Genomic DNA, 144,179 nt, shown 5'->3' with positions numbered 1-144,179 from the left:
CTTTTATTTATATCTTGCTATCTGTTAAACATCCCCTAAAAGAAATCAACCCACCTAATGTTAATTAAGAGTTTCTCTTTCTACTGGACAAGTTCAATTCCTGTGCCTGTATACGGTCCCTTAGAAATATTTCTCTTCTCCTAAATGATGAAGAAAGGAAGAAGTCAACATGCTTATATAATATTTCATGTACCGTATAATTTACTTACCATGTGTATTATTTATTGCCTCTCAACTTTCTCCCACCACCAAATGCACACATACTGAAATATAAGCTCCGTGAGGACAGTTTTTTTGTTTCTTGGCTCTCCGAGGTATTCTAGTGCCTAGAATAGCATCTGGCATGTAGTTAGCACTCAGTAAATATTTAATATATGATTCAGCCTATGATTCTTCTTTCCAGAATCTGGAGGAATCTTCTTCTGCAGATGTATAGTTTCTTCTTTGCTCTGTTGGCGCCATTAGTTCCCTACACTCATATCTTTTTTTTTTTTCTACTCTACCCTTATTTTCTTTGTACACATGGTTGATTGGGCTCTTTGGGGATCCGTGCCTTTTTTTTTAATTGGTAGAATCCCCATTTAGATGATTCTGAAACATATGTTCTTAAATGTTCTGAGACATATGTTCTTAAGTGTCTTGCCCAGCACAGTGAATTTTCAAACTGTTATATATAAAAAGAAAGTCTTGTTTTGTTTTCAAGAAATGAAATTGTGCAATTATCCTGGCATTGGCTTATTTTGAATGTTAGGAAATGATGGTAGGGAAAACACGTGGTACAGTCACTGAGAGGCAAATCATTAGCTCTGTTTTTTAGTGAAAGATCTATAGCTCTGAGTAACTGGCTTTTAGTATGGATACTTAGAAGAGTCCCATATATTAATGCTTTTCTCATAAATGATCTGCAGTAATTGTCTTTTTAGCTTCATAATCTTCATACACCATTTGTATCAGATTGTTTATAAATCATCTGTCTTGTAACTGTTTGATATCTATATGTGCTTACTTTTTTCATAAGATAAGAAATATCTTTTTCACATTAATAGATACCTAAGTGAAGTGAAAGTTGCTCAGTTGTGTCCAACTCTTTGCGACCCCTGGACTATACAGTCCATGGAATTCTCCAGGCCAGATCCCTTCTCCAGGGGATCTTCCTAACCCAGGGATCAAACCCAGGTCTCCTACATTGCAGGAGGATTCTTTACCAGCTGAGCCACCAGGGAAACCCAATAGATACCTAAACAAATACCAAAAAGGACTATGAACTTATTTTTCTAGCCTTATTTCTTTCTCACATATCCATCTGTGCAGCTGTCCGTGTCTTTGTTAACCCTAGGACATTGATTAAGAAAATATCATTGCCTGGTTAATCTTCCACCTGAAATAGCAAGCTTTAGTCTGAATTAACCACTTTCCTGAGATGCACAGTGGATGGCTAACAGGATGTTATTTAATTTCACTTCCCTCCCATTTAGTTATATAGGCTATAGTTATTATTTAATGCACAGTAACAAAGCACTGGAGGGTTTGTTTTTAGGAATTAAAAGAATTTAGAATTATTCATATTAATTCAGAGAATTGGACTTCCCAGGTGACTCAGTGGTAGAGAATCCACCTGCCAGTGCAGGAGATGTGGGTTTGATCTCTGGCTCAGGAAGATCCCCTGGAGAAGGAAATGGCAACCTACTCTAATAGTCCCACCTGGGAAATCCCATAGACAGAGAGCCTGGAGAGTTACAGTTCATGGGGTAGCAAAGGAGCCAGACATCACTTAGTGACTAACCCTCAACAACAACAGTTCAGAGAATTATTATCAGTCCTTTAATGCTAAATTTTAATATCATTTTCTAGAATCTCAAATTAGTTGTACTTATGTGACCTTTTCTTTCTTTCTGTGAACTTCTGTAATACATTGTTTTTATTGCTGAGGCCTTTACAGTTTATCCTTAAACATATTATTTTTTGTACTTAATCGTCTTCATACTGTATATCGGAAAATTTGTAAATTTCTTCAGCATATTAAAGAAGTATTCTTCCCATCTTTGTGTTCCATAAAAGTCTTATTAATGCTTACATTATCCATAGTAAGTACTTTTTGTAATATTTGCTGAGTTGAAAATATTTGCTACCTGTAAGCCTAAAGGCATCTTTCTTTATGAGTTAAGTAAGGTATCAGTATCTTAATTAATGAAGAATACCTCAGTAACACCAAACAGAAAATTACCCAGATCTGATAAAGATTCCCCAAAACTTGTTGATATCTTTGCTTATACCTCAGCCTGAAAATCCAAGCTTATTCAGGATCTGAGAATGAAACTTTCAATGATACTTTTTTTTTTAAATTGGTGTATAATTGCTTTACAATGTTGTGTTAGTTTCTGCTGTTCAGCAGCACAAATCAGCCATAAGAATACATGTATCCCCTCCCTCTTGAACCTCCCTGCCCCACTCCTCTAGGTCGTCACAGAGCGCAGAGCTGAGCTCGCTGTGCTGTGCAGCAGCCTGCCCCTAGCTATCTGTGTTGCGCGGTAGTGTGTACATGTCAGTGCTGCTCTCCCAGTTCATCCCGCCCGCTCCTGCTCCTTGGTGTGCCCACAAGTCTCTTCTCTACATCTGTGTCTCTATTCCCGCCCTGCAGATAGGTTCATCAGTACCAGTTTTCTAGATACCATAGATGTGCATTAATATACTGTATTTGTTGGCTGAGTAGTAATCCATTGTATATATGTACCATATCCTGTTTATCCATTCATCTGTTGATGGACATTTAGGTTGATTCCATGTCCTGGCAATTGTAAATAGTGCTGCAGTGAGCATTGGGGTACATGTGTCTCTCTGAATTACGGTTTTCTCAGTTTATATGCCCTGTAGTGGGATTACTGGGTCATTTGCTAGTTTTATTTTTAGGTTTTTGAGAAACCTCTATACTGTTCTCCATAGTGATTGTATTAATTTACATTTCCACCAGTAGTGCAAGAGGGTTCCCTTTTCTCTACATCCTCTCCAGCATTTACTGTTTGTAGATTTTTTTGATGGTGGCCATTCTGACAAGTGTGGAGCGATACCTCATTGTAGTTCGATTTGCATTTCTGTAATAATGAGCAGTGTTGAGCATCTTTTCAGGTATTTATTGGTCATCTGTATGTCTTCTTTGGAGAAATGTTTGTTTAGGTCTCCCACCCATTTTTTTATTGGGTTGTTTGTATTTTTGACATTGAGCTGCATGATCCTGTATATTTTGGAGATTAATCCTTTGTCAGTTGCTTCCTTTGCAAATATCTTCTCCTTTTCTGAGAGTTGTCTTTTCGTCTTGTTTATGGTTTCCTTTGCTGTGCAAGAGCTTTTTAAGTTTAATTAGGTCCCATTTGTTTAATTTTGTTTTCATTACCCTAGGAGGTCAAGAAGGATCTTGCTGCCATTTATGTCAGAGTGTTCTGCCTGTTTTCCTCTAAGAGTTTTAGTATCTGGCCTTACATTTAGCTCTTTAATCCACTTTCAGTTTATTTTTTGTATGGTGTTAGGAAGTGTTCTAATTTCCTCCTTTTACCTGTAGCTGTCCAGTCTTCCCAGCACCGTTTATTGAAGAAGCTCTGTTGTCCATTGTATATTCTTTCTTCTTTAAGGACAAGGTGACCTAGGTGTGTGAGGTTTGTCTCTGGTCTTTCTTTCTTCTTCCATTGATCTGTATTTCTGTTTTTGTCGCAGTACCATACCATCTTGATTACTGTATCTTTGCAGTGTAGTCTGAAGTCAGAGAGCTTAATTTGTCTAGCTCTTATTCTTCCTCAAGATTGCTTTGACTATTCAAGTTATTTTGTAAAAACTTTCCATAAAGGATATGGAAGATCCTCGGGATTAGATTTAGCCAGGACACCTGTCATCAAACTGATCAGCTTTAATTTCAGTGATGGAGGCCATACGGGAACCCATGACTTCAGTTGTATACACCATTCTAAAACACAGAACATGTGGAAGCCTTGGGTTTCATGACTCATATTTTTCCCTCAGACATGGTCATGTATCCTGGCAAGATGAGAACTGTGCTTAAGGAAAAACATCTTTAAAATACAAAGTAGGTAGCATTTGTCAAATGGTGTTTGGTTTTGTTTTTTAAGAGCTTTTTAAATTGCAGTTAGCAGCAGCAGCAGCATGGTTACCTTTATAGACTATTATCAGAATTGTGAGTTTATATTGGTTTTCTTGATGATAAGAGAAGTATTTATTTTAACTGGCATTTTCTTTACAGAAAATCTTCGTTATCGTAACATTCAGCAAACACATAGTGGAGCAGATGGTGGCTTTCATTGGGTGAGTAATTCTTTAAGGACTAATAACATCATCATGGTTTGAATGAGAGGAGAGGTATAAAAAAGAATTATTGGTATAGAATGTTTGTGATAGCTCTATTTTTTGAGTAGGAAAAATCTTTTGCCCCATTATTAGTTAAATTGAAGATAAACCTTTTACAGTAGGGAGTGATGAAGCTCAGATTATCCTGTTTAATTCTGAGCCAAACATGTATCAAGTCATATAATTCTTGATTTAAAAGAAGCTTTGCATTTGAGACTTGCCTCTCTAAAGAAATATGAAATTCTCTTCAGTACAAGACATGTGTATATTGTTAAGAGTTTAACTGTGCTTTGGTACAGTGCTATGACTTTCAGCCAAAATTGGATGCCAGATACACAGTTGTATTTCATTTGTTATAATCCTACATAAAATATTAATATTTCATTAAGTAAGGCTTGGTACGATATCAAAATATGTGTTATGAATCTATTACTTCATTAGAGAAAAATTAGGCCGTTTTAAAAGGCTATCCGAAGCTTTTATTTATATGTCTAAATGAGTAACAACAGTTTTAACATATCCTTTAAATGACAGTGTCACAAATTTTTGGACTTTACTTTGATAAAACAGTATGGAAAGGACTATTTGGTTAATCAAATTAATGTTAACTTGAATGTGAATCCTGCCGGATAGTAAATGAGTCCTTTTTTTTTCAATATATGATTTTTTTTTTAATTCAGTGTTTGTGAGTGAGAGGTTTTCTTTTCATTTAATAGCATAAATGTCCTATGGTGGGTTAGTGGGTAAGTGTTAAATTGTGTTTAAAAAGTGTAAATTGTAGTGCTCTTTATGTAGTTTAATACAAATCTTTATCCTAAAACCTTTTATTAAAAAAAACCTTTATGAAAAATTTTGCTATTGAAAAATTGCCACTTGAGTGAGTTCATGAATATTAGTTTTATTATTCTTTGGACCATTCCTTATATAATATTTACTCTTTTCTGTGTATAGTATGTTCTATGATAAAATAGTTTTTAAAATTTTCTACTTAGGTATTAATATAGCAATTGAGGAAAAACATATTCTTGAGAATATGGAGTCAACCATTGATTTTATTACTTCCTACACTTCTGATTAGAAATATAGATTATGTTTTATAAATTAAATTTTAATTACTCCAGTTTTTTGTTGCCTGAATTCTTACTTATAAAGTGGTTTTTAAGTTACAATATGTTAAATTCAAAAAGAAAGAAGGAATATTCTTGTCCCTTTTTTGAAATATGAAGATGACAATTCATCCTTTCCTAGAGATTATTGTGCCACCTTGAGAGAATTCTGAAGAACATACAGGACTACCACACAAACCCACACGCTGTAGGAATGACTGTGCACGCCGCACAGGACGTTCATTCTTTCTCCTCTTTTCATACTGAACATTTATAGAAGGAAGTTTTCCAGCTATTTCTACATCCTCACCGCTAGTACCTTCTGTTTCCCCAGAAACTAGTACCTTCTGTTTCTAAGAAGTTACATTGTTAGCTACCTATCTCAAACACACACAGCCAGTTTCATTTCCTTCTAGTCTATCTGCCATACTGCAGTTGGTAACCTTTTAAAAATCATATCTGACCTTGTCACCACCACTGTCTTCACTCCCTGGTTCTCCCTTTTCTTGAAAGTCTTCATTTGTTTTCCCCTTCATTTAAAAAAAAATTTTTTTTTAATTGAAGTTTAGTTGATTGACATTGTATTTTCCATTATGGTTTAATCACAGGATATTCATATAGTTCCTCTGTGCTAGGCAGTAGGATCTTGTTGTTTTTCCCCTTTATCCTTAAGGTAAAGCTAAAACTCCTTACCATGCTCTCTGTAGCCCTGAATGATCTATCCCCTGTAGTTTTCTCTGCTTGAGTCTCCCACAACTGGTCTTTGCTCGTGTTTTTCCCTTTGCCCTGTTCAGGGTTTCTCAACCTCGACATTCTTGACATGTTAGGCCAGATAATTTTTTGCTATTGGGGACTGTCCTGTGCATTGTAAGGTATTTAGCTGCATCCTTGTCCTCTGCTCACTAGATGCCACTAGTATCTCCCAGTTGTGACAATCAAAAATGTCCCCAGACATTGTCACATGTTCCCTGACAAGTAGTAAACTGCCTCTGTCACCACCAATCCCACTGAGAACTACTCGCCTGGATAATATCCTTTAGATTTCAGCTGTTATCTTCACAAAAGCATCTTCCTTGACTGGGTCGCAATTGCCCTTTTTCCTAGGGGCCTCTTAGCAGGATGCAGTGCGTGCGCTGACAGTTGCACTTTTACATTCATGTTTGAAGGGTGTATGATTACCGTCCTTTTGCAACTAACCTGTAAGCTTCTTAATGGCAGAGGCCATGCTTATTTTTGTCTGCTGTTGTGTCCACAGCACCTGGCATCTTGATTGACACATAGCAGGTTCTTAATAAATATCTGGTGAATAAACGAACACATGGTGTCCAAATAAAGATATGGCCGATAGGAATTAGCACATGATTTGTATAGCGCAGATTCTTCTGTTTCCCCAGCCGCTGGAGTTTCTAAGAAGTTACATTACTTATCTATAATAAATAGCAATATGAGATTTCCCTGGGGACCCAGTGGTTAAGACTGCACTTCCAATGCAGAGGGCACAGATTTGATCCCTGGTCAGGGAACTAAGATCCCATTAAGTGTGGTCAGAAAATAAAATTACAGTAAATAGCCATAAATGTATTTTTAAACTAGACCAACATACTAAAGTAACAATTTCTTATTCCTTGTATTTTTCAAAATCAGTAGTCACTTCCCTTGACTGTCTCCTCTAGCACAGCCCCTAAAAAATAATAATTCCAGTGATTCCTCTTAAAGATGATTTTGCATAAAGTTATTCTGAGATATTCAAGGCCTACTGGAATGGGTGGTTGGTTGGTTTGGTTTTGCATGTATCATATTTTAAAAGCTATTTACAGGACACATGTTGGAATGTCCTGATATCATCATTTCTCCCCTAGCACTGTCTACAGGGATTATCCATCAAGTTGTTTTCCAGATAAAATATTAAGCAGTATAAACAATTAGACCTAGCAGTATAATAATTCTATATTACAAGATGCTAATGGGTATCTTTTCCATGGGCATGGTCTTGATCCGTGTCTCCTGTACAGTGTCACGAACCTCCGTCCATAGTTCATGAGGCACACTGTCTATCAGATCTAGTCCCTTAAATCTATTTCTCACTTCTACTGTATAATCATAAGGGATTTGATTTAGGTCATACCTGAGTGGTCTGATGGTTTTCCCTACTTTCTTCAATTTAAGTCTAAATTTGGCAACAAGGAGCTCATGATCTGAGCCACAGTCAGCTCCCGGTCTTGTTTTTGCTGACTGTTTAGAGCATCTCCATCTTTGGCTGCAAAGAATATAATCAGTCTGATTTCGGTGTTGACCATCTGGTGATGTCCATGTGTAGAGTCTTCTCTTGTGTTGTTGGAAGACGGTGTTTGCTATGACCTGTGCGTTCTCTTGGCAAAACTCGATTAACCTTTGCCCTGCTTCAAATTCTGAAAAAGATGGGAATACCAGACCACCTGACCTGCCTCTTGAGAAACCTATATGCAGGTCAGGAAGCAACAGTTAGAACTGGACATGGAACAACAGACTGGTTCCAAATAGGAAAAGGAGTACGTCAAGGCTGTATATTGTCACCCTGCTTATTTAACTTATATGCAGAGTACATCATGAGAAACGCTGGACTGGAAGAAACACAAGCCGGAATCAAGATTGCTGGGAGAAATATCAATAACCTCAGATATGCAGATGACACCACCCTTAAGGCAGAAAGTGAAGAGGAACTAAAAAGCTTCTTGATGAAAGTGAAAGAGGAGAGTGAAAAAGTTGGCTTAAAGCTCAACATTCAGGAAACGAAGATCATGGCATTTGGTCCCATCACTTCATGGGAAACAGATGGGGAAACAGTGTCAGATTTAATTTTGGGGGGCTCCAAAATCACTGCAGATGGTGTTTGCAGCCATGAAATTAAAAGACGCTTACTCCTTGGAAGGAAAGTTATGACCAACCTAGATAGCATATTGAAAAGCTGAGATACTACTTTGCCAACAAAGGTCCGTCTAGTCAAGGCTATCGTTTTTCCAGTGGTCATGTATGGATGTGAGAGTTGGACTGTGAAGAAAGCTGAGCGCTGAAGAATTGATGCTTTTGAACTGTGGTGTTGGAGAAGACTCTTGAGAGTCCCTTGGACTGTAAGGAAATCCAACGAGACTATCCTAAAGGAGACCAGTCCTGGGTGTTCACTGGAAGGACTGATGATGAGGCTAACTCTCCAATACTTTGGCCACCTCATGCGAAGAGTTGACTCACTGGAAAAGACCCTGCTGCTGGGAGGGATTAGGGGCAGGAGGAGAAGGAGACAGCAGAGGATGAGATGGCTGGATGGCATCACCGACTCGAATGACATGAGTTTGGGTGATCTCTGGGAGTTGGTGATGAACAGGGAGGCCTGGCGTGCTGTGATTCATGGGGTCGCAAAGAGTCGGACACGACTGAGCGTCTGAACTGAACTGAACTGAATGGATATCTTTATCATCTTTGAAATAACTTTTATCTTTTAATCGGATTCTCCAGTTAAGCTTGACATGGTTTGTTTTCCTACATTTTGAAGTAGGAAATGCTATACAAGGGTTCAGGTGATAATTAATTAATAATATCCCCAAGCCTAGACTGGAAATTAAACCAGGAGAATGAATTTTTAGTAGACCTAAATCTCTTATTTTATATCATAATAAATAGCTTAGCAGTTTATTTCAGAAAAGGAAAGGAGACAATTAAAATAATTAATTTTAGAAAAAGAGAAAGGAGAACAGCTAAATTGATTCCATAGATTCATTGAACTGAACTGAAAATACGGCATGTAATATGCCATGGAAATATTCTCCTTTCTTAGCTCTCCCTCTTCACACTGTTAATACAATAAATGTATGTGTGTGTATATGTGTGTATGGCAGACCATCAAAGTAAACTAGTAAAGTTTGGAATATAGCACTTTGAAGGATATTTAAAACTTCAGTTCAGTTCAGTTGCTCAGTTGTGTACAACTCTTTGCAACCCCATAGACTGCAGCATGCCTGGCCTCCCTGTCCATCATCCACTCCTGGAGCTTGCTCAAACTCATGTCCCTTTTTCCATTTCTTTTTCTTGGGGATGGCCTTGATCACTGCTTCCTGTACAGTGTCACAAATGTCTGTCCATAGCTCTTCCAACACTATCAGATCTAATCCTTTGAATCTATTTGTCACTTCCACTGTGTAATTGTAAGGGATTTGATTTAAGTCATACCTGAATGGTCTAGTGATTTTCCCCACTTTCTTCAATTTAAGTCTGAATTTGGCAATAAGGAGTTCATGATCTGAGCCACAGTCAGCTCCGGTCTTGTTTTTGCTGACTGTATAGAGCTTCTCCTTCTTTGGCTGCAAAGAATGTAATCGATCTGATTTCGGTGTTGACCATCTGGTGATGATGTCCATGTGTAGAGTACTCTCTTGTATTGTTGGAAGAGGGTGTTTGCTATGACCAGTGTGTTCACTTGGCAAAACTCTATTAGCCTTTGCCCTGCTTCATTCTGTACTCCAAAGCCAAATTTGCCTGTTACTCCAGTTATTTCTTGACTTCCTACTTTTGCAATCCAGTCCCCTATAATGAAAAGGACATCTTTTTGGGCTGTTAGTTCTAGAAGGTCTTATAGGTCTTCAAAGAACCATTCAATTTCAGGTTCTTCAGCATTACTGGCCAGGGCATAGACTTAGATTACTGTGATATTGAGTGGTTTGCCTTGGAAACGAAAAGAGATCATTCTGTCGTTTTTGAGATTGCATCCAAGTACTGCATTTCAGACTCTTTTTGTTGACTACGAGGGCTACTCCATTTATTCTAAGGGATTCTTGCCCACAGTAGTAGATATAATGGCCATCTGTGTTAAATTCACCCATTCCAGTCCATTTTAGTTCTCTGATTTGTAAAATGTAGACATTCACTCTTACCATCACCTGTTTGACCACTTCCAATTTGCCTTGATTCAGGGACCTATGCAATATTGCTCTTTACAGCATTGGACTTTACTTCCATCACCAGTCACATCCACAACTGGGTGCTGTTTTTGCTTTGGCTCCGTCTCTTCATTCTTTCTGGAGTTATTTCTCCACTGATCTCCAGTAGCATATTAGGCACCTACCGACCTGGGGAGTTCATCTTTCAGTGTCCTATCTTTTTCTCTTTTCATACTTTTAATGGAGTTCTCAAGGCAAGAATACTGAAGTGGTTTGCCATTCCCTTCTCCAGTGGACCCCGTTTGAACCATATTTAAAACTATGTACCTACAACTAAGGGAGTGATGAACTGTCATGGTGGAGTAAAAATCAAAAGAAACAATCAAGACAAAGTCAGCAACAGTTCAGATTTAAAACTATGAGATACTAAGCCAAGGAAAAGGTCAGTTTTCATTCCAATCCCTAAGAAAGGCAATACCAAAGAATGCTCAAACTACCACACAATTGCACTCATCTCGCACGCTAGTAAAGTAATGCTCAAAATTCTCCAAGCCAGGCTTCAGCAATACGTGAGCCATGAACTCCCTGATGTTCAAGCTGGTTTTAGAAAAGGCAGAGGAACCAGAGATCAAATTGCCAACATCCACTGGATCATGGAAAAAGCAACAGAGTTCCAGAAAAACATCTATTTCTGCTTTATTGCCTATGCCAAAGCCTTTGACCTTGCGGATCACAAGAAACTGTGGAAAATTCTGAGAGAGATGGAAATACCAGACCACCTGACCTGCCTCTTGAGAAATCTGTATGCAGGTCAGGAAGCAACAGGTAGAACTGGACATGGAACAACAGACTGGTTCCAAATAGGCAAAGGAGTACGTCAAGGCTGTATATTGTCACCCTGCTTATTTAACTTATATGCAGAGTACATCATGAGAAACGCTGGACTGGAAGAAACACAAGCCGGAATCAAGATTGCTGGGAGAAATATCAATAATCTCAGATATGCAGATGACACTACCCTTAAGGCAGAAAGTGAAGAGGAACTAAAAAGTCTCTTGATGAAAGTGAAAGTGGAGAGTGAAAACGTTGGCTTAAAGCTCAACATTCAGAAAACTAAGATCATGGCATCCGGTCCTATCACTTCATGGGAAACAGATGGGGAAACAGTGGAAACAGTGTCAGACTTTATTTTTTTTTGACTCCAAAATCACTGCAGATGGTGACTGGAGCCATGAAATGAAAAGACGCTTACTCCTTGGAAGGAAAGTTATGACCAACCTAGATAGCATATTCAAAAGCAGACATTACTTTGCCGACTAAGGTCCGTCTAGTCAAGGCTATGGTTTTTCCTGTGGTCATGTATGGATGTGAGAGTTGGACTGTGAAGAAGGCTGAGCACCGAAGAATTGATGCTTTTGAACTGTGGTGTTGGAGAAGACTCTTGAGAGTCCCTTGGACTGCAAGGAGATCCAACCAGTCCACTCTGAAGGAGATCAGCCCTGGGATTTCTTTGGAAGGAATGATGCTAAAGCTGAAGCTCCAGTAGTTTGGCCACCTCATGCGAAGAGTTGACTCACTGGAAAAGACTCTGATGCTGGGAGGGATTGGGGGCAGGAGGAGAAGGGGACGACCGAGGATGAGATGGCTGGATGGCATCACGGACTCGATGGACGTGAGTCTGAGTGAACTCCGGGAGTTGGTGATGGACAGGGAGGCCTGGCGTGCTGTGATTCATGGGGTCGCAAAGAGTCGGACGCGACTGAACTGAACTGAAAGCCAAGGAAGCATGAAAAATGAATCCTGAGAGTAAGGACAGCTATGGAATATAATGTAAAAAGAGCAGATAGGCTTTGGACAAAACAAATCCAAGTTTGAATATAAACCCTGACACAGGCTGCTTATTTAATTCCTCTCTTTATCCACTTGTAATTGCTGTTCTTGCAAACAGTGTTTCTTTTGACTAGCATTTCTTTCCCAATTTAAGGAGACCACTGGTAATCTTTTTAACTTGCAGTCAAAATGTGAAATGTCCTATCTCAAAATACCCTACATGTAGTTGAAATGCACTCATGTCAGTGACTTAAAATTCTAAGGCATGTGGATTTTTAAAATGCCTTTCCTCTCCATTTTTATGTTGCCTCTTTTCACCTCTTGTTTTCCTAAGTTTCTGCTGACTGAACAGAATGGTCGAGCATTAGGTGACTGTTTTGTGTGCTGTCAGGGAAGATTGAGGAAGGCCTACTTCTCCTAAAGAAACTATCCATTTCTTTACTCTCTGATGAGTAAAATGCCTTTTACCAGGACAAAGGTTTTTATCAAAGAGTTTACAAGTAATTCTTGAGAGTACTATTTATTAAACACCATGAACACTTCACACACAATTGTGGTTACTGTTTAGTTCTAATTGCAGTCCTGTATGATCAGTATTTTCCTTTCTTTTATTGATAAGGATGTGGACTCAGAGTGGCTGTAAATAACTCATATAATTTTTTATTTTAGTCTTTTTAACTTAATAACATGTGTATCAGACTATCTGTAATCTTTTGAGACTTTTGCTCATTGTTATGGTGCTAATATTTTTGTGTGCTGCTGAAATCATTCGTTTTGGGTTCCTCCTCACTAAGGGGGTCACCCACACCCTCGCTCTCAGGTTGTGCGTCTCTGCCTTGCTTCTAACGAAGCAGTTTCTCCACGTGCTCTCCCACTTGTCATGCTGTGTCTGGTAATAAACTTTGTACCTGGAAAAAAAAAAAGAAATTGTTCATTTTGACCATTGTATATTATCCCATTAGGTAATTATTCATCTACTCTCCCACTGATAAACATTTGAAATGTTTCATGGTTTTTTTGGTTTTTTTTTTTTTTGCAAAGAGATTGGACATAAGCAAGATAACTCTTAGTTTTGATAAGTTAGTTTTGCCTGGGGTCAAATTTTGTCTAGGCAGGTGTACCTGTGGCCTGCCATGTCAGGCTACTTACCTCCCCAGGTGGCAAGGAAATAATCATTTAGAATTGACTGTTACATCTCTGGTGGTGAGATTTCTTATCAGTTTTATACAGCTTTGAATGCTGTACTGATGGCTGAAAGAAATATCCCTTCCGCAAATAGCTTCTAGTTGTAGTGTGACTATGAAATGGCCCAGCTACATAATAAGTATGCCTTTGACCTGTGGTATTTTTAGTATATCATGTCATGGTATAACAGTCCTAAGGTCCCAGAGAGAATATAAGCCCTACCTCCAAACTTTATTGTAATTTTAAGGGTAAATAATTCCCCTCCCTTGACCAGAAATAATAATTTGTAGATTTATTTCTTGCACAGTTCTGAAAAGTAACCATTAGTATTAGGGAAAGATATCCCTGTTATCTACTCCTAAATCAAAGGGTTTATCTAGTTATATATGAAAATCTGAACAGATAAAATGTCAGTAACATATTCTGAAAGGTTAGAAAAAGGTAATAGCCTTGAAAAGCCCTTTTGGTTTATGGTATTTTTGTCAAGAGGACAAAGAAAAGGATCTGAGATGGATTTTTTTTCACTCTCTTGTATCCTAAGTTGAAGTAAGTCAGAGGACAGAACCAAAGAACCAGGGAACTTTGGAGCTTCAAAGGCCTTACATTGGTTAGTCTTTTTTTTTTTTTTTTCAATTTTTTTTGAAAGATTTTAAACTTAATTTTTATTTAATTTTAGATTTTCTCCAATGAAAGACTTGGACCGATTTCTTAAAGAGCATGACCAAAGTCTAACTTTAAAATCATGATTAAGATGACATGTTCCGGTATTCTCACGAAATAGAGGATGAGAATTCCCAGAAAATAACATCAAGGGTATGACTCGTAACAAACCATAAGCAGATCATTGGCTCATTGTTCGGTTGCCAGGGTCTTATTGGAAGACAAAGTCCCCAGTTTCACCACACAAGAAAGTTTCCATAATTCAGTCATTGAACTCGGGGGATGGGGTTGACTGGAGCAGGGACTTTTTACCAGATACAGAATGTTCCATGCTCTGCTGTCTCCTATTTCTGAGTTAACTTGACGTTTGACCTCAGAGTCGGACTTGCCTGTGGCAAGAAAGATCATTTTAACCAGAGTAATTAAGTGCTTGAATCTTAATGTTGTTTTTTGTTGCTCACTCTGACAGGTGGTCAGAATGAGCTGGGTTGGGCCTGGACTTTTTCTTCTACAGAAAAAAAATCTGTCCTTTCATTTTAAAATATAGTGGTTTGCATACTCAGTCATCTGACTTTTTTTGATCATTGTTAGATAATCAGAAAAAGTTATGGAAGTGTGGAACACAAATAATTGTGTTAACTGGAAGAGGATACAGAGATTTTTAAGACCCCAGCTGCTGAGACTCAGTTGTACATACTGACTTTAATATATATAATCTTCTATACTTCAGGTAGAAAACTCCTTCCTCTTCATGTCCTCTTCCTGTAGTTTATCTTCTCTTTTGACTCTTAAGTCTTTTGTATTTTTGTTATAGATATAGGGAGGCAGGATAGTGAAAGGTTAAAGCAAGATCTCTGGAGTTAGATTGTAAAGTGAGAAATGGACATTGTATTAGGAAGTTAATATTAACCATAATTAGAGCATTTCAGTAGAATGAGGAATACTGAAACCCAGTTATATCAGACTACATTGTGGGTAAAGAAAAAGTCAGGCCAAGGTCACACCTGACACATTTTTAAGTGTTCTATAAATATTTGTTGACTAATTGAACTCATTTATTCATTATTAGGGGAGACCTCTGTATATTTTAGGTTGAGGGAAATACTCTAGTAAAAAGCTAGAGATGGAAAATACAAATGAGAAAAAAAAGGAAGGACATGGGTTGGATATTAGCATTTAGTAAGAACTCTGCCAGATGCTTTACATATTTTTATGAAACTGCATAATAAAATCTATAGGGTATTACCACTGGCTTCATGGGAAACTGAAATGTATTCAAATTCATGTAAATAGTAAGAAATGTAAGGAGATTGGATCAAAAGCCTGAGTGGATTGATTTATTCTCCTTAACCACTTCTTCCTTCAAGGCTGGAATGAAGATTTCCAAATCTTTTGAGGTAGAGAAGAGGGACATTAAGATAGCTCTGTAGAAGACAGTGAAGAAATCTGCTTGAAATTTGAGATTTGGACGAGAGAGCTGGTTTCCAAAGGCTGCCTCATGTGACAAGAAGCCAGCATGAGTTCTTTCTAGCTGGTCTCCTTGTTCACACTTGTATCAGCCTGGCACTGCTGAAACTTGGTGCTACCAGTGTTATTTTGAGAAACCTACTGGGGTTTGTACTGTAGGTTTAAATGCATTTTTTCCCCCTTATTCCTCTAATCACCCTTCTGGATGAAGTTCATTGAGTTCAGAGATCCTGGCTTTTCTTTTTGAGGTTATCTACTGCATTTAGTGATTTTCTGCCTAATGGTTGGAGTAACTAGATTTTTCTTGATGAGATTAAATTCCTGTCAATATTGTCACTTTTTTTTTTTAATCCATTTACCATCATGATATAAAGGCCAGTGAGGTTCCATGCTATTTCACCTTAAGTTTAAAATTCCACTAACTATTCTTTATTCTTGACCTTTGGGTCTGTGGGTCCCTGTTGCTGATTTCTTTTCTTTCTTAGAACTCAGTGGGTCATTCAGCCAACCACAGATGAATTTGTCACCATATAAAGCTACCATCAGTCTGTCATTTTCTGTAACTGAAATCAGTTGATTTTTAACAGGGTTTTGTTTGGCAGCCAATCAATTTACTTTGTTCTCATAGACCACTTCTTTAGCTCTGGCCTCATTCATTAACATAAATGCCTGTTTGGCTTCTGTTTCTCACGTCTACATTCTGAAATAAGGTTTGTTTTCAAAAGCTTCCCTTTAATGATAGCGTATTTCAAAGAGTAGCTGCTAATTGTAAGGAGGTATTACTTTCATTCTGATTCTCATAGAAAACAATTCCAAATGTTCAAAAGCAAGTGCAATTGCCAATTACTTTTTTTGAAAGACGCTGGTGATAGAAATATGGTGTGAGGCAGTAGAAAGCATACACCTGATGTTTCTCAATAAAGCAGGTCTTCCTTCTGCACAGCAGCTAAGAAACTGACGGTGTCGAGTGTTTATAATTCTACTCAGCACACAATAGGCTAACTGGAGTACAAAAGAGGTTTTAATAATTTGAAAGGGGCACAGCTGTGAATGAAACTCAAGATGTTTTAATCCCAAATCCTGAGGTTGAATCACAACGAATTTTAGATGGTGCCAGAGACTATCAACTCAAATTTATGTATATGAGAAAGCCCTAGATTTTAACACTTTCATTTCAGTCACCTAGTATTACTGGGTCTCAGTTTTACTAGGTGAAATATAAGGTGATTTGCAGCTGACACCAGTTCGTTTACTTGTCATATTCCTGAGTTAATTAGAGATCAGTTTGTTTCTCTTTTTCTTTCTCCAATCTCTGAGGACTAGAAGGCTATAAATATTAATCAATGTTAGCATGATGGCCTTTGGCTTCTTCAGAAAGATTGATGAACTACCTCCCCTCTTGTCTTGCCTGCTTCATCTCCTGAGTAGTCTACCTTCGGAGGAAAGAAAGGTTTTGTTTTTTTGGGTTTTTGGGGGTGTTTTTTGTTTGTTTGTTGTTGTTGTTGTTGTTGTTTTTTTTCATTTGTAGGGCAATCTATCATTGTTGAATCAGGCTAGGAGCTTGGGATCCATTCTGAGTCACTATGAATAGAGTTCTAGTACTGGTCGGGCCCCAGGGAAACTGGTGGTTAAATACTGTGAGAATCTTTATCAGACAGGAAATGACAACTCATTAAAATACTAACCGTTAAGCCTGTTTAGATCCTGGCCTCACTGCCCAGCGCGGGCGGGGTGAGGGGGGGATGGTTATGGAGGAGTGGTGTTCAATTCTACTGCATTTGACTAAAATGTGCACATTTCTGAAAACAAAAGAATTACTTATAAGACTGTTATCAAGAAAGGGACTTGGTAGTCCACCTTGTCGCTGAACTTCTGCTTTACTGTCATTGCCTCTTTTGTTCAGAAGACAGATGAGCATGTAATGGAGGTGGGGTATGGATGGGCTTTTATTTCATCCCTGAAAATATATCCTACTAGTACCTTAATTGGGCTTTCCTGGTGGCTCAGACAGTAAAGAATCTGCCTGCAAAGCAGGAGACCTGGGTTTGATACCTGGGTTGGGAAGATGCCCTGGAGAATGGCATGGCAACCCACTCCAGTATATTTACCTGGAGAATCCCATGGACAGAGGAGCCTGGTGGGCTATAGTCAGGGGGTTGCAAAGAGCTGGACACCACTGAGCAACTTAAGCACAGCACAGTACGTTAATTATAAAATTTAATCTCTTTAGCAGAAGAGTCTGTAGCTTCAGTCTAGAAGAGTCTTTTTAGGACTCCTCAGCTCCCAGGCCAAATCTCAACTGATAGAGGAATTCTCTGGAGTCAGAGGATAAATTTGATTTATTGATTTACATACAGTGATCCTCACTCAATCAATAAAATTCTGAAAACTCTAATATTCATTTAAAACATAAATATAAGTTTAACTGTGGGCACAAATCTCAGTTTATTGAGGTCTGGCTGTCTAGGTTCTTAAAGGTCCTTTTTACAGTGGTCTATAAGAACCACTCTAAAGCATGGAAGGGCAAGAGAGAAGAGACCCTTAGTCTGGATCTTTGTAGAAATAGCTTTCTTTTTTTCTCTAATATGTTACCTAACAATTTTACATTGAGTTGTTCTGCTAACTAAACCTTAGGATATTTTGACCTTTGGGGACCAGGTATAGTTTTTTATATATGTGTGTATATGTATTTGTGTTTGTGTGTGTATATATATATATATATATATATATTTGTGTGTGTGTGTGTGTGTATAGTATTTGTACCCCTTGCAGTTCAGTTCCCTGGTCTATTCCAGTGGTCTCCACCATTGGTGGGACTAAAATAGAACTTCTATTTATATTTATTTTCATCTTTGTCATTTCCTTTGTGTATTTTTGTAATGTAAATAGCATTATTATGGTTCTACAAATAGATATAATTATGCCTGTACATCCACGGAGGATATAGCTTACCATCAGTCTGGTTGGCACTCCCTCAATCCATATGTCAGAAGATCACAAATTGGGTATTACAAGTACAGGGAAGGAGTGTTGTTGTTTAGTTGCTAAGTTGCGTTTGACTCTTTGCAACCCCGTGGACTGTAGCCCACCAGGCTCCTCTGTCTGGGATTTCCCAGGCAAGAATACTGGAGTCAGTTGCTATTATCCTCCTCCAGGGGATCTTCCTGACCTAGGGATTGAACCTGCATCTGCTGTATCGGCAGGCGGCTTCTTCACCAGTCAGCCACCAGGGAAGCCCAGGATAAGAGTAGGCGTTCTCAGTACAAAAGGGGCTTACAGGGGGCATGCTGCAGTTTACTGTTTTTTCTATGCCCCATTAATCAGAAATATTTGCTAAAGTTAACATGAAGGTCATCATAATGAGACATTTAAAACTGTTTAATGTTACATCTATATTTTATCCTTTTAAATTTGTATTTATACATTTTACTCTTTGCATGAATAATGTCCATATATCAAAAATGTTCACAGACCATTGGTCTAGGCTTCTCTGCCTTTAAAAGCTGCTTTTGGTGCCATCAAAAAACAGGCTACTTCAAAAGACTATTATGCTGTCTGAATTATAGCAGCAGTAGACTTGATTAAACTCTTCTTTTCCCTTTCTTTTAATACTACCCCTGAACTGTATTTTGTAAAAACATTTTCTCACATTCATAAGCTTTCAGTGGTTTAATCACACCCTGAGAATGTTATTTAGATTTTCTAATTAATCATCAGAGGAATGTTAAATAAATCAGCCTCAAAGTACTGCACAAATAGTGAAATAAAGGTTTAAAGAAATGTTTCTTAATTTTAAAAACTTTTTTTTTTTCTAGGAACAACATAGGTTTATTGCCCTTTAGGCTTACTTGAAATCCATGTCAGACGGTTTCTAGTATATTGGAAAGCCAATGATATGACATACACAATCACATCAATGCTAAGGTCTTCCAAAAAAGTGGTTAAGAAAGCAGAGCTTATATTAGAACTTTACTTTATTAATAACTGTTTAATTCCCTTAGGCATTTCAACTGCTTAACCTTCACATAGGCACTGTGTAAATAGAGCTAAACAAGACAAATCAATTTTTTTTTAAGTTTATGTTACTCTTGTGTTATTAAGCACTGTGCCCTAGTTTTATGATGGCACTTAATAATAATTATAGTAAAAAAAAAAAAGAAGAAGAAAAAACACATCTGGCTGGAAAAATCCAAAAAGAACTATGAACAGGAAGATTTCAGGTCTTTTAATAGTAAGTGCTAGTTTGATGACTATGTCCATGATGGAAAAGAGATTCAAAGTAAATCAAATGGTATGCTTTTTATATCTAGTGAACCAGTTTGTTTGAAAGTAACCCAATTTGAAGGGAGTTCCTTGAAAACCAAATAACAGTGACCTATGAATTTTTGGAATGGGTGTATATGCTCATGACTAACCAACAAATGAAAATGTAAGCATTATGAAGAACCGGAGTAATCACATCACCCACTCTATGCAACCTCTGCTGATTGTGATGCTTCTTCTGGAAGATTTTTCTGGCTTTTTGTGGGAACACAGTGCAGACCTTTATTTATAATGAGTTGATATGGGGAGAGTTTAAGGTACAGATTTCTTATCAGATAAGTGATTCCAAAAACAGTTACATATGCTTTAAAAACTAGAGAAAAATAATAGATTTTGTTTGTATATTGGTCAAGGCCCTTGACAGAATTTTGCAGAGAAGTTTGTCTTGTTTCTGTTTTAACATATACTTAGGTATATAAGCATGCAGAATATTGTTCCCATGAAACTCCTTTTGAGATCTGGATGGGTTTAGACTTCTGTGGATTTCTTTTCTCTTCTTTTGTTTGCATTTTCTGAGGATTTCTTTCTTTCTTTATTAAGTTCAAAAATATTTCCATTTAAATAATTTGTTGGAAATTTGTTTCTTCATGATTATATTATCTGAAAAGTGTTTTTGTATGTCAAGAAATAAATATCAATGTATTACTATCCACACAACTTTTTTTTTACCCACCATGCTGAAGGTCTACAGCAAGGAAAAGTGGATGAGATTAATTCTATTCTTGCTTTTGTTTTCCCTTCTTTTTTCTTTAAGGCTTTGTCACCTAGAGAAATAGCTGTTTACAAGGCTAGTTTAAGTATATTTAAGTACAACCACTGACTGGAAAATAGTATTGAATAACTCTAATACTTTGAGCTTAATCAGCACCTAATTGCAGCATCTTACCCCCCCACTGTGGGTTGAGATGAGAGTCCTTAGCCAGGTTCACAACGCACTCTGAATTTAAAGGCTTTCAGGAAAGGCGTTTAAGTTATTTCCTACGCTAACTGTAAAAAGACACTCAACTGTGTTGCAGGTTATTCCTCCCTCCTTTCTTCATGTGTGTACCTTAAATTAATCCTGGATGTCAGAATGGACTCTTTTTTTTTTTTCCTTTTTTTTTCTAGAATGGGCTCTTACTTCTGCTGCTTGAAAATAACTTGAGGGATGAGGTCATGGGCATGGCATTCTTGTTTTCCTTAAATGCATGTTAAGAGTAAAAGCTATAATTTCAGTTTTTATCTAGTCCATTACTTAAAGAGCTTTAGTGTTAATTTAGAAAACTCTAGTATAAGAGTGCTTTGTATAAGCTGAGGCATGTGTGCCCTAAGCCATTGTTTATAGACCTAAAAAAATTAAAATAAAACTAAGATTTTGAGGCATATATTTAAAAATTGGAGAACTTGACTAATAATTCATTATGTAACATTTATTACCTAGATTTCAAATATGTTAACTTTTTAGATTTATTTGGATCATGTGGCACTCATTCATAATAGTTCTGGTCAATATGTTGCGATAAAAGACTTTTCTATTTTCAAGTGTTTCTAGCATCTTACGAAGCACTGAATCTCCCATCCCACCACCCCAAACTCTAAAGCATGTAATAACATAGTGCCTTGAAAAATTAATGTCTTTATTAGCCCAGGATAATTCTTTGAAAGCTACACATCATGTAAACATATATTCTCTTATCAGGCAAAAGAGTAGCCCTTAATGGACTTACAGTGGCAAATCACTTATGCTTTTCAGTTATTTTGAAAGGAATTTAGAATGATTGTTGTTAGTGCCTTCCTCATTTCCCTCAACAACAGCAAAGTAGAACCCTTTCTAACATTGGGTGTTGAGTCTAAATTTTCTCTTTAATGACTTGACCCTCGAGCCCAAGAATGGTTTGAGGAAAACTGTAAGCCATAGTTTTGCTTAACTTTGGTCTGAAGTTAGAGGTCTGAAGAAACAGGACACATATAATGGAACCCAGCTCTTGGAGGACATCAAAAAGGGAATGTTCAAGTCGTTGCTTGTATATCCTAGCTGTTCAAGTAAGCCTACCATCATTTCAGTCTCGCTAAATAAGTTTTTTTCTTAACTAGCCCCCCTTGGGAGTTTAAAATGATGATATAAGGTATTGTTATTAAGGGTGAAAGAATAAATTTCTGGGAATTCCCTGTTGGTCAGTGGTTAGGACTTGGCACTTTCACTGCAGTGGAGCCAGGTTCAGCGCTTGATCAGGGAACTAAGATCCTGCAAGCTGTGCACCAGCCAAAAAAAAAACAAAATCAATTTCTGAAGAAAAGTTCTTAAAAATCTGCAATCTTCAAAGCCAGTCTTCTTACGCATTTATTTCATTGGATTTTTTTATATTTCTGTGGTTTATTTCAAGTGTAAGTGGATGAGCTATTTGCATTCTTTTATGCATTATATAAAGAACTACCCAGGGAAAATCTTTCTTTTAAAGAGAAAGTTTGTACTGTTGTTGCTCCGTTATAGAAAAGTCATTACCGAAAAACAGCAACAGAGTTCAGAGACAGCTCTTCTGGTTTACCGTTCACGTGAGGCCACACAGAAGGCTGTGAGAAGAAAGGAGACTTCTCCATCTTTGAGGTCTGTCTTATGGGCCTTCTAGAATCATCCATGCAAGTCACTGCCTCTACTGCATATATCTCTTCAGGCCTTTTTACATATCTTTCAGTATTCCTTAAAGGACTTTTTAAACAACTTCACTCCACACTGGTCTCTCTTTTCTCCCTTCCGTTTCTTTGGAATGTGTCTTCTGTACCAAAAAATTGAGAAATTTATTACTGATTTATAAATTCTCTTATTCACAAATGAATTCGTGTGTGTGTGTGTGCGCATGCACGCGCACATCCGTGTTTTGAATCCATATAATAATGATTTGAGTTCTTGGACATGGACCACTTCTTGCAGTTTTTTCTCTCCCCATAGCACCAATTACGGTTTGGATATAAAATAAGGACTCTATTAAGGGCTTGTTGGTTGATCATTAACAGACCCAAGAAAAGTGTCAGCCAGGAGTATGTATTTGTTACCCTGTGGTAAATATAGTAGCAAGAAATTTCTCTTCTGTACTCCTGCTTTTTGTTAGAGAAAGCAGCAACTGAAATTGTTCTAGAAAAAAAGTGGTGACATTAATACTTGCTTAGAGGAGAACTTTAGGCACTGTTGCAAATACATAAAATACCCTCTGCTGGCCCCAGGAAAATGACTGGGCTCATTTAGCTTTTAGCCCTGTTATGACAGATGAGAAAATAAAGGTTATAGAAAGTAGAGATGTTTGGTTTTCTAAGTCGCCCCAAGTTACCGTTTTTTTAAAAATGCCTGCAAGCATTTCTAAATCGGGAGCCTGGTAGCTACAGTTGCCAAACCGGTTTAACAGCACTGCCTGCGCACATTCTAGGTGAGAGGGAGCTCTGAGTCCATAAACTTATCAGAGATCACTATCCCAGTCATCTCAGAACAAGTTGTTTAGTAATGTTGTGTAGTTTCTATGCGAGCCATCCACCATCAACCACGACGTGATTCAGGGTTTAGTTCCTTCTTTGTTCCTTTGTTAATCACTGACTTCTGACTGGTAGGAGGTGCCTCCCAAATTTGCTAATGCATTCTTTTTGGATAAGGATGACGCACAGATTGTCCTAATAAGGACTTGGATTGAGAAAGGACCGCCTCCTCGGAGAAGATGGGACAAGTCAGTGAGAGGGCGGGCAGTTTCTTTTTCAACCAGGGATGACACAAGCATAAGTCATTTCCTTATTAATCGGTTCAAACCAGTTCTTACAGGAACTGGTGGTGATAAATGTGAGACTTCTCAGAAGTCATTCATTTGACTCTTTGTACCACACCAGTGTGCAGCATCGGCTGAGCTCGCCTCACTCTGAGAACTAACTCTTCAACTAGAAGGGACTCTCAGCTCCTATTTCCTTCTTAAACCTGTTGGTGGGAGAGAGTTGTCTCCCGTAAGGGGTTGTGAAAGGATGAATTTTTATCCATTGGGAAGAGTTCACAGGATTTTGCCAGCTCTGCTGATTGTTATTGGGTTTTTTCCTCTTTCTGTCTAGTCCCTGCTTTTTGAGTCAAGGCGGTAAGTGGATTTTCCTTTAACATTCTTTCTTGCTTTTCTTCCCAAATGTGTCTTTTTTCCTGGGGTTATTGTACCACGCCTGCAGTGCTGTCCCCGGCATAGGTCCATCTCTGCAGAAGCCATTCCAGGAATACCTCGAGGCCCAGCGGCAGAAGCTTCACCACAGAAGCGACGCGGGCGCACCGCAGGTGAGACCTCTCCCTGGGTTTCTTCCCTTTCCCACCCCCACGGCCTCAGGCTGCAGTTACATTCACGGCACTCCCTGGCATTTTTAGGCAAATAGAGTGAGGTTTGTCAGGCTTAATAGAAGTTTGAAGCTCTGTGTACTCTCTTCTGGCAAATGTCTTTGTCTAAAGCAGAAAAATGTAACTTCTGTTTTGTACTTCTCCCCAAAACGAGCACTGGGCTAATGGAAAATAATGGATATGTTATGTAGAATGAGTTATTACCTTGATCTTCAGTGATTTATTTATAAGTAGCAAGTATACTTTCCAAGTGGATTAGAAAGTTAAGATTTATGGCATAACAAAATACTGGATTTAATGAGTTCATTTGAATATCTATTTTTGCTCTCTTTTTCTTTTCATTGATGGGAAAATAATTTTTTTAAAAAATATAAACCAAAGCTTTTAACATAACTGAACTTAAAAACTTTAAACCTGCCTTTTATATAAACAGTTCTGTAGCAAAGAAAGGAAATGACTAGGAGAGGATGAGTAAGCAATAACCTGAAATGGGGAACTTGAAGGAAGCATAGGGTTATTTTTGTTGTTGTTGTTGTTGTTGTTTTAATGGCCTTACAGCGCTTTATGTGGCCCTTTGCTGCCCTCAGTTGACCAAACATAACTCCAAAAATAGATAACAGTTATGTTTTAAAAGCTGCTCCTAATATTGGAACAAGAATATATATAAAACTGTCTTGACATTATTCTACAGGTATCCCCACGGTGACTTCAGATAGTAGAATTTAATCAAAGACTTTATGTAATGAAAGACAAGAGATGACCTCACACCCCATTCTAAACTATATTCAACATTGACTTTAACAAAGTGAAACCTTTAATAACTGGGGGTAAGAAGGCCCGAATGTAGATTTCAGGGTAGCTGAAGAGAGAAGACTCTTCACTTTTAATTGTTTATTAGGTCATAAGCGCCAAGCTCTCATTACTCTCGGTGAACCACGGCAGATGGCTTCCCTGTTCACTACCAGACTAATGAAGCCTGTCTCGTGGGCTGTCCTGCCTTTCTTCCTGCAGGGAGAAAACTGGTTGTCCTGGACGTTTGAGAAGTTGGTTGCTGTGATGGTGTGTTACTTCATCCTGTCCATCATTAACTCCATGGCACAAAGTTATGCCAAACGAATCCAGCAGCGGTTGGACCCAAAGGAGAAAACCAAATAAGCAGGAAAAGTTTTTACCTGCAGAAATTAAAATGGAAGGGTTCTGCCTTAAAGTGGGAGGACTCCAGATCAGGAAGGAAAATTCCCTTTTCCAACCTGTATCAGTTTTAATTCCCCACCACCACCACCCCGCGCCCCTGCAAGCAGTTTAATCCACATCTTGCACTGACATACTTTTCCTTTGTTAAGGTAAGGTATCCACCCTCAGTTCAATCCAAGTTGTATTTTATTAGGATGGAATGTGATGTTCAGCAGCAAAGTTAACAGAAACTGGCCTTCTGTTTGTTACTTTCAAAGGCCCACGTGGTACAATTAAAGAATTCCGACCACCGCCCCCCCCCCAAAAAATTCCTAAGTATGTTAAATATTTCAAGCTTTTTAGGCTTGTCAAATATGACTTCTTTGTGTTTCTAAGTCATCAAAAGTGTATATAAGTTATACTAGATTGGATAACAGTCTTGCATGTCTATCATGGTAAAATTTAATATGCCATCCTGCCCAACCCTTCCTCTCCCACCTTCGAAAAAAGGCCATTTTATGATGCATTGCACACCCTCTTGGGAAACTGATCTTTCAATTTTGAGACAGTATAAGGAAAATCTTGTTGGTGTCTTACAAATGAGCTGACACCATTTTTTATTCTGTATATTTAGAATGAAGTCATGAAAAAACTTTATAAATACATCTTTGATCATTCCAAAGTTGTGTCCATTTTCTTGAGCGTTTTTTTTTTTTTTTTTAACTTTTAGCTTCTACCAACTAAATTCAGCCTTCCACATCCACCACAGCTGCAGTCTCTTAAGCCTTCATTTATTTGCATGAAAGGGCCACCACCAGGCGATTCTTGGTTGGGTTGGAATTGGGCAGCTGGCTACACACTGCTGAAAGAGCAGCTTAGGTACTGGTGTATGGAGGGGACTTGGTTTGTGAAAACAGGAGAGATGATAGTATATAAATCAAAGGACATGGAGAGAACCTGTTTTAAAAGAAAAGCAAGCTTTCTCATAGCTATCAATTTTTAGCTCAGCACATATTCTGATTTTAGCAGACAGAAAGTTACTTTTATATATAACCTAATTTTCTTTCCTTTCTTTTGTAAGTGTTTGTTATGTGATTTTTCCTTTTGGATGTTTCTGGTTGAACTTGGTCATTTTATTTTGCTCAGGGCGCGGCGGTGATAAATAGTCTCACTTTTCTCCTTTAGGAAAATTGGTACTGACATTATATTGAGTGTAGAATTGAGTTTACATCTCAACAGGCCAGAAATGCCTGGTTTGTTCGATCAAATCCTGCCTGAATGTCTGCTTGTTTTGCCTACCGTCGTGACATCTCCATGGCTGTACCACCTTGTCGGGTAGCTTATCAGACTGATGTTGACTGTTGAATCTCATGGCAACAGCAGTCGATGGGCTGTCTGACATTTTGGTATCTTTCATCTGACCATCCATATCAAATGTTCCCATTCAAACATTACCCAGCACCATGGTTTATGGTTAAAAGAATTGGTCCTTAGGTCTAGTGGCACTTTGAATCTTTTATGCCATAATACTGTATCAATATCAAGAGGATTTTATGCAAAATTGGGATAGTCTCTGTGCTCAAAACTAAATAAAGGAAAAGCAACCTGCCTTGTGAGTTTTGGAAAGGTTACTTCTTAACCATCTTTTACCCCCTACCTAGAAACTTTCTAGCAATAGTTACTTACTTGAAAAGCAGTACCCAGATGGTTTAAGTAAAGTCACATTAACCATTATGATTTTTTAGATTATTTAGGGTTTGTGTAAGTCTCTAAATCAGCTTCCAGTTGTCTTTCATCGCCTTCACCTGCATTTTATTTGGTGTTTGTCTGAAGAAAGGAAAGAGGAAAGCAAATCTGATTTGTACTGTTTGTACTAGATTTGGGGATTTCTTGATAAATTTATTTTGGGGTAACATATTAGAAAGCCTTGCTGTTTAGGCTGAAGGTCTAAGTGATTATAATACACTTGACTTATGACGGCGACTTGTTCACTCTTTCAAATGAATTTGCTCTGAAAACAAATGAAGAGCAGCTGTCCTCCTTCCCTCCACTGCGTGTTCAGGTGTGGCGTGCTCAGGTGACCCAGCTGAATTCCAGCTGGAGCCCTGTGCTACCCTTCGGCTCCTGCGGTTGGTTGATTCCTTTCTTTAATCCACCAAAGCAGACACAGACAGCAAGATCCCAAAGACACGCCTAGTTAATTCCAGCTGATTGGAGACCAGAAAATTGTAAATAGATGGTTTGATGTTCCTGCAAATAAAAAAAGGGGGGGGGGGCTGGGAATTCTTTTGATTCCATCTCTGTTTTGTTAAATCTCTTCTGTGCCTTAAATATCTGCAGCATCTTAACTGTCTCAACTCAGTGAATGTCAAGCAGTGACAACACAAGGCAACACATTACGTTGTACACACAAGTACTGAGGAGCACGTCCCTTCAGACAACACTGCATAGGAGCATGCAGTGTTTTCTGTATTCTCTGTATAACCCTAACCCAGAGTATAGAGCTTAGAGGAAAGAATTTTATTTTCATTTGGATAATGGCCTCTGTATCTATTCTCTAAAAATCCAGAGAAAGACAAGGCTGGAAGTAATGTTTCTGAAGTATACTAGTTTATTAGGCATATAGAGCAACGTGTGCTCCTTACAAACCAGCTCAGCCTGTGTTCCCCGTGTGCTCTGTGCTGTCTGTAGCTTTAGGAGGGCAACTTGAGGCTTATTACTCAAAGTGATCCAGTAAGTACAAATTATGCAAGAAGCTAAATAAAACAACTAACTGCCCTCTTATAAACTGGGGTGAACTCTGTTTTGACTGACCCACATGTGAAGAACTCATGAGACCCCAATCTTTTTAGCATCAAAAAGCCTTTCCATATGTTTTGAAACCTGTTTGCCTCCATGTGTCTGTTAACAGTGGTTTAGATTTTTGCCTCTAACATACTGTTACCTGGAGAAAGTTTTTAACTCAGCCTTGATTTCATCTATTAAAAATAGAGGTTATATATAGCCAGGTTGTCCTAAGGATTATATCAGATAAAATTTAAAGAAGCTGTTAATATTAGTATGTTAGCAATTTTTTAATTCATCAAAGACAGTATTTGCTGCACATGTGAGAATTTTACAACATTGCATTTGCTCACTTCAAAAATAGGATTTTAAATACTGTCTGCATATGTTCCCTTGTTTGGGAGTAAATATGCTCTGTCTAAAGAAAGAACTTATTAACTAAATCCAATATACCAATTAATAGAGAAAAGCAGAAATTAATGAACTAGTGACTTGATTAGTAATACCAAAACTTCTCAAATCTAGAAATAGGCCTCCAGACCTCTTGTCTTCTGAGATGGCCCACACTTTGGCTTGGAGTGTGTTTCTCCCATGGCGGCTCTCACCTTTTGAGACTGCATTGTTTATGATGTACATCTCTTAAATAAATCCGCTTCTTAACCTATCAAAAGGTGGGGGGGTCAGCTAGTCTAAGGTACAAAGCACAGATACACAAAATTTACTATGAATAACTGAAAATTCTTGTCTAACCTTGGAAAAAGTAGTGTCACTTAGTCGAGTCTGACTTTTTGTGAACCTGTGGACTGTAGCATGCCAGGCTCCTCTATCCATGGAATTACCCAAGCAGGAATACTGGAATGGGTGCCATTTCCTTCTCCGGGGGATCATCCTGACCCAGGGATTGAACCCAGGTCTGCATTGCTGGCACATTCTTTACCATCTAAGCCACCAGGGTCTAACCTTACCAGCTTTAAATGTTGACATTTTCTAATTTGTTATAGTTAATGCTAAAAAGTCTAGAAGGTAGATAAAAGGGAATGGTCAGCTTTTAATAACTTTATTGGTAACACTCCATCTATAATATCCAGTGAGATTTGCTAAGGGTCAAGAGGTTTTAAACAGTAAAAGGCAAATCTGATTTGGTAGCCCTCCAGGTCTTCCCCAATAGACTGAAAGTCCCATTCCTGTTAGAAGAACACACAAGGGGGCCTTCACTGGCAATCCAGCGGCTGAGACTCCATTCTCCCACTGCAGGTGTGGGTCCAGTCCCTGGTTGGGAACGAAGGTCCCACAGGACGCACGACACAACCCAAAAAGCAGAAAAAAGGAAAACACAGATTGGTTTATTCTATTGTTAAACAGTTATTAATGTGCCCCCAAAAGGTTAAGACAATCTAAGCAGGAGTTTTAGTGGCCATTTTTGAAAGCCAAGTAACATTCCGCCTCTAACTGGCACGATCAAAGCTTCTCTGATAGTCCCAAAACATAGTAAATGAAATGCTACACACAACTGCCACCTGTAAAGTGTTTAGTTCCTTTATTCTCAAAGACAACAAGAAAAGAAAGCACATGATGTTCTTTAAAATTCTAAAAGCAGTGGAGTCATTTGTGTCTCGTAGTCAGGGGCTGGGGTTCCTGGCCCCTCCCTCTCCAGCAAGGCCAAGAGGTAACTTGAGGTAATGTCTTTGCCTTGAGAATGAGGGCTTGAGTTGCAGCAAATAACCTACATCTATTTGCATACTGAACCAGAACTCACAAGAGGGGTTATAACAAAAACCTGTTCTGGACAGCTGCTTACTCATTGTCTCTAGAGCAGTGCGGCGCTGGGGCCAGCCGTTTACTCATTCTCTTTGACCTACTAGCCTTCCACGGTTTGCTGTGTGGGTGTTGATGCTACTAAAAAAAAAAAAAGTTGTTTTACATGGTCCCCGCTTTCCCCATACACCCTGGATTCATTTGAGATCTGAGATACTAGACTCTGTAGTTGGGATGCCGGCCCAAACTGTGGCCCAGAGACAGTGAGTCAGTTCTAAGTGGCTGGCTGAGTCTCGGAACAGAAATGAAACGCAACTTAGAGGCTTTGTCAGCCAAATCCACAAATGTGTGGCTTTTTGAAACATCAGACATCTGTTCTTTTTAATTTAAAATAAACCTTTTTAAAAAGCACAGAGTTACTTGGCGCCTTGTTCCTTTGTGTCAGCAGCAGTTGCTGCTGTAACTCAGTAAAGCCTCTAATCAGAGTTAGAAAATTTGGCATCTTTGAGGGCACACCTCAGAGACTAAGTGAAGCTGAATTGCTTGGGGAAGGGAAGAGATGATTTTACAGCACACGGTCTGTTTGGAAATCCCCTTCTGGGGTAATCAGCCCAGGTGTTCAACCCGTTTGTTAACCATTTCCAAATGACTCAAAGGACATAAAGGGAAGGCTTGGACGCACTCCAGCACTATTTCTACAGTGTTAGTATCTGTTTGCGTTGGAAACCGCATTCCTGAATTCTTGAGGGGAAGGCTCTGGCTTTTTCTGGGTATCCTTGGCTGAGAGGGACCCCCTGGGCCACCTATCTAAGCTAACAGTCCCAGCCTGCTGAGTTTCCAGGGAGGAGTGTGGACAGCTTGCTTTGATGGCCTTCCACCCAGAGCCCTTTGGGAAAAAGCCTTGTTTATTCAAGGAGGCCTCTGCCGGCCACTTTTCTCTCCCCCCACCCCACCTAATTCCAAATGTCATTTCCCTTTGTTGCCATTTATCCCCCTTTAGGGAACAGCATGAGCAGCTTTTTCCTCCAGGCCACTCACTTGTGACTGACCCTGCCCGACAGCATTGCTTAATTGTGTCCCCGTCTGTTTCTGACGGAGGGAAAAATTGTTTTTGTGGAGTGAGGCGGTTTGGGATTTGCAAAAAGGGATGGGTTCCGCCTTTCCCCAAAGGTGGGGAATGCCTGTTCAGATTACTCTTGTCTTCCTCTGGCTCCTCACCAGGCAGCAAAGAACAGCTCGGGTTTACTTCTCCCAGCAGGAAGTGCTGACGCCCGATGCTACATGTTACCAGAGAACCCTGTTGTCCTCGACCTCCTTTTACAACTTAAAAAGATGAAAGCCAAAAATAATGAGGGAAGGCTTTTTTCTGCCTTTCGTTTCTGATGGTGCTTCTTAGTGTCTTGAGAATCACTTTCACCTGAAAGACAGTCCTAAGCCTCTTACAGCTGCCAAACTTTCTCTACCGAACCTCACATGGTTTGGTTACACTCTTGAGACTCTTCAGATGCCTCTTCTCCATTTGGTCCTTTGCACCAACCTCCCTTCCACTCCCATGTCCCCTCCAGAGTGTGTTCCTTGTAAACAGCCCCACACCACCAGCAATCAAGATTGGCTCGCAGGGACCTCCTCTGATGTGCCCTGTACCAGGAAGCACAGTGGATTTATGATAACTTTGATAATGATTGCTTGCTTGCTTGCTTGCTTTGTACCAGGCAGGGTTTTCAGTGTTGTTTTACATTATTGTATTTAATCATTAAACCCTTCCAACAGCCCCATGAGGAAATGAAGGCAGAGAAGTTCAGTGATTTGCTGGAGGAAGCAAGGAACTAGAGCAAGAATTAAACCTAGGTGTTCTGGCTGGCTCTTAGCCACTCAGTTCTGTGGAAAAGTCCAGTGCAAAAGTCCAAGTGTCTGCTTGCTTGTTTCATCTTGTGATCACAAGGTAGGTGATGGGAAAAGTGAGATAGCAGAAAATCAAGACGATAGCCCCAAAGCGTTTGGTATTTAACCAGATGACCAGCCTTTGCTTTGCATATCCCTGTACCAACTCCACTCTTAGCCGTCCTGTGTGGGCAGATTTCCAGAATGATGTTTGCTATGATTATGATTACAAAGCAGTCTGTACAAAGGTACACACCTTTTTTCTTTTTCGAAGCACTGTCACATCTTGAGTTTTATTTGATCTTCATAACAACCCTATGAAGTAGGGCCAGTTGTAGTATTAACCACATTGAGGGGAAAAGATTTTTTTTTATCCACTTTTAAAATCTTTACTGGTTTAAGATACAGTAGAGAGGAGACAAAGTGTTGAAAAGGGATCTCCCTTCAAGAACTTACAGTCTTCTTGAGGGTTATGCAAATATGCAGGTAACTACAGATGTAGAGTAAGATGGAGGCCATAAGAGAAAAAAACTGGCAAGAGGAAGAGAATTGCTGACCAGGAAGGATCAGAAAAGGTTTCATGATGATGTGTGTGGCATTTGAATTTCCAAGTAGGGGTGGGGTGAGGGGAAAGCCCTGTGAGAGACACCAGGAAGCACCAGTGAGGGGATTGTGTTGAGGGTGAGTAGACCCAAGACCAAGAAGGCTCCAGCCTCCCTTATTCTCTGCCCAGCTTTGTTTGGTTTCCTTTAAAGAACGCACATAAAATATTCATCTATTGGCCCAAAAGTTCGTTTGGGTTTTCCCATGTTTTTTTAATGTATTGTTTGACCCATTGTTTTTAAAGGCTGTTATTTAATTTTGGCCGTGCCGGCTCTTGGTTGCTGGGTGTGGTCTTGGTCTAGGTGCGGTGGGCGGGGGCTGCTCGCCAGTTGCTGTGCTCGGCTTTGCACTGCGGTGGCTTCTTTTGTTGCAGAGCACGGGCTCAATCATCGCAGCTCATGCGCTTGGTTGCCCCGTGGCACCTGGAATCTTTCCTGGTCAGGGATTGAACCTGTGCCTCCTGCACTGGCAGGCAGGTCCCCGACCACCAGGGAAGTCTGGGTTTTCCCATAATACTGTACAAAAAACCCGAGGGAACTTTCTGGCCAACCCAATAGTTTGTCTGTTTCCTCATCTTCACTGTCTCCTCCAACTCGACCCTAAGCACCAGAAGGGCAGACACTGTTGTGTTCTCCTTTGTATGCTCAGAGCCAAGCAGAGGGTGGGATCATACTGAGTGTTTGCTGAATGGATATTGCAGTGGGTGAAGCATTAGCGGAGATCCAAAGCAGGCAGGAGATGCTACCTAAGTAGAATCCAGGTAAAGAGGAAGTAAAAGATGGAGTAAATGAAGGAGGAACCAGGGAACCCTGAGCAGACAGGAATAATCATTGATCACTGAGCCAGGAGTATAGTAGGAGGAGGAGGATCAAGTTGGAGGGAGTCACTGTTCTGTTTTGAACATATGAAGGGAAAAGACCAATAGAATAGTGGGACCTTGTATAGGAATATATACAGTTTTCCCAACTCCCCAATTCCTAGTGAATGTGCCATCCACAGACCACTCCCTGTCAGAGAATAAACTTGACTTTTTCTGAGAATTCTCTAGAATAGGGGTCCCCAACCTCTGGGATCTGATGCCTGATGATCTGAGGAGGACCTGATGTAATAATAATAAAGTGCAGAACCAATGTAAATGCACTGGAATCATCCCCAAACTATCCCCACCCCCAACCCTACCCCATCAATCCGCAGAAAAATTGTCTTCCATGAGAACCGGTCCCTGGGGCCAAAATGCTGGCGACCGCGGGTGTAGAGTGGCATGTCCTCTATACTTTGCTGCAGGTGATCGTCGAAGCCTCCCCATGGTATGTGGCACCGTTGTGAAAGAATGGCCCTGTGACTGGATGTTGGAGCCACAGGAAACTGCTTTAAAATTCCTTCCCACAGTTGTATCCTGCTGGCTTCCCCAGTGGCTCCTCCCTCCTAGATCGGGGAGGATGGTAATTCCTGGAGAGATCGTCTGTCTTTATAAGGAGAAAAGTTTGGCAATGTGATTTCCAGTATATTTCTACCAGAGTCCAAGATTCCAGCAGTGCTCGCCTAGACAGCAGTGGCAGCCACCTAGAACCCAGATGCCATTAGTATTCCCAAGCAAGCGGGAGGGCATCCTCCCAGCCACCTCTGCCAAGCCAAAAAGTCAGAATCATGGCCTTATTACACCTTCTAGAGCGTGTGGTAAAGGCAGCTTTCCATTTGGCTGCTTCAGTGCCGGGGTTGTTTACACGTTTCAGTAAATGAGTTATGCTTATTGAAGTTGGCTTGGGTAGGAGTTCAGAATCAATGACATATGACCACAGTCACACCAGCCACCGGGAGCACCAGAGTTCAGGAGAGATCTACTTGTGTCATAATCCTTGGGTAGAGAAGAGGGGCACAGGACTTGAGTATTCCCCCCTCAGGAGGGTGCACAGTTTTTGAAGCCTGGGAGAATTGGGGTGTGAACATTCCTGGCTTTTGGAGGGAATCAGATGAAATGAGATACCTATCTGGTAAAAGCATGGGTGTGCAAGTGCTTTGCACAATTTCAGAAGACAAAAAAAGGAAGCTGCAAAATAGGGCTTGTAGAAAAATGTAAGATCAAAGAAATTTGCAGATATTGTGCATTTTCTTCCTCAAACATTAAAGAGTCTGAGCATAAGAGACATCCCTGGGCTCTGCAAGGAGGAGATAAAAGATTCTTTCATACATAAATGATTTCTGACTTTATACAGCCTTTTTTCAGGCTGCTCCCAGACTTTATGTGATATATTTACTAGCCTCCCGTCCAGTGGGCAGTGTTCGTTAGAACATTGTGATACAGTAGGACCCCAAAGTCTTTCATTTCTCCCTTCCTCCCCTGCCCCTGACTCAACCTGGGGCGTCCTGTCATTCCTACACCCTATTTCTGTGATAGTTCAGAATGATGAGGCCCATTACTACTTCCACCCCTTGTTGCTGCCTTCGGATTAGTTTGACTTATTCCTCTCTTCTTCAAACTATCTCCAGGTTTTAACATCTTTTTAAAAATAATTTGAGTTATTTTATGTTTATGTTGGATTTTTATAACACAGGGCCATTCTTTCACAAAGTTATTTAAAAAAAAAAAAAAAAAACATGCAAGGGAGACTTCCCTGGTGGTCCAGTGATTAAGAATCCACTTGCCAACGCAGGAGACCCCGGTTTGATTCCTGGCTTGGGAAGATCCCCTGGAGAATGGATAGGCCACCCACCTCAGTATTCTTGGGCTTTTCCTGGTGGCTCAGATGGTAAATAATTCACCTGCAATGTGGGAGACCTAGGTTCAATCCCTGGGTTGGGAAGATCCCCCGGAGGAGGGCATGGCAACTCACTCCAGCATTCTTGCCTGTAGAATCCCATGGACAGATGAGCCTGTGTGAGCTACGGTCCACAGGGTTGCAAAGAGTTGGACATGACTGAAGTGAGCATGCATATACAGGAGTTCAGGGATGGAATTTAGATTTCAGACCAGGACTTGCAAGCCAAGGCAGTTTTTCACTCTCTTAATATGGTATTTGAATTTATATTGCCTGAAGTGGCTTCTACTGATATGACTTCAGAAACAAAATGTTCAATTCTATTTCCAGGTCCTTAGTTGCATCTAATAGCTGTGAGATCTGTTGTTAATATAGGACCTTTAACGGGTTTTATTGTATGTCTGTAGTTTTGCAGCTTTACATCTCTTCCAGAGTTTGTTAGACATTTGTATTAATCTGTTCAGTAAACAGAGAGTGTCTACATGAGCCAGGCATGGGCTGTGCAGCAAGAAATCCACCAGATGGTGAACTCCGTAAGGGCAGGAGGCAGGGTTACCTCATTTTAAAAATTTCCCCATCTTTGCAAAGTCTTTCCTTGCAGGTGTTCAATGGATGTTTGTTGAATTCAGCTCATATCCTGCCTCTTTCATACTGGTCACACGAGCCGAACTTAAGCAAAGGCTGCTTTTTTAGGAAAGGAAATCCCCACCTTTCTGCCTCCTGTCATGTTTGTCTTACTATCTTGTTCCCATGAACTCTCACCTAGTAAGGACAAGCTTTGTTCAACTCCAGTGACTACAATTCCCAGGATTTTGCTCCTGAAATGTCTAGAGTAGCCCTGTCCAAAAGAAATATGATGCAAGCCATGTATCTAATTTTTAAGATTTTAGTACCTGTACTTTAAAATATGAAAAGAATAAAATATAAAAAGAAACAAGTAGTATACCAATTTGGATAATTTATTTAACCTATTGTGTCCAAAATATTTCCATAGTTTAAAATATTAATCCTTTACATTTTATTATCTTCAAAATCCAGTATGTATTTTATACTTACTAACCACATGTGTCTAATGGCTACCTTATTGGACACCAAATGCTGGACATAAAGATTGTGCGAAAACCTTTGAGTTTTTGCGTACTTACCATGTAAATAATTAAACCCAAATAGGACAAGAAAAACCATGAACGAATCCATTGTTTTGGCTCCATTATTGGCAAAGGAAATAAATTCAAGTACGACAGAATTATTTGCTAAGTGACATGTAGTTTGGCTTGTTGTTTCTTTTTATACTGTTCTTTTTTTCTTTCGGCTGCACCACTGTGGTTTCCTGGTCCTTAATCCTCTGACCAGGGATTGAACCTGGGCCCTTTGCCTGTAAAGGTGCAGAGTCCTAACCGCTGGACCATCAGGGAATTCCCTATGCTATTTGTGTAAGTTATTCTTAGATTTTTTTTTTTTTTTATCATTAAGTAAAATCCATAACTCAAAAACCATTGAGTCTTTTTAATACTTATAAACTATTAGCAGTTCTTTGGGATCATCATCGTCAGTTCTCTGACCTTCCTTTTCATTTCTTTCTTGCATTGCTTGCTCCCTAGCGCCTAAATGATTAGGCTTTTCTATCTTTCCCCTCTTCTCCCTTGAAGCCCTATCTTCTCCAACACTGACCTGACACTGTGTTCTCTAGAAAGTTAAAATATTTACATTGTTTTTCTTAACATTCCTGCTAGTGGGAAATGGGATTTCATTTACTAATAAGGCTGACATTGCGTCATCTGACATTTCAGAGTGTAGGAATAAGAAATTATCTAGTTTAAAATATAAAGCCAGATTTTTTATGCTCACATTCCTAAAACCCATAGGAAACAATGTAATTGATATAGATGAGCAAATATCTCTTAAATAACTCTTATTATTTGCCAAAAATGACAAGTTGGTGGACAAAGCCATATTTGGGAGGTAGGTGGAAGTACAAGAAAGGGTTCGCTGCCAAACCCTGGGCTCATGGGGAGAGAATAGCAGGGTGGGAACATATGGAGCATGTTTTAAGACAAAATGTGGACAGGAATGCAAGTGTGATAAACATGGTGGTCAGGAGAAGAATCACTGGTATGTCCACTGCAGAGCAGAGTACAGCGCCAGTGAGGAGATGCTCCAGACGAACTAAAAGTCTAGACTAGAGGTCCCAGTTCATTGTTCTTTACCTTGTACCACATCTTCCCTGTTAAAAAAAAAAAAAAAAAATTGAATGCAGACATGGGAAAGATGTTTGTGTGCTGTGTTCTCAGTTGCTTAGTCATGTCCGACTCTTTGTGACCCCGTGGACTGGAGCCCACCAGGGATTCTCCAGGCAAAAATATTGGAGTGGGTTTCCATTTCCTCCTCCAGGGGATCTTCCCGACCCAGGGATCAAACCCATCTCTCCTGCATGTCCTGCCCTGGTGGATTCTTTACCCCTGAGACACCTGGGAAGCCCTGGGCAAAATAGTAAGCAATAATTAGGAAGCTAGAATTGTAGCTCCAGAAATGGAAAGAAACTTAACTACCTTGTAAGCTGCTTCATTTAGACTTCGTGGTGTTGGTCCACATACCCTTAACATTTGTTCAGTGCCTGGCACTGCATGGATACTGGTTGGATGAATGAATGGACTGAGAGTGAACGGTGGGCACACTTCTGAGTTCTGAGGGACAGGTTAAAGAAGAGAGAAAGGTGTTGCTGGTTGACTGAATAATATTGGTGAGGAGTTGTCGGGGAATCCTCAAAGCTGGAAGCAAGAGAGAATGAATGGGAAGAAACAGGTTCTACTGCTCAAAGAGTTCTTAAGAAAAGCACAAATGGAGAAGAGTGAAAAGGCTTGATTAAAATAAGTAGGCTTGGCTTTACACTGTACTCACTGCCTGCAGGGTTACATCTTGGCTCTGTGGGGTAAGCCTGAGTGACACAGTGTATCAGTTACTCAGTAATCTAGGAAATTACATGTTCAGGGACTTCCCTGGTGGTCCAGTGCCTGCAACTTGTCATCCCCAGTGCAAGGGGCCCAGGTTCTATTCCTGATCAGGGAACTAGATCCCACTTGCCGTGACTAAAATTCTGCAAGCCACAGCAAAGACTGAAGATCCCGAGCAGCAGAGCCAAGATCCAGTTCAGCCAGATGAATAAATAAATATTTCTTAAAAAACGAATTTCCGTATTTGAAGCTTTTGGATGTCTCTGCCCAGGAAGTTATGATTCTGTACTTGTCTTAGCTGGTTGGTCGTTTTGCTGTTGTTCAGTCGCGAAGCGGTGTCTTGACTCTTTTGCGAGGCCATGGACTGTGGCCCTCCAGGCTTCTGTGTCCATGGGATTTGCCAGGCAAGAATCCTGGAGTGGGTTGCCATGCGCTGCTCCAGGCCTTTCTAATACCAGCCCTTGTTTTGAAGCTCTGGCATCAACTCTTTGGTGTTCATTTTTAAGTTATCACAACTCTAATAGCAAAAACTTTACATTATTCAAACAAGATAAGAAAAAATTTTTTCATGTAAACATTTAAAACAATTTCACACATATTTAGGTACCACATCTACCAAATAATGCAGTTGTGCATTAAAGAATAATGTACATAAAAAAGGTTCTACTCACATAAATGAATCGGAGGAGGCAATGGCACCCCACTCCAGCACTCTTGCCTGGAAAATCCCATGGGCAGAGGAGCCTGGTAGGCTGCAGTCCATGGGGGCGCAAGGAGTCGGACATGACTGAGCGACTTCACTTTCACTTTTCACTTTCATGCATTGGAGAAGGAAATGGCAACCCACTCCAGTGTTCTTGCCTGGAGAATCCCAGGGATGGGGGAGCCTGGTGGGCTGCCGTCTATGGGGTCACACGGAATCGGACACGACTGAAGAGACTTAGCAGCAGCAGCAGCAGCAGCACGTGAATGAGTGAACCCAGGGCTCTAACTGGAGTTTACTTCGAATAGTCACCTGCCATTGATTCCATCAGTTGGCAAGTTAGAAATACTTTTGTTCCCACTGGTACTTTATGCATTCTTTTCTCAAATATAAAATGATTTCAACTTATGGCTTTCTTTAAGCTTAACTTGGCAAAGTTCCTCAGAACCAGCTTACCCCTAGTGAGGTAATTCAGTTACAGAGCTTCATTAAGGCTGGTTTGGTTTGGGAAACTGTTTCAGAGTTTGGGATCTCTGCAATGCTAAATTATTACTTTTAACTTTATCTTGTAAAAATTATGATCTAATTATTTTTAAGTACTCTCGGTTAACAAAATACAGCAGTGGGTGTGCCTTTTAGCAGAGGAAGAGACCACTTTTTACATTCCTTAGAAATAAGATATGGCTCAGTATTTTAAATCATAGCAACAGTTGATAAGAAAAACACAAAAAAGTAATCATTTCCATATGGAAAGAGAAGGAAGAAACCAGCGAATCTGTGAACTGTCATTTTTCCATATAAAAATAAGTCACCACTGGTAGACCTGGCAGAAAGGGCAAGTGTTCCTATTTGTTTCCCATTTTACATTTGTTACCACATTGCATGTGATGCGTGTTATTGAAATACACCATTCTGTTATTGAAATACACCATTCTCCTCAAACTCAGCTGCCAATTTCCAAATGTGTTTTGTCCTCAATGAGACCAACATCGATAGGTGTCAAGTTCATCTAGCACAGTATTTCCTTGAAGCTCAGACGGTTAAGAAGCTGCCTGCAATCAGGAAACCCGGGTTTGATCCCTGGGTTGGGAAGGTGCCCTGGAGAAGGAAATGGCAACCCACTCCAGTATTCTTGCTTGGAGAATCCCAGGGATAGAGGAGCCTGGAGGGCCACAGTCTGTGCGGTCTCAAAGAGCTGGACACAACTGAGCAATTAGCAATAGTAATATATTAGTATTTCCTTGGTGATAATTTTATCAACCTAGTGACAGTCTGGTGAAAGCTCTCACCCCTTTTACTGAAAAGAATACACCTTGAAGTATATTACCTTATAATTACCTTCTTCCACACCAGCTAAATACCTATCAGTAATTTAAAAACACTATTTGAGCAAAATAAATTTCTACTCTGAAATTCTAAGATGTAAAAGAAAGACAATTTTCTGATGCCCAATTTAAGAAAAGCAAACAAAGTAAACACTTGCTTATTTACTTTTTGCACTTAAGCATGATATACATTTATTAACAAAATCCTGACATTTATTTTTAAATAGCTGCTTACAGTGGAAAATCTTACCCTGTTATAGAACATATTCAAAGAGATGTTCACATCATAGCATTTGACAACAGCTCCCTCTTGTGGTCTAAAACATTCACTTCAAAGATGAATATATCTAAATATAGAACTGCAATTTCTTAACTTAAAATTGTGCTATGAAAGTTTAGCTCATATTTACTGAATGCTTTTTGGAATAAAGAGGGAAGTTTCCTTTTCTGATAGTTTCAAAGTTGTAACATCTCAGCCAAGTGTTCCCAAAGTTCTTTAAAGAAGCACCAATTTTTTTTTCTTACAAAGGAAAATACCAAGTAGTTGTTTTCATTGAAAACATGAAAGGTTTTCCTCCTTCTCTGAGGCTCTAGCATGAAAAGGAACCAGCATTCGACTCTGTAGCATCAGCAGACTGGAATTTAAAAACCTTTGAAAGCAGTACTGCAAAGTATTTTAGTCCAAAATTGACTTAAGGTAATTTTTCCTCTTGGTTCAAAATCAGAGGTTGCAGTAACTAGCGATAACCTGTTCTAACAACGTGAAACTGTCCAAAAAATCCTCTTCTTCAATTCCAAATTTTGTGTACTGATGAAGGTAGGCTCTGGTGAAAGAAACAGAAAATACGAAATAAAAATCTCAGGCAACTGAATAATTCAGAATCAAATAATAGCTCTTTTGTAGCTCATGAACATGTGAACATGGCAAACTCTTCAAAGTCTTATCTTTGCTTCTGTTTACTCCAAAAGTTAGCAGACTTTCAAAGTTTATTTCAAGCTCCGTCAATTCAAGACCGTGACAATAAAAGGCACATTGGAGGGGAAGTCCCTGGTGGTCCAGTGGTTAGGGGACCTTCCCAGGTGACTCAATGGTAAAGAGTCCGCCTGTCAATGCAGGAGACACAAGAGGCATGAGTTAGATCCCTGGGTTGGGAATATCCCCTGGAGGAGGATCCAGTATTCTTGTCAGCAAAGTCCCCTGGACAGAGGAGCCTGGTGGGCTACAGTCCCTGGGGTCGTGAAGAACTGGACAGGACTGAGCGTGGATGCACGCCTGCCGATGGTTAGGACTCGGAGCTTTCACTGCCAGGTTTCATCCCTAGCTGGGGAACTATTATTAAGAAACCTACAAGCTGCCAGGCGTGGCCAAAGGAAAAAAAAAAAAGCACACAGGGAAAAAAAAAAGTGTGTTCAGATTTGGCTGTCTACCCAGCACATATTCAACACCCTAGAGGAGATGACTGGGTTCAGTATAAACTCTTTAAGAAGTGCCTGGGAAGTCTTTTTTTTTTTTTTTGGAAGTCTTATCTAAGGTGTGACACTGTAAAAACACACAGGTCCGGTTCTAGGAATGAAATGAAGCCTCCCGAGTGTTTTTCAGACAACACTTAATTTGCACTTAGGCCAGGTGATCCTGTTAATAGCCCCAGCCCCTCAAAATGTTCTGTAGAAGGAGAAATCATATTAGAATATCAAGGGCAGACATGAATTCAATTAGTGAAAACAGCTGCTAGCATTTAATGGCAGTGGGACGGGAACTAGACCAGAACTATACAGAAAGTGCACAGTCCTGAGGAGGGGGGTTCAGGGAATGGCCATGTACAGGAGGGGAGACCCTTGGGAATCCTGGCTAATCAAAGTACAGGCTTATCCAGTCATCTGAGGAGTTCTGCTGTCACATTAAGTAACTGTGGCAGAGGACAGGGAGCCCGCTAATGCAATTCTTCACATCAGGCAGACATTTCATAGAATCAGGTGGAGCTGAACTTGCTCTATCCTTCTTACCGAGCAAATCAGGATCTCGTCCATTCTCAAGGATCTAATTTTGGAAAATTACTATGGAACAGTTCTTGAGCATTTACTAGCCAGGCACTGGACTAGGTGTTTTTCCACATTATTATCTCATTTTAACCTTCACCACATATATCCTCTCTTTTGGATCCATCATACAGGAAAGGAAGCCAGAAGTAACGTGGCTTCAAAATTTCATACCTACAAAGCGCTTACTCCATGGCAGTCTGAATGTGTTCTGCCCAAATTTACACGGTGAAATCCTAACTCGCAAGGAGGTAAGGCCTTTGGGACTGAGATTCGGTCACCACAGTGGAGCCCTCGTGAGTGCAGTGACAGGCCCACGAGAGCTCCTTTGCCTCTGCTGCCAGCTCAGGACACAGCAAAAAGACACCATCTATAAACCATGAAGTGAGTCTTCATTGGACATCGCATCTGCTGGGACCTTAATCTTGGAATTCCCAGCCTTCAGAAATAAACTTCTGTGGTTTATAAGCCACCGACTTTATGCTATTTTTGTTATAGCAGCCCAAACAGGCTAAGACACTCCAGAACCTGCCTAGCAGTTATCTGCCTAAGGTTAGGAAAGGTTTGTAGATTTCTTTTGTACTTACCTTGAAGCAAACATATTCCACGCTTTACCCACAATCATATCAAGTGGTTTTACTAAGCACTGGCTATTGCTGACCAAGGCTGCAGACTTCTCATATTTCCTAAAGGCTCGCTGGGTTTTCCACACATTGAAAGCGTGAACAGGCTCTAACCAGGAAGTATAGAGAGCTGGATCTTTAAATGCTCCTAGAGTAAAACAACAAGCCATTGTTTATATCACAAATCGTTAATTTTGGCAACAAATTAATAAACACTTTCTTTTCCATTTCACCAGAAGTCTTTTGTATTGCCTTTTAAAACTAGCTTTATATTGCTTTTGGATAAATGATCCATGTTCATCATTATTAAAAAAATTCACACCATTCAGAAAAGTATTAAGAAGAAAATTTAAGTCAACAGCTGAAATGTCACCACCCAGAAATAATGACTATGAACAGTCTGCTGACCCTCTCTTCTATTGGAATTTTACACACATGCTCTTATATGATTTGTATTTTCCATCCACCAATACGTTGTGAACCTCTTTTCCATGTCAATAAGTATCATTCATATTTTTAAAAGCTTCTGTGAACATATCATTTACTTAACACATTTCCTACTGCTGGGCATATTGTTGTTCGCACATTTCTGTCAGTGTGAAAGATACTGCAATGAATATCTTTGAAAGAACACCTCTATGTACCTGCATCATTTCCTGTGGGCAAATTTTTAGAAGTTAGATTACTTTACATGTCCTTTTATTAATTCTCTTATTTTAAAATCTAAAATGAAAAATAGGAAGAAAGTACCACATCTGATTGACTTGATATGATCTCTTAATTATTACTAGTTTTTTATTTAAGGGTGTTACAGGGGCTTTCCTCACAGCTCAGTGGTAAAGACTCTGCCTCCCAGTGGAGGAGACGTAGGAGACACCGGTTTGATCCCTGGGTTGGGAAGAGCCCCTGGAGAAGGGGATGGCAACCCACTCCAGCATTCTTGCCTGGGACATCCCAGGGGCAGAGGAGCCTGGTGGGCTACAGTCTATGGGATCTCAAAAAGTCAGACACAACTGGGGGACTAAACAACACAGGGACAAGACTGACTCTTTATGTCACAGCTGCCACCATGCCGCACCAAGCCACACTCAGTCGTGTCCGACTCAGTCGAAGGGGTATAAACACAAGTGTGGGGTGTGACCCATGCAGGACCAGGCCTGCCCTGCTTTGCTTATGCCTACGTGATCTGATGGCTGAAGCGCTAACAGATGTCTCTGACTAAGCCTGAAGCCACAGGTGAGGATGACGGAGCAACCAGATTCAGGAAGAAAGAATTAAAACTTGTCTCTTATTTACACCACTTCCATTTTGGTGTCTGGTCACATACCGGTACAGGGGTTGCATTTTGCTACTAAAACAGGTTTTATTTTCCCGTTCTTTAAAATCATGAATTTGGGGGTTGGCACTGACATGTAACTGCTGAGAACTACTGTAGCGCAGAGAACGCTCCTCAGTGCTCTGTCGTGACCTAAATGGGAAGGAAATCCAAAAAGGGGGTGTGCATGTATAGCTGATTCACTTTTCTGTACACCTGAAACTAACACAACATTGTAAAGAAACCAGACTCCAATAAAAGTTAATTTTAAAAAAATTCCAAGAGATACAGGAGAAAAAAAAAGAGAATAAATCTGGGGGGAAGTTCCTGGTGGTTCAGTGGTTAGGGCTGTGAGCTCTCACTGCTAAGGGTGTGGGTTCGATCCGTAGCCAGGGAACTCAAGATCCCACAAACCACATGATGAGGCCATCTGTACCATGAACATTGGCAAAACGTGTGTCTTCATTTTCACCTTAACTTTGCTCACCCACATCCGCACTGTGCGCATCTTTCCCCCGAAGGATGACCAAGTTAGCAATGGAAGTGTTAAAATGAGTCTCTCTGTTGACAGGAATTTTACCAAGAGGAGGAAGTCCTGATAAAGGTGGCCGAACCTGCCAATCAATACCTACCAAAAGAAAAAAAAAGAGATTTTACAAATGGCCTTGAACAAGAACAGAAAAATTTAAGATGATATATGTATTTTATAGAAATTCCCATTTGATAAGTACAAGTTGGGGGGGTGGCATTCTGCTAAAAATTTAAACATTCTTATCTGGTTGACCTAAGGTGATTCAAACTATTCAGTTCTGAGACAGGCATGAAATAATTCTTCACTGAATATTAAAGGATGGCAGTAGGTACAAAGGATGGAATTCTACACTGTAATAAAAAGAAACTGACTATGGATATGCAAAAAGACACGGACAGATCTCAGAGGCATGATGCTAAGTGAAGCAAGTTTGACTGAAAAGGTTACATACTGTGAGTCCATTTATAGGACTTTCCTGGGCTCCAAAATCACTGCAGATGATGACTGCAGCCATGAAATTAAAAGACTCTTGCCTCTTGGAAGAAAAGCTATGACCAACCTAGACAGCATATTAAAAAGCAGAGACATTACTTTGCCGACAAAGGCCCATATACTCTTAAGCTATGGTTTTTCCATTAGTCATGTATGGATGTGAGAGATGGACTATAAAGAAAGCTGAGCACCAAAGAATTGATGCTTTTGAACTGTGGTGTTGGAGAAGACTCTTGAGAGTCCCTTGGACTACAAGGAGATCCAACCAGTCCATCCTAAAGGAAATCAGTCCTGAATATTCATTGGAAGGACTGATGCTGAAGCTGAAACTCCAATACTTTGCCACCTGATGCAAAGAACTGACTCATTGGAAAAGACCCTGATGCTGGGAAAGATTGAAGGTAGGAAGAGAAGGGGACGATAGAGGATGAGATGGTTGGATGGCATACTGACTCGATGGACATGAGTTTGAGTAAGCTCCGGGAGTTGGTGATGGACAGGGAAGCCTGGCGTGCTGCAATTCATGGGGTCGCAAAGTCGGACACGACTGAGAGACTGAACTGAACTAATAGGACCGTCTAGAAAAGGCAAAATTATAGGAATAAAATTCAGATCAATAGTCACTAGGGGCTTGGGGTGGAGAAAAGAGACTGTCTACAAAGGGGTGTGAGGAGACTTTTTGGAGCATGGAAATACTGTCTCAATTGTGGTGGTGGTTACATGGTAGTAAGTGTGTCAAAACTCATGGAACTATCCACCTAGAAAGAGTGAACTTCATTCTACATGTCTGTGAATAAACAAGCAAAATAGATACAAAAATGTTAAGGGATGTAGAAACACCAAGCAAAAATAGGATTGAAAATTGACTAGTCAAAGGGAAATATTAAGAAAATACTCTTAAATTATACATAAGATAGGAGAAAATTTCAGTGTGCAATAACAGTTCGATTTTCAGCAAAAGAAATTTCAGAACAAATAGAATACTGGCATACTGAAATCATTGATAATAATAAGACAAACAGGCCAACTTAAAAATCTGGAAAGATGTTTGAACAAACATTTCACCAAAGAAGATAAACAAATAGCTAATAACCACATGAAAAGATGCTCAACATCACTGTCATTAGGAACATGCAAATTGAAACCACAAGGAGACACAACTTCACAGCATCTAGAATGGCTAAGTCATTGGCTCTTTACTGCACAACTAAGAATGGCTAAGTCACTGGCTCTTAAACTGGCTTTGCAACCATGTGAGGCACATCTCCCTTTGACTCCTGCTCAAGGAATGTTGCTAAACTTGTCTGTTTATCATGACGACTGCCTCTTTCCTATCCTAGCAGGAAACTAAAGGTTTGCTTTCTGGAGAGGACAGGATTGAGTGTCTCTAGTCTGAAGAACACTAGGCAGGGCTAAGGGCACGGTGCACACCAAAACTAGAGAGATCAGGTATAAAAAAAAAAAGAGAGATCAAGTGAAGCCCAGGATAACCATGGGCCCCCCTCTCTCAAGACCACTAGGGCTTCGTCTAAACCCTCTGGGCAGAATATCTAACACAGCAGACAGGCAAACAGAATATCCAGTATGACAGACATACACGGGTTAGAGAGGGCAAAAAACACTAGACTGAAGCAGGTCAGAAGGCTCTGGTGAAGGTTTCTCTAGGAAGATGAAACTGATGGAATACTTGAATACAGGCAGACCTTGGAGATTGTGCATGCTTGGTTCCAACCACCACAATAAACTCAATTATCCCAAATTAAAAGACACTTGCTCCTTGGAAGATAAACTATGGCAAACTAGACAGTGTATTAAAAAGCAGAGACATTACTTTGCCGACAAAGATCCATATAGTCTAAGCTATCGTTTGTCCAGCAGTCATGTATGAATGTGACATTTGGACCATAAAGAAGACTGAGGGCCAAAGAACTGATGCTTTTGAACTGTGATGTCGGAGAAGACTGTTGAGAGTCCCCTGGAGACTTCTCCCCTGCAAGAAGATCAAACCAGTCAACCCTAAAGGAAATCAGTCCTGAATATTCATTGGAAGGACTGATGCTGAAGCTGAAGTTCCAATACTTTGGCCACCTGCTGCGAAGAACTGACTCTCTGGAATAGACCCTGATGCTGGGAAAGACTGAAGGCAGGAGGCGAAGGGGATGATAGAGGATGAGATGGTTGGATGGTATCACCAACTCAATGGACATGAATTTGAGCAAGAGATGGTGAAGGACAGGAGAGCCTGGCGTGCTGCAGTCCATGGGGTCGAAAGTGTCAGACACGACTGAGAGACTGAACAATCCCAACAAAGCATGTCACACAAATATTTTTTCATTTCCCAGAGCATATAAAAGTTACGTTTACACTATACTGTAATCTATCAATTCTGCAATAGCACTGTGTCTAAAAAAAAGCATACCGACCTTAATTGAAAAATGCTTTATTAGTGCTAAAAAATGCTAACCGTCATCTGAACTTTCAAGATATAATCCTTTTTTTAACTTGAAAGTTGTTTTGCAATAGTAACGTCAAAGGGACTGTCCTGGTGGTCCCATGGTTGAGAGTCCACCTGCTGATCCCCGGCCCGGAAGGATCCCACATGCTGCAAGATAGCTAAGCCTGTGAGCTGCAACTCCTGAGCCCACACTGTAGAGCCCGTGCTCCGCAACAAGAGGAGACACCACAACGAGAAACCTGGGCACTGCAACTAGGGAGCAGCCTCTGGCGCCACAACTAGAGAAAGCCTGTGCGCAGCAGCACAGGTCCAACACAGCCAAAATAAAGAAATAGTTGTTAAAAAAAAACACATGACATTAAAAAATATAGTAACATCAAAGATTACAGATCACCGTAACAAACATAATAATAAGAAAAAGGGGTGAAATACTGTGAGAATGGCCAACACGTGCCATAGAGACGTGTAGTGAGCGAGCACCGCTGGAAGAATGGTGCCAACAGGTGTGCTAGATGAAGGGTGCCCACAAACCTTCAATCTGTCAAAGAACACGATATCTGCAAAGTGTAATAAAACAAGGTACGCCTGGTATCCGGGAAAAAAAAATTTAGACAAGTAGTGAGACAAAGCTGAATAATTGACAGGTACATAGAAAAACTAAGCAAACAAGAAAACAAGGCAATCATTAACTCCAAAGAAAACAAAAAAAAAATTATACAGGAAGGGAAAAGTAATCATAGGATGCTCTGCTGCTCAGCCGTGAATAGCATTTACTTGATCATGATAGTATAGACCTGAGTATCGCTTTAACCCAGTGATGACGCTTACTACCGTATCAGAAGGATGAGGAGACAGAGGGTATTTCAGGGCTTAGGGTCCAGAGTTAGAAAAAACCTAAAGCCTAACCCTCCATGGTGGGAAGTAAATAGGTAATAAATGAATGAAAAATCTATAAATGGCAATAGATACATAAAAACAATAACACACAACAAAAGAGTTTTGGGAGACAGTTACCTTGAACAAGGAGACAACAGAAGAAGGTTATGGACTAAGAATTTTTAACAACCAGCTTCACAGAATTCATTCACTATTGAGGTACATACAAAGTTATGGCGTATATGGTAGAAAACTATGCAGCTACTGAAAAGAACAAGGCAAGTTTAAATGAATGAATTGGAATAAAGGCTACAGAATACTACACTGAAAAAAGCAGAACAAAAAAATTACATAGTGAAGGCTATGGTTTTTCCAGTGGTCATGTATGGATGTGAGAGCTGGACTATAAATGAGATGGCTGGATGGCATCACCGACTCGATGCACATGAGTTTGGGTGAACTCCGGGAGTTGGTGATGGACAGGGAGGCCTGGCGTGCTGCGATTCATGGGGTTGCAAAGAGCTGGACACGACTGAGTGACTGAACTGAACTGAACTGAATATGATGTTAGTTTTATTTTTTTAAAGTGTGTTTATATATATACGCCCTTAGAACTCCAACTCTCATGTGAATACATTAATGCAAACTAGCAAAAAGGAAATAGATGGGGAAACAGTGGCCGACTTTACTTTCTGGGCTCCAAAATCACTGCAGATGGTGATTGCAGCCATGAAATTAAAAGACACTTACTCCTTGGAAGGAAAGTTATGAGCAACCTAGATAGCATATTCAAAAGCAGAGGCATTACTTTGCCGAATAAGGTCCGTCTAGTCAAGGCTATGGTTTTTCCAGTGGTCATGTATGGAGGTGAGAGTTGGACTGTGAAGAAAGCTGAGCACTGAAGAATTGATGCTTTTGAAGTGTGGTGTTGGAGAAGACTCTTGAGAGTCCCTTGGACTGCAAGGAGATCCAACCAGTCCATCCTAAAGGAGATCAGTCCTGGGTGTTCATTGGAAGGAATGATGCTAAAGCTGAAACTCCAGTACTTTGGCCACCTCATGAGAAGAGTTGACTCATTGGAAAAGACTCTGATGCTGGGAGGGATTGGAGGCAGGAGGAGAAGGGGACGACAGAGGATGAGATGGCTGGATGGCATCACGGACTCGATGGACGTGAGTCTGAGTGAACTCCGGGAGTTGGTGATGGACAGGGAGGCCTGGCGTGCTGCAATTCATGGGGTCACAAAGAGTCGGACACGACTGAGTGACTGAACGGAATAAAAGTTTTAAATACTGTAAGTAAAACTTAAAAGTAACTAAAATTGTGATTTAGCTTGGTTCAGAGGGCCAAGCCAAAAGCTGTGGAAAATTCTTCCCAGGGCCTTAACGGTTTAATCAAGAAACTGCCAGCATGTACCCTGCTGATCCTTATAGACCAATGACGCCTGTGTTCCTTCCAGGTCCCCCTTTTGGAAAAGCAGTGTCTACCAGTTATCCTCCACCTGTTCCAGCATGGTCTGTAGGGAGTGGGGCGTACTTAGAGAGCAATACTCAGGAAATGTCACCTGAGAGACATAAATCCACACCTGGACCTGCTTTTAGATGACAAGATTCTGAATTTCAGGCTGATGGGCTAAAGGAACGTGCTAGTAGGCTAACTTTGGAGGGCCTGGGACGGGTTTAAGTACATTCTGCAAGTGGGAGGACGTGACGCATGAGGTGGCAGAGGGCAGAGGGTGGCAGCCAGCTTCCAACATCAATTCCTGTGCTCCTCGCCCCTGGGGTTCAGGCTCTCGCGTGGTCTTCTCCCCATGGGAAAGGGTTGACCTTAGTAACCAAAAGGATGATGCAAAATGATGGCATGTGACTTCCAAAGCTAGGTCATAGGAGATACTAACTGCTGCCTTGCTCCTTCCTGGGCCACTCATCCTTCCTGTTCTGAGGACATGGAGAAAGATACATTGCTGAAGGCGATACTGATGGGGTCGATCTTCACACACAGCATTCCGATAACGCATAAGGAGCTTTAAAGCTATATTCTTCAACCTGGTTAGTAACATAAATACATTTATTCATACATTTACATTGGCCACCTGATGTGAAGAGCTGACTCGTTGGAAAAGACCCTGATGCTAGGAAAGATTGAAGGCAGCAGGAGAAGGGGACGACAGAGGATGAGATGGCCGGATGGCATCCCTGACTCAACGGACCTGAGTTTGAGCAAAGTCCAGAAGATGCTCAAACATCTGGCGTTCTGCAGTCCATGGGGTCGCAAACTGTCAGACAAAACTGAGTGGCTGAGCAACAAAAATTTATAGGAAAACATTTAAATGTTCAAAATTCATATCTATAACTGGAAAAATGTTGATACTCTAAATTCCCATATGGAAAAATGACTAAACAAACAGTGGTTTATTAACCTGAGAGGGCCCAGAGTCCCACGTCATAAGCTACCCTGAGGTACACTGTGTTCCTTGATAACACGTACTGCCAGAAAAACAGTTCCTGTGGCCAAAAAGTTTCCGAAGCATTACTTAAGATGTGAACTTTCCACTTATCTCCAAACCTCAGGCACTATGATCTAAAATCCATAAGGTGTTACAAGTAAATGTAAAAACAAAACAAAACAAACAAACAAACAAACAAGTAAATGTAGAGGAAATCCAGTCTCATAGTACTGAAACCTAACTGACTGTAATCTGTGATAAAATATCTGCTCCCAGAATTGTACACAGTAGTAACTTCCAGTAAAACATGAGACTGAACAAACCGGTTTACTCCTCAAATCTCACTAACACCACGAATTTTTTTTTAAAGGCACGAGAAAAATGGAAAGAAGATAGTGGTGACAGAATTTTTGAAACTGGAAAGCCAATGAACCAGTGGTTACTGACGCAGCAAAAACTGAGACTTCTGCCCACGGTGAAGGTCCTAGAAGCTGACTAAGTGCTTCTAGAAAAGGAAGAGATGGGAGGATTAGTTAAAAACCTGTATGAGAAGCAGTGAGAGCTCCAGACCCTTCCCCAGCCCCTGCAGTAGGAGGGCTGCCCCCCTCCATCTTGAAAGGGGGTTTCTACTCAGTAAAGGCTAAACCTCTGAAAAGAATAAACACCCCAGATAGAGATCTCTGCACTCATAAACTTTACTGTGTCATGAGATAAAAGAGCCACACTTAAGGAATTTCAGAATGCTAGACACAAAGAGAAAATCCTAAAAGATATAAGAGAGAATGAAACAGGATTAGAAATCAGACTGAAGTGGGACTGCTCAGCTGTAACACTGGAAGCTGGAATATTAGAGAGCAAGTTTTCAAGACACTGAGTAAAAATGATTCCTAGCCTCAAATCCTATACCTGGCTGAATCATCAATCAAAAAAAACCCCAGGATAATGACATCTGCAGCCTGAAAATGTCTACCTTCCCTGTATGCTTTCTTACAAAGCTCCTGGAGGGCAATGTCCACATGAGGGAACAGGCCTAGAAAGAGGAAGATTTGGAATCTAGGAACCGGGCTAGAATACAGAAGGAGGCAGAGAGGCCAGTGCTTCTGCTTCTCACGCCTGCAGAGTAACCACTGCAGCCTGAAGGGTGACGGCCTCTGGAAGGGACATCTTTAAGAAGGTAATGGAAGTAATAAGATTACCTGATGGGTTGGCTGAGAAGGGTTTCATTTTTATGGGAAAGTTTAGGGGTAAATTCGTAATAGGTACAAAGAGTATCAACCAAATAATTATTAACTCTAGGAGGAAAAAATAAATGGTACATGAAATAAAATGTAACCTGTGTATGTAGTACATGGCTCAACTCTGAATAAAATTTACATAGCAAAAATAATACAAACACTGAAAACTTATTTTAACTAGACTGGGAGGGAGAGGGAAGGTGTGTAGAGGGTATAAGAAGATTTAATTCTCAGTTTTATGCTAAGAAGGCAGAGGATATCTAAACCTAGAAAATAAAACAAATAACAGAATAAGGAAGATGTTTAGAAATGGAGGCCAATTCCAGAAAGAACATCTCAAATCACTGAAAGCAGTGCCCACTGGGCTGTGGAGAAGTGGAGAACTGACTGTTCCCTTCCCCATTATAAATTCATACTGGGCAATTACTTGACTTTTAAAAAAATTTAAGATGTACTTTACATACAATGTGATACACAGATTTAAATATATACTTAAATGAGTTCTGACAACTTGATTTTTTTAAAAAAACTACATTCTTATATTACTTTGATAAAAATAAAATAAAAATAATTGTCACACTCATCTGAATTTTTTTTTTAAGAAACGAAACTGTGAAGTGATTAAGAAATCTTCCCAGGATATTCTGGTGAGTTTTTGTAGGAGTCTCCCAGATCAGAAGAAGGCACTATTATTTCAACTGGCCCAAGCCAGTTTATATTGGGAACTTCAGTACCGGCATTTTCCCCAGCTTGTGGGCTGCATATTTTTAAAATACCCTTTACCTTCCTCCATTTTCGCATTAGAAATGAGCATCTGTCTCAAATGCTTGAGGAGGCCAGCCCAAGTAAACGTGCTGTATGCCAGTGAATTCTCAGACATTTGAGGAATGTTACGAACACCCAGCATCTTGAATTCTGGATGGGGAACTAAATTTTCCATTAAGTCTCCTGCAAAGAAAAAAAATCTGAACTCAATTCTTAAATTCCATGTTATTTCCGCTGGCTCATATATAACCATGATTGGACGGCTTGGGGGGTACCAAATGTGTTTTCTCCTCCAAGGCTAAAAGTGCTTAAATTTCAAAATGTAAATACAATTTCAGAGACAATATGTATGAATGCTTGATTAATGCTAATGCTTAATCAACTAATGCTTGGTTTTGGCACCTATTTTAGCATGAATGAAAAAAAAAAAAACACACTTTGCCAAAAGAAAACAATAATTATTTCTGAGTTAAGAACCTGGAAATGTGAATGAAATATTTAGCTAAACCTCAGGAAAACAAAGTAAGCATTAGAGATAATATACTTTTATTGTCATTCTGTGTTCACTAAATGCCCCCTTAGAAATTTTCTTAGATCTCTTATTTGGTTAAACGATAAGCAGAACCTCTTAACATTAAACTCTACTTGGAAAGAAGACAGAATTAGTAATTCTTGAACACAGGAATATGTCTATCTTTAGAACGTTATACTTGTAATGAAAGAGAAAGAAGGAGAAAGGCTACTTTGTTTTTCATTCAGAGCTTACTTATTTTAAAAATATTTTCATCTTTTTAATATATCTTGTATATATTTTATATATTTATAGAAAATACTCCTTTCCAGAGGAGAAAGAAAAATCTTTTACCATAACATGAAATTTAAATATCATGGGGACTTCCCTGGTGGTCCAGTGGCTAAGACACTGTACTCCCAATGCAGGGGGACTGGGTTTAATCCCTGGTCAGCAAACTTGATCCCACATGCTACAACTAGAGATCCCACGTGCCACAATGAAGATCGAAGATTCTGCATGCCACAACTAAGAGCCTGCACAGCCACATAAAGAAATAATACTAAAGAATAAATTTTATGATAACATTGAATGCAAATTCATGGCCTATATCCTAATGTTAAGAACAAATTCTGAGGCAAACATCTACAGACTGTTGCACAAATTGATCTTATGGCTAGTGGCGTTTCCTCTAAACGTAAGAAGCCTTTTCTGTAAAGCAGCTAGAGCTGAATTCTGTCACATAGCATGTGTAACAAAAAACAAGCAGCAAATAATCCCTGAACGCTAACGCACAGATTGTTAAAATCTGTGTTTCCCTCCAGCTTTCTTGTTCACCTGGTCTCATCTTAACCATTCTTGGCCTTGTCAAACTCTGAGTTTGTGTCCCCACAAATTCCCACATTGCAATCCTCACCTCCAAGGTGATGGCTTTAAGGAGGCGAGGGAGCCTTTGGGAGGTGAAGTCTCTTTATGAAAGAGACCCCAGAGAAGCCTCTTGCCCCTTCGTGGCATGTGAGGACACAGCGAGAAGATGGCCATTTGTGAAGACGGCTTCCACAGGCAGTCCAGCGGATTTTTCACAAGGTGGTTATGCCAACAACCTCCTTAAACTCCTTCAGAGGCTTTCCCCTGCTCTTAGATTAATGAGGCGGCCTTTACACGCTTCCAGGGCCCTACAAGGTCGGCCCCTGCTCACTGCTCTAGCCTCAGGTGTCAGTCATCCCCGGCACTGTTCTCTGTGCTCCAGTGACGCTGGATTTCTCTCTGTTCCTAAAGGGCCATGCTTCCTGCTGCCACAGGGCCTTTGCACATGAGATTCCTGTCTCCCTCCCTTTGCTTAGTTAACTCCAAGTCTTCATCCAGCTTTTTGCTCGTGTTAACTTCCTCAAGGGCTGACTTCTTTGCCTCATCAGCCTAAGCCTGGTTCCATCGTGACACATTCTCTTGGATCTGCACTCCTTTCCTTCAGAGCATTTAACTCAGTTTTTAATTACACCTTCTTCGCATAATTGTTTAGTGTGAACACAATGTCTATATTGGTTCCTCACTGAATCCCCAACATTTAGCATAGTGTCTGGCACATAGCAGGAAGTCAGTAAATACTGGTTGAATGAACAGATGTGCAATATGGTAAGTACTGTGGAATGCACAGAAAGTAACAAGGCACATGTCGCCAAGGAAGTTGCAAATTAGTGGGAACTACAAGACATGCACATGTCAGACTCCTCCAAGGAAACACATGACGTTAATTACAGTGGTGGCATCTGGGAGGGGTCAGAGGGTGACTTACTTTTGATTGCATTTTCTTCTGTACTCCTGGAATAAATATGTGCATTCATGTGTGTAACTCTTAAAGATAAGCAAACACACTTAAAGAAATAATAAAGGCAAGAAACATTAAGTAACATAAAAGAGATACAGAATGCCAAGGGAGTACAGAAGTAAAGAACTCGCCTGCCAGTGCAGGAGATGTAACAGACATGGGTTCGATCCCTGGGGCAGGAAGATCTCCTAGAGGGCTTGGAAACCCACTCTAGTATTCTTGTCTGGAGAATCCCATGGACAGAGGAGCCTTACAGTCCATAGGTTCGCAAAGAGTTGGACATGACTGAAGTGAGCATGCACACACAGGAGTTCAGAGCTGGAGGGTTACTTTGGGACTTCCCTGGGGGTCTAGTGGCTAAGACTCCAAGCTCCCAACGCAGGGAGCCTGGGTTCAGTCCCTGGCCGGGGAATTCGATCCCACAGGCTGCACTAAAGATCCTGCATGCCTCAACTAAGATCCGGGGCAGCCAGAGCAGCCAGGGCAGCCAAATAAACATTAGAAAAGGAAAAAAAAATTATCACTTGAATTGGATCCTAAAGGATGAGTAAGGTTTCAGTAGAGGTGAAGAAGGGAAGCAGGAAGTGATTTTTAAAAGAGATAACACTGAGCAAAAGGACCAAAGCAGGAAAGTTCCAGACTGAAGGAGGAAGTGGAGACAGGATGAAAAGCAAGTGGGGAATCTTTGCAGAGGAGGCAGAAGGCGACAAAAATGCAAAGTTAAGACACAGGGCAGAATGTGGAGGCCAGACTAAGGAATTAGGACAAATCTGGCAGGTGACGCGTGAACCACAGAATGGGGCCTGAGTAGAATACGAGGATTAGATCTGTGCCTTGGGGAGGCTCATTGAGGTCAGTGTGTCAGGAGGGCTGATGCCGGGGGGCGGGGGGAAGAGGCAGGCAGCAGGAAGGGAAGCAGGGTTAGGACCACCTTAAGCCAGGGATGTCCATGTAGCTGCGAGCTTCTGTTTTTACGAAAACAGAGACCGAGAGAAAGAGAGAGGCAGAGATTGAGAATAAAAAGAACTCTGTATTCAGGGGGAGCATGCAGTATCAGTTAAGAGATGCTGACCAACTGAACCAATGTCAGAGAGACAGGGAGGCAGGAAAGAATGCAGACAGCTGGGAGAGATGGCACCAACAGGTCTGAGCATACTGATGAGATAAGAGGACAGTGGGAGAAATTCAGGGACAGGAATGGAGGAAGTGGGGGAGGGGAGACAAGCGGGGCGGGGCGGGGGGAGGGGGAATGACGAATCCATTCAGAGCATGCTCAATTTGAAGAAGCGGATGCAACTAGGAAAAGTGGGATAGGCAACTATTCGGGAAAGAGGGTAGGACTGAGACGTATAGATTCCTGGGTCCTTTGCATCTGGACGGTCTGAATGGATAAAGCACCACTTAACAAATAAGCTGAAAAAGAGTGGTGGGTTTTATTGCACAATGATGAAAATGATGGTTATGCAACTTTGTGAATATGTTAGAAAACACTGATGTGCGTATTTTAAATGGGTGAGTTGTATGGTATGGGAATTATATCTCAAAATTATTTTTAAAAATAGGGAAGGAAAAAAAAGAAAAAGAAGAGAAAAGGTCCTGAAGAATGGAATCAGTGGAAGGTTCTGAAGTGAGGGAGATGTGAGTATATCTTCAGGTAGAGGGGAGAGCCAGAGAAGAACAGCTTTGAGGCTTTCACAACATCAGACTTCTCTACAAATAACCCATAGGGGCACAAATACCTAGTGGATTTCTCCTGTAGTGAAATGAGCCTTCTCCGGAGTAAGTAGGCTGGAACACACTTCCCAGCTGATGTGCAAGGACTTGATTTATATCACAGAAGGAGATCTGCTTGATATTCATCAGCTTTGCACAGATCTTATGAACAGCATCGTTCTCATGAACAAGGAGGGCGTCTGAAGATCGGTACAAGTGAGAAAGTGTCAAAATGGAGTTGTAGTTCTGAACAATAACCTGGAGAGGAAAAGGCCACAAATAAGAAAGGTAGGAGAAGGACCTCCCTGGTAGTCCACTGGCTAAGACTCACGTTCTCAATGCGGGGGCCAGGGTTCGTGCCCTGGTCAGGGAACTAGATCCCACATGCTGAAACTAAAGATCCCATGAGCCACAGTTAAGACCTGGAGCAGCCAAATTAATAAATAGTAGAAAAAAAAAAAAAAAGTAGGAGAGAATAGCAGTTAAGAGGGCATCTTACCTAGGTTCAAATCCTGGCTCTTCCACTTTCTAGCTATATGATCTTAGATAAGTTACATAATGTCTTGTGTCTCAGTTTCCTCATATGTAACATGGGGATAATAAGTATACCAGCCTCTTAAGACTTGTAAGAATTAATGACAGAATACCAGTAAAGCACTTCGAATAGTGTCCTGTGTATAGTAAGGGTTCAGTAAACGATGACTATACTATTACTTTCACAATTACTATCATACTTTTTACATCATTTCCTCCTGTGACTTATTTCATCTCCGTTTTATTATTTCTCCTGCTAGGCTGATCAACAGCAAATTGGCTTACATAGAAACGTCCTTTCAATGGAAAGAAATGAAAATTCTTTGAAGGCTGCCAATGGCAGGATGAGGTCAAGGTCCCTGCTTTATAGGCAGTAGCCAGAGGGACTGACCCAGGAATGGGTTTCTGAGAGAAGCTGCACAGTTTTCTTCTTTGGAATTTTTATAAATAAGGACACCTCATTTGCTTGGGAAAGTTTAAACAAAGTTAAATGAGTTGTTCATGAAAATACCATACTGTATACTCACTCCTGACACAATAACTTAACATTTCCAAAGAAAGGATGAGATAGATCTTTTACATACACTTGTTTTAATCGCAAAGACTACAAGACAGAAATTTTTAAATTGATATGTTCATACCTCACCAGTTCCATAAGGCCATATAATCTGATTCATTTTCAAAGCGCTTGAGTACTGATCTTGTAAGTTCTGAGTAACGAAGGCTCCTAGCCCGGATCCGGTGCCTCCAGCCATACTCATTATGATGAAAAAGCCACTCAAAGAATCGCATTTCTCCACTTCCTTCCGGATTAGGTTCATTATAGATTCTTCATGCCTCGGTCCATGAACAGAGTATCTGTGCAGTGCAAAACAAACACCCTTCAATTTAACCAGAGAGATGGATTGCAGAGAAAGGTACAGGAGAGAGAAGGCTTTCTAAACCTATGGAAGTGAACTACCTCTCATAAGACATACAGGTACCCTGAGTGACCAAATTTTATAAATTTTAAAGGGACTTGGTAGCCCAGTGGTTACGATTCTGTGCTCCCAAAGTAGGGGGCACAGGTTGGATCCCTGGTTGGAGAACTAAGATCTTGCATGCGACATAGAAGGGCCTAAAGATAACAGTAATAACAACATACAACAAAAACAAAATGAAAAAATAGAAGAAGAAAATAATAAGATACACAAGCCAAACAGTTTTTAAAAGTGAATAGGACTGCTAGGAGAGTCAATTTACTGGGAATAGAAAATTCTCTTTAATAGGCCACTCCTTTGGCTAGAATTACCAGGTGGTTCTAAAGATTTCAGTTCAGTTCAGTCACTCAGTCATGTCCAACTCTTTGCAAGCCCATGGAATGCAGCACACCAGGCTTCCCTGTCCATCACCAACTTCTGGAGCTTACTCAAACTCATGTCCATCGAGTTGGTGATGCCATCCAACCATCTCATTCTCTGTCGTCCCCTTCTCCTCCTGCCTTCAATCTTTCCCAGCATCAGGGTCTTTTCCAATGAGTCAGTTCTTCGCATCAGGTGGCCAAAGTATTGGAGTTTCAGCTTCAACATCAGTCCTTCCAATGAATATTCAGGACTGATCTCCTTTAGGATGGACTGTTTGGATCTCCTTGCAGTTCAAGGGACTCTCAGTCTTCTCCAACACCACAGATCAAAAGCATCAATTCTTCAGTGCTCAGCTTTCTTTATGGTCCAACTCTCACATCCATATATGACTACTGGAAAAACCATAGCTTTGACTAGATGGACCTTTGTTGACAAAGTAATGGCTATGCTTTTTAATATGCTATCTAGGTTGCATAGCTTTTCTTCCAAGGAGCAAGCGTCTTTTAATTTCAAGGCTGCAGTCACCATCTGCAGTGATTTTGGAGCTCAAGAAAATAAAGTCTCTCACTGTTTCCATTGTTTCCCCGTCTATTTGCCATGAAGTGATGGGACCAGATGCCATGATCTTAGTTTTCTGAAGGTTGAGTTTTAAGCCAACTTTTTCACTCTCCTCTTTCACTTTCATCAAGAGGCTCTTTAGTTCTTTGCTTTCTGCCATAAGGGTCATGTCATCTGCATATCTGAGGTTATTGATATTTCTCCTGGCAATCTTGATTCCAGCTTGTGCTTCATCTAGCCCAGCATTTCACATGATGTACTCTGCATATAAGTTAAATAAGCAGAGTGATAATATACAGCCTTGACATACTCTTTTGTTGATTTGGAACCAGTCTGTTGTTCCATGTCCAGTTATAACTGTTGTTTTTTGACCTGCATACAGATTTCTCAGGAGGCAGGTCAGGTGGTCTGGTATTCCCATCTATTTAAATATTTTCCAGTTTGTCAATAAAGCAGAAGTAGATGTTTTTCTGGAACTCTCTTGCTTTTTCGAGGATCCCATGGATGTTGGCAATTTGATCTCTGGTTCCTCTGCCTTTTCTAAATGCAGCTTGAACATCCAGAAGTTCACGGTTCAGGTACTACTGAAGCCTGGCTTGGAGAATTTTGAGCATTACTTTGCTAGCATGTGAGATGAGTGTGAATCTACAAGATTATGGTACAACATAGTCTTCAATATTCATAACAATACTCCTAAAGCAGGAATTCTAACTTTGCCACACATTAAAATCACCTCAGAAAGCTTTGAAAAATTCCAACATTCAAACTTCATCCCAAACCTATTAAATCAGAATTTCTGGATGTGAGCCCTAGGCACTGTATTTTCTAAAGAATTCAGGCAATACTACTGTGTAGTCATATTCCCTATTAACTGGAATACTTGCCAGATAAAGATACTGTATTGATAATAAGTTAGCTGGCAGAATAACAGTGAAGAAGTGGAAACTCTTCTGCAAAAGATCCTTGGTTTCAGCAGTATCTAGACCTGAAGCATACAGAAAGGTGAGACAGAATGAGTGACTTCTGGGTGAAGTCACACTCTAAATGTTAAAACAGAAATTCAAAGTTTGGTATGGGCTTCTCAGGTGGCTCAGTGGTGAAGAACCCACCTGCCAATGCAGGAGACATGGGTTTGATCCCTGGTTAGGAAGATATCCTGGAGAAGGAAACGGAAACCTACTCTGGTATTTCTGCCTGGGAAATCACATAGAGGAACCTGGTGGGCTACCATCCATGGGGTTGCAAAAGAGTCAGACACAGCTAAGTGGCTAAAGAACAACGTTTAGTATATCAACTGTGCAGTTATAACTACACTACTCATCAACTGTGCAGCAGTACCTAAACTGAAAAGCATGAGGAATTCTTCTTACCCATAGGCCCAGTTGTTTCCAGAACCTTGTTTTTGACAGAAGCATGAATGCCGGCCATATTTCCATCGGCCAGAATGGGCAGCCTTTGACAGTGTTTGATTGATAACTTTAGGTTCCATGTCAACAAGGACAGCACGAGCAAGTAGAACTAGAGAGGGGAAAAAAACATCAAAAGAAAAATAATGCATATAATCTTATTTGGGGTAACTCAGAGCATAAACTTCTCTAAATTAAAAAAAAAAAATTCAAAGATTGAGAATAGAAAGATGTCATTCTGCTTAGAAACTGAGGTGGGCAGCAGCAGGTAGATGCAGATGGTTTATATGTCCAGCATTCTGCTGGCAGGCTGAATAAATACGGGCTAAAATGATGACTGGGTCAGGCCTACAAACACCTGTTGAGTGCTTAGAATGTGCTATGTACTGTGCTACAAACACAGAGATGAAGACAGTATCAATCCAGCCCAAGGAGAACCAGGGAGGGCAGCAAAACACATCAACACTGAGTCATGAAGTGATGTGATGGGACCCAGAACAAATCCACAGTAACAGAGGTGCGTATTCAGAAGCACAAAATGCCAAGGGCACAAAAAGCATCTCAGGATTATTGAAGCAGAAGATGGAGACAGGGGGTGTAAGAAATGATGGACAGGATGGGAAGCGGGCGGGGCTCAGATATTAGAAGTCCTAATACACAATGCTAAAAACCTTGAAACTTGTTTTTCAGCCAATGAGAAACCACTGGAAACGTTCAAGGATGAAAGGAATAGTCACGTGTCTTTTTTTTTTTTTAATGTCAGATGTCTTTATTATTTTTTTAAACAGCTTTTTACTACATTTATTTCTTTACTTATTGTTAAGTACTTATTGTTAAGCAAGTAAGCAAGGGATTGCAGGGTCCCAACCAAGGACAGAACTGGCGCTCCCTGCAGTAGAAGTGTGAAGTTTTAACCACTGGGCCACCAAGGACGTTCCTAAGATGTCTTTGTGAATACAGCAGTGTGGAGGACAGATGTGATAGACACAGGAGACCAGGCAGGGAAACTCGGAAGCAGTGTCTTGAAACAATCCAGATGAGGAAGGACAAGAGCCAGAAATAAGGCAATGACAGCGAAGATGGAGAGGGGAGAGGCGTTTCAAGGGACACGTAGGAGAGAAACTAAGCGTATCTGAACGCAGGCAGTCGGAACAAAGTTTTAAGGGAAAAACAACGCATGCCCTCGGGTACGGAGATGTTGACTTTGAGGTACACAGGAGAGACACAGGTGATGTTCACTAACCAGTCTGCAGCTTGGAAGAGACGCTAGGCTACAGATTTGAGAGTAATCAGTATGAAAGATGGAGCAACATTTGAGAGTCACTGAATTCATCCAGAGAGAATTATACAAGTGAGGAAGATGCTGAGATGCAAGCATTAGAAAAGAAAAGTTCAGTGACTAAGAAGAAGGAGTCTCAAAGAGGGAGTTTTATAGTTAATGTTATCAAATCTGGTAGAAAAGTTAAGTGAATTAACAAAAAAAAAAACAGTTACTGGCTCTAGTAATTAGGAGATCACTGGGAATTTTTCATGGGACAGCTTCATTGGTATGGTAAAGCAGAAGCAGGATTATAACTGGTAAAGAGCGTTCTCCTTTGAGAATCTTAGATGAGAAGGAAGGAAAAAAGCTATAGTCAAGAGCTAAATTTTATTTGGTCGGTTGGTCTTAGATTGGCAAGATCTGAGCAAGCTCATGGCCTGAGAACATGATGTCACTGGAGAGGCAAAGCTTAACACGAAAACAAAGGGCTGAGAACAAAATCATTCTGCTGCAAGATGAAGGGGGTTCAGACACCATGTGCAGGGCCTGGTCTTGAAGAGATTGGTTATGTGGACCACACATACCTCCATTTTCCTCCTCACTGAAGAACCTTTCTTTGCAAGATGCTTGATATGCCTCATTCTCCCTTTTAGAGCAGAGTCCTCGGGGACAGTGTGAGTCATTAAATAAAGCATCAAACACTTCAAAACCAATCTGATTGCCACACTGACCAAGCTGCACTGTTACTATTGACATGCTGAGAAACAAACCAAAACAAACTCCTTCAAAAAAGTAAGCAACCTGTAATAGAAAAAATATGGTCTTAGAGAACCACTACATTACCAAACAAAGAACAAACAAAATATGTTAACACACATCAATAAAAATATATAATTTGTAAATACTATATATAGATAAAATATCTATGTTGTTTAAGGAGCCAAGCATTCAAGGAAGTTGTTCTTTTTCTGTATATGGTTTGGGGACTTGGGACTGCTGTACCCAAATCCATTCATATATAGCTCAATAGTTTCCAAAATCTCACGTGTAATCGTAACTTTCTAAGCATGCGTTTAAAACAAACAAAGTGAATTCTGGTTGAAGTAATTTGTCGTATCCACTTCACACCAAAGGAACATAGAAAATGCAAAAGTGAGCTCAACGGTAGCACATTTAATTAACGTTAATTTTTTCGCTTCTAAATAATGACTTTTTCTCTCCACCAATCAACTTTCTGTACTGGTAACTACATAACACAAGAAAGTCTTTGTATTTAGCTCAGATAAGACAGCAAGGAAGACGAGGCTTGGAGGGGGGAAAAAAAAAGAGAAATAGTAGAGCAAGTATCCACTACTTTTAACAATGAAAAGAGACAGTTTTTGGTAAAGACCTTACCACGGGGTCTATGCAGCATTGGAAGGAGCCGTGGCTTGTAAGCCAGACTCTATACTTAAAATCATTAAACAACTCTGCAAAATTGGTATCATTATTTTTATTTTACGGATAAGGAAACAGAGGCTCTGAAAAGTCAGTGACTTTCGCAAGGCCACTGAGCTGGTAAAGAGCAAAGCCAAGTTCTGCCTTTCTACACCTCCCCAGGAACTCCCCATTAACCCCACTCACTGGCAACCGCAGGACCATCCGTTTCTGCCGGGTTCAAACTTCACGGGAGCAACATTTTCCTAATGCGCAGGCTCACTTTCCATACCGAAAAAACTACAGAGAACGAATGCGCATGTTCCACATACAAGCAGATTTGTGGTGGTTTTTCTCCCTCCGCCCCCCCCTCCCCATTCAGAAAGGTTAATTACGCATGTTCACTTTATCAACTTCGGACACGGCACGCATGCTCACTGTCCTTCGGGCTTTAGCTGACTCTGCGCATGATCTAGCTTCCAAGCGAGGCTTCGGCAGCGCTTCTGCGCATGCTTCCGCCAGTACCTGGCCCAGGTGGCGGCATTGCGCATGTCCGTTGCCCATAGCTCGGCTTCACGGAGTCCTGTGCGCAGGCCTCGGTGCCGAACTTGAGGAGCCAGTCTGGGGCCTAGGCGCAGACGCACTGAGCCCCAGCGGCCGGTGATGGCGGCAGCGGCGGCGGTGGCTGCGGCGGGTCCGGGCCCATGAGGCGACGACGGAGGCGGGACGGTTTCTACCCAGCGCCGGACTTCCGAGACAGGGAAGCTGAGGACATGGCAGGGGTGTTTGACATAGACCTGGACCAGCCGGAGGACGCGGGCTCTGAGGATGAGCTGGAGGAGGGGGTGAGGCCCGGGGTCCCCGGGGGTGGGGTGGGGGGGCGCCCGAGGTGACAGGGCCGGGGCGGCGGCGCGGGCCCGGGAAAGCCCGGCGCGTCCGAGGGCGCGGAGACCCGGGGGTGGGGGGCGCGAGTCGTTCCTGGAGATCCAGGAGGAGCCGAGGCGCCGCGCGGCCCGGAGCGGGGCAGCGGGCGGGGAGGACCTGGCCCTCAGGTGTGAGGCCGCTGCTGCGCTTGCAGGTGCCGGCCGCGCCCCTCGCCCCGGATGAGCGCAGCCGGGAGCAGCCCGTGGAGGGGACGGGGACAGGCGCGCGCGGAGGACTTGCCCGGAGCCCCGGGACCTGAGTGTGCGGGGCGCGCGCGCTGCAAGCGTGTGCGTGTGCGGGGGGGGAGGGGGACTGCGTTTGCTGGGTGTCCCGTAAGTGCAGGTGAAGCGCGGAAGGGTGTCCCTTCGACTGTAAGATCTCAAGTGTTGCATCTTCAGACGTCCCACAACCACCTCTCTTCTCGGCCTGTCGCCTCTCTCCTAGGAAGCGCTCAGCTGTTAGAAGTGACAGCTGAAAACTTCTGTCGGGAGTAGCGCTGCCGCTGCAGTTACAGCCACCAGGAGTTTTATTTCGGGAGCAAGGGGGCTCTGCTGCATCTTCCAGGGTTTGTTTGTTTGCTTTTTTTTTTTTTTTTTAAATTTAAAAAACCCCTTCCGTGTGACTTAAAAATAATTTATAACGACACACGGCTTTTGTAACTTACTTTTCCCTTAGTTGTAGATGTCTATATTTTTTTCCGAAATACTTGATGTAATTTTGGGGTGGAAAAAAACCAACGTTGACAGCTGTGATTTGGCTTGCCAAAAATAAATTGCTTGAACTGAGACTTGTGAATGGTGGTGTGAGGGCTTTCCTTGCTGTAATTTAGGGTGCTAAATTTAGAATTGTTTTTCCTAAATGCATAGCTCGTTTTTACCTTTGCTGTCTTAGTTATTCTTTATTCAAGATAAATTTGTTGCAAAATCACAGGTTGTACCTGACGTTCACAAATAGTGTTGTCATGCTAAATCACTGTTTCTGGGGCAAATGACCATCAGTGATAACCTCATGATAATTTAGATTGTAAATTCCATTGTCTAGATGAGTTCATGGGTTTATGACTTAAGTCAGATGTTTGCTGAAACTACAGAAGGGGCCTCCCTTTTTTCCCCCTACCCTATCTCCTCCCTTGGGCAAGTAAGTTGTTTCCTGCTTGTTGACAGAAGATGCTATATACCATAAATACTTTAGGAAAATAGGTTTTATAGAACAGAAATGCTCTTCTTATCAGTTGAGTCTAAATCGAAATCAGGCAGTGTGGGCAGTGTGGAAGATGGGTATTGAGATATATACTTTTTTTTTTTTTTTGGTGGCTGCACAGCACAGCTAGTGGAATCTTAGTTCCCCAACCAGGGATTGAACCCAAGCCCTGGCAAATGAAAGTGCCAAATCCTAACCACTGGACTCCTAGGGAATTCCCCGATGTATATTTTTAGTATGCTTACATATGGAATTTCAGTTAGCCTCTCAATGGAACAAATATGGGATTACTTTCATTACATATAACATACTTTCATCAGTTATATTGGCTCCATATGGCAGTGGCTTGGGAGCGAAGCAGGGGAGGAAAAGATAAGGGTGCTTCATATCAATAAAATCTTCACCAGTTGAACTGATAAAATTTCCAGACCTTGGGTTTATTATGAGCTGAAATTAAAATACCGTCTTTAAGATTCTTGCTATGAACTAGGACCCCTCTTGAATGTTTGTTCTGCTGGGTACAGGCAAATAGGATTTTGAGCAGGTGTGGAAGAGGAGGTCAGAGAAATTGGTGGAAATAGGAAAGAGAAGGAAATATGACTACTACCCTAGGGAGAGGAGCTTTAATTACAAAGGTAATTAAAGAGGGTTTTGAGGAAGAGGCTTCAGCAAAATATATCTAACATAGCAGTGCTTTTGGAGTTGAAAATGTTTCTTTTGAGTGTGTTATTCTAAGAGATGCAAGGTGGACAAATAAAGAGTTGGAGTGGAATTGGGTTGGCCACCCAAGGAGATTCAGTGACATCCAGGTTTCTCTATAGGTTTTAAAATTCTGAAAAATGAGAGAAATTTAGATTCTTAGAAAATCTGACTGCTGTGAATTTCTAATAATATAATTAGAATCCTGTCTGTTTGTGAATTTATATCCTTTAGTGTGTCCATCCATCAGGTGCTCAGTCGTATCCAACTCTTTGTGACACCGTGGACTGTAGCGCACCAGGCTCCTCTGTCCACGGGATTCCCCGGCAAGAAATCCTGCCAATTTCCTCCTTAAGGGGATCTTCCCAACCCAGGGATCTAACCCGAGTCTTCTGCGTCTCCTGTATTGCAGGCGGATTCTTTACCCCTGAGCCACTGGGGAAGCCCCCATCCTTTAGTACACAAGCTTTTAAAACATTCGTGCATGTCAGAGTAGCCTCACATCCTCATTTTACAGAAAGGAAACTGAGGCATCAACCAGGGATATGATTGCCCAAGACCACGGAGATAACTAGTGGTGGTATCTTCTGACACAGTTCAGTAAGCTTCATTGCATAGCTTCTTCACTGCAGTCACTGGTCTTGTTTGTAATGTACCTGTTTGTGGTGTGTCAGACCGAATTCAGATCCTTCCAGCCATCCTCCCTGACTGCATGATCTCAAATAAATTGCTTAATCTCTCAGACTAAAGACTCAGAGAAAAGACTTTTTTCTTCTCCATAAAATGAAGATTATATGAGATAGAGTATATCAAGTACTCTCAAAATATCCTGGCACATTATATAGTTAGCTGGTTTATGGAAATAGAGCCTGTCAGTGTTAACTGATTGCCAAGGATATCATTCAAGTTTCCCCTCATCTGTACATAAAGACATAATAATAAATGCAGTTATATTAGGGGTACTGCCTTTTTAGAACAGTAGTTTGTTTCTTTCCTTCCTTGCTTTCTTTCTCTTTGTCGTTGGTCCTATTTAGAAGTACACCCCCCTCCTTTTTGATAATTTTTGGCCGTGCTGGGTCTTTGTTGCTGTGTGCGGCTCTCTAGCTGCAGAAAGCAGGGGCTGCCCTTTAGTTGCGGGGCAGCGGCTCCTTCTGCTGTGGAGCACGGGCTCTAGGCACAAGGCTTCGGTGGCTGTGGCGTGTGGGCTTAGCTGCCTCGTAGCATGTGGAATCTTCCCAGGCCAGGGGTTGAACTTGTGTCCCCTGCATTGGCAGCCCGATTCTTAACCACTGGACCACCAGGGAAGTCCTAGAGATACCTGCTTTTTAGGTATGTTACACTGAGTGAATCTGTATTAGTGAATATATGTATTTATAGTAAACAGATGCATTTACATGGCACAGTTAATTTTTCAGTGACTAAAAGATGAGAATTAGTGAGTTTTAAGTACTATATTAAAACCAGTGGTTGAAAGGGTTTTTGTTTTTCTGTTTCATTGGTGATAATATAATTTGGGAACAGAGTTGAAACTAAGGGAAAGTTTTCCTTTAGAAATTTTCATTAGATTATGAAAATGTTGGAAACCTCTGCTTTCTGTGAAGACACAGGTTAAAAGAGTAAAAGAAAATTGTTAATGCAACTTAAAAAAATCATGAAATTTTTACTCTGCTAGTTAAAAATTTGAAATAGAGACTTACTGCCGAATTTCAAATTAGGTTAGTAGATTTTTATTGAGCAAAAAGTTTTTAAAATTTTTAGTGTTTTGAAAAATGTGCTATATAGATAGTATGTATTCAGATGTTCATGATTATTAATATCTCAATACATGCATTTTATTAGATACTTACTGTAATGTGCTTTTAAATAGCCCAGTATTTGAGGCCAGATTTACTTCTTTCCCCCAGATTACTGAACCTTATTTTATAAGGAAATATCTGTGAACAGCCAGGCAAGTGGATAAATGATTTAATGAATATTTAGATTAAGGATATTTTTCACCCATTCTGTAACAATTTATTTAAAACTTTTTAAACAGTTTATTTAAATTTTTATAAAATTGGGACTTAAGGCATATTAACTTGAATTTATATATAATTTTAATTTAAAACTTTGCAAATAGTCATTCTGATGGGCTAGTTTGAAACAGTTACCTTCTATAGTACCTTATTGTTTAGTCACTAAGTCCTGCGTCCAGCTCTTTTGTGACCCCATGGACTGCAGCCTGCCTGGCTCCCGCGTCCATGGAATTCTCCAGATAAAACTGCGGGAGTGGGTTGCCGTTTTCTCCTCCAGGGGATCTTCCCAATCCAGGGATTGAACATGCATCTCCTGCGTTGGCAGGAGAATTCTTCACCCCTGAGCCACAATGGGGAGAATTCTACTTTGTCAATTAGTGGCACACACACAAAAAAACATCAGATGCATCATAAAGCTTAAGGCAGAAAAAAAATCTGAATAAAGTTTCCTGTGAAGGATAACCATCAGTATATCCTGTAGAATAGCTTGGTGTTTCTGGTGTTGGACTTCTAGATACCATTGAGTAGCAGAAAAAAAAATTGTGCCTCAAAATGCTTGTGCTCCAGAGGTAACGGTAGGAAGTTCTAAGCTCAGATGCAGGTGGCAAGACAGGCCTGGCTGACTCCGGAAGTGAAACATAGCCGCAGGGCATGTGGCTTCTTTCTAGGTGACTTCAAAGTCCTGGCTCAGTGTTAATCACTCTGTAGTCTTTAATTTAGAATTAAGTAAAGTGAATATTAAAGATAAAACAATTATATAATACCAATTTTATAGAAGTTGGCCTTTTGTCCTTAAAGTGAAGTCATTATAGGTGACTGTATGAAGCCCCAGAGACCCCCCAAAAAAATCCTTTAATGATAACCACCCCTGCCTGTCCCTCCCACACAAAAGAAGCTGTATCAAGTTGAAACTGCAAGTATTTTTTTCCCTTTATACTGCATCCCCCCCACCACCCATTTGCCTATGTCTAATCATGAGACATACATCCTTGGTGTTAGCCTTCATCCTGAGTTGTTCACACTGTGAGCAAGTTCTGACTAAAACACTTGTTTTGAGAGCGCATTTGACCACCCATTATGTAAAAATACTGTCCATTTCCTTTGTATATCATGACTATGTACTGGTATCTTTGAAGAAAGATGAGTTCACCTAAAACTTATTGAATTATTCCAAAATTCTTAATAAAAACTTTAAAACTTCTAATTTTTTGGTGCCTGTGATAGAAATTGAGAGTTCATAATCAGACTGTATTTAAGAATACTCCATTTAAAGCTATATTTTATAATACTAATAACTGAGTTTCTGCTGCCAGGTTATATTTTAGAGTTCAGTGACTTTTAGTATATTTTTAGAGTTATACAGCCATCACCGTAATTTAGTTTTAGCACATTTCTGTCGCCCTCAACAGAAACTCCGGGCCCATTCACAGTCACTCCTCACTGCCATCCCCAACCCTCAGCAGCCACTAGTCTGCTTCCCGTACCTGTAAATTTGCCTTTTCTGGAGCATGCATAAGTGGACTTATAATATGTGGCCTTTTGTATTTGGCTTCTTTCACGCAAGTTAATGAGTTAAGGATCATCTTTGTTGTAGTGTATTTCAGTATTTAATTCCTTTTTATAGCCAAATAGTATTCCATTGTTAGTGTCAACGATGTTCATTTGAGTCGTTTCCATTTGGGGGCTATTGTAAATAATACTGCTATGAACGTTTATGCCTGAGTCTTTGTGGAACATGTTATTTTCATTTCTCTTGGGTAGATACCAAGGAATAGATTTGCTGGATCATATGGTAAGTCTATGTTTAATTTTTGAAGAAACTGCCTAACTTTTCCAAAGTGGTTATACCATTTTACATTGCTGCCAGCAGTGTATGAGGGTTACAGTTTCTCTGCATCCTTGCCAAACTTGGTTTTCGTGTGTGTTTTTTTTTTTTTTTTTTTTGGTCTTTTTAATTGTAGCTATCCTAGTTGATGTAAAGTGATATCTCAATATAGTTTTGGCTTGTACTTCCCTAAGGGCTAATGATATTGAACGTACTTTCATGTGACTTTTGACCACTTACCTTCTTTGTGGAAATGCCTGTTCAGATCCTAACCTATTTTTTCTAAGTGGGTTACTTAATTTTTTTTATTATTGAGTTGTAGAAGTTCTTTATATGTTCTTATTTTATGGATTGTGAAGATTTACTCTCTCCTAGTTCTTCTAAGAATTTTATGGTTTATAGTTTTAGTTCTTACATTTAGGTCTGTGATCCATTTTTACGCATGGTGTGAAGGTAAGGATCCAAAGTAAATGTTCGCAATTGGATATGCAGTTGCCCAGAACTGTCATTTATTGAAACAAGTCTCTCTCCCATTGAAGTTTCTTAGCATCTTTGTCAAAAATCAGTTGACCATAAATGGAAGGGTTTATTCTGCGCTCTCATTTCTATTTCATTGATTTATATTTCTGTCCTTATGCCAGTACCACACTGCATTAATTGCTGTTGCTTCATAGTACATTTTGAAATCAGGACATGTAAGTCCCCCAACTTGGTTCTCCTTTTTCAAGACTGTTTTTCACCCTACCCCCACCTCCCGCCCTTGGTTTTCTGAGTGAATTTTAGGATAAGCTTGGCAGTTTCTGCAAGAAAGGAACTAGGTGTTTTTAAAAGATTGAGTTGAATCTGTAAACCAATTTGTGTAGTATTACCATCTTAACAATATTAAGTTGTCTGATCCATGAACACGGAATGTCTTTTGATTTATTTAGGTCTTTTAAAATTTCTTTCAGCAATGTTTTTGGAGTTATCAAATATTGAAACCTTGCACTTCTTTTGTTAAATTTATTTCTTAAGTATTTTATTCTATTGATGCCACTGTGAATGGAGTTATCCTAATTTCATTTTTGAATTGTTCATTTTGCTAGTGTACAAAGGGTTAAATTAAGTTTTGCACTCATTTATACTATGGTCAGAATAAATGTATGGCCACTATGACTCCACACAATTTGAGAGTGTTGCTTAACTGTTTTGCTTTGATCAGCCATATCATTCATGACAATATCTTAGAATGGTTGTGGTTACCTTAGGCTTGGTTAGGTTGCAGTTACATAAGGTTTCTAGCATTATGTTACTTATCAAAAGCATGTCAGAATAACTTTTTATCAGTCATTTGATTAACTGAGAATGCAGTACCTTTAGTTTAATAAAATATAGAATACCTATTTTGAATACATGTAATTTTTGAAGGAGAAGTCACCCGGTTTTGTTTGTAGATCACTGATGAGTAGCATCTGTCGCTTAGTTGTCACATAAAATTGCAAGTGAAATCCCCTTAACACTGTGGCCTTCGCTTTGTTCATCACCACATTTGCCTGTTAATAAAGCATAGAGAATTTGTAAGCTGATGTCTTTCACTCATTCTCCTTCAGTAATGGGGTGAAGCATTAAATTCTTAAAATTCTTGTTTATGGGATTATTTATTTTTAAAACTTTCACGTATTTTTCAGGGTCAGTTAAATGAAAGCATGGACCATGGGGGAGTTGGACCATATGAACTGTAAGTATATTTGAAAAGGTTTCACTGTGCTGTCTCTTTTTTAAATTTTATATCAGTTCCAGTTTACAGCCATCATGTGATTTTAATAACCTGTTCTTAAATATATAGTCATACAGAGACTTGGTTTACTGAGCTTGGCACCAATATGAAAACATATCCTTCATGTATGGATTTTGAGAAGAAGATTATTAAAATTCAGAGTATTCTGAATATTTGAGTGTGTAAAAGATTTTTATTAGTTTAATATGGAGAACTACCTTTTCCTACTGAACAATAAAAATTTTAGAAATGCTCCCCAAATCAAATGCTTCTTGTTTTGCTTGTAATGCATCATCTAAACAGAGATTTGTGCATTCTTGTGTCATTCTGGGAAAGCTTCACTAGTTGAATAGTTTTTTAATCTGCTCTGTATCCCACCTTCAAGTAAAAAGCCTTGGATTGTGGGGAAACTAAGATCACTCATAGAAAGCATTTAAAGGACAGATAAATTGCCACCCTTTTTGGAACCTTTAAATTAAGTATATATGGAAAGATGCATGGTTATAATTTATTAACAAGAATTTTTAGCTGAAAACTTGAACTGATTGGGTACTTTTAGAAAATGCTTAGATTTTCTGCTGACGTTGCCAAATACAGTTGGATAATATCTAATCTCAGACATTTTGAATAAACTAAATTTGAATAACTAGAAGACTTTTTTCCTTTGTCAGCTTAATAAACTTGTTCTAATTCATCTTAGTTTGGGAATACTTGATGCTTATGAAAATCAATAATCAGTAGCACATTCTGTAAACAAGCAGATCAGAAGACAGTTCTCAAGCCACCCTAATCTTGACTTACCATGTCATCGAATCATTAGTTAACTTAGAGCACAGATACTAAATTTGCTATCATGTACTTTTTTCCTTTTACTTAATTGGAGTATAATTCTCATTCTAACAATATGCTGAAGGTAATTTAACTTTTCGCAAATTTACTTTTGGTTTTGCTTTTCTCCCCAGTGGCATGGAGCATTGTGAGAAATTTGAAATCTCAGAAACTAGTGTGAACAGAGGGCCAGAAAAAATCAGACCAGAATGTTTTGAGCTACTTCGAGTACTTGGTAAAGGGGGCTATGGAAAGGTAGGAAGTATTTTGAAATGAGAGCTGTTTTTGTCTGTCTTGGGTAGATTAATGTTTACACCCTGTTCCCAGCTGTCTTCTTCAGTCTTTGTAAGCTCTCAGCAAAGGACAGGATCATTTAACCCTCTATTATTTGAGCAATGTATAGAAGCTCTCCTCCTCTTACCACCATTCACATAAAAGCCTGGCACTTTGTGGGTACTCAGTCAATATTTGTAGAATAAATAAATAGGCAGCTGGGCTAGGGAGTATCTGTTACTAGAGGATTCATTCCTTCTTTTTGCTAAATGGTACCGGCTATAGGTATTCTTTTAAAAAACAAACTACTCCTTACTGTCAAGAGGCATGGCACATTAGATTGGTATCTGTTACTGAGACCTTAATCTGAATTGATTTTCTGTGACTTGCAGTATTCACAGCAATAGAGTTAGGGAAGTTGAAGAATTTAAGAGAGGAGAAGAAAAATGAAGAACATCTCTTGGTTTCATAGTTTGCCAGAAGCTTTCTAATTTAAGACCTCACCTTTGAGTGTTCCGTTTAAGAAAATTTGGACATTCCATTTGCCATTGTTTTTCAAAAGACAGAGTTTGGGTAACATGTTAGTAGTTAAGATTAAGCTTGAGAACTATTTATGCTATTGTGTAGTGTTCATTTTTGTAAAACATGGCATTTGTAGTTTATTCTTAGGCTTCAGGACACGTTCTCATATGTTTTAATCATTGTGAATGTGTAACACGTGCACTGTGAATCTCATATTTTAGCTGTTGCATGAAAGGATATTATGGCTAATCATTTTAAGGCATAAGTAATTCCCGTCAGATATTATTAAATAGTTATATGTGAAGCTTCTCTGAAAATTTATGAGCTATTTTATAATTTCTGTGTGTCTAGGAAACATGATTATAGTTTTTTCTGTGCAAACTTGGATTTTATAAAGTAACATGGAGTGCTTGTTATAACACAGTGCTTGTTATTAGATGGTAATGACCAACTTTGCCACCAGATGTCAGCAGAATAAACAGGAAGGTTCTGTGTTGTATGACAGGTTTCACTACTAAGGACTTCCTAGGTAGCTCAGCTGGTCAAGAATCCTCCTGCAATGCAGGAGAACCCAGTTCAATCCCTGGGAAGTAAAGATCCCCTAAAGGGACATGCTGCCCACTCCGGTTTTCTTGGGCTTCTCTGGTGGCTCAGACGGTAAAGAATTTGCCTGCAATGTGGGAGCCCTGGGTAGGGAAGATCCCCTGGAGGAGGGCATGGCAACCCACTCCAGTATTCTTGCCTGGCGAATCCCCAAGGCCAGAGAAGCCAGGTGGGTTACAGTTCCGGGGGTCTGAGTGATTAAGCACACTACTAAATCTTGAATGTAGTCTGGCTCTTTTAACTCATCATTTTTGTACACAGTCCTTGATGGTGCTAGTTTCTGTAAGAATATAGACTGCTATATCATTTGCTTCATTTACTTAGGAATTAAGGGACTGTGACTTAACATAGTTTAGCTTTTAATAACACAGACTTTTATTTTCATCCAGGTTTTTCAAGTACGAAAAGTAACAGGAGCAAATACCGGGAAAATATTTGCCATGAAGGTGCTTAAAAAGGTGATTTCTCTTCTCCCCCTCAACTATATTCTTAATTGCTATAAAATCTATATTTTGGTCTAAAATTCTCAGTTAAAAATTGTATTTCTACCACAATTATAAGTCCTCTTGGAATGTGGGGTACATTTTATCATTCTTACTCCTGTTTTATTCTGCCTGGTTACTTGGTGAGGGTGCAGAGGAGATTGCTTCAGTTCTCCTCCGAGGTTAACTCTTTTAGCCCTTTGTTCTGGTCTCTGTATTTCTAAGTAATAAGCATGTTCTGCTGTGACTTAATTCAGTAGTTTTAGAATTACAGATCGACTTCCTATTTTATTCCTTTCTTCCTTTTTCCCATCCTCATCTGGCATCGTTTTCTTTTGATCTACTGTTGCTTTCACAAACCTCCCATCAACTCTGTAAAACACCTTTCAGGCCAGTGTATGATCACACTTATTAGATAAGTGACTAGTCCTGTTTATTTTCCTAGCGCCATCCCAGAGGAGCCTTCTGTCCCCTGTGCTCACCTGTGCTGATCTTTCTCTCGGCATAGCTGTCGTTACTGGACTTCCCCTTCACTACAGTCCTTCAAATACTCCTGACTCCATCAGTGTTGGATCCTTTGTTTCTTAGATCCCAGATTTTCCTTTCTCTTAGTTTGTGTCCTGTTCCCTTGCTTTGGTGACCATTTACTGGTGATTTCCTGAGAAACTGAATGAAGGGGAATTTGATATTCCAAATTTTTGCAGTGATGTGTCTTGTTTTGATTCTTATTATTTATTTTTACTGTTTCAGTCTTAAAAGTTTTCAGTCATTTAGCTCCAGGGAATTTTCTTTTATGATCTCTTTGATAATTTTCCATGGTTGTTTTCTTCTCTTAGAATTGCATTTACTTGGGTGTTGGACGTCCTAGAATGATCATCTGTTTTTCTTTCCTTTCTACTTGTCCATTTCTTTATCTTTCTGTTTACTTTCTGAGGTTTTTCTAGAAATCATTTTTAAAATTTAGTGTATTTATTTGGCTTTGCTGTGTGGCTTCTGGCATTTCATTAATAGTTGCCCAACCAGGGATCCAGTCCAGGCCCCTGGCAGTGCAAGTACAGAGTCTTAATCCCTGGACCACCAGGGAATTCCCTTACTGATTTTTAAAAAACTATCATATTTGTAATTCCCCAGAGCCCTTTTTGTTGTTTTTTTCTTTTTATATCTATCTATTTTATGAGAACAGTGTCTTCTTTTATTCCTCTGAGACATTTTAATTATAAATTCTTTGAAATATTCTTTTGTTTCATGGGCGTGTCTCTTTTCTAAGTCCCTATTTTCTTTGACTTCGATTTAGTGTTTTGTTGCCATGTTAGGGCCCTTCTTCAGATGTCTGGTGTCCTTGAAGAGTGGAACTCTGAGAACCTGATCAGAAACTGTATGTGTAGCCTTCTCCAGTGTGCAGTCATGAGATTAGCTGGCAATTGACTAAGAACTTCTAAACGTCAGTGTCTAAAGGTCTTTTTTCTGATATGGATCAATTTGTGCTGGGAAAGATCCTTTATTGTTTGCCTAGAAAAAGCATTCTGGGGCTGGATGATAGACAGGAGATGGAGATCTCACCTTTCAACATCAGATTTTTACTGAAATCACATTTGTTTTGTTTTTAACTTTATTGATGTATAGTTGCTTTACAATGTTATGTTCATTTCTGTTGCACAGCAAAGCGATTCACTTACATATGTATATTCTTTTTCATCCATTATGGTTTATCACATGACATTTATTATAGTCCCCTATGCTATATGGTAGGTCTTTGCTGTTTATCCAGCCTCTGTGTACTAGCTTGCATCTGCTTATCCCAAACTCCCAAACCTTACGTCTACCTTCCCCAACCCCAGCCACAAGTGTATTTGCTTTGTGCGTCTATTTCTGTTTTGTAGATAGGTTTATTTGTTGTATTTTAGTTTATGTAAGTGATATCATATGGTATTTTGTCTTTCTCTTTCCGACTTAATTTGCTTAAATATGGTAATGTCTAGGTCCATCCATGTTGCTGCAGATTGCATTGTTTTGGTCTTTTTTATGGCTGAGTAACAAAGTCAAGTTTTTACTTCAGCACTCTACTCTTTTTCTGATCCTTCACTTTTTTTTTTTTTCTGGAGACTACATCTCTCCAAGTGGTAGTTCCTGGCTCGTTACTATAGATATGGGAATCTTGCTGATCTCTCTCTTCCTTACAGAGGCTTTCAGATAATCCTCCTGTTTTCAGCCCTCCACCTTCTGCCTTCTGGAGTCCTTAATGATTCCATATTTTTTTCCTTTTCTTTTCTGTTATTTTTACTTCTAATTTTTGAACACTGCTGGTGGGCTGCCGTCTATGGGGTCACACAGAGTTGGACACGACTGAAGTGACTTAGCAGCAGCAGCAGCAGCAGCAGCAGGGTTGCTGGTGGGTCAGATGGTAAAGAATCTGCGTGCAGTGCAGGAGACCAAGGTTCGATCCCTGGGTCTGGAAAATCCTCTGAAGAAGGGAATGGCTACCCACTGCCAGTATTCTTGCCTAGAAAATTCCATGGATAGAGGAGACGGATAGGGTCACAAAGAGTCAGACAGAACTGAGTGACTAACACTAACTGTTCAGGGCTCTACAGATGGAGTCAACATTTTTTGAGTTATGTCTCTTTCCAGGCATTTAGGTTTGCTTATATCCCAGGATACTAAGTTATTCACAACTGCTTTATCCTCTCTCTGTTTTCACCTTTTGAGATGCAGAGTTACATGTGTTTCTTTGTTTTATTAACCTTGGATTGTGTATGTTTGATTTCTTGTTCTTTTGGTTTGGGATTGAGTTCTGAAAAGATCTCACTGTCTTAAAATCTTAGTAGAAAACTATATTAAGACAATGAAGATGACTTTAAAAAAAAAAAACATAGTGTTTATATATCATCTTATTTCCCCTGATTTTTACTTAAGCAGTACAAATGACTTCTTAATTTAAAAACTAAGAAACAAATACTTTGACCACAACTTTATTGGTGATTGTCTTAAAGAAGCAGTTTAGGCATTTTCAACTCCAGTTTCTGCATCAGTAAGCCAGAATTAATCTGCTCTCTGGCTTTCCCCTTGGAATCATATGAGATTATGGATTTTTTTTATCTATAAAGTATTTTAAGTCTAAAATTGGAGACAGTATAAATAATACTTGTTCTTGCAGTGTTGAAAGAAGTACTGGTCAGGTTTCTTAGAATAATCCATTCCTTTTGATATGTTGTTTATGAATACCTGATAATCAGGGCTGAGCAAAATTAGTCATAATTATATCTTAAGTGTCTGGCACAGATATATTTAATGGAAAGAAGAGGGTTTTTTCTTTTTTTTTCTCCCCTACTGATGGTAAGTGGGTGTGATTAATATATTGGGAAGTCCATATACTTGACTGCTGCTATTTGTCAGGGTTCCTTTTTGTGCCCAGGCATCGAAGACCTAACTTGCTTTGCCTCTTCTTTTGCTTAGTTACCATTCGTTCTCACTGTTTGGTTTTTCTTTCCCTAAGCCTGGCTAGAGAATCACACACTGTCTCCTTCTTTCCTTGCTGTTCCTGAAAACAAGCTAGGGTCTAAGGTTTTAATTCCTAAATCCTTAGGTAAAGATAGCTGTGTTCTCCCTTTGAGTTTCTTCTTTTGATTTTGTTATCACTGGAAGCAGAGAGTACTAACCCTCTTGGCCTGAGTATGTGGTAAAAATTTACCTCTTTCTAACCTTAAAGATAAATCATAAACCAGATGTTCCCTTGTCTTAAATGAGTTGCTTACATCTAAATCCATCCGGATTTATTAGTTCTCCTGGGCTTGTTTACTCATTATGAGAAGGGTAGAATGTTGAGGAACAGACTGTTTCCAACAACTATCTCTCTGTCCTACCAGTTGCATCAGAAATGTATACTCTGGAAGCAAAATATTATTGCTCATGTCATTAGTTCAGCTCACATTGTAAATTTTAGAACCTTTGGCCAAAGGCTTGTAGCTCACAGATTGGTCATGTTTCTTTCATTCATTCTTTTATTGAACCAGCTGAGAATCTGTGGTGTGCCAGGCATTTTGCTAGAGACTAGGATTTAGCACTTGAGACGAATGTAATCTCTGCTCTCACTCTGCTTACTATGTAATTCAAGGGAAGAACTGATAAGCTTATCCTTATAATTTCTACTCTAGTCGAAACCTTTCCACTTTGAGGATTAAGCTTATACTAATTTCTTAGTGTTTATCAGTCGTTACCCCTCTCCCCGCCCCCCGCCAAGTCTTATTTTCCTGGGTGTCTTCTGTGTCCTTGTATTAAATAAGTAATCAGTTGCCTAGCCTTCTAATTCCTCATTGATGCCAGATCCATCAGCGTTCACCTCCATTTCACATCGCCAGGCCCCATAGTTGTATCGTCCTCTTCTGAAACACTGGACTATAATAGAACAACAGCATTCTCACTTCTTTATTCCTATAGTGCCTGGTCTTTGGCCCTTTTAGTGCTTTGACCTTTCTGTTTTTTTCTTCAAGTTCTTAGTCCCTTTTTAATTTCGCCTTGTACCTAATCTAGCCTAATCAACATGCTCTCAGTCACCTGCTATCCCTGGTTGACCTTATCCTGCAGAATGCTCTAATCAGTTTATTTGTTAATATTCCTTTATTCGTGTATCTCAGTTATTGAACGTCACTGGCAGAAATCACACAAACTTTAAATTGCTACTGGGAAAATTCATAGTCCCCAACTCACGTAGACCCTCCGTACCCATCAAAGGTTCCTAGCCAGCCCCTTCCATTCTCTACAGCTAGTAGAGCCTTTACGGTCAGTCCAGCTATTCTTTTTTAGCAAACTGCCTCTCTTCCTAGTTGAGGCTGTCAGATATGATTCCCTTCACCTTCCTCGCCCTAATGCGTGTCGTCTGCATTTTCACCTGTCTTTACTTCACTCTCTCCAGGCTTAGTGGGAGATGTGTTCTTCTTTTCCAAGGCCAGACCCTCTCTTTATGTTTGGATCCCCTCTCTTTTTGCCTGTTTAGGGTCTTTTCTTTGTCATTTCTCACTCCTTCTCCATCCTCTATCCTGACTCCATTCTCTGTTTAAATATATTCATGTCTTTGCCATATTTAGAAAATAAATCCTTTCTTTGCTCAAAGTTTATCATAGCTTCCAGTCTCTGCCATTCATAGACTAATTTCTTTTTTTTTTTTTTTTATTTTTATTTTATTTTTTTTTAATTTATTTATTTATTTTTAATTTTTACTTTACAATTCTGTATTGGTTTTGGCATAGATTGACATGAATCCACCACAGGTGTACATGCGTTCCCAAACATGAACCCCCCTCCCACCCCCCTCCCCACAACATCTCTCTGGGTCATCCCCGTGTACCAGCCCCAAGCGTGTCATATCCTGCATCAGACATAGACGGGCATTTAGATTCTTACATGTTATTATACATGTTTCAATGCCATTCTCTCAAATCATCACACCCTCTCCCTCGACTAATTTCTTAAGAAGTTATTTTTTACTGTCTTTTTTACTCACTATATTTTGAACTCACACTCTGCTATTTTGATGAAACTCTTTTTTCCTTTGTCACCAGGGATCTAATTGCTGGATCCAGTAGTCTTTACTTCAGTTCAGTTCAGTCGCTCAATCGTGTCCGACTCTTTGCAACCCCATGAATTGCAGCACGCCAGGCCTCCCTGTCCATCACCAACTCCCAGAGTTCATTCAAACTCACGTCCATCGAGTTGATGATGCCATCCAGCCATCTCATCCTCTGTCGTCCCCTTCACCTCCTGCCCCCAATCCCTCCCAGCATCAGAGTCTTTTCCAATGAGTCAGCTCTTTGTGTGAGGAGGCCAAAGTATTGGAGTTTCAGCTTTAGCATCAGTCCTTCCAATGAACACCCAGGACTGATCTCCTTTAGAATGGACTGGTTGGATCCCCCTGCAGTCCAAGGGACTCTCAGGAGTCTTCTCCAACACCACACTTCAAAAGCATCGATTCTTCGGTGCTCAGCTTTCTTCACAGTCCAACTCTCACATCCATACATGACCACTGGAAAAACCATAGCCTTGACTAGACGGACCTTTGTTGGCAAAGTAATGTCTCTGCTTTGGAATATGCTATCTAGGTTGGTCATAACTTTCCCTCTAAAGAGTAAGCGTCTTTTAATTTCATGGCTGCAATCACCATCTGCAGTGATTTTGGAGCCCCCCAAATAAAGTCTGACACTGTTTCCACTGTTTCCCCATCTATTTCCCCATGAAGTGATGGGACCAGATGCCATGATCTTAAGCCAACTTTTTCACTCTCCTCTTTCACTTTCATCAAGAGGCTTTTTAGTTCTTCTTCACTTTCTGCCATAAGGGTGGTGTCATCTGTATTTCTGAGGTTATTGATATTTCTCCCGGCAATCTTGATTCCAGCTTGTGCTTCTTCCAGCCCAGCGTTTCTCATGATGTACTCTGCTTATAAGTTAAATAAGCAGGGTGACAATATACAGCCTTGACGTACTCCTTTTCCTATTTGGAGCCAGTCTGTTGTTCCATGTCCGGTTCTAACTTTTGCTTCCTGACCTGCATATAGATTTCTCAAGAGGCAGGCCAGGTGGTCTGGTATTCCCATCTCTCTCAGAATTTTCCACAGTTTCTTGTGATCCACATAGTCAAAGGCTTTGGCATAGTCAATAAAGCAAAAACAGATGTTTTTCTGGAACTCTCTTGCTTTTTCCATGATCCAGCGGATGTTGGCAATTTGATCTCTGGTTCCTCTGCCTGTTCTAAAACCAGCTTCAACATCTGGAAGTTCATGGTTCACGTATTGCTGAAGCCTGGCTTGGAGAATTACTTTACTAGTGTGTGAGATGAGTGCAATTTGTGGTAGTTTGAGCAGTCTTTGGCATTGCCTTTCTTTGGAATTGGAATGAAAACTGACCTTTTCCAGTCCTGTGGCCACTGCTGAGTTTTCCAAATTTGCTGGCGTATTGAGTGCAGCACTTTCACAGCATTATCTTTGAGGATTTGAAATAGCTCAACTGGAATTCCATCACCTCCACTAGCTTTGTTCATAGTGATGCTTTCTAAGGCCTACTTGACTTCACATTCCAGGATGTCTGGCTCTAGGTGAGTGATCACACCATCATGATTATCTTGGTCGTGAAGATCTTTTTTGTATATTTCTTTCGTGTATTCTTGCCACCTCTTCTTAATAACTTCTGCTTCTGTTAGGTCCATACCATTTCTGTCCCTTATCGATTCTTTCCTTAACTCATCCTCAATCCTCTCTGTTGCACTGGAGCTATTGACCACAGCATTCTGAAACTACACTCCCTTCACTTCTGTAATTCAAACCTCCTGAACAGTTAAAAAAATAACACCTTTGAAGTTTTTCAAACTTTGCATAGTTGCAAGAATAGTACAGTGATCACCAGTTGTTAACTTTGTCATATTTTCTTTGTCTGCCGCTCCCTTTATCTCTCGTCTCTCTGTATGTACACATATGTATATTCAAAGTTTATTTTTTTGCTATACAGATTGAAAGTTATTTGCAGATATAGCACTTTGCCTTTAAAATCTCTAGTATGTATCTCTTAAGAATAGGGCATTTTCATACATAACCACAATGTAATTATCACATTTGGGAATTTTAATATTGTTATACAATTCTGTTTTCCTGATACATTGTCTGTAGTCAAACTTCCCCAGTTATGTCAATAATATCCTTTACAGCTATTTTTTGTTTTTAATATCCAGGATTTAATGAAGGATCACACATTACATTGAGTAGTCAGTGTCTTTGGTTTCCTTTACTTTTTTGTCTTTCATGACACTAACATTTTCTGAAGACTCTGGGCCAGTCATTTTGCAGAGTGACCCTGATTTGGATATGTTTCATTATTTCCTTATGAAAATGCTTAAATTTTAAATTTAAGTTAGATGCTTTCTGTAGGAATATTTTACATGAGTATTGTGTCCTTAGGAAGCTCATAATGTTAGTCTGTCTCATTATTTGTTGAGTTTGATCATTTGGTTAAGGTGGTGTCCACAAAACTTCCCATTCTACAGATGCCGTTTTCCCTCTGTAATTAAAAAGTATCTATGGAATGAAAGTTAGAGATTCTGCTAATATTCCATCCTAATAATCTTCTACACCCAATGGTTTTATTATCCATCATTTCTTAGCCAAATCAGGTAGTACTCTGGTGATTATAAAGTGGAGACTTTTCTGTTTATCAGTTTTTTCTGTATTAGTTGTCATTTTTCTGTAAAGAAGAGCCTTTCATATATTTTTTTAATGTCTAAAGCCTTGTTTATCTGCTTTTTGGCTGCACTGGGCTTTGTCTAGCTGCAGCGAGCCGGGGCTCCTCTCGAGCTGCACTGCGCGGCTTCTTCTTGTGGTGGCTGCTCCCGTTGTGGAGCACGGGCTCTGGGCACCAGGACTTAGCAGTTGCAGCTTGTGGCTCTCGAGCACACAAGCTTCAATAGTTGCGGTGACAGGTTTAGCTGTGTGCTGGCACATGGTATCGTCCTGGAAATCCATGTCCAAATCTGTGTCCCCTGCATTGGCAACCATGGACTATTAGTGAAGTCCCGAAGTTTAGTTTTTTAAAACAGTATGGACTACTTTTTTCATAGTGTTATCTATTTCTTTCATTATTCAAATTTTGGTCTGAAAATTTTCCCAAATTTTCTGGAGAGAGCTCTTTTAAGAAGGCTTCTGTGCCCTTTTAACGTGTCCCTGTTAGTTTCGCAGTACTTCCTTTCTGTATAGTAGTGAGCTCCAGGTTTACCTTGCGTGTTCCCTCACGCTGGCCTGGCACCATCTCTTTTACCATGGAGCCGTGGTTTCTTTGGTAGAGAAACTAGGATCTGATTTCCAAGCTATGGTCTTTGCTACTGAAGTGTCATTCTTCTGGCTCTTTCAGAACAGAGCTAGAAGTTTTGTTTTTGTTTTAAATCATGGCTTCAATTGATATTCCTAATTTCAGTCCAGTTCTTTAGGGTTCTTTTTTCCTCAGTCTGCATTTTGCGTCTCTTTTTCCACATTGAGAAAAGCCTGATAACAACATCAATACATTAACTCGTGTACTTAGTGGTACAATATATGCTAATAGTTAGAGAATTACAATACCAATAGTACTAGTAGTAGCTGCAAGCCTACTAAGTGTGGCTTAAGATTTCCTTGCAATTTTTGTTATGCTTACATATGTTACTTAATGTGCAGTGTAAAGTTATTTAAATATCTTTTTCCTCTTTTTGTGGTAAAATTATCAAAGAATTGGATTGGCCAAAAAGTTCACTTGGGTTTTTGCACTATTGTATGGAAAAACCCAAATGAACTTTTTGGCCAACCTAATAAAAGTCAATTAAATTTGTGTATTTCTCCTGTATTCAGTTTTATTTGCCTCCCCTATCCTTGTTGATTTAATATTTTTTGAAATGTATAAAACATTATCATGGTTCAGAATTCAAGATCTCCATTTTATAATCACCATATGATATTTGATTCAGGTAAGAAGAGAAATAAATGATTAAACTATTAATGTTTTGCTTAAAATTCCTTTTCCTTTTCTTGCCTTCCCACAGTTGTTAACTTTTTTTTTGTTTGATAGGTTTCTTGTTGGGATTTTATTTTATTTTATTTTCTTGACCACACCACACAGCATGTAGGATCTTAGTTCCCTGACCAGGGATTGAACCCAGGACCTTGGCAGTGAGAACTAGACTGTCAGGGAATTCCCTTTCGTTAACTTTTGACTTATCTTAGTTGTGCTCATTATTGTGTTTATAAGGATGTACATATTATTATATTTTTATTTCCTCGTTTACACAAAAGGTAGCATACTGTGTATGCTGCTGTGCCACATATGTTCTTTTGCACCTTGCTTTCATAGAGATATTCCTTGTTTTTTAAAAAAAATATTTATTATTTTTCTTTCTTTCTTTGGCTGCTCTCTTAGGTGCAGCATGCAGGGCTTTTAGCTGTGGCATGTGGGATCTGGTTCCCTGACCAGTGAGTGCACCCATGCCCCCTGCACTGGGACTGCAGAGTCTTAGCCACTGGACCACCAGGGAGATCCCCCTCATTCTTTGTATAGCTTTATAGGGTTTTCATTCACTATCCTATGCTTAGGCATTTAGGTTGTTTCTAATGTTTCACTTTTACAAATATTGATAATATTCCAACCAGTAACCTTGTGTACATGCTTTTTCATGTCCAGAACAATTTATCATTTCCCCAAAACTTTCTTCTTTGTTTACATTTCCTCAGTGGCACTATTAGTTACACAGAAACCATGGTATCATTCTAATATCTCATTAGTTAGGAAGTGCTAATGATGCAATTTTACCCTTTTTTTTCCCCCAGCTTCATTTTCTTAGTTACAGATTTTACTTCTTGCTTACTTTACTAGCCTCCTAACAGATGTTGTTTCTTCCCTAAAACTTCACACTGCTACTTGAGCTGTCTTTCTTAAAGACAAGGATTATTCATTTACCTTACCACAAGATTTCTTCTCAGCCTCTAAAAATATAATTCAAATGCCTTTGCCTCGATGCTCAGGCTTTCCATTTCCTGGCCTCCACCTACATCTCCAGCCTAATACGTCTCCTAAATGCTTCTAAGCATACTGAACTACCTAATAGATCCTCTCAACGCCCAGTCCTGTCAGGTCTCTTTTGCATTGGGAATGCCTTTTTTTTTTTTTTCAGCTTCCGCATTTTATCTTAATAACTTTTTATGATACCGCTCAGGTATACCACCTACAGGAAGACTTCTGGCTGTCGGATCTAGCTCTGTTGTTCACCCATAGCACCTGGTGCTTAGCTCCATTGACTCCTCTCTCTTCCCTGGGACTTTGGCCTCCTATGGGCTAGAGACTCCTATTAATTCTGCTTTCTTGTTAAGAGCCTAGAAAAGAGTAGACATTCAAAAAAGTTAGTGAATATCTGAATAAACTTGATCAGTTTACATTAAAACAAATTATTTAGGTTTTCATTTACGTGTTTACTGCAGAAAAATCCAAACAGTGCAGATGTATATAAGAGGCGAATGTCTTCCGTTTCCCGTCTCAGTCTCTAGTGAGACCTAAGATTAATAGTTTTAATGTTGGTGAGAAAAGCACAAAGTAGATTTTCCCAATCCTATAGGATAAAAATGTCTACTGTTTTGTTCTTATAGATCATCTCTTTTCCTTTAGGCAATGATAGTAAGAAATGCTAAAGATACAGCTCATACAAAAGCAGAACGGAATATTCTGGAGGAAGTAAAGCATCCTTTCATTGTGGATTTAATTTATGCCTTTCAGACCGGTGGAAAACTCTACCTCATCCTTGAGTATCTCAGCGGTCAGTACACAGTTTGGTGTAATTATTTGCATTAGCTCCAGAAACTTGTTCAAAACATTATTTTTCAATAGAACAGTGCTTTTTCCCAGTGTGACCAAATAGTTCTTAAAATCGACAAGTACATTAACATAAGGAATTCATATGGGACCAAATGTTTCTTTTTGTAGACAAATATGAAGGAAACTTTAAAGGTTGTCTTTTTTCTTCATCTGTAATGTTTTATCTTAATTCTCTTGTAATCAGTTAACAAAATAACAAACACCTAATGGATAGCCATCAAACTGACTGCACTTGGGTAAGATAATAAAATTCAAATAAACCACTAACTGAAATGGAAAACTTAGAGTATTGTTTAAGGTAATGAGTATTTTTGGTATTGCATATTTAAACAGAAGCGTTTTTTGTTTAATGTAATTCTACAGATAGATTTTGCAGTTTTACATTGGAAATCTCTCACTCATTCCAGGACTTAACCCTTCCTAGGAATTCGTGGCACCCTATAGCATTTTTAGATCACAGGTATCTATTTACAGCAAACACACTTGAGTTTTCTGAAAAACAGATTTCACAGTAGCCTGTAACATGGAATAGAAAGCTGCACAATTTAATAACTTTTTTGTGACTGTTACCATTTTTTCTTGTAACTGTATTTTAACATAGTTTCAGATTTACACAAAAAAGGTGCAGCAATAAGACAAAGAGTTCCCACCTACTATTCACCTAGATTCCCCAAGTGTTATCCTTTTACCACAATTGTTTTGTTTCATCTTTCTTTTTTCTCCCTCTCTTATATGTATATATGCAGGTGTGTATATAGATACATATACATAAATATGTTTATAGATATATTAACACATATGTGTATATATATTCATAATTTTTTCTGAACTGTTTAAGAGAGTGTTGCAGACTTGATTTCCCTTTATCCCTAAATATTTCAGTGTATATTTTTCTGAAATTAACCACAGTATCTTACATAACTATACCAAAATTATCAGAATAGGAAATTAACACTGATAGCAGTAATCTCTTTCCTTAGTTTCCCTTAATCTGTAACAGTTCCTAAGTCTTTCTTTGTCTTTCATGACCTTGAGAGTTTTGAAGTCTAGTTTGTAGAATGCATCAGTTTGGGCTTATCTGGTGTTTCCTCAGGATTAGACTCAGGTTATGCAGTTTTGGGAGGACCATCGAAGTGGCGTCCTGTCCTTCTCTGTGTATCAGAGCAAGAAGTACATAAGATTTGTATCTTTGTTCCATTGCTGTTGATTTTAACTTGAACATACATATAAGGTGTTGAAGTTTTTTTGGGTTTTTTTGGTGAAGTTTTTCCTTTTTTAATTAGTAAGTATTTTGAGGAGATACTTTGAAATTATTTAAATATCTCATCTCTCATCAAGCTTTCACATACAGTTTTAGCATCCATTGATTCTTGCCTGAAACAATTAACTATGATGATTGCCAAGTGATTTTTCTTATTCCATCATGCTTCCTTCATTTATTTGGCATTCTACTGTAACAAAGAGCTTTCTGTTCTCCCCCATTATAAAAAAGAAATTTATCTATTCTTTTATTTAAATCATTGTGGACTCATGGATTCTAAGATTATTTAGTAGACTATAACACTTTGTTAACATCGTAACATTGTTTATTTTGATATTCAAATCATGCCATACTATTTACCTAAGACATTGACAAATTCATTCCATTTTAGAGTTTTAATTTGGGCATTCACTAATTTACAAGGATGGTTTAATTACATATTAACATTTTCCTACTTACCGGTAAAATGTTAGAGAAGCTTTAATCAAGATTTTTTTTAACCTCAAGTCTGAAATCTGTTGTAAATATTTTGAAGTTTATAGATGTAAAACCTAGAATTCCCAAACTTCTATATTTCACATAAGAAGAACACTGCTAAAAATGGAATCCTGAGGACTTAGTTTTAAACCTATAATTTTTAGGATCTGTTTTTTATTTTTAAAGGGTTGATGTCTTTTAATTATGGTTAAGAGGAAAGCACAAACCCTCTCATTAGCAGTGGATTGTTGGAAATAAAGATTGTTGTATTTCTAATGTCTTTCTTTTCTTTACAGGAGGAGAATTATTTATGCAGTTAGAAAGAGAAGGAATATTTATGGAAGACACAGCCTGGTAAGTGAAATTTTTGTGGTTGCATGAATTCAGGTAATAATTCCTATAATCAAAAGCAAAGTCCTATTCCCACTGTGGGCAGCCAGTAAATTGTTTTGGAGCCAGTCAGTCACTCAGGACTCAATGGGGAGAAGCAGCTTTGGGTCTTGGCAGCTATTAGAGATCACATCATTCCTTTGCCCCCAGGCCTTGGGTGGAATGTTCTTCACACCAGTTCCTAACAGAACCATTCTCACTGGGGCTTTATTTCCTTGAATTGGTAAGCTGCCTGCCTTGGCTCTGGGTGAGTGTGGTTTTCCAGTGAAACTTTTATGTGTGGACCCATGGAAAGTATCAGAAACCATCTCCTTTTTTTTGTAGACTGTCCAGTTCCCAAGGTGCAGTCTTAGGGAGATGATAAGTCTGTACACATCATCTGTGGATTGATTCAGTGGCCAGGATGGGATCTACCCTTCTATTTCTTAAGATGGCATCTGCTTCAAATTAAAAATATACATACCCTTTTGTGAGATGACAGTACTGGGTAACAATAAATCAGTTTATCCTACACATTAATTGATTAGAAAACACTTAAATGTTTTTTTCTACCTTAATTACCAAACTGCATTCCATTGTTTAATTTCAGGCCTTTTCTAACCCAGAAGCTGCATTTAAGAGCCTTAGGGATGAAGTGCCCTTTTTTGGAGGAGGCTCTCTGAGCCGTGTTGGAGGCTGTGTTTGTGGTCCTGCTGGCTGTGAAACTGCCTCAGTTCTCTAGGACACACCCTCTCCATCCTGGAGTAATCTGCAGGATTGCAACATTGTTATGCAGCCAGTATTGCAGTGCCTTGTGCTTTTCGAATCCAGACAGGGTTGACTCAGCCCTTTATTCTTTTGAGGTAGATAAATTTGAGTGTCACACAATTTATAGTTGTGGGCTGGCTGGCAAGAGGGAGGGCAGATACTGTGGGCATGAGCTGTATATAAATATGCAGCTGTATTAAGTAAGGGATGAGTGGGCTTTTAAGGGTCAGGTTATAAGGTGTTTTTGAAACTAAGGTTTGATCTCGGAGAATAATGAAGTTCCTATTTCCTATGGAATTTAAAAATTGGGGGTGGGTGGGAGAAATTTGCTTTGATCTGAATGACTATTGGCCCAGTTCCCACATAGACAGAAGAAAACATTACCAGTGACAGTTTGGCATAATCTGGACTTCTCTGCAGTTTTAGCAAGATGTTTTATTGATGAAATAAAACACTTTATAGTTTCACTAAACAAGTGAAACATAAATGTCTCCATGCATTTTGGCAGCAGCCTGTGCCATCTCTTTTCCCCATACCCACCCCCGCTAATTTGGTCTTTGGTGCATGTCTGTTTCTTTCAAGGAATTTTGCTCCAAACATAAACTGCTTTGAGTGGATTATTCTTTTTAATTTTTATTAAATCACTTTCGTTTCCAGCTTTTACTTGGCAGAAATCTCCATGGCTTTGGGGCATTTACATCAAAAGGGGATCATCTACAGAGACCTGAAGCCGGAGAATATCATGCTTAATCACCAAGGTGGAGATATACTGTAAACAGTTCTATAGTAAATAATCATCTTAAAATCTTCCCACACAGGTTCATGGTCATTTTCAAAGCCCCATATTCATGTGTCTGTTACTATATGTTCCTCCCTCAGAATTTATAGCATCACGATGCTTGTACTTACGGTTAATGAGATCAAAAAGAGTTGAGGATAACTGGCCACTCAACTCCCTTTTCTAGTTTAACCTTTACTCTTTATAGCTTTGTCATTCTTTTGAAATCCTTACATAAAGTGTGGTGAGCCAAAAGCCAGTCCAAATACTAGTTTTGGTTTGTTTCTTAAGTTGGAAAGTGAATCTTAACTTTATAAATTGAGTTTTCTTTAATGATGAAAATACAGAAATATTAGAAACAATGTTTTTATGATAAATTTTATTAATGCTATATAAAAGAGAAGGAGATTAGAACTGAACCAAACCATTTGATTATACTTTGGAAATAAAATGTTTAGTAGGCATCAGTTTATTCTTGCTGTTTGTTCGTAACAGATGTAGGAATCAGACAAACTAATATTCTGAACAGCTGTGGGTACAGCAGAGTGAACCTTGATTGTAACTGCATATTGCTACAGACAGTTGAGCTTATGTGAGAGTAACCTGGGCTGGGGAGACTTGGCAGTTTACTCACATCCCAGAGAAGCAGCCCGCCAGTCCGGGTATCTGGGGGCCAGTGGCAGCTGCTGATCCTTAGGTGTCTATCAGAGGACGCAAGAGGTAGTTAACTCTCGTACAGAAAATGGCTTATGGACAACCGATGCCAGAATAAATGTTTCAAATTGTGGGGTTTTTTTTCTTTTCTTCTCCCCCCCCCCCTTTTTTTTTTTTAAGAAATGCTGTATTTAACACGTTTGTCATGGATATCTATGTATCTTCCTTTCTCCCAGTTCTATCCTCATTGCCTCAGATTTAGATTCTGAATTCTAAGACAAGGGATAATAGGAATTTGATTAGTTAGCTTCTGTGATCCATAACCTAAGTGTATCAGGTAATTCGGTGAAAATGTCATATTTCTTCTTCTATGTCAGAGTAAAGTACACATTTACATGAGTTAATAGTCCATTGCCTTTTCTTGAAGTAAACTGGGAATAGAAGGGTCCCTGTGGTTGCTGAACCACTGGATAGCTAATGACAGGTCAGTAGGACTAAACTTGAACTGAAGTGTTCTTTGTATAAGGTGATGAGTTTTTTACTTTCTGGATCAGAAATGATGGTTCCATGCTATGTAGCAATTTCATTTCTTTCTTCTCTTCCAGAGTGCATTGGCAGAATAAGCTAACTTGTTATAGTGACTAGGACTGTTTTAAGAACTGTTAGGTCACAGTTCATGGTGATAAAAGCAATATATTTCAAATACAGTGTCACACCTTTGTTTAAAACATGCAGAAGATTTTTTTTTAGGGTCTGTATACTTAATCCATACTTCATCAAATTTTCCCAGGACTTACTTGCTCAGGATGGTAAAGGATTTTTGATATGAAGTAAAGCTGGAGCCTTAGACAAGCTGTTCTATCTTTTTCTCATATTTATTTTCCCACAAGATAGATTATATCACTGGCAAAGGTAATTTTGCCTTATCCTTCACAAATTAGCATCCTTATTTTTGGATGGAACATTGCTAGTTCTTGATCTCAAAAAATAAAGCAGAAAAATTAAAACGAACGGATAGACTATTATCTTGTATGAAAACATTTAAACACTGCACGTACTTAGAATTCTCAAAATAACCATCTTTATTCTTTCCTTCTAGGTCACGTCAAACTAACAGATTTTGGACTATGCAAAGAATCTATTCATGATGGAACAGTCACACACACCTTCTGTGGAACAATAGAATACATGTGAGCTGCATGTTGAAAGAAATATTACTGGTTTGGGGGTAATAGCTGAGTTTTACCTGGTTTAAGTAATACGTGTGCTAAATTTTCTGTTGCACTATTTGATTCTGTATCCTGTAGAAATTTAAATTCAGATGACATGCAACTGGTGGACTATTGAGGTATATTATTTTTCTCTTTGTAGGGCCCCTGAGATCTTGATGAGAAGTGGCCACAATCGTGCTGTGGATTGGTGGAGTTTGGGAGCATTAATGTATGACATGCTGACCGGAGCAGTAGGTGCACAGTTAAAAGCTGCATGTATTATGGGCTGTGCTGAGTAGTTACAGTCGTTACAGCAAGACATGGTGCCGATTCTTGGAAAATGTTACCAGTGAAATTATTTATTTTTCAATGAAGTTATTTTTTAAAAATCTAACACTAGCAATGCTTTATTAGTGGTATTATGGGCCTCTGTACTTTTAGAAGTATTTTCATCTGTACTTTTAAAAGTATTTTCATTTAGATGATTTAGGTCATGGCCTGTGGTCCTGTGAATCAGAGGCAAAACAAGTATTGCCCTTACTTTATAGATGGACAAAGTGAAGCATAAAATCAAATGGCTCACCCATTATTACACCAGGCTAATGGTGGAAAACCAGTTCCTTCCAGGACATTGCTTTTTCTCTGTGCCATTGCTTAAAAACTACAGCTCTTTAGTGGTCAGTCATCCCACATCACAGCATACATTTCTGATCTCTGTGTTACTAATTCAGGAAATGGATAATTCTGTTATTTAAAATTTTATATTCTTTCTATGCTAATTTTTCTTACTCTCTTCTATTCTTAGCCCCCGTTCACTGGGGAGAATAGAAAGAAAACAATTGACAAAATCCTCAAATGTAAACTCAATTTGCCTCCCTACCTCACGCAAGAAGCCAGAGATCTGCTTAAAAAGGTAGGATTCTAAAATTAGCACTCAATGCATAAGTCTCAACTACTAGGATTTAAATAGATAGAACTGAATATACATTTTGAATATAGAATCATACACAGATGTTCACAAAAAAGCTTACAGTTTTTGCCTCCAAAGTACAAATGTGTTTATTTAAAGACTTTCTTTTCTTTTTATTCCCAGACAGTATTTGGAAGTAATTAGTAAAGCATATGTTCTCAAGGCAAAATAGACCTGCAAATTCTATAAAGAAAAAATAATCAATTTGATTAAGTTCATCAGTGTTTTTCTTTTCCTTCCTAAAAGCTGCTGAAAAGAAATGCTGCTTCTCGTCTTGGAGCTGGTCCTGGGGATGCTGGAGAAGTTCAAGTAGGGACTGGCATGTTTGGTGATTTGAGGGGAAGATAATGCCAATTTTATATATTTGTGAAGGTTATATGTAGTTGCTCAGAAATATATCTTATTTTGTGATTGGTAACTTCAAATAGTCTGTTAACTTGTCAATCCAGTAAAGTCTGTTCCCCTTAATCTTTCTTCCTGCTTTTTTTGTTTCATTTTTACCCAGGCTCATCCATTCTTCAGACATATTAACTGGGAAGAACTGCTGGCTCGGAAGGTGGAGCCCCCCTTCAAACCTCTTTTGGTGTGTATTCATGAAAGCATGTAATTTGAGAGACCTGGTACTTTTTTAGAATAAGAGAATCTCAGACCAGTTAGAAATATTTATTAATGATGCAAAAACTTTGGCCTGTCCTCTCTTCTCTTCACAATCTGTATTCCGTGCAGTCTTTTAAGGAACTACAGCAGCAATTGATGGCTATATTAACTGGTTTTAAGTTGGTTGCTTAAGATAATTAAATACCTTAAGTAATTGGGACTTTTAGTTTTCTTGCTTTGTTTTTGTTTTGCTTAACTCAGCCCATTCTGAATTTGCTTTCATATAGCAAAGTATCATAAACTAGGTGGCTTAAACAGAAATTTACTGTGTTGCAGTTCTGGAGGCTAGAAGTTCAAGATCAAGGTATTGTCAGGGTTGGCTCTTGCTACAGGTTGTGAGAGACTGTTTCATGCTTATCTGCTAGCCTCCAGTGATTTGCTGGCAATCCTTGGCATTTCTTGGCTTGTAGGCACATCATCCTATCTTTTCCTTCATGTTCGTGTGGCATTCTCCTTGTGTGCAGATCTGCATCCAAATTTTCTGTTTTTTTATAAGAACACCAGTCATTGAATTAGGATCCCTCCTTACTCCAGAATGACCTTATCTTAACTAGTTACATCTGTAAAGGCCTTCATTCCAAACAAGGTTACCTTCTGAGGTCCTGGGGTTAGAACTTCATCATGGGAATGTTGGAGGGACGCCATTCAAGCCATAACAATGTGTTTATAAGTGAACGAGTTAGTGTCTTAGTTCTTTCTTTTTCCCACCTCAAGAATTTGAGAAAAGATAGTTGCTTTTTCTGTTTCTTGAAGTGAAGGAAAATGAATAGGATAACGACGATGGGGATTTGGTCCTAGGAGCACAGGGGTTGCTTGCTTTAAAATTTCAACATATTTTAAAGTTTAAAATTTGAACATGACCGTCAGGGTAGAACCCTCTTGTACCAACTGCCCAGCTTCAAAAATTATCAAGTCATCTTGTTTAAACATAAACATAACCACCATGCTATCATCGTAACTAAAAAGCTAACAATTTCCCTAGTTGTTTCTTTTTTTTTCCCTGTTGTTTTGATTCAATAAGGATTCAGTCAAGACTGTATAGGTTGACTGTGTTTCTTAAGTCTTAAGAAACTGATCAGTTCAGTTTAGTCCCAGTTGCGTCCGACTCTTTGTGTCCCCATGGACTGTAGCACGTCAGACTTCCCTGTCCCATCACCAACTCCCGGAGCTTGCTCAAACTCATGTCCATCGAGTCAGTGATGCCATCCAACCATCTCATCCTCTGTCTTCTTTTCCTTCTGCCTTCAATCTTGCCCAGCATGAGGGTCTTTTCCAGTGAGACAGTTCTTCGCATCAGGTAGCCAGGAATTTCAGCTTCAGCAGTCCTTCCAATGAATATTCAGGACTGATTTCCTTTAGGATGGACCAGTTTGATCTCCTTGCAGTCCAAGGGACTCTCAAGATTCTTCTCCAACACCACAGTTCAAAAGCATCAATTCTTCGGTGCTCAGCTTTCTTTATGGTCCAACTCTCACATCTGTACATGACTACTGGAGAAACCATAGCTTTGACTAGACAGACCTGATAGCCACTCTCAATTCCTCCTTTGAGGACTTACTAAAGAAACTTTACCATTTGTCCTGTGCAGTTCCTCATATTTTGATTTTGCCGATTTTAACTCCATGGCATGTCCTCAGCCATGTTCACCTGTTCCTCATATTTCTGGAAACTAATAGTACTAATAGATCTGATTCAGATTAAATTTTTGGTGCTATATATTTTGATCAGAAGATATGATGTGTACTTAAACATTTCTTTTAGTGATGTTAGTGGTCATTAATCATTGCCTGTATCAGTGGTTCTCAGCCAGGGTTGATTCGGCAATGTCAGAGACAAGCTGTCACAACTTAGGGAGGGGTGCTACTGGTACTTATGAGTAGAGGCCAGAGATGCTATTGAACATCCTGTAACGCACCGGACAGCCTCCCGCAACAAGAGTCATCAGGTCCAAAATGTCAACAGTGCTAAGGCTGAGAATCCAGAGCCTAGTTAGTTCCAAGATTTTGTTAAGGGTTTGCAGAATTGTCCTACTCTAATAATCGTTACTCATTCTTTATTAGGTGGAATTGTCCTGTTGAAAGATACTCTTACATCAGTTGTTTGGTTACCTGAGGCACAGTTTATATAGAAAAGGCAGGATAAATGTTTTCTTTCCCAGTTCCTGAAATAATGAATTAGTTCCCTAGCACCTTCCAAAATTGACCAATGAATTATGTGATTTTTTTACTACAATTATGGATTCATGCTGTTTAACATATTTGAGTTTTAATTCATTGCAGTTACTTTTACTGGTGTTCACCTTTTCTCATCTTTAGCCATCTTTTCCATCCTGTTGGTTCCCAAGTTCTTTTTTTGTGTGTGCTTTGCTACTCTGTGCAGCATATGGAATCTTACTTCTCCAACCAGGGATTGAATCTGTGCCACTGGCAGTGAAAGCGCAGAGGCTTAACCACTGGACCACCAGGGAAGTCCTGGTTCCTGAGTTCTTTTGACACAACCACGAGTCTGATGTGGCACCAGAGAGAAGAAACAGATCGGGTAGTCAGATTTAGGTGATAATATTCCTTCACAAGAAAATACACTCAGGCAGAGCAGAATATTATTCTTGCTCCTAGAGAAATTTAAAGGAGTAAAACAAGCTATGAGAAGAATCTTTTAACTAGAGCATGTTATAAATGTACTTTGTGTTTAAACTCTGCTTCAAGTTTTTTACAGCTTTGCCAGTTGTGCAGATTGTCTCTAAAAAGGGATTTAACCACTGGGCTAGGCACACTGAAGCTTTATGAGAGAGGATGGTTGATTCTCAGATTTTTAATAGAAATGATAACTAAAGATGTCATTTGACCTTTGATACTTTCTAGTTGTATATATTTTTCAATCTGTGCCTGCTCAGGCTGTTCTACTCTTTTATTACAGTCAAATCCTGAGAAAAGAGCTTTATCTGGAACCTTCTCTAATGCATGTAATGCTGTTGATAGTTATGTATAATATAGTCTGTTCACCATTTTCTAATTTTTTTTTTTAATAAAGCAATCAGAAGAGGATGTGAGTCAGTTTGATTCCAAGTTTACACGTCAGACACCTGTTGACAGCCCAGATGACTCAGCTCTCAGTGAAAGTGCCAACCAGGTCTTTCTGGTAAGTGAATGACTTTCCAGTGTAGCCATGGGAAATTTAAATATGGGTATGGGCCGTTTTCAGTAAGAAAATTAGAATGTAGATAACCTGAGTTGCTTTTTTAAAGTTATCCTCTTATGACTTATTGATAAGTAATTGATGTTGCATAACTCAGTATTCCATTTTAGCGATTAGAGTCAGAGTACATGATTCATTTGTTTGGCTCAGCGCCTTAACTGAAAGCCACACAGCCATAGCAGTAGGAGAAGAAGGGCTCATAGTAACTATTTTATTCCTGAAACAGCTAAAGATTTTTATCTGTAGGGGATTTTTAACCTGTTGATTTTAAATATTTGACATCAAAATACATTGCTTCATGTGTGATTGTAAGCAAATTAACCATAAGGAGGAAGTATCTGTATTGATTTATACTTTGTTTGTCCTCAGATAGAAAACCAAAACTTCTAGATTTTGATCAACAGAAATAATAGATTTATATCTGATGACCATCATTGCATATTATTTGCCTAGTGCTTATTTTAGTACTATAAGTACATGTCATTTGTTTCCTTCGTCATTTGTCATTATCCTTTGGCATTTCTTTTTGGACTGTCTCTAGGGAGAATAGAATATGGGGAAAGTAATCATTTGGAAATTTTTTCTCCCTTGTTTATGAGCTCACAGGATTTGTCATTAACTTGGAGAAGGCAATGGCACCCCACTCCAGTATTCTTGCCTGGAAAATCCCATGGACGGAGGAGCCTGGTAGGCTGCAGTCTGTGGGGTCGCGAAGAGTCAGACACGACTGAGTGACTTCACTTCACTTTTCACTTTCATGCATTGGAGAAGGAAATGGCAACCCACTCCAGTGCTCTTGCCTGGAGAATCCCAGGGACAGGGGAGCCTGGTGGGCTGCTGTCTCTGGGGTCGCACAGAGTCGGACACGACTGGAGCGACTCAGCAGCAGCAGCAGCAGTCATTAACTTAGTTCTCAAATCACAATGTAACACAGTATGGCATCTTTTGGGGCGGAGGGTCAATTCTAAAGTTAGCATGGAACACAGAAATCTAAAATAACACTCAAATCACCATAGTACAGCATGCTTTTGAGTAAACAACATTGAATAGTAATAATTCTATAAATGTATGATTATATAGTAGTATAAGAATATAAATGAAAAATACAATTTTATAGCATTTTAATTACTTAAGGAAGATGAATGCGTTATGTCTACATGATTTGCAAAATTACTGTGTCCCCCTCAGTAAAATCTCTTAGGAGAGTAGGCATGACCCATTTTCATGCTGTTGTTGCTTTCTTTTTTTTTTCTCATGATGTGGAGTTTTATTTTCTACTGATGTGGAATTTATACCTTTGATTCAACATATAGACCTTTTCTTCAGTTGGGTGTTATGGAGTTTTAGCTAGTTTGACAATTTTTTTCCCCCATTAAAAAGTCTAGAAACATGTTACCTTGCTACAAAGAAATCCAGAGTTGTGGTGGCAGACGTTACGGAGCTAAGCTTTCATTCAGATTTGTTGAGCTTCTCTTAATTATTTAAACTGGACAACTAATGAACACAAGAACAATTCATTTTTAGGTGGTAGCCAGAATTCTGTACACAAAGATCTCTTTTAAAATTAATTTAAAATAGTAACAGCCCACTTCTCTGGGGATTGTGACTGTAGTAACTGCAGTTCAGTTAGTATTTTTTTATTGAAAGATAATTGCTTTACAATATTGTGTTGGTTTCTGCCATACAACAGTGCAAATCAGCCATAATTACATATATAACCCCTCTCTCTGCTTCCGCTCCCTCCCATCCCACCCCTGTGTCGTCACAGAGGGCCAGTCTGGGCTCCCTGTGTTACACAGCAGCTTCCCACTAGCTCTCTGTTTTACACACGATGGTGTGTATGTGTCGGCTGCTTTCTCAGTTCACCCTACCTTCTCCTTCCCCCGCTGTATGCACAGTCCATCCTCTACCTCTGAGTCTCCATTCCTTCCCTACAAATAGGTTCATCTGTACTGTTTTTCTAGATTCCATAGGATAACTGCCTTACAATACTGTGTTGGTTTCTGCCATACAGTGCAAATCAGTGTAAGTGTTGTGTGTGTGTGTGTATACCCTCTCTATTGAGCCTCCTTCCCACCCACCCTCCAGTAGTTTAAATCCTAATAGAGTCAAAGGATATTCAAAGATGATTAAGGCAGAGTCTGGTCCTCTTGGTAGTAAGCTTCAGCCCACTAGAACATATGTGGAAATGGCCTTGGTGGTCCACATGTAGCTGTCACAAAGCTGTCACAAAGCATGTGCTCTATAGAATTGCACCTCTTCAGGATTTCACCCAAAGCCTTATTGAGTCTTTTTATAGTAAGTCAAGTGCCTACTTGTAGGTCAAAAGGATAATAGAAAGGAAGATAGGTATAGGATTAACTGTTAAAGGGATGAACATTAACAGCAAGATAAATGATAGCTGGTAACCTAATAGCCAGGTCCAAGAAAGAACTAAGGCTACCAAACTGCATTATTGCCTGTTACAGTTAATAGTTTTCACAATGTTGGCCTTTATTTGTCAGGAAAATCCAAATCTGTTCAATTATTAGCATAAAACCAGAAAGACCGTATTGCCAAGTTAGAGAATTCTGTTTTTATTTTGACCTAATAATGAGAAGCTGTTTGGGGGATGAGAATGTTCGTTGCTTATAAGTATGTGGTTAGAAACAGTAGAATTTCTCTGCATATATCTTTGTATTTAACATCTTAATGTAGAGCCTGTATTTTTCCTGTTTTGTTCTACTTCTTTAATACAGTGAAATTTTGTTTGCTGGCCTTTGTGGTTCAATAGAATTCTCCTGTCTTGGGGTCTGTGCCTCTTTCAAAATGGCTGGAAGGAAGGTAACGGATGTGGAATGAGATTGAAGAGGTTGGAGAGTAATCACATTGGTGATTCTAGGTGTACATCATTATCTTGGTGTGTCAGAGACCGAGCAAAACATTTTCCCGACATTCTATAGTCCACTGTTACTATCTTTCAGGGTTTTACATATGTGGCTCCATCTGTACTTGAAAGCGTGAAAGAAAAGTTTTCCTTTGAACCAAAAATCCGATCCCCTCGAAGATTTATTGGCAGCCCACGAACACCTGTCAGGTATTCAGACTTTTTTATTATTTTTTAATCTAGAAGAAAGCACATTGTTTAAGAAATTTATGCCAAGTTACATAAATGGAGAATCTGTCATCCTGTTTGGTTGGCGTAAGCACAGCATCTCTACCTTCTTATATTGCAAGTCATCTGTCTGTGACTAATCAATGAGAAATTGCTATATAGTTTACCTTCCCTCCTGAAAGTAAGCTGCTGCACTGGAAAGTGTCCTCTTTAACCATTCGTTCAACATTTATTATGCACCAGGGGTTGTGCTGTGTGCTAGGGACACATGATTGTGACAGGAATTGTCCTTGTCCTGATGAAGCAACATGGAGGCTCCTATTCATGAAGGAGCTAGCCATACAGAACAGAGAGGCACAGGGGTGTTACAGGTAGAAGAAAGTGCATGCAGAAGTCCTCAAGGAGGAAAAACTTGGCTGCCTTCTTGGAAATGAAAGGGAGGTCAACATTCCTAAAGTGTGGTGAGTGAGGAAGAAAATGGCAAAGGTTTGGAGAAATATTTTATTTTAAATGCAATGAGAAGCTGTTTTAAGTAGGAGAGTAAATTGAATTTTTTTTTTTTTAGGTATCACTGATGGTTTTATGAGGGCAAGTGTGGAGGTTGAGAGACTAGTTAGTAAAGTAACAATTAGTCTAGGGGAGAGAGGGCTCAACTTCTGCCTCTGTGCCAGTCCATACAAAAAGGAAATTATTGAAAAAAAATCACATTACCCCACTTGCTTTAAATGTAAGGGAAATGTTTCTTGTTGAGATAGTACTTGAGACAAATGATAGCTCTTCCTTGTCTTAAAGCCCAGTCAAATTTTCTCCTGGGGATTTCTGGGGAAGAGGTGCTTCAGCCAGCACGGCAAATCCGCAGACGCCTGTGGAATACCCCATGGAGACAAGTGGGATAGAGCAGATGGACGTGACAATGAGTGGGGAAGCTTCAGCACCGCTTCCAATACGACAGCCAAACTCTGGACCGTACAAAAAGCAAGCTTTTCCCATGATCTCCAAACGACCAGAGCACCTGCGTATGAATCTATGACAGAACAATGCTTTTAATGAATTGAAGGCAAAAAAGGTGGGGAGGGGATGTGTGAGCATCCTGCAGGGTGAAACAAGAAGACTCAAATGACAGTCTCGAAGAGTCAGTGTCACGACATAGAACACTTTGGACAGAGGAAAATTAAACATGGATTTTAAAAAAATCAATCAATGGTGCAAAAAAACTTAAGTGAAAATAGTATTGCGGAACTCTTAGGCACATCAATTAATTGATTCCTAGCAACATCGTCTCAACCTATCAAGGATTTTCATGTTGATGGCTCGAAACTGACAGTATTAAGGGTAGGATGTTGCTTCTGAATCACTGTTGAGTCCTGATCATGTCGAAGAAGGGTTATCCTTCCATTAGGCAAAGTATGAATTTGCCTATAATACTTGCAACTAAGGACAAATTAGCATGCAAGCTTGGTTAAACTTTCCAGCAACATGGAATCAAAGACGAAAAAAAACTTATCAATTGATGTTTTACGTGCAAACAACCTGAATCTTTTTTTTATATAAATATATATTTTTCAAATAGATTTTTGATTCAGCTCATTATGGAAAACATCCCAAACTTTAAAAATGCGAAATTATTGGTTGGTGTGAAGAAAGCCAGACAACTTCTGTTTCTTCTCTTGGTGAAATAAAAATGCAAATGAATCATTGTTAACCACAGCTGTGGCTCGTTTGAGGGATTGGGGTGGACTTGGGGTTTATTTTCAGTAACCCAGCTGCAATACCTGTCTGTAATACTAGGAGAAAAAAAAATCTACTTAATCATTTCTATTTGCAGTACTGTTATGTGCTAAGCTTAACTGGAAGCCTTGGAATGGGCATAAGTTGTATGTCCTTCATTTCATCCTTATCCTGGGCCTGCATTGCACTGGAAAAATACCGCCACCTTATACCAGTATTTAGTTCAAGACGTCCAACATGTTCAGCCCGTGGCTGAAGGACAGAAGCGAGTCAGGATAAAATGCGTATCGTGGGGCGGCAGAGAGGGGGAGAGGAGGGAAATCCAGGGGAAGAGGGTGTTGCCATGGTCCACTCTCTTGTGTCTAATGTCTTTACAGCAATTTGGTAAGGTTTTAAGTTTTGCTTCTTTTTACTGTTTTTGCTGTCTGCCTTCCTTATATTTCTTCCTCAGTGGTTTTAAAAGGAAAAAAGATTTTTTTCTCCTATATTGGGGCTACATTTTTTGCTTATAAAAATATTTGATGGCCTTTTGATGAATGTCTTCCACAGTGAATAAAACTTAGTGGCTTAATTTAGGAAACATGTTAACAAGACACTATGTTTTTGCAGTTGTAACAAAGTCTACATAAGTGATTCATAGATACAAAGAATAAAAATAAAGGTAACTTTACCTTTCTTAAATACTTCCTGCCTTAAAAGAGCATTTCCGTGACTGTAGATGGTCAAAGGGTTTAATATCTGCAGAGCTTTATAAAAATACGTTTCAGTGCATACTGGTATAATAGATGATCGTGCAGTTTAATATCTGCAGAGCTTTATAAAAATATGTTTCAGTGCATACTGGTATAATAGATGATCGTGCAGTTGCAGTGGAGTCTTATCACCTCTTTTTGTTTGTCTTTTATAATGTCTTCAGTCTGAGTGTGCAAAGTCAATTTGTAATATTTTGCAACCCTACAGTTTTTTTAAATAGATGCTGCTTGCTATGTTCTCCAGTCCTTTTTGAGCCATAGGATCCAAGCCATAAAATTATTTATGCATGTTGAATTCAACCAGAAAAGAGACAAGCTTTGCTTAAACAGCAATTCAAGTGAGATAAGATGAAATCCTATGACATTAAGCAAAAATAGAACCATGAAAGATTGGAAATACACCTTTTCAATTGTGGCAATAAACAACTGATAACAGCTCATCTTTGGACAGAAAGTTTAAAAAAAAAAAAAATCCCTCCCTCTAGACCCCCTCTTCCCTATTGCAGCAAGTCTACTGAACTTTGTAACTAGTAAATTAGAAGCTACAATAATGATAAGGGCAGAAATTATACTTAAAAGTGCAGGTCTTTATGATGTCTAAAAAAAAAAACAAACAGAACCCAAAAAGCTATGGTGATAGATACAGGCTTCATTTCAGACTGTAAATGACTTGTCCTACTCTGATACTTGTTTCAAATATGTTTACTAACTATTAATATTGTGTTGACTGCCTGACCAAATTCCAGTTAAAGTTTTACACCAAAATATTCCTCCTCAGTCCTATTTGCTAGTAACATTTGCATTGTGATTGCCTGGCTATAACCACCCCACAGTTAAACCATTTTCATAATTAGTACTGCCAGCAGTAGTGGCAAACACTGTAACCTCCTGCATAAAAAGCATTAACTTCATACCGACCATCCATACAAATAACAGTTTTTCAAACTTTAAACATTAAGTGAAATTAATTTTCTATACTGTGGCAAGTTTATTGAGAAATTGTTTCATAAATGGATATCCCTACTATGACTGTGAAAACTTGTCAAGTGCCACTTTAGTGTCACAGACAGAAAGCACACACCTATGCAATATGGCTTACCTTATATATTTATTTGTAAAAAACCCAAGCATAGTTTAAAATATATGTCAATAATACTAGTCTTGAGTTTCTGAAAGGGTTATTATTCCAGGTAAGTGTATAAAAAGAGATTTAAGTGTTTTTCTTTCATCACTTATTTTCTTTAAAATCAGCTATTTACAGGATATTTTTTTATTTTATACATGCTGTTTTTTAATTAAAATATAATCACTGAGAACTGAAGTTTACTAATTTTGATTTTATAAGGTTTGTAGCATTATAGAATAAACTGGGATTTATAAACCAGCTGTGATTAACAATGTAAAGTATTAATTATTGAACTTGAACCAGATTTTTAGGAAAATTATGTTATTTCTTTTTCTCCTTAATGGTCTTAACTAATTTGAATCCTTCAAGAATTTTTCCATACTATTTTTTGAGATAGAAGGTAATGGGTGGGGGGAAGAATGCATGTATGGTACTCCATAAATTCAACATTCTTTAAGAAATATATGATTATAAATAAACTGCATCCAAGCCTTGGATTTTATATTTAAAATAGGACCTAACTATTTTGGTTATTCAGTCATGTGGTTCCTAGCTTATAAGGGCTAGATCTAAGATTATTCTCATGAGAAATGTTGAATTTATGAAGAATGGATTTTGAGGCTCTGAAATTGGTTAATTCCTCAGATATAAACATCAATGTCCAAACATCTACCTTTTTCCATAGGAGTAGACGCTAGCAAGCTGGACAAAATAATCATAAGTATTTGTCCCACCATGACCTGTGGTCTGTGGCTGACTGATACAAAATTCTTCGTGTGTTGATTCTTTATTTACCACTACAGCACAATATTATCTCAGTGGATTATCTGAAGTAACATTTGAAAGAAGGGTTCATCTGTGTTTGCTCTTTTAAAACTTTTTTTTTCCCTACCCCAAGTTGGCTTTGCATCTACCAGAGTAAATAAATTCTTCAGCTGCCTTATTAGGAGTGCTTTGAGGGTTAACACCTTTTCTGCTTTTCATCTTGTGTTTACTGTATTAAAGTATTTGATTTCAGATTGAATGAATGTAAATAGAATTAAATGCAAATTTGAATGAACATAAAATAGAAGTGATTTTTTTATTATCATTATTACTCTTAAGATAGGAAGAAATAACTACCAGATACGCAAATGGTTTCAATAATTTTTCCCATTTATATGCTAGATGTGTTCAGGTTCTCATATTTAATAAACTATATATATGAAGAATAACAGTTGTAAAAATTGCTTTTGTGGAGAAACTGAAGGAACAAATTTGTAACAAGTTTTAGTACTGATTTTATTAGGTGTTAAACATCTGTGATTTCCAAGTTCTGTCAAAATAGAATGTAATAAAAAAAGTTCATGTGAAAAATTATGTGAAAGCCAGCTTCACAAAGAAACACTGAAGGACTTTCTTGTGCAACAGTTTTTTCAGCCACATTTGCCAACTTCATTATTTGATGAGTATGCAAAAGATAACTTAGTGGACAAATCTGTTTTTAACTAATATCTCAATATATCTGCTGTAAGGTGGGCGTTTTGTGTAAACCATCTCTTATTTATGAGGTAATTGAATCACATTTGCCAATATAGTTTCTCTATAGAAGTTCTCAAGTGGGACTTTTTTTTTTATAAAACAGTAGTGACTCTTGATGTTAAGTCTTTTAGAGGGTATGATATGAATTCACAGAATAAATGGGTTCTAATTCCTGTTTTAGAGCTGAAGGAATAAAAGTACAGAAAGGCCTCTAGTTCATCAGTGCTGTTAGTGAACACCACAGCTCTCCTGCTGCACTTCCCTCCTTTTGAGTTCACAGTGAAGTGCTTGCTTGTTTGTTAAACCACCCCCCACTGTCCCCCACAGACTTGTTATTCAGTCATATTAAGAAAGCTGTCCATATGGCCATAGGGCAGGCAGGTATTGTGTTAGGGCTGAAATAACCCATGTGGTAAGATGTTACTCATGTTTTTATCAAGAAGTTAGTATATTTTTTACACCCAAATTCTTAATCTCAAATTGCCTTTCTTAACTCATCCCTTGCTGTATACCCAAATAACAACTTTTGGCTTTACCACAAAATTAGGAAGGTGATTTAAAGTAAGCTTATTTGCAGTGTGGTTCTCAAAGTAGGTAACACAGTTAAGTATATCATCCTGAATGAACAGAAATACTTGTACTTATAACCTAGCAGGGGGAAAAGTTACAGGCTTTCTAACGTTCTTTTGTCAGTTTGGGTAGCCATAAGGCATGAAAGTGATGTAACCGGTATCTGGTTGGTCACTATCCTTATTAATCCATGTTGGTGTAGTCTTTGTCTTACCAGCGTTGTAAATTTGTTGAAAATTTCTGCTTCTACCCCCTAACTTCTCCTTCTCACCACTGTCTTTTTTTCTTGTGTGCAAACTGATAGATGGTAAACAAGAAAATAAGCAGAGGCCTCACGTCAAGATGTAGATAATAACCAGTCCTTCATACTTGTTACAGATCTTGATTCCCTCATGAGGTTTCAAGGGGAGAGAGGAAGCACCTCTTTGCCTTTGCACCACCCTGCACAAATACCTATAGGCAAACAAACCACTCTCCAAAGTTTTGCTGGCCTGTGTACAAGCTTTAATCTCCCAAGTAATGATGATTCAAGCATGAGCTTCCAAAACTCTTCTAGAGAAGCTAGTTATAAGGGGAGTTCTTTTTTAACAAAATTTTTTTGGGCCAGGTGGCATGCAGGACCTTAGTTCCCCGAACAGGGCTTGAACCCACACACCTGGATTGGAAGCACAGAGTCTTAACCACTGGACCATCAGGGAAGACCTGGGGAATTCTTTTCTAAGAGTCTGAGTTGGTCTTGTCACACTATTCAAATTATCACTGAAACCAGCTGTATGTAATCCATGTGAATTATTTTAATAGTTAATTCAAGAAAGTCCATGGCACTATACAAAAAGCAAAATCATGAACATTAAAGCTGAGGGCAGGATTGTATGTATTATGTCCACAAAGAAAAGGAATTTGTCTTTTATTCTCAATGACTGCTAATCATACTACAGAGAATAACAGTACTAAAATATTTCATCCTCAGTAAATTAGTCTTCCTTAGAAAATTTTGATTGTACAGGTAAAATATAACATTTATAGCTTTCATTTAAAAATACAAATTTTAGGAAAAAATTTAAGATTTTTAGAATGGGAATTATAAAAGTCAATGCTAAAGAAAATTCTACTTTCAGATACTGTGTATCTTAAAATATTATGAAAAATACTCTTTATTCTGAAAACAATGTCTGGAAAGAATACCTGAATTCCTCTAAAACCACTAGTTGTATTACCCAATTGTCATTTTGGTAACATTAACAAGAAAACACATTTACAATTGAACACTGCCATCATAAGTCAAATAAGGACAGAATAAATGTTTCATATGCATTTGACTGAACATCACTTATATAATATAGGACCTTTCATTTAATATTTTGATAAACTCGACTATACACTTAAGTATTAACTATAATACTCTAAAACCATTTGGGAACATTTTCCTTAACTTCCAGCCCTGAAAATCCATTCTAATGTCTTTACCAGTAGTCACTGTAACCAAATAAAATTAGTGTTTTGTGGCCTTAATATTAAGTTGAAAACTTAATATATTTGAAGGTGTGATGAAGTGGCTCCATCTTTCCATTTGTTTATATGGTCTGAAATCACAGTTCTGCACAGCGGACATGTTTTTTCTCTGTTAAACCATAAGGTAATGCACTCTTCACAAAATATATGCTGTAAGGGAATTAAGAACTAGATTTTATAGTTGGTAACATTTTAACTTTAAGTTCGTCACATTGCAGAAAAACAGTTCATTTTACAAGCGAGACAACAAAGTATAACATTCAAGAACATAGCAGTGTTAGTGGCAGAGACAAGTATTCTGACTCATCCTATCCACCTAACCACATTTAATAAAATACAAGTTATGTTTAGGTGATGACTTTAAGATCAAGGATAATGACTAAAAGGGGCTTCCCTGGTAAAGAATCTGCCTGCCAACGCAGGAGATGAGGGCTCAGTCCCTGGTTGGGAAGATCCTCTGGAGAAGGAAACAGCAGCCCACAGCTGTCTTGCCTAGTAAATCCCACAGGCAGAGGAGCCCGGCTGGGTTGCAAAAGACTCAGACACAACTTTGCAACCAAATCACAACAACATAATGACTAACAGCTTAATACAATCTTTGAGAGTTATAGGAATTCTTTGAGAGTTATAGGAATAACAGGAAATGGCCTTATACAATCCAGTAACACACTGGTATTCTTAAAGACTAGTATTCCATTATTAAAAATAGTCTGTTTTCCAGTCACTTTGGTATCCTGTCTGCAATCCCTTCATACACACTTCTACATAAAAACCATTAGAACATAAAGGACAAAACTTAGCTATCCTACCAAACCCCTAATCACAAATAAGAAATTCATAGTATGTGCCCGAATGCTAGTTTCTGCTGAACAATACACATATTTTTTCCTGAAAATTAACATAAATGTGACTTTTGCAAGTCCAGAGAAGTGCTGTATTAAGGTTGCTTAAAAATAGAGTTACCTGACAGATGAGAAGAATTGGCTTTTGAAATTCAGCTTGACATATTGAACAAATATCATCCACGTCTGAACACTGTCTCTTGCTGGCAGGGACTCCGTAACTCTATATAAAGATAAGGTTCTGTTCCTTAAATACATAGGTGATGCTGTATTTCTCAAATCTCCAAGGAACTAGGCATTTGAAAACTTTCCCAAAGGATATAAACATTTCAAAGCTGACCTATGTATGCAGAATCATGTCTGCATCAAGATGAACTCATAACATTATACATAAATATAATCTTGGAAGATTGTTAGATTCCCAAATAATGATAGTGCTTGAAATTCAAATGGTTTAAGAGACCAAGCAATGTAAAATACAAGAATTATGCAGTCTATGTTCATGTACTGTGTAACCCAGTATTGCCAAATTGAGCCGCTTACTACCTATGACACTGGTTTAAAGTCAGTGCTGAGCTTGGTTGGCTGAATGTAACTCATGTAGAGACTGCTTTAGATTTCTGTGCTCCACGTTGGAAATCGATTTAATAGGTCCAGATATACCAGAAGGTAACCCAGAAATCTAATTTTTGAAAGCTTTCCACGTGAGTTCAATATGAAGAAGGTTTGGGGGGACCACTAAACTGTCCCACCACTAAATCTAAAAATAATTTTAATTATCATCTTTATCACAAAAACCAGCATTTAGTACTAGCAAAGAATGATAAAATTTTACAAAAGAACTGTAATTGCAAAACATCACTTGGATAGCGCTCTACTGTCAAACCTTTGAATTTCCTTTTCTAAAGTCCTAAAAATTTCTGATCTTGTTAAGATCTTATAACTTCCTTACAAATTCAGTAGAATTTAGTCATTAATGGGGTATGACAAAACGTTATAAATGAGATCATCTTTCTGTAGAAATGATGTGGAAAATGTAGCTGAGGAAAAGAACACCCAAGTTTCAGTCATAGTCATCAGACTGAAAGTGTGACATGACTTAGCAACCTGAGGCTATGATCTAAACTTACTTTCGAAAGTTAACATCAAAACTCAAAGGATATAAATTGAAAATTAAAATTTTTTGAGATAGTGATGTTAAAGATTCTAGAAATAAGATACTGATGGATGATTTTGATGCCAATTTCCCTTCAGTAAATGCCATTTAGAGGAGTACACTGCCCATGTGTATGCTGACAAGCCTTTAAAACAGCACTCTCGTCTGGCACAGTGCAGACTCCCTTCAGGTGAAAATATCCTGATGACGGCTGCCATTTCCAGGGCAACATTAAGGAACATGAGAATCTCAAGAACAAAACAGAGTGTTGATGACGGTGATAGTCTCTTAATGCTTCATGGGGAAAATACCAAAGGCATTTCAGCTCAAGCTCTATTAGATTAACTGCTACAGCAGAAGCCTAGTACAAACATAATCAATCCATTATGTACTTCATAGCTAAATTCAAAAGCTAAAGTCTGGATTTTATTGTATCTTTTTTTTTTTCCCAGGCAAAGGAAAGAAGTCTGAATAGGATGCAGTGAAACTTGTTACTGTGTTACTATCTTAGGGAAAGGGTGCCCTGGCCAGTTTAGTCCACTTCATTGGTAAAATCCTGTTTTTTCAAACACACATTATTAGATTAGCATTCTTGTAAGTCAGAGTCTCTTTTGAGTCCTGACCAGTTAACTGTTGAAGTACCTAATGGACTCTATAACTGAGACTCAAACTCTGAAATCTTGTGATCACACTTATATACTGAGAACGTCTGAGGCTAATAAACAGCAAATGAGCCATTATTATTTGAGCTATGACAGACACCCTTTCTCTACAGTTTGTTACATCAGTAGAATCACTGATGTATAATAAAGTTATAACTGACAATGGAATCTCAAGTTTAAAGTTTATTGATACTGTCAAGAACTTATTTGTGTGTATGGAATTCAGTATTGGGGAAATGTTTCCAGTAAGAAAATTCCAAGGGACATGATTTTTGGTAGTAAGCTTTCTTCATATACAATAAATTATAAACACTTTCACAGAAGCTGAATAGGAGTTAATGAAAACACACAAAGCCACTAATTGTGGACTAAAAGAGGAACAAAAGTTCATATGATTTTTGAGGGAATGTTTATAAAAGGTTAAAAATGTCAGGCGATCTGAAAGGGCAAGAGGCACACTCAAAATACACAATTACTTCATCAACCATCAGGTGTTGTCAATGTACAAGTTAAGAAACGGGTCACAGAAATAAAACCTCTTTATCATCATAACCCCAAGTGCCAAAGTACTAGAAGTATTTCTAAACAAACATGTAATATAAGTCTGCATTTGTAAAACTGCTGAACTAAAACAATTTTACAATGAAAAAAGCTAAAAAGTTTCTTATGATAAAAAATACTTACTGGTCGTGTAACAAATATTTGCAAAACCCGTCTGAAAGTTCTCAGGTGTCCAAAAAAGTCCAGAAGCTGAAAGGCAAAAGAAATCCTAATTCATTAATTCAAAGAGCCATCTCTGTTAAACTTAAGAGATCAATGCTAATATCAAATACTGCTATTAACAATGCTCATTGCATATCACAACTAATCATTTCATTCTAAATATAAAGTCCAATTATGGGATATTTTACTCAACTTATCAGTTTCAGCCAACTCGTAACCAAAATGAAGTACATCTGAATGCCTAGAGTTACAATCTGGTCAAGACAAATACATACTCAACTAAATCAAAGGCAAGGCAATTTTACCTGGTTCACATGTCCTTAACATATTTAAAATTTCATAAAGTGACTAAGTTGAGGGGCAGGACAAGATCCTCCACTAGTCTGAGGATTATGTACCGGATAGATGCTACTGATGGGGGTGGGTATGTTCTCTTCTACTCATTCTCCCCTCAGATACTGGATTAAGATAAAGATACCCATTTCCTTTTCTCCATTTCTAAGTATAGAATCTGCCATTTATTTTAAACTAGTGATATGAAGATTATAAAACAGTTAAAGACAAAATCAGTTACAGGTAAAATCTGTAAACATTATTACATGAATCATTATAAATGACAAAATTTATTATGTTACCTACTTTTAGTATGAGGTAGAGTAAAGCCAGCAATATCCCAAGACTCCATCTAGTTACATTACCAAACTCCCCATAGCTTATAAGGTAACGAAACCAAACTGGTATAGGAACAAAAGTTCGGTAATACTGACATAATTCTTCTAAAAGCATATACCAATAACCCTAAAAAGGGAGAAAAAAGAAAACAGAGCCGACAAAGCTACTTATATACACAGCACAAATATTCCACATTGGATTGAGAGCATCATGAGTATATGGCACAGCAACACAACTATAAAATTAGTATTCATAATGATTATGACTGACAACCTCAACTTCGTTCTTAGATGTTACAGTCACTGGTTTGTTTTCAAAAAATTTCTAGAGAGTGACAGTGAAAATGTTTTATGTACAATAAAATATCTTGCTGACTACAAAAATTTAAAGTTTTAACTGAATATGAAAAAACACCAAATAACTGCATATAGTCAGTTATCAATTATCAGTAATGCCCCGGAGGAAAACAGAAGTATAAATGTAAATATTTCCCCATATATGGTGTGGGGACTGATTTTCAGATTATTCCAAAGCAAGTATTGTATAATTGATTTTATTGGAAGGGATATCTTGTTTCAATAGGTCTGAGATAATTAGGTTATTGAGCAAACTGGAAAATTATAAAAAGAATCATTTAAATGGATGAGATGGTTGGATGATATCACCGACTCAATGGACTTGGGTTTAGGTAGACTCTGGGAGTTGGTGATGGATAGGGAGGCCTGGCGTGCTGCGTTTGATGAGGTCGCAAAGTCAGACGTGACTAAGTGACTGAACTGAACTGAAGCACTGATACGGTTTGCTAACATCTTTCCAATAAAACATATTAGATCTTACCTTGGATTTAAAAGGCATGATGAAAGAAGGCACCAATAAAATAAGGCATTTTAAACCCATGAAGAGGAATTTCAGAATGAAGTCTGTAATTCCAACAACCCAAAGTACTTCCCAGAAGCTTGAATAGTCCAAAGTAGGATTTAAAAAAATTAAGCTACCAAGAGAAGAAAAAGACAAAACTTACTAACAGCAACATAAAAAGATAAAAACATCAAAACTTACTAAAAGCAACATAAAAAGATAAAAGTGCTGACAGGGGTTCTAAATTTGCTACCAAATAATGTGTAAAAAATAAGAGTTTGACAAGATGCTAGAGTTTACGTAAACAGATTATTTTGGTTATTTTAAAGAGAGTTTTTAAATGTTTTAATTTCAAATTTTTCCTCCTTAAAGAAAACAGAGTCTTCCTAACTTGTCATGATTGACATCCTCTAGCCTGTAATCTAAAAAATTCACAAATAATAGATATCTGTCATTCTCTCCTTAACCAACTCAAGATTCTCTTCCCTCCTTTCCAGTGAACTGCTTCTGTCAAGATCATCAACTCTATCCCTCTTGCTAAATTTGAAAGTCACTTTTCCCCCTTCCCTCCTTGAAATATTTTCTGCCTGGACTTCTGACACCACTCTCTTCGAGCTGCCCTCATATGTATGGTCTAGTTGTCCTTAATGACTGCTGCTTAAGTCTCCTTTGCTGCCACTCCTCTGGCTAACTGTGGGCATTGTCCAGTCCTAGGCCGCCTTCTCAGTCTATACTTTCTTTCCCTGCTTTGTCTTGTCAAGTTCCATGTTTTTAAAATATCCACCATATGCTGATAACACCAAAATTTACAGCTCTAACCTCTACTCTGACTTATGACAAACAACTATAATCATTTTAACAGTTCTACATGGCCTCTCAAACTTAACATGTTCAAAACAAAATTACTGATTTTCCTTCAAAACCACTTCCTTCCCCAGTCTTTCCAGCCAGTTGCTTAAGACTAAAAAACCCAGGCATCACCCTTGATTTTTCCCCTCACCCACCCACCCAGTCCAATCTGAGTGGTATCAGCTACACCTACAAACTATATCCCAGATTTGTCCACATCTCTCCAATGCCACTGAAACCCAGATTTCTAGTTATCTGATTAAAGCTGAAAATTCAGAACACTTCCATCTGACATGGAAACTAATCAACTACTGTTCTTTAGCAAGTTTTCTTCTAGAAACAAATATCAAGTGTTCTCATCACATATACACACAAGAAGGTAACTAAGGGAGGTGCTGGATATGTTAACTTGATTGTGGTAATCATTTCACAATTTATACATATATCAAAACATGTTGTATATTTTAAATATATACAATTTTTTGTCAAAAATAAAAAAGGTCACCAACAATAATCTAATGGTATTTAGTAACTATTGATTATATAAGTAAAAATTTTAGTATCAAAAGTTATTGAGCACTTGCTATGAGGTAAGGCACTGGGTATAAAACATGAATAGATCACTTTAAGCTCACTATCCTGGAACTAGACAAATAAGTAAAAATTGAACTCCAACAGTAAGTATGTGCAGGTAAAACTTTACAAAGTGCTATGGAATATATGATTATATAAAAATATGTGACTGTGCACTTGGGCCTCTAATTACCTGTAGTAAAGGGACTGAGAATGAAAGGTGTAATATAAAAGAACAGAAGATCCAGCTAAGAATACCAGTAACCAAGCACACTGAATCTTTGAGCACCTTTCCTGAAAAATAAATAATTTTATAATTTATTACTTTGAATTATGCCAGAATTTTAAATATCATTTATCTATTTTACTTTAATAACTATTAACTTAAAATGTTTAATTCTCTTAATAAAAATATAGATTTGTTAAATTGTACATATCATTCTATTTTATATAGCTTTAATAAACAAAACAACACAAATTTAAAACAGATTTTTAAAATACAAGCTTCCTCATTGTGTAACAACATTACCTATGTTTCAAAGCCAAATCTTCTACAAACTGACATAAAGAACCCACCTAAATGAAAACTTCACTTCTGTAGCTCCCTATATTTGCCTTCCTAACAAAACAGGCATGTAGAAATCCATTAAGTTATCAGGGTTTATCATTTTAAAAATTCTCATACAATTCAGTAAGAATAATTTATTTTTAATCTGTTTTATACTTAAGTTTTAATTACTAGTTTAATTAAAAGTTTTACTAGTTTTAAACCCTAAATTAAACTTTTATGGTTTGATAGGTTGTAACTACAAATTTTCAGGTCAAAATATATGATTCTTTACACAGATATAACCCTTTAAAGTTGCTTGAAGGTGAAATTTTCTAAACTAATCCTGTTTTCCCAATAATTTACAAGAACAGGACTCTGACAATTATTAAGAAAAAACTTACTGGGTTTAGTTTTCTTTAAATAAGAGAAATCGAAATAATTCAATACCCATCTGTTCAATGTACACTTTTAAGTATTTTAAATCTTAGAGTACAACGGCTGAAGTTTTAAAATAATGGCGTGTAGTCAAATTAACTTAAAACATGAAGGCACTTGAGAAATCAGACCATATGGTTATCTGTCTAGGTTTTAATCCGTCTAGTTTTTATTTATCAGGAACCCAACATACAAAGAAAATACGGTGAAACAATTCAGTATTAGGACAAATCATTTATTCAAGGTCTTTTAGATAACATTTAATACACTATGGATGTTCAATTATGCCTATTTAAATTTATCTAATAAACTATCTTAATTCCTATTTCTCTCAAAATGAGCATATAATTCTACAGGGAAAAACATTTAATGATTTTTTAGTTTCTGGTTATACTTACTCTTAGAAAAACCTGATTTACAATGCTTTTGTTTGCATATATAAAAGTTGTAAGCAGCCCAATTCCAAGAGAAATTCCTGTTAGAAAATAAGGTCCAGTTAATTGAAATTAAAAAAAAAAAGCTAACACAATGACATGATTTTAAAGGAAGCATATACAATTTTAAAAGCTAACAGAAAATAAACTGAAATACATGAAGTAGATTACCAATAGAGAATTAGCTGAATATAGCAATGAAACAACTCAATGCTTTATCATACCCTACCTGTTATATGCTGCATAACAAGTTTGACACCCAGAATCAAAATATATGGAAGACTCTTCTGCAACCACTTGAAGAGATACCGGAATTCTGAGAAGGAGCTGCTACCATGATCTCCATACTCCGTGTCGCTATCATCAGGTTGCCTGGCTTCACTGTGGGAGTGACTCCGTAAGCGACTATGTACACATCCATGGGTACAGCTGTGGACACCTGACCTTGTATTTCTGGAGCTTGGATTTTCAGCACATTCTTTAGGTGGGGAGCTTATCTGGATATGAACATCTCCAGAATAAAGACAGGAAGCTTCTCCTGTCAGTCTTGTTTGGACACACTGGGAGGCTGAGGCATTCTCACTGCCTGCAGCTCCTGAAGGGCTGTGCAGTTGACTACAGCTGGCTTGCATGGCCCTTGAATACTTGTTCTGTGATTTCTTTGCTTCAGGGCTCTGTCTCCTAAAAATCAAAGAGCAGAAACTATTCTAAGTGAACAGTTAAGTACAGGCAATATGTGGCTCACTTGGAATTGGTTATTCGCTAAAGGAGAGGCTGGTAATCACAGCAGATGAGTTATTTTCAGGTTATCTAGCACTCGACACTAGATGACTCCTTTCTCCCCACTGACGCGAAGGCTCTGCTGCCCTATGCAAACTATCTTTCAGGGAACATATGCTACAGGAAAAGTTGTGCTTCAGATGCCTCCAGTTCTCTGACAGAAGGAACTGGCAAAATACTCAAAGTATGGGTGCCCAGCAGATGTTAATAGTACTAATAGTACTCATTCATACTAGAACACTCAGTACAGTTACTCCGCTCAACTAGAACCGCTCAACTAGAAGAGTGAATCTGTTTTTTTAATGCCTACAAAGACTAGGAAGAAAACATCAAATCTTAACTCCGTATTAAGCAACATCATGCGTAACTGATACTAATAATAAACATTTCATTTAGGTGACCTACAAATTTCCTTTTATGCTGAAACAGCTTTCCCGAAGCTAATAAGAAAAGTTTCCAATAATAACACCAAGAAATATTACTCTTCCCTGCTACCCTCAAAAATATCTTTAAAATAAGACTTTGGGAGTCACCGTGTAATTGCTAAACGACTATTCTGAATAAGGATAATTACGTAGTCTGCACATTAAAAATGCGACTCTGGAGGGGTGGGAAATCCGGAAAGAAAACATCGGCATCCAAAGATCCCTAAATGACGTGTGTGGGTGGCCGTCAGAATCCAGTTGAAAAGCAGAGCCTTTCTGCCGTTTCTGTAGGAGGAAGCTGGGGTTAACGTCCGGGCAAGTTCCGTGTCATTCTATTTCATTTCTAGGTCTGAAATTTTTTTTTTTCAGTGACTGTTGGGCGGTTTGGTTTTTAGTGCTCTTCACCAAAGGCTTTCACCGATACTCCAACGCCACGACTGCCATTTATTTCCTCCAATCTCTGGAGACACCGACACCGGATGGGTCAGTTTCAGCGTGTTTTTCCATAAATAAAACCCGAGAACCCTCCCACTTCCCTTCAAGCATGAAGCAAGAAAGGGGAGAGAAAGGGAAGAAAAGTAAAATGCAAACGGCTCTTCCGGAATCTCCAGGACAGATTTCTCCACCCACGTTCGAGCTTCGAATGCCTCTGTTATTCTCCCCAGAGCCCATTTCGCCGCGGCCCCTCTCCTCCTTCGCCCGCTTCCCACAGGCCTGACCTCTCATGACGATGAGCGGACCGAGGCCCAGGCAGCGACGGCAGGAACAGCGAGAAACGCCGTCTCGAGGCCTTCAGCCACAGCCATCACCTTCAGACCCCGTCGCCGGCAACTCTGGCCCAGCGCGGCGACGGCGCGCGCGCCCCCGGACGTCCTCACGTGCGCGCGCCCCGCCCCCGCGCGACGCGCCGAGGGCCGGGCTGCGACGGCGGCGCGGGGCGGAGGCCGCCGGTCGGTGTGGGCTGTGCAGGGCGGCGTGCGGCGGAGGACCGACCGCCGGCGTCGGCGTTAAACAATAAGCGTACGTGCGTCTGTTTGGGGCCTCCAGAACCTGCCCTCGGGGCAGGGGCCTGCAGTTGGAGGCGGGCCTAGTCCCGCCCCGGCTCGCCCGGCCTCTGGAGGCGGCTCTGGCCTTTGGTCGCTGGGCTCGCGTCCGGCGACGCGTGAGGTGGAAGAGCCACGTTGGCGAGGGTCGGCGCGCCCCTGAGAGGGCGGGACGGGGCGGGAGCGTGCTGGTGTCGGCCACCTCAGCCGACCCACTTGTGAAGTTGTAACTGAACTGGGTTTTTGTTTCATTCCTAAAGTTGCTCTGTGAGAAGGAGGCCCTGGCGAAACCTGAGATCATCAGGAGCAGAGAGAAGTGGGGGATGGTGTGGGAGAGAAGGGGGTGCTGTATCAATAGAAGTTAAGAGTTTCAAAACCCTGTGGGGTTTAGAGAACGCTGTACTATCTTCGCGGTAATTGTTAACCTAAAACTGTTCTAAAATAAAAGATTTATTAAGGAAAACTTTAAACAAAAGAAACAAAAAAAACCTTGCCTCTTGTTCCCGAGCCAAAATATATTCTAAATGATATTTAATTGTATTCTATGAATCTGCCCCATTCGCGACAACTACCAATAGCCTTTCTACTTTGAACCTTAAGGTCTTTATCTTTAATTTCTAGAAGTTGACGTCAAGTAAATCTTGATGGTCATTCTATAGGTCTTGAAATTAAATATTCCATGCCGCTGGTGAGCTGTTCAGTCTTTCCTCACTAGATGGTAAATTTCATACATACGCGCACATGTCATGAATTGAAAATCTAGTGGGAAAAGTGATACTTTTTTTCTTAATTTGGTCTCGATTTAAATGGGGTCTCTGATTTAAACCATTTAAAACTATTCACAACATGGCTCAGAGGATAAAGAATCTGCCTGCAGTGGAAGAGACCTAGGTTGGATTCCTGGGTGGGGAAGATTCTCTGAAAAAGGGAATGGCCACCCACTCCAGAATTCTTGCCTGGGAAATCCCATGGACAGAGGAGCCTGGTGGGCTGCAGTCCATGGGGTGGCAGAGAGTCTGACACGACTGAACCACTAACACACACAACTTACACAACAGGTTTGCCCAGGTTAGTTTGATGGCGTGTGAATTTTGAGGCTCCTTAATCATGAAATTGTGTGCACCTTATTTCCTCGTGTATCAGAGTACAGCTGAACTCACTGTTAACCTGAATTAACCACTTTGAGGATATGCTTAAATCAGATTATTTTTATTACCAAACCATTTCTTTTGGTTAAAAAGCCATTCCCCCTCCTTCCCACAACAGGTGTTAGATCTACTTCCCATTGTCTATTAAGATATTACTAGATATTTTTGTTTGTTTTCGTTTTCATTTTCTGTTTGTTTTTTTTGATATATGGCTCCATGAACTTCACTAAGTCTTCATGATAAATTAGGTTCCTTTCTCAGAAAGTCTTAGTCCGTTTGGGCTGCAGTAAGAATATAGCCTGGATGGCTTATAAACAACAAATTTATTTCTCACAGCTCAAGAGGCTGGGAAGTTCAAGATCAAGGTGTCAGCAGATTTGATGTCTGGTGAGTTCCTGCTTCCTGGATTATAGATAGTTTTGTCTCTGGCTGTGTCCTCACATGGTGGGAAGGTGATGGAGCTTTGGAAACTCTTTTAAAAGGGCACTAATCACCTTCATGAGAGCCCTTTCTTAATGCTTTAATTATCTACTGTCACCTCTTTATACTTTGCCAACAAAGGTCTGTCTAGTCAAGGCTATGGTTTTTCCAGTAGTCATGTATGGATGTGAGACTTGGACTGTGAAGGAAGCTGAGTGCCGAAGAATTGATGCTTTTGAAGTGTGGTGTTGGAGAAGACTCTTGAGAGTCCCTTGGACTGCAAGGAGATCCAACCAGTCCATTCTAAAGGAGATCAGCCCTGGGTGTTCTTTGGAAGGAATGATGCTAAAGCTGAAACTCCAGTACTTTGGCCACCTCATGCGAAGAGTTGACTCATTGGAAAAGACTGATGCTGGGAGGGATTGGGGGCAGGAGGAAAAGGGGACGACAGAGGATGAGATGGCTGGATGGCATCACCGACTCGATGAGTTTGAGTGAACTCCTGGAGATGGTGATGGACATGGAGGCCTGGCGTGCTGCCATTCATGCGGTCGCAGGGAGTTGGACACGACTGAGCAACTGAACTGAACTGAACCTCTTTATATTATCACATTGTGGATAAGGTTTCAACATAGGAATTTTGTGGGGGGGCATAAGAATTAGATATGTAGCAAAGGCTGAAGCCAAATCTGGGTTATAATGAATTTTTAAGGAAACTTATTCATGTAGTATATTATATCATTCCTACTACACCATGGATATTTTTATTTTAAACTTTAACATTTATGAGAATTTAGGAAACAGAAAAAATAGACTCACATAATCCAGCTACCACCACAATGAGGCATCAATATGTTTTAGTACACTGATAATTGTAGTACATTTGCAAATTTAGTACATTTATATACCTTAATATAATGTTTAAATTCTCATTTTAACATATTTATAATTTGTTGAAGGTATGCTAGTTCATATTGAAAGTTTTGGTATACTTGAAACTGCACTCCATTCAACTGAAAAGTAACATTTGAAGAAGAGTACTGAGTTAATGACAAGATTTGACATTGATAGACTTATCTGATAAATTTTCTTTCCACTGTCACCTAGAATGTTGGAAATGGATGTTTTAATTGATAAACTCAAAAACATTTGTTGAGTACTTACTGTCAAAAATTATAGTAGATTGTTGGAGATCTAGACATTAAAAAAGACATAATCCTCATCCCACAGTGAAATATGTGGTTAGACAGATCTTCAAGCAAGTAATTATAGTGTATTGGAATAAACACTATAATTGAAGGTTGTGTGAGGTGCAGTGGATGCAAGAAGTGGGAGCATTTAACTTTGCCAGGCAAGAAATGCCTTATTAAATCTGTGATGTTTAAAATGAACATTGGACTTTCCTGGCAATCTAGTGGTTAAGACTCTGCACTTCCATTGCAGGGGTCATGGGTTCATCCCCTGGTCAGGGAACTAAGATCCCATATGCTGCATTGTGTGGCCAAAGACAAAAGAGTTGCATATTGAAGATTAAGTTGAAGTTTACCAGGACGTAAGTAGTAATAGGACATTTCAGATAAAAGCAGTATGTGTAAAGTCATGGTATTGTAATTGCAGAAATTGAGAGACTTAGTTTTTTTGTTTCTGAAAGAGTAGGGTGCATATGAGGGAAGAGTAAGAGTAAATAGGGGCTAGAAAATGAAAGATTTTGTGGGTCTCATTTAGGAATTTATTTTATAGTTTATTCACATGGCCAAAAAGAAGCTATTAGTCAAGCAGCAGAGTTACGTGGCCGGATTTGTACTTTCCCAGAAAAATTCTCATGCTAGTAACTTACAGCAATGCAAGCTCAATTGGGAGACTGTTACAAGTAGTAGAGTACAACATGAGAAGGTCTTGAACTTCTCAGTGAAGTGGGATTCTAGAGGAAGAATGAGTATGGAGAGATAAGGAGACAGTCAATGGATTAAGGGTGGTAGATAGTTACACTTCTCTTCTCAAGCTAGTTTTCCATACCTGCTGCTAAGTTGCTTCAGCCGTGTCTGACTCTGTGCGACCCCAAAGACGGCAGCCCACCAGGCTCCCCTGTCCCTGGGATTCTCCAGGCAAGAACACTGGAGTGGGTTGCCATTTCCTTCTCCAGTGCATGAAAGTGAAAAGTGAAAGTGAAGTCGCTCAGCAGTGTCGACTCTTTGCAACCCCATGGACTGCAGCCCGCCAGGCTCCTCCATCCATGGGATTTTCCAGGCAAGAGTACTGGAGTTGGGTGCCATTGCCTTCTCTGGTTTCCATACCTACCAGCACCCATATCCTTGGGTAGGCTTTTTCCAGGCTAACTCATGCAACTTACTCTGGCTACTGAGATACTGGGATGAAAGCAGTTGTAATTTAGCAGAGGCTTGCAAAACGTTTGCATGTTGGGACTTGCCCTCTTATTGCTGGCAACTCTTCTATCACCATGTAATCAAATTAGGGCTAGCCTCCTAGAAGATGAAGGACTACTTGAAGAGAGTCCACAGGTGTCTCAACCATCTTGGCCTCCTCAGTTGTGGCCCCAGACGCATGTGTGAGACCATCCTAGACCATCTAACCCCAACTAAAATGATTCAGATCAGAATAATCAGCCAATCAACCCACAGAATCACAGGAAATAATAAATATTTTGCTTGAAGCCTCCAGATTCAGAGCAGTTTCTTTCATAATAAAAGTTAACTGATACCCTAAGTGACCAAGTAGATGTGAAGTGGGAAAGAAGTGTAAGATGAATCCCCAGTTTGTTCCTTGGGTGGATGGATAAATCAGTTGGAATGCTATAAATATGAGAACAAGTATAAATATTAGAATGAGTCATAGATCATAGGAAATGCATTTTTTTAATAAAAGGCCCAAGTTTGGAGGGATAATAATACCTTCAGCTTTGGAAGTACTCAATCATAAGAGTTCATGGGACATACAGGTGAAGATATCCAGTTGGCAGTTGAATATAAAGATCTGGAGATAGAAAATTTGAAGTAAAAGCTGTAGCGATATATAACATTACTCATTCTCATTTATTAGTTGTTGGAACTCTTTTCCTTGGTATTTTAGACAGTGTTGTCTACAAATAGAGACAACCTCTTCCTTTTCAGTCTGTGTGTCTTTCTTTCTTTATCATTTTTGCTCTAACTTTCATCACGTTGAATAGGAAGGGTTCATGAATATTCATTGCAATATTCATTGGAAGGACTGATGCTGAAGCTGAAACCCTGGTACCCTGGCCACCTGATGCAAAGAACTGATTCATTGGAAAAGACCCTGATGCTGGGAAAGATTGAAGGCAGGAGGAGAAGGGGATGACAGAGGATGAAATGGTTGGATGGCATCATTGACTCTATGGACATGAGTTTGAATAACTCTTGGAGTTGGCGATGGACAGGGAGGACTGTCGTTGCCTTGTTCTTGATTTTAGGGGGGCGGCATTTAATCTTTCACTATTAGGTTAGCTGTCAATTCAGTCACTCAGTCGTGTCCGACTCTTTGCGACCCCATGAATTGCAGCACTCCAGGCCTCCCTGTCCATCACCAACTCCCGGAGTTCACTCAAACTCGCATCCATTGAGTCAGTGATGCCATCCAGCCATCTCATCCTCTGTCATCCCCTTCTCCTCTTGCCCCCAATCCCTCCCAGCATCAGAGTCTTTTCCAATGAGTCAACTATTCGCATGAGGTGGCCAAAGTACTGGAGTAATGCTTTAGTATCATTCCTTCCAAAGAACACCCAGGACTGATCTCCTTTAGAATAGACTGGTTGGATCTCCTTGCAGTCCAAGGGACTCTCAAGAATCTTTACCACCACAGTTCAAAAGCATCAATTCTTTGGTGCTCAGCTTTCTTCACAGTCCAAGTCTCACATCCATACATGACTACTGGAAAAACCATAGTCTTGACTAGACGGACCTTTGTTGGCAAAGTAATGTCTCTGCTTTTGAATATGCTATCTAGGTTGGTCATAACTTTCCTTCCAAGGAGTAAGCATCTTTTAATTTCATGGCTGCAGTCACCATCTGCAGTGATTTTGGAGCCCCCGCCCCCCAAATAAAGTCTGACACTTAGAAAGATGTAAAAAGCCAGAAAGCACAAATTACACTGAGAAACCTTAGCCAGAATTGCCTAGGGTGATAGATAGATAGGTTAACCAAGGTAAAGATTTACCAAGAGGCCAAGGTCTTCTGCCCAGACCCCCAAAGCTATATGCACTTGTGTGGGTAAAGTGGTCAGGTCTAGAGAGATTTCTGAGACTTCCTTAAAACAGAGCCCCATGCATTGTGGTATGGAAACCCATTTATAAAATGCTAATTTGGACTTTAATCAAATTGAGAAATTATAGAAATAGAGTTGATAAGATTATAAAATTAGAAGGTTTTGTGTAAAGAAATTGTGTCTCCTTTATCTGAACGTTTTATGGGAAAGAATATTATGTCTGACTAGGGAATGTCTCCCCTTGCTGTTGTTTTAAAAGCAAAATCTGTTGATGAAGTCATGATACAGGCTACAGCTAGGAATGTCAGCATTGGTGGGGTTAAGGTGAAAGTTTGAAGAACAGTATGTTTGAATAGGCTTTATATGAAGTGGTTGGGTCTTTTACCTTGCTTATATTATGGTGATTAACATTTATTTGGGGAACATTTCACCTACTAAGTATTGTAAAACTGGAACAAATGTAAATCTGCCTTTGAAGCAATATTATTTGGTTAAATGGAAACCAATTAGATCACCTGAGTTCAAACTATATAGAGTACTAACTGGAGTGCTGACGTGGACAAATTCTCTGTTCAGTAGCTGTGTATGGAGCATAGACTGGGCTTATTGCAAAAGCCTGTGTGCACTTCCCAGCATGGAGTACTAGGACTTTAGTTTAGAGAATTGCTATCTGAGGGGCAATTACTGGCTTGCTATCAGACATTAATCAAAACAGCCCATATGCCTGAAGGATAGAAAATAATCTTGAAACCTGAACTATGATGTTTTTGGATGGCATCAGAAAAGCACTCTGTCAGGGAAGGCAATACCCAGAAGAGTTCCATAATAACATGGACATGGTGTATACAGCATCACGCTACCTGTGGAATGCAAGGATCGTGTACTCAAGAGCAGGGAACCTCTTTTCCCCTAGGACTGACTTTGAAACTATATGAAGAGCTGCCAGATTGTGGTATCACTTGAACAGTACCCTAATAAACAGCTCTCAACTGATTATCATATGTGAAACAGATCGCCCGTCCAGGCTCGATGCATGAGACAGGGTGCTCAGGGCTGGTGCACTGGGATGACCTTGAGGGATGGATGGGTAGGGAGGTGGAGGGGAGTTCAGGATGGGGAACACACGTATACCCTTGGCTGATTCATGTCAATGTATGGCAAAAACCACTACAATATTGTAAAGTGATTAACCGCCAATTAAATAAATTAATAAAAAAGACATATTACTAATTACAATGTGTAGGACTTATTTATATCAAGATTCAAACTGAGAAAAATGAGATAAAAATTTTGTGACATTTAAAACAACATTAAAACAAATTTGAACACTGGCTGGGAAAAAAAAAAGAGCTGCTTGGTTTATAGATAGCAGGTGTAATATAAACAGATAACCACCCTCATCAAAGGCCACTACTCTGATCAAAGAGAGTAAAAACAAAGCAGCAAGATGGGCTGAATTGCATGCTGTTTTTCTAGCAGTGGTGGGAATTGAAAAATGATAAAAGCCTCTATGTTTTAGTCTTTACAAACTTATGAATGATGGCCAATGAAGGGCAGTGTTAACCTGATCTATTAAAGGGATGCCTGTATGGGGCACCTCTGTGGGAATCACTATAGACATTTGAGGGGTACACTGAACCCAGGTCTCCCACATTGCAGTTCGATTCTTTACCATCTGAGCCACCAGAGAAGCCAGTAGGATATGTCAATACCTAGCAGAAGAACCCCCTTCCTGGACATTTTGAAATTTGTGTGTGTGTGTGATACTCCAGGTCCTATGAAAACCATCTGAAGCATGTTGACTTCTCTTGTTTGTTTCAGCACCCAGTCATCCATTGGATTGAGACTGTAAGGTCTGTTTTGTCCTCTCCTCCCCCCACCCCTCCACCATGGGTTGCGGTGTCAGGACAGTTCTGTCCTTCCTCTCTGCTACTCAGGGATTAATCTCAGACTTGTGCTTTGCATCAAACGGTTCAGTTCTCAGGGACTTTGCGACTTGTGCTACTCTGGAGTGTACCTCGAAAATGAGTCCTAGACATATGTTGGTTCATACACAGAAATAGAACCCTTTTTCATATTCTCTTCTCTCTTGGATACTCCTCAACTTCCTGCCCTGTTCTGTAGCTAGAATGATGGGGTTTCTTAAGGAATTGAAGTTGCCTGTGCCACAGCAAGAGGAAACCAGAGAGAAAAAAATGGGGATTTCTCTCCCATAATTCTTTGAACCCCAGGGACCTGTTTTCTTAGTCCTCTGTCTACAAAGACAGGATTTTTCTAGGAGTTTTAGTTGCCCGTGCTGCCACTGTGACAGCTTCACTTGGGCACTCATCCTCAAGTAAAACACACACACACATATGCATACACACACAAAGGAGAAACTCCTGTACGGGCCCCTTCTCCAGTTTTGACTCTTTTCCTGAATATTGCTGGTGTTGATTTTTTTGTTCAGGTAGTTGCTTTTTGTATTTTATCCAGAGTATTTAGTTATAATTAGCAGTTAGGACAAGCTTTATTGGAGTATGCCTTCTTGGCTGGCACTGGAATCTCTAAATATGTATTTCTTAAAATAGGCATTTAATGTCTGTCTCTTCTATTACATGCAGTGTCATCAGGGACTATTTTGGCTTTGTGTATTATAGTATCCCCATGCCTAATATAGTTCTTGGCATATGCTAAATAGCCAATAGATATTTATTTAATAAGTGAGTAAATGGACCATTTTCAGACCAAATCTTATTTGATGTTTTTTGCAGCATTCTACACTAAGGATTGTTCTCACCTGGATTCTTTCTTGCCTCGGCTTCCATATTACTATATTCTACTGGTTTCTCCCCTTCTCTAGTAATTTTTTATAGGCAAGTTGCTACATCTTTATGATTCTTACAGGTTCAGAAAATGCTTGAAAAAGGGGGACAACCTACATAGTCAGCCCACAGAGGCATAGGTACAACCTTAGTAATAAATGCTCAATCATCATTTCACCATCCTAGAACAGAGTAGGTATCTGTTAATTATGTGGTACCATACCTTTGGCTCAACAGATTCTCCAACTTGGGGATCTGGCAAAGGGACTAAGAACTCCCAGGGAATTTGACTTCGAGGGCAGTGGAATTCATTACAGAACTTGCACAGGACTGGGGAAACAGACTCTTGGAGGGCACACACAAAACTTTGTATGCACAGGACCCAGGAGAAAGGAGCAGTGATCCCACGAGAGACTGAGCCAGACTTGCCTGAGTGTTCAGGAGTCTCAGGTGGAGGCGTGGGTCGATAGTGGCCTGCTGAAGGGTTAGAGATGCTAAATACAACAGTCTTGGGAGCCACAGGGTGTGCTGGCATAAGTCTTTCTGAAGGAGGTCACTGTTACCACCATTACCCCTACCACAGTTTGGCCTCAGGCCAAACTACAGAGAGGGAACACAGCCCCACCAATCAAGAGAAAATTGGATTAAAGATTTACTGAGCTTGGCCCTGTCCATCAGAGCAAGACAGATTCCTTCCCTTCAGGAAGCTTCCACAAGCCTCTTATCATTATCCATCAGAGGGCAGACAGAATGAAAACTACAATCACAGAAAACTAACCAAACTGGTCACATGGATCACAGCCTTGCCTAACTCAGTGAAACTATGAGCCAGGCCATGTAGGGCCACCCAGAATGGACCATGGTGCAGAGAGTTCTGACAAAATATGGTCCACTGGAGGAGGGAATGAAAAACAACTTCAGAATTCTTCCAGTCCTGTGGCCACTGCTGAGTTTTCCCAATTTGCTGGCATATTAACAGCATCATCTTTAGGATTTAAAATAGCTCAGCTGGAATTCCATCACCTCCACTAGCTTTGTTCATGGTGATGCATCCTAAGGCCCACTTGACTTCACATTCCAGAAGGTCTTATCAATATGCTTGCCTTGAGAACCCCATGAACAGTATGAAAAGGCAAAAATAATGACACTGAAGATGAAGTCCCCAGGTCAGTAGGTGCCCAATATGCTACTGGAGAAATAACTCCAGAAAGCATGAAGAGGCAGAGCCAAAGCAAAAACAACACCTAGTTGTGGATGTGACTGGTGATGGAAGTAAAGTCTGATGCTGTAAAGAACAATTTGCATAGGAACTTGGAATTTTAGGTCCATGACTCAAGGTAAATTGTAAGTGGTCAAACAGGAGATGGTAAGAGTGAACACTGACATTTTAGGAACTAAAATGGACCAGAATGGGCGAATTTAATTCAGATGATCATTATATCTATGACTATGGGCAAGAATCCTTTAGAAGAAATGGAGTAACCCTCATAGTCAACAAAACAGTCTGAAATGCAGTACTTGGGTGCATCTAAAAAATAATAGAATGATCTCTGTTCGTTTCCAAGGCAAACAATTCAATATCACAGTAATCTAAGTCTATGCCCCAACCACTAATGCTGAAGAAGCTGAAGTTGAGTGGTTCTATAGAGACCTACAAAACCTTCTAGAACTAACACCAAAAAAAGATGTCCTTTTCATCTATAAGGAACTGGAATACAAAAGTAGAAAGTCAAGAGATACCTGGAGTAACAGGCAAGTTTGGCCTTGGAGTACAAAATGAAGCAGAGCAAAGGTTAACAGAGTTTTGCCAAGAAAATGCACCAGTCATAGCAAACATTCTCTTCCAACAACACAAGATGACTCTACACATGGACATCACCAGATGGTAAATACTGAAATTAGATTGATTATATTCTTTGCAGGCAAAGATGGAGACACTCTATACAGTCAGCAAAAACAAGACCAGGATCTGACTCTGGCTCAGATCATGAACTCCTTATTGTAAAATTGAGACTTAAATTGAAGAAAGTAGGGAAAGGCACTAGGCCATTCAGGTATGACCTAAATCAAATCCCTTATGATTATGCAGTGGAAGTGAAAAATAGATTCAAAGGATTAGGTCTGATAGAGAGAGTGCCAGAAGAACTGTGGATGGAGGTTGATAACATTGTACAGGAGGTGGTAATCAAAATCATCCCCAAGAAAAAGAAATGCAAAAAAGGCAAAATGGTTGTCTGAGGAGGCCTCACAAATAGCTGAGCAAAGAAGAGAAGGAAAGGCAAAGAGGAAAGATATATCCATCTCAATGCAGAGTTCCAAAGAATTACAAGGAGAGATAAGAAAGCCTTCCTCAGTGATCAGTGCAAAGAAATAGAGGAAAACAATAGAATGGGAAAGACTAGAGATCTCATCAAGCAAATTAGAGATACCAAGGGAACATTTCATGCAAAAATGGGCTCGATAAAGGACAGAAACACTATGGACCTAACAGAAGCAGAAAATATTAGGAAGAGGTGGCAAGAATACACAGAAGAGCTATACAAAACAGATTTTAATGACCCATATAACCACCAATGTGATCACTCACCAATGATCACTCACCTAGAGTCAGACATCCTGGAGTGTGAAGTCAAGTGGGCCTTAGGAAGCATCACTATGAACAAAGCTAGTAGAGGTGATGGAATTCCAGCTGAGCTATTTCAAATCTTAAAATATGATGCTGTTAAGGTGCTGCACTCAATATGCCAGCAAATTTGGAAAACTCAGCTGTGGCAACGGGACTGGAAAAGGTCAGTTTCCGTCCCAATCCCAAAGAAAGGCAATACCAAAGAATGTTCAAACTACCACAGAATTGTACTCATCTCACACGCTAGCAAAATAATGCTCAATATTCTCTAAGCTGGGCTTCAGCAGTATGTGAATCGTGAACTTCCAGATGTTCAAGCTGAATTTAGAAAAGGCAGAGGAACCAGAGCAAATTGCCAACACCCATTGGATCATATAAAAAGCAAGAGAATTCCAGAAAAACATCTGCTTCAGGTTTATTGACTACGCAAAGCCTTTGACTGTGTGGATCACAAAAAACTGTGGAAAATTCTTCAAGCAATGGGAATACCAGACCACCTTACCTGCCTCTGAGAAATCTGTACGCAGTTCCAGAAGCAATAGTTAGAACCAGACATGGGGCAACAGACTGGTTCCAAATTGGGAAAAGAGTATGTCAAGGCTGTATATTGTCACCCTGCTTATTTAACTTATATGCAGAGTACATCATGTGAGATGCCAGGCTGGGTGAAGCACAAGCTGCAATCAAGATTTCCAGGAGAAATATCAATAACCTCAAATATGCTGATGACAAAACCACCTTTGTGGCAGAAAGCAGAGAGGAACTAAAGAGCCTCTTGATGAAACTGAAAGAGGAGAGTGAAAAAGCTGACTTAAAACTCAGCATTCAAAAACTGAAGATCATGCCATCCAGTCCCATCACTTCATGGCAAATAGATGAGGAAAATATGGAAACAGTGACAGACTTTATTTTCTTAGCTCCAAAATCACTACAGATGGTGACTGCAGCCATGAGATTAAAAGACGCTTGCTCCTTGAAAAGCTATGACTGACCTAGACAGTGTATTAAAAAGCAGAGACATTACTTTGCCAACAAAGGTCCATCTAATTAAAGCTGTGGTTTTTCCACTAGTCTTGTATGGATGTGAGAGCTGGACCATGAAGAAAGGTGAGCACCAAAGAACTGATGCTTTTGAACTGTGGTGTTGGAGAAGACTCTTGAGAGTCCCTTGGACTGCAAGGAGATCCAGCCAGTCAATCCTAAAGGAAATCAGTTCAGAATATTCATTGGAAGGACTGATGCTGAAGCTGAAATTCCAGTACTTTGGCCACCTGATGTGAAAAACTGACTCATTGGAAAAGACCCTGATGCTGGGAAAGATTGAAGGCAGAAAGAGAAGGGGACGATAGAGGATGAGACGGTTGGATGGCGTCACTGACTCAATGAACATGAGTTTGAGCAAGCTCTGGGAGTTGGTGATGGACAGGGAAGCCTGGCATGCTGCAGCCCATGGGGTCGCAGAGTCAGACACGACTGAGTGACTGAACTGAACTGATAACCTTTGCTGTCCTCTTGTCACCTGTTTTTAGGTCCTCTACAACTCCCCCTACTTGTCTAGCTTATTCTTGCTTTCCTATACACATTCTTCATGCATGCTCAGATACTTCAATCGTGTCCAACTCTGTGACACCATAGACTGTAGCCTCTCAGGCTTCTCTATCCATGGGATTCTTCAGACAAGAATACTGGAGTGGGTTGCCGTACCCTCCTCCAGGGGATCTTCCTGATGCAGGAATCAAACCTGCATCTCCTGGATTTAATGCATCATTGAAAGTGAATTCTTTACCCACTAAGCCACCAGGGAATCCCTAGAGTAATTATCAAAAACATGGTCTGTAGTGCCAAACTCCCTGAATTCAGGGACAAATTCAGGACAAATTGCTTAACCTTGCTCTTTCTTCATTTTCACATCATACTGGGCTATTGTAAGGAATTTTTACCTATTTATTTACATAATTGTGAGCATTATACACATACATAGACATTTATATACATAAATGCATGTATGTCCACATACATATATACACACTCCATGTATAGCACTTTAGTCTAAGAACATGGTAAGCGTCTTAGTTATCTTTACAAATTAAACTTAATACCCTTCCTTAAATGTATAGCAGTTCTGTATCTTTTCTCATGGAAGAGTATTAAAATTTATTTAAATGTTTATGTATCATAATTATATATTTTTCATTTTGTAAATATATTTCTTGAAAGAGCTGTTTGCTCAAGAAAAGAAACTCTCAATTTGTTCACATCCAGAATGAATAGATCAATTTGAAATATTCTTCATAAAATGGCTATAGGAAGCAGCAGTGCTAAGAAACATGAATTTATGAACAGAGCTACCTGCTTTTTTCCTTTCAGTTTGATTTAAATTTAATATCCTCCAACAATGGAAAATGATTTGTGGTAAAGAAATGAAGAAATAGGAAAATGGAAGCAAGATGTCATTTCTTTTTACTATCCAACAGATTTACCATCTGTTTTAAAATGATGTTGACCATTTACAGTAAATGAAACAAAATGCTTTTTAAAATAATGTAACACTTTAAACTATTTTTACTACCAAACTTTCCCTCCCCAGTGAACACATTCATCTTACTGAGCAAAGGTTTATTTAAGCTACACTACATCTATGTTGTTTTTAGCTCATTTCCTTTTTAAAAAAGCAATTGGTGAATTTATTTCCCAGCTTAGTTGTTATAATAAAATATAAAAGGCATTTCTGTTTTGGCCTCAAGTATAACATTATCAAAAGCTATGAGAGTTACAGCAGAATATAGGACAGCATAAAATTAGAAACTGCTGGTGTTTCCTTAGCAGCAGTTACCGCACTTGCAATTTCCCCACCCCCTTGCTACCAGCAGAAATCTGAAAGTCATCTCTGTGTACCAGACAACAAACCCAAAGTGAGTTTTTTGAATAGTAGCTTTCCTGAGATACTATTCACATAACTTGCAATTTACCCTTTTGAAGTATACAATTCAGTAGGTTTTAGGGTAGTCACAGAGTAACCATCATCATTATGAATTTAGAATATATGCTGTATTGCAAAACAAAACCCAATGCCCATTAATAGTCACTCCTCATTCCCTCATCTGCCCTTCCACGAGCAACCACTAATCTACCTTCTGTCTGTGTGGATTTGCCTATTATCAGTTCAGTTCACTTTAATTGCTCAGTCATGTCCGACTCTTTGCAACCATATGGGCTGCAGCACGCCAGGCTTCCCTGTCCATCACCAACTCCCGGAGCTTACTCAAACTCATTGTCCATTGAGTCGGTGATGACATCCAACCATCTCATCCTCTGTCGTCCCCTTCTCTTGCCTTTAATCTTTTCCCAGCATCTGGATCTTTTCAAATGAGTCAGTTCTTCGCATCAGGTGGCCAAAGTGTTGGAGTTTCAGCTTCTGCTTCAGTCCTTCCAATGAATACTCAGGACTGATTTCCTTTAGGATTGACTGGTTGAATTTCCTTGCAGTCCGAAGGACTCTCTAGAGTCTTCTCCGACACCACAGTTCAAAAGCATCAGTTCTTCGGTGCTCAGCTTTCTTTACGGTCCAACTCTCACATCCATACATGACTACTGGAAAAACCATAGCCTTGACAAGATGGACTTTTGTTGGCAAAGTAATGTCTCTGCTTTTTAATATGCTGTCTAGGTTGGTTATAACTTTTCTTCCAAGGAGCAATTGTCTCTTAATTTCCTGGCTGCAGTCACCATCTGCAGTGATTTTGGAGCTCCCCAAAATAAAGTCTCTCATTGTTTCCATTGTTTCCCCATCTATTTGCCATGAAGTGATGGGACCAGATGCCATGATCTTAGTTTTCAGAATGTTGAGTTTTAAGCCAACTTTTTGCCTATTATAGACTTTTCATATAAATGGAATCATAGAGTATATGTCTTTTGTGACAGCTTCTTTCACTTGGTACAATGTTTTCAAGGTTTATCCATGTCGAAGCCTGTATTAGTACTTCGTTCCTGTTTATTGCCCAGTAATATTCCATCATGTGGATATACCAACATGTTTATCCATTCACCATCCAATGGACATTTGAATTGTTTACCAGTTGTTGACTGTTAGGAATAAATAATGTTATCAACATTCTCATAGAAGTTTTTATATTGGACATAAATTTGCATTTTTCTTACATATATAGGAGTGGAATTAGTCACATGGTAATTCTGTTTAACTCTTTGAGGAACTACCAGACTATTTTACAAAGTGGTTGTACTGTTTTACATTCTCACCAGCAGTGTATGAGTGTTCCAATTTCTTCACATCCTTTCCAACACTTGTTATTATCTCTTTGTTTGTAACCATCCTAATGGAAGTGAAGTGGAATCTTACTGTGGTTTTGATTTGCATTACTCTGATGGCTAATGATGTTAAACATTTTTTCATATCCATTATCATCCATTTGTATGTCTCTTTTGCAGAAACGTCTTTTCAGACACTCTTTAAAAACTGGGTTTTTTGTCTTCTTGTTATTGAATTTAGAAATTTTTAATTGTTACTGAATTTAGTATATTCTGGATACAAGTTCCATATCATATATATGACTTGCAAATATTTTCTTCCATTCTGTAGGTTGTCTTTCACTTTCTTAATTTTTTTTTTTTTTTTTTTTTGGCTGAACCACTTGCAGCATGTGGGATGTAGAATCTTAATTCCATGCCTAGGGATAGAACCCATGCCCCCTGCAGTGGATGTACAGAGTCTTAACCAATGGATCACCAAGGAAGTCCCTTCTTAATGATATTTTGAAGCATTAACATTTTGATTTTATTGTAAAGCAATTACCCTTCAATTAAAAATAAATCTAAACTTTTTTCTAATTTTGATAAAGCCCAATTAATTTTTTTTCCTTTGGTTGCTTGTACTATTTAATGTCATATCTTAGAAACCATCACCTACTCCCAAGGTTCATGAAAATTTACTTCTATTTTTTTCCTGAGAGTTTTACAGCTTTAGCTCTTGCATGAGGTCTGTGATCCTTTTTGAGTTAATTTTTATATATGGTGTGAAAAAGGAGTTTAAATTAATTTTTTGCACGTGGATATCCATTTTATTGAAAGACTGTCTCTTTCCCATTGAATTTTCTTGACATCTTTGTTGAAAATCAGTTGTCCGTAAGTGTAAGACTTTATTTATGGCTCTGATTCTATTCTATTTTCTGTATGTCTGTTCTTATACCGGTAACACACTGTTATGATTGCTGTAGCTGGCTGGTATGTTCTAAAATCAGGAAATTTTGGTCCTCCAACTTTCATCTTCTTTTTCAAGACTGTTTTGGCTAATTTATGTCCTTTCATTTCTATGTGAATTTTAAGATCAGTTTGACAATTCCTGCAATTATGTGTAGCTTTCATACCTTTATCTATTCATTTAAATATATCCTTGAAAACACATTTTGTATTTTTAAACAAAATTACAATTAATTTTTCTGCAACTTTTTTCTCTCCCCCAATATTTTATTATGAAAAATTTTAAGTATAGAGATTAGTTGGAAGAATAGTACAGTAAGTACCCATATACCCTCCTCCTACCGCCCAGTTTATATTCTATAGGTAACATTTTGGTATATTCATGTTATCATATAACTAACCATTCCTAGCTATAACCAACTAGTCCATCTTCTGTCAAATCATCTTATTATTTTGTGCATTTCAAAGCAAATTGCATATATTCTCAGTATGCTTCACCTTTAAAGATTTCAGCTTATATATTGTTAACTAGGGTTCAATTTTTCTACAATTTTTAAATGTAAAGTGAAATGGACAAATCTTAAGTATACATTCTGGTGAGTTTGACATATATACATTTACCTGTGTAATCTTAACCTTTATCAAGATATAGAACATTTTCATAACTCCAAAACATAACCCCCTCTCTTAGTCAGTTCCTGTCCTTAACCAATGTTGAAAGCAATCACTGTTTTTTCACCATAGATTTAGTTCTTATAGAACCTTATACTCTTGTACAAGGCTTCTTTCACTCAGCATAATGTTTTTGAGATTCATTTACTTTTCAATTATTCATACGCTTTGAGATTCTTTCATTCTATTGTATGAATCAATAGTTTGGTTTTGGTTTTGTTTGTTTTTTGCTAAATATAACATCCATTGTATGGATGCCCCACAGTTTATTTCTCCTTTTTCTTGTGGATGAACAAATTTCCACTTATCTGTTTCACTAAAAAGTTCTGATGACTGGCTTTTGTTTACATCAGTTATAATTATTGTAATAATTAGTAATAATCATCTGGAAGCTTTGTAAATGTGGAAGTACTTTTTAAATTAAGTAAGTGCTTTTTTTAGAGTCTTTAAGTAACATATACTAGAGATTATGCAAACTGTTCAGTTGCCAAGTCATGTCTGACTCTGTGACCTCGTGGACTGCAGCACGCCAGGCCTCCCTATCCCTCACCATCTCCTGAAGTCTGCCCAAGTTCATGTCCATTGAATCGGTGATGCCATCCAACCATCTCATCCTCTGTTGCCCTCTTCTCCTTCTGCCTTCAATCTTTCCCAGCATCAGGATCTTTTCCAATGAGTTGGCTCTTCACATCAGGTAGCCAGAGTAGTGAAGCATAAGCTTTAGCATCAATCCTTCCAATGAATATTCAGGGTTGATTCCTTTAGGATTGACTGGTTTGATACCCTTGCTATCCAAGAGACTCTCAAGAGTCTTTTCCAGAACCACAGTTTGAAGGCATCAGTTCTTTAGCACTCTGCCTTCTTTATGGTCTACTTCTCACATCCGTACGTGACTACTGGAAAGACCATAGCCTTGACTATACAGACCTTTGTTGGCAAAGCGATGTCTCTGCTTTTTAATGCACTGTCTAGGTTTGTCATAGCTTTCCTTCTGAGAAACAATCATCTGATTTCATGCCTGCAGTCACCATCTGCAGTGACTTTAGAGCTCAAGAAGAGGAATCTATCATGCTTGCTCCTTTCCCCTTTCTATTTGCCATGAAGTGATGGGCAGGATGCCATGATCTTAGTTTTTTCAATATTGAGTTTTTAGCCTGCTTTTTCACTCTCCTCTTTCACCCTCATCAAGAAGCTCTTTAGTTCTTCATTTTCTGCCACTAGAGTGATACCATCTGTATATTTGAGGTTGTTGATATTTCTCCCGGCAATCTTGATTCCAGTTTGTAACTCATCCAGCCCTGCATTTTGCATGATATGCTCTGCATATAAGTTAAATAAACAGGGTGATAATATACAACCTTGATGTCCTCCTTTTCCTATTTGGAACCAGTCTGTTGTTCCATGTCCAGTTCTAACTGTTAGAACTTTAGCGTAGGTTAGGCTTTAGCGTAGTCATTGTCATTGTATTCATTTTCCACAAAGGACTAAAATTTAAATCTGAAATAGCAGAGGAGTCTTATTGACCTCCCTAAACTATATTGCTTTCTCTTCCTTTATAGCAGCAGAGCTTCTCAAACTTTCACATTTATATGAATAACCCAAGTCACCAGGGGATCTTGTTAAAAATGCATCTTCTGATTTGGTAAGTTTGGGGTAGAGCCCAAAATTCAGTATTTCTAATAAGCTCCCAGGTTATGCCAATGATTCTCATCCATGGACTAGCACATCTCTCTAGCCAAACTGTACTGCTTACCTTTCTAAGAATCCATCATAAATTCCCATTTTCATTCCTGTATATGTGTGTGTGTGCTAAGTCACGTCGGTCGTCGTGTCTGACTCTTTGCAACCCTGTGGATTGTAGCCTGCCAGCCTCCTCTGTCCATGAGATTCTCCAGGCAAGAGTATTGAAATGGGTTGCAGTGCCCTCCTCCAGAGGATCTTCCTGACCCAGGGATCGAAACTGAGTTTCTTCTGTCTCCTGCATTGGCACACTACTAGTGCCATTCAGGATGGCACTAGTGGTAAAGTAAATATAAGTATGCTTATATTGTGTTACTCAAAATATAAGTGTCTTTAAAATATTCAAAGTCTGAAAGGAAAAGAATCCTTAAAGCAAGAATGGGACATTATGAAAAAAGAACAAGCATATTTTTAAAGGAACTAGGTATTCTATAAATGAAAAACATTTTCATTAAAGTTAAAAAATAAAACTTTAATAGAAGGGGTTAAATCTTCTCCAGTTACTTTCTTCATAGTAGGAAGATGGCTTCCAGCAACAGCTAAAACTGCAATTTCCTTCTTTATGTCCCATAGGACATAAAAATTTCTCTAACCATAGAATAAAAATCTTTCCCAGGACTTCCTTGGTGGTCCTGTTGTTGGGAGTCCACTTGCCAATGTGGGGACGTGGATGATCCCTGGTCCAGGAGGATCCCACATGCCATAGGGCAGCTGGGCCAGGGCGCCGCAACTGCTGAGCCTGTACTCTAGAGCCGGTGAACTGCAACTGCTGAGCCTGTACTCTAGAGCCCATGAGCTGCAACTGCTGAGCCTGTGTGCCTAGGGCTCATGCCTTGCAACAAGAGAAGCCATGGCAACGAGAAGTCCTTGCACCACACAGTTGCAACTAGAGAAAGCCTGCATGCAACAGCGAAAATCCAGTGCAGCCAAAAATAAATAAATAATTAATTAATTTAAAAAATCTTTCCTTGTAGTGTAATTGATTTAATACACAGCTGATAGGGAAATGCCATGCATGGCATAGGATGGATCATCTTTCCCTCAGTGTGCTCCTTGGGAGAAAGGGGTGAGTACCTGAATGAGTAAGTTTTCTTTTAGCAGGAAAAGTAGAGGAATGAATGCTTGGTATGCAACTAATAATGCCTCTATCATGAACAGGCAAATTTCAGATTCAATGAAATATTTTTTTTCAATAAAAATTTTGAAAGTTGTTTAACATCATGCTAGAATACAAATGGAAAATAGGAAATAACCCAAAAACCCCAACTGCAATCGTTCTATATACATTTGTCTTCCTTTGTATTTGCTAGGATTATTTCATTGCATGTTAAAGAATACCCAGCTTAAACTGGTTTTAGTTGTAAACGAAGATTTTATTGAAAGCTAATGGTGAAACAGATAGAAAAATAATGCTGAAGGCAGAGTAAAGATACAGATCAACCTCCGAAAAAACTGGCGCCAAGAGTACAAAAGTCATGAAAGCTCAATTTCTATTTCTCGTCTGCTCCTTTCTGAGCAATTTTCTTTCTGTCTCTACAATTGACTGCCTTTGCTTCTGTGTTCCATCCAAAGGGAAGCAAGGCTGCTGATAGCTCTAGGATTTTTTACTTATAGCTTTAGCAGCTGCTGGATAGAGACTGACTCAACTCCTTGGATTCAAAGCCCACATAATCTTGGGTGTGCTCTGATCCACCCAGATACCCACTTCTAGAATTAATTATGGCCAGGGATACAAAGTTACATTTTTCAAGATGGTTGCTCCCACGAAAACAATGTAGAAGCTAGTCAAATAATACTATAGATGTCCTATAAAATGATGACAAAAGATTTAGGATATTCAGTATCTTCATATTATGTCCCCCATAAAAAAATGACACTGCATAAGTAGGGCAGAAAGTTAGGAAACAGCACTTTTCGTTACCAAGTAACATTAGGTTAAATAAGCAGGGTGACAATATACAGCCTTGACGTACTCCTTTTCCTATTTGGAACCAGTCTGTTGTTCCATGTCCAGTTCTGTTGCTTCCTGACCTGCATACAGGTTTCTCAAGAGGCAGGTCAGGTGGTCTGGTATTCCCATCTCTCTCAGAATTTTCCACAGTTTATTGTGATCCACACAGTCAAAGGCTTTGGCATAGTCAATAAAGCAAAAATAGATGTTTCTCTGGAATTCTCTTGCTTTTTCAATGATCCAGCAGATGTTGGCAATTTGATCTCTGGTTCCTCTGCCTTTTCTAAAACCAGCTTGAGCATCTGGAAGTTCACAGTTCACGTATTGCTGAAACCTGGCTTGGAGAATTTTGAGCATTACTTTACTAGCGTGTGAGATGAGTGCAATTGTGCAGTAGTTTGAGCATTCTTTGGCATTGCCTTTCTTTGGGATTGGAATGAAAACGGACCTTTTCCAGTCCTGTGGCCACTGCTGAGTTTTCCAAATTTGCTGGCATATTGAGTGCAGCACTTTCACAGCATCATCTTTGAGGATTTGAAATAGCTCAACTGGAATTCCATCACCTCCGCTAGCTTTGTTCATAGTGATGCTTCCTAAGGCCCATTTGACTTCACATTCCAGGATGTCTGGCAATGAGAGACACTGGGCTGGAAGAAGTACAAGCTGGAATCAAGATTGCCAGGAGAAATATCAATAACCTCAGATATGCAGATAACACCACCCTAATGGCAGAAGGTGAAGAGGAGCTAAAAAGCCTCTTGATGAAAGTGAAAGAGGAGAGTGAAAAGGTTGGCTTAAAGCTCAACATTCAGAAAACGAAGATCATGGCATCTGGTCCCATCACTTCATGGGAAGTAGATGGGAAACAGTGGAAGCAGTGTCAGACTTTATTTTTGGGGGCTCCAAAATCACTGCAGATGGTGATTGCAGCCATGAAATTAAAAGACACTTTCTCCTTGGAAGGAAGTTATGACCAACCAGATAGCATATTCAAAAGCAGAGACATTACTTTGCCAACAAAGGTCTGTCTAGTCAAGGCTATGGTTTTTCCAGTGATCATGTATGGATGTGAGAGTTGGACTGTGAAGAAAGCTGAGTGCCGAAGAATTGATGCTTTTGAAGTGTGGTGTTGGAGAAGACTCTTGAGAGTCCCTTGGACTGCAAGGAGATCCAACCAGTCCATTCTGAAGGAGATCAGTCCTGGGTGTTCATTGGAAGTACTGATGCTGAAGCTGAAACTCCAATACTTTGGCCAACTCATGTGAAGAGTTGACTCATTGGAAAAAACTCTGATGCTGGGAGGGATTGGGGGCAGGAGGAGAAGGGGATGACAGAGGGTGAGATGGCTGGATGGCATCACTGACTCGATGGACATGAGTTTGAGTGAACTCTGGGAGTTGGTGATGGACTGGGAGGCCTGGAGTGCTTCCATTCATGGGGTCTCAAAGAGTCGGACACAACTGAGCGACTGAACTATTTTGAACTGAACATTAGGTTTCTAAGTGGCAAGCTAATCCCATGTATTTCATTCCTCAGTAGAATAGTAATTGGAAATAGGAGAGTGACCTTACTTGGAATAAGAAGGAAGGCACACCAAAGGTCTCCCATGCTCAAAAATATTTCCCACACATTCTATAAGTTAAAAATTGTTATGGCTTAAAGTTAAAAAATGAGTCTGTGCCTATCAGGGCTGATACTCAATAAATATTTAGTATGAGGAATTAAGTATTTCAAATCAATATTTATTTTACCTAAAAATGTAACTTAAAATTGTAAAAAAAACAAGTAATATGTGATTAAAGTTTAAAAAATAGAAATAGTGCAAAAAGATCTCTATTAAAAAGTAAAATTCTTTCTTCATCTTGAAAGTAATCTTGGTTAGGAGCCGTTGATGTGTTCCTTTTTATCTCATTGTTTTTAGTTTGTTTTAGGCTTTGTGATTAACTTTTAAAAATAATATTAATTAAAATACCTTTGTTATTTTTTAATTAACATACCTTTATAATGAAGCTAAACAATATAAGAATGTATAAAGAGATATAATCTGCTTTTTCTTCCAACCTCAATTGGTTGGCAAAGCAATTTTAACAACTTGGGTTACATCCTTCCATCCCATTCTGCATACTAATGTACACTTATATGTCTTTTCAATTCCCTCAATGTCCCTTATATGTCCCTCAATTCCCTTAAAAAGGAATTGAGGAGGTAGCTGTGGAGAGACTCAAACATTTGAGTCTGTGGTAATCACTAGCCACACATAGCTATTGAACACTTGAAATGTAGCTAGTCAGAATTAAATTGTGCTGAAGTATGAAATACATGCCAGATTTCTAAGAGTTAGTTTAAAAAAAAGAATGTGAAATACCTAATAAATAATTTTTATTGATTACACATACAGTGATAATATTGGGGGTATATTGGGTTAAATAAAATAGATTATTAAAATTTTGTCTATCTCCTTCTAATGTAGCTCTAAAAGCTTAAAATTACAGATGTGACTCACATTACCTTTCTATTGGCCAGGGTTGTTCTGAACTAATAGATGAAGATTTTAGCACTTTAATAATTGCATAATAGTTGGTAATAGGGATGTGAAACAATTGATTCATCTTTTCCCATTGATTACATCCAAAGTTTTGTAGCTCATTTTGTTTGTATTTCACTACTGTATCAAATATTTATTTTTCTGTGAAGCAAGGCATCTAAATTAGTGACTTAAAGCCACAAGTATTTATTGTTTCTTAGAATTCTGAGAGTTGGCTGGTCAGTTCTCATCTGGGCCAGCTTAGCTGGATCTGGAGGGTTTAGAATGGCCTCACTCACATATCTGGGGCCTCAGCTAGGATGGTTTCCAGGCTCTTCTCCACATGATCGCTCATCCTCCAAGAGGCTGTTCCTATCCTCAAGAAAGGGCAAGCTCCAATATGTAATTACTTTTTAAAACATAAAAAAATTTTTTTTAATAATTTTATTTATTTATTTATGGCTGTGCTGGGTGTTCTTTGCTGCACAGCCTTCTTCTGTAGTTGCAGTGAGTGGGGGCTACTCTAGCTGTGGCGAGCAGGCTTCTCATTGCGGTGGCTTCTCTTGTTGGAGAGCATAGTCTTCGGGGTGCTCTGGCTTCAGAAGTTGCAGCAATGGGCTCAGTAGTTGCAGCTCCCAGGCTCTGGAGCACAGGCTCAATAGTTACTGGGCTTAGTTGGGCTTAGATGCTCCATGGCATATGGGATCCTCCTGGACCAAGGATCAAACCCCCATCTCCTGCATTAGCAGGTGGATTCTTCACCACTGAGCCATGAGGGAAATCCTGCAATTGCTTTTAAACTTCTGTTTGTGCCACAGTTGTACCGTCCCATTGCTGGAAGAAAGTCACCAAGTCCAGGATTCAAGAAGTAGAGAAGTAGACTTTAACTCTCAATGGAAGGAACAGCAAATCACACTGCAAAAAGGACAAGCATACCAGGAATCATGAATAAATTAAAGGCAGTTACCATGATATGACAACCATGATAAGAAATGCCCAATGTCCTCAATGTATTTATCTTGCATTTTGAGGCCTTTATTTCTGTAGGATAGATTCCTTAAAACAAAGACTGTTTGCTCAAATATTTTCCAAGTTTGTTGAAGCAGTTTATATTCCTACCAGCATGTATGAGTTTCCTTTACTCAGTACCAGATATTATCACACTTTATGGTTTTTGGAAATCAGTGATAAATGATAACTTATTCTTGTTTTTATTTGCATTTCCTGACTAGTAAGGCTGAGCATTTTTTCATATTTTTTTTGAATGTTTGAATTTCCTCTTTTGCACCTTGCCTATTGCCTTTTCCATTTTTTCTACTGGTCATTTGTTTCTAATTAGTCTGTAGAAACTTTTTGAATGCTTGGGACTGTAACTCATATGTTATTAATATAAATATTTTCCCAGTCTATTGTTTGTTTTGATTTTATTTATGCTTTCATGATAGAAAAAACTTAATATGCAAATAGTGACGCTCTCCTTTTGATTCTTCTCCCCTGCCCCTGGTAATCTATTTATTTTAATATCTTAAGGTTTTTTTTATTGATATATAGTTGATTTACAGTGTTGTGTTAATTTTTGCTATACAGCAGAGTGATCCAATTATACATATATATACATTTAAAAATATCCTTTTCCATTATAGTTTATCTCAGAATATTTAATATAGTTTCCTGTGCTATAGAGTGGAACCTTGTTGCTTATCCATTCTGTAGTTTGCATCTGCTAGCCCCAAACTCCCACTCCACCCTACTCCCACCTCGCTTGGCAACCACAGGTCTGTTCTCTATGTCTGTGAGTCTGTTTCTGCTCCATAGATAGGTTTATTTGGGTCATAGTTTTAGATTCCATATGTAGGTGATATCACATGGTATTTTTTTCTCTCTCTCTGACTTACTTCACTTAGTATGATAATATCTCATTCCATCTAGATTGCTGCAAATGGCATTATTTCATTCTTTTCATGGTTAATATTCCAGTTTGTGTATGTGTGTGTATATATATATGTATATGTATCACATCTTCTTTATCCATTTGTCTGCCAATGGACATTTAGGTAGTTGTCATGTCTTGGCTATTGTGAATAGTGCTGTTTTAAACATAGGGGTGCAAGTATCTTTTTGAATTATAGTTTTGGATATATGCCTGGGAGTGGGATTGTGGGATCATATGGTAATTCTATTTTTAGTTTTTTGAGCAACCTCCATACTGTTTTCCATGAGGGTGCACCAGTGATTCTTCTTAATTAAAGTCTCCCCCCCACACCTCCATATTTTTATCATTTTTTATGTAGATACTTAAGTCATTTGAAGTTCATCTTTGTACATGATATGATATAGGTGCTGAGTTAACAGAATTTTCATGCAGCTATGCATAATATAATCCTTGCTAAAATGTCTTCATCAGATAGGGTTGTTTTTTTTTAATGTAAAGAATGGAAGTAAGAAGTCAGTACTGGTGTGTGACTCTACCATGCCATCAAAGAACTAGGCTGCTTCTCACTTTCTGTTCGACAGTCATTAGATTATGATTTTCTTTCTCATGTAATACAGTTTCTATACTCTAAGCGTCACATTTATGTAATAGACAGGAAGAATTTTTCAGGGAAAAGGGTAAGAGGCAAGTTCTTTTTTTTTTTTTTTAATCAAAAAACAATAGCTTTCCTGGAAGTTCTACCCATTAGATTTCTAATTATGCCTCAGTGATTTAGGTCATACCTGAATGGTCTAGTGGTTTTTCCTACTTTCTTCAATTTAAGTCTGAATTTTACAGTAAGAAGTTCATGGTCAGAGCCACAGTTAGACCCCGGTCTTGTTTTAGCCAATTATATAGAGCGTCTCCATCTTTGGCTGCAAAGAATATAATCAATCTGATTTCGGTATTGACCATCTGGTGATGTCCATGTGTAGAGTCGTCTTTTGTATTGTTGGAATAGGGTGTTTGCCATGACCAGTGCATTCTCTTGGGAAAACTCTGTTAACCTTTGCCCTGCTTCATTTTGTACTCCAAGGCCAAACTTGCCTGTTACTCCAGTTATCTCTTGACTTTCTACTTTTGCATTCCAGACCCCTATGATGAAAAGGACATCTTTTTTTGGTGTTAGTTCTAGAAGTATTGCAGGTCATCATAGAACCATTCAACTTCAGCTTCTTCGGCATAGTCTCAGATTACTGTGATATTGAATGGTTTCCCTTAAAAACAAACAGAGTTCATTGTCATTTTTTTTGAGATTGCACCTAAGTACTGCATTTCAGACTCTTTTTTTGACTATGATGGCTGCTCCATTTCTTTTAAGGGATTCTTGCCCACAGTAATAGATATAATGGTCATCTGAATTAAATTCACCCATCTGTGAATTTAATTCTGTGAATTAGAACAATTCTGTGAATTAGTTCACTGATTCCTAAAATGTCAGTGTTCACTCTTGCCATCTCCTGTTTGACCACTTATAATTTACCTTGATTCATGAACCTAGCATTCCAGTTCCTATGCAATATTGTTCTTTACAGCGTCAGACTTTACTTCCATCACCAGTCACACCCACAACTGGGTTTTGCTTTTGCTTTGGCTCCACCTCTTCATTCTTTCTGGAGCTATTTCTCCACTCTTCTCCAGTAGCATATTGGGCACCTACTGACCTGGGGAGTTCATCTTTCAGTGTCATATCTTTTTGCCTTTTCATACTGTTCATGGGGTTCTCAAGGCAAGCTTGCTGATAAGACAAAGTACCTGAAGAACTATGGACAGAGGTTCATGACATTGTACAGGAAACTGAAAATGAAAGCTGCTCAGTCATGTATGACTCTTTGTGACTCCATGGACTGTAGTCCATGGAATTCTCCAGAATACTGGAGTGGGTAGCCTTTCCCTTCTCCAGGCGATCTTCCCAGCCCAGGGATTGAACCCAGGTCTCCCTCATTGCAGGTGCATTCCTTACCAGCTGAGCCACAAGGGAAGCCCAAGAATACTGGAGTTGGTAGCCTATTCATTCTCCAGTGCATCTTCCCGACCCAGAAATCCCAAGCTGGGGTCTCCTGCTTTGCAGGCAGATTCTTTACCAACTGAGCTATGAGGAAAGCCCATTGTACAGGACTTGGGGATCGAAACCATCACCAAGAAAAAGAAATGTAAAGAGGCCAAATGGTTGTCTGAGAAGGCCTTACATACACCTGAGAAAAGAAGAGAAGCAAAAGGCAAAGGAGAAAGGGAAAGATATATCCATCTGAATGCAGAGTTCCAAAGAACATCAAAGACCGATAAGAAAGCCTTCCTAAGT

At 39.2% G+C, this 144,179-nt stretch overlaps 5 protein-coding genes across 15 annotated transcripts in view; 3 read left to right on the top strand and 2 right to left on the bottom strand.

The window, feature by feature from the left end:
* VMP1 (vacuole membrane protein 1) overlaps positions 1-27,625 on the top strand; it is a 135,602-nt gene extending 107,977 nt beyond the window's left edge. For 3 of the 4 annotated variants that reach the window (XM_040244185.1, XM_040244187.1, XM_040244189.1), the window contains 3 exons: positions 4,247-4,308; positions 23,996-24,098; positions 25,167-27,625. In XM_040244185.1, the coding sequence (XP_040100119.1) occupies positions 4,247-4,308; positions 23,996-24,098; positions 25,167-25,310 (309 nt within the window). In that variant the 3' untranslated portion in view covers positions 25,311-27,625. The remainder of the gene's footprint in view (positions 1-4,246; positions 4,309-23,995; positions 24,099-25,166) is intronic. The other variant, XM_040244186.1, reaches the window with a different exon arrangement.
* A 12,668-nt stretch (positions 27,626-40,293) lies between these two features.
* Positions 40,294-63,896, bottom strand: TUBD1 (tubulin delta 1). Of its 4 annotated transcripts, none has more exons than XR_005721659.1 (9): positions 63,637-63,771; positions 62,598-62,814; positions 60,717-60,864; positions 58,087-58,303; positions 56,938-57,169; positions 52,881-53,045; positions 44,534-44,689; positions 42,711-42,894; positions 40,294-40,910 (listed from the first exon to the last, which is right to left on the bottom strand). XR_005721659.1 is itself a non-coding variant. In XM_040244183.1 (9 exons), the coding sequence occupies exons 1-9, from the start codon at positions 63,652-63,654 to the stop codon at positions 40,808-40,810; spliced, it is 1,404 nt and encodes a 467-aa protein (XP_040100117.1). In that variant the 5' UTR covers positions 63,655-63,896; the 3' UTR covers positions 40,294-40,807. The 4 variants fall into 4 exon arrangements, 3 of the variants coding, with proteins under 3 accessions (XP_040100117.1, XP_040100116.1, XP_040100118.1); XM_040244183.1 differs by having other exon boundaries at positions 44,549-44,689; positions 58,087-58,282; positions 63,637-63,896; XM_040244182.1 differs by having other exon boundaries at positions 44,549-44,689; positions 63,637-63,886.
* A 163-nt stretch (positions 63,897-64,059) lies between these two features.
* On the top strand, positions 64,060-104,176 carry RPS6KB1 (ribosomal protein S6 kinase B1). 5 transcript variants are annotated; one of them, XM_040244167.1, is made up of 16 exons: positions 64,207-64,274; positions 64,798-64,918; positions 71,760-71,809; positions 72,811-72,931; positions 74,464-74,532; positions 85,716-85,863; positions 87,957-88,014; positions 89,455-89,555; positions 91,329-91,419; positions 91,601-91,691; positions 92,246-92,353; positions 92,657-92,719; positions 92,916-92,993; positions 96,098-96,205; positions 99,226-99,338; positions 100,149-104,176. In XM_040244167.1, exons 3-16 carry the CDS (start codon positions 71,778-71,780, stop codon positions 100,384-100,386), a joined length of 1,419 nt encoding a protein of 472 aa, XP_040100101.1. In that variant the 5' UTR covers positions 64,207-64,274; positions 64,798-64,918; positions 71,760-71,777; the 3' UTR covers positions 100,387-104,176. The 5 variants fall into 5 exon arrangements, 4 of the variants coding, with proteins under 4 accessions (XP_040100100.1, XP_040100102.1, XP_040100103.1 ...); XM_040244166.1 differs by lacking the exon at positions 64,798-64,918 and having other exon boundaries at positions 64,060-64,274; XR_005721658.1 differs by lacking the exon at positions 64,798-64,918 and having other exon boundaries at positions 64,064-64,274; positions 91,601-91,695.
* A 1,649-nt stretch (positions 104,177-105,825) lies between these two features.
* RNFT1 (ring finger protein, transmembrane 1) lies at positions 105,826-116,427 on the bottom strand. The gene is made up of 9 exons (XM_040244170.1): positions 116,244-116,427; positions 114,549-115,000; positions 114,284-114,360; positions 113,094-113,194; positions 111,458-111,611; positions 110,588-110,746; positions 109,910-109,975; positions 107,529-107,630; positions 105,826-106,715 (listed from the first exon to the last, which is right to left on the bottom strand). The coding sequence occupies exons 2-9, from the start codon at positions 114,949-114,951 to the stop codon at positions 106,581-106,583; spliced, it is 1,197 nt and encodes a 398-aa protein (XP_040100104.1). The 5' UTR covers positions 114,952-115,000; positions 116,244-116,427; the 3' UTR covers positions 105,826-106,580.
* LOC120866681 lies at positions 116,255-140,777 on the top strand. The gene is made up of 6 exons (XM_040244472.1): positions 116,255-116,478; positions 116,544-116,691; positions 116,828-116,915; positions 118,052-118,102; positions 136,047-136,171; positions 140,724-140,777. The coding sequence occupies exons 1-6, from the start codon at positions 116,255-116,257 to the stop codon at positions 140,775-140,777; spliced, it is 690 nt and encodes a 229-aa protein (XP_040100406.1).
* Positions 140,778-144,179: the final 3,402 nt, after the last annotated feature.

Source organism: Oryx dammah, unplaced genomic scaffold (genome assembly GCF_014754425.2).
Source record: "Oryx dammah isolate SB20612 unplaced genomic scaffold, SCBI_Odam_1.1 HiC_scaffold_8, whole genome shotgun sequence".
NCBI lineage: Eukaryota > Metazoa > Chordata > Mammalia > Artiodactyla > Bovidae > Oryx > Oryx dammah.
This window is presented reverse-complemented; position numbering and strand designations above follow the sequence as displayed.

Coding starts and splice junctions, on each gene's coding strand:
- TUBD1 (XM_040244182.1), bottom strand. Junction 60,865..62,597: donor CAGTGAGGAGGAAAATGGAG/GTATGTGTGGTC, acceptor TCCCCTCTCTAG/TTCTACTTGCTCGTGCTGTC. Junction 53,046..56,937: donor CTACAGGAGAAATCCACTAG/GTATTTGTGCCC, acceptor TTTTCTTTGCAG/GAGACTTAATGGAAAATTTA.
- RPS6KB1 (XM_040244166.1), top strand. CDS start 64,134: ATGAGGCGACGACGGAGGCGGGACGGTTTCTACCCAGCGCCGGACTTC. Junction 85,864..87,956: donor CATCCTTGAGTATCTCAGCG/GTCAGTACACAG, acceptor TTTTCTTTACAG/GAGGAGAATTATTTATGCAG. Junction 92,720..92,915: donor GGGATGCTGGAGAAGTTCAA/GTAGGGACTGGC, acceptor ATTTTTACCCAG/GCTCATCCATTCTTCAGACA.
- RNFT1 (XM_040244170.1), bottom strand. CDS start 114,951: ATGCAAGCCAGCTGTAGTCAACTGCACAGCCCTTCAGGAGCTGCAGGC. Junction 111,612..113,093: donor TCTCAGTCCCTTTACTACAG/GTAATTAGAGGC, acceptor TTCTCTTGGTAG/CTTAATTTTTTTAAATCCTA. Junction 110,747..111,457: donor TCATGCCTTTTAAATCCAAG/GTAAGATCTAAT, acceptor CTCCCTTTTTAG/GGTTATTGGTATATGCTTTT.
- LOC120866681 (XM_040244472.1), top strand. CDS start 116,255: ATGAGCGGACCGAGGCCCAGGCAGCGACGGCAGGAACAGCGAGAAACG. Junction 116,692..116,827: donor CGCGTCCGGCGACGCGTGAG/GTGGAAGAGCCA, acceptor TCATTCCTAAAG/TTGCTCTGTGAGAAGGAGGC. Junction 136,172..140,723: donor GCGCCGCAACTGCTGAGCCT/GTACTCTAGAGC, acceptor TTTGTGCCACAG/TTGTACCGTCCCATTGCTGG.